This window comes from Phyllobates terribilis, unplaced genomic scaffold (genome assembly GCF_046119375.1).
Source record: "Phyllobates terribilis strain yellow unplaced genomic scaffold, ASM4611937v1 Scaffold_2__4_contigs__length_985480577, whole genome shotgun sequence".
In the NCBI taxonomy this organism is placed as follows: Eukaryota; Metazoa; Chordata; class Amphibia; order Anura; family Dendrobatidae; genus Phyllobates; species Phyllobates terribilis.
The window spans coordinates 686444103-686588281 of record NW_027362762.1 but is presented as its reverse complement, the minus strand read 5'-3'; the positions used below and the strand labels follow the sequence as shown (position 1 = coordinate 686588281).

At 45.6% G+C, this 144179-nt stretch overlaps 1 protein-coding gene across 1 annotated transcript; it reads right to left on the bottom strand.

Moving 5' to 3' along the window:
• Window positions 1–40938: 40938 nt before the first annotated feature.
• PM20D1 (peptidase M20 domain containing 1) lies at window positions 40939–143456 on the bottom strand. Its single transcript, XM_073666948.1, has 13 exons — window positions 143145–143456; window positions 114329–114415; window positions 109164–109396; window positions 107093–107179; window positions 106428–106561; window positions 98187–98306; window positions 82422–82497; window positions 81470–81531; window positions 74934–75012; window positions 62898–62969; window positions 51722–51887; window positions 43825–43924; window positions 40939–42311 (listed from the first exon to the last, which is right to left on the bottom strand). The coding sequence occupies exons 1-13, from the start codon at window positions 143338–143340 to the stop codon at window positions 42182–42184; spliced, it is 1542 nt and encodes a 513-aa protein (XP_073523049.1). The 5' UTR covers window positions 143341–143456; the 3' UTR covers window positions 40939–42181.
• Window positions 143457–144179: the final 723 nt, after the last annotated feature.

The window sequence follows — 144179 nt, the reverse complement described above, 5'->3', positions numbered from 1 at the left end:
TCTGGAGCGTGGTCCTGAGCTCCTGTCTGACTTTCCCTCTCTTCTGGCCGTTCTCACCAGGGATCCACCTATGTCCGGCTCCCTCGGGTCTCTTGGTGGGTACACCTCCTCTGGGTTCCCTGACCCTATACTTGGTCTGCCTTCCTGGTGGATTTGGTGAGGGTCGTGGCAGATCCTGCCCACGACCTCCGGTCTCTGGCTAAGGTGTGCTTTTCTCTCTGCCAGCTTGGGATCCGGTACCCTGTTGCCAACTCTTCACCCTCTGATCTAATTTTGGGTTCTTGGAGTTCCCTCTTGTTTTCTCTGGGTCCTTCTGACTCCTCTCTCTCTCTTGGCCTTGGAGCTGGGCCCAGCCGGAACCACAACTCCCTGTCAGCCCTTCTGGCTGAGCTTCTCTGCTCTGCTCCTCTGACTAAACTCTGACAGACTGACCCTGTCCTAAGATGGTGCCCACCTTATATACTCCCTCTATGTGTGAGCTCAGGTGACCAGCACCCAATGAGCTCCTAACATTACCCAGACTGCTCCCCCTATCTGCCCCTACACTACTGGGATGTTCCACCCCCCTCCCACTCCAGCCAGGAACAGACACTGTCGTACCTGCACATAAACTGGTGGGAGTACCGTCGGTCTGTTCCCCAGAAATGGGATGTGTGTAGTGCATGCAGCTAACTGAGCTCAGTTCCACACTCCATCCTTACCCGGGAGTGGAATATCACACCTCTGGGTTGAGGTGCAATACCCCTGTAGCAGCCGAATCCTCAGGGTGCTACAGATACATGAGAGCTCCTTCCCTTGAGACATCCTTCCCTTGTATGGAGCCTTAGAGGGACACATCATGTATTCAATATGGGCAATGCCTTCTTCTGAGTGAATCCGCCAGAGCTGTTTGGCATTAGCTGACCCTCAAAATAAATTTTTAGTGCCTTTTTTATGTCACTATGCCCCCAGCTGTGACGTCAACAACTGTAATGTCAATTTCCAGTAGAACATTTCACATATTTACATAGGTTGTAAAATGACAGAGGTCCATCCACATTCAACATCTGTCATTATAACATAATTACCCATACCTCCCAACTTTTGAAGAACAGAAAGAGGGACAAATTATGTGGCGTGCATAGCGCGCTGTGGCACATTTTGGCCACACCCATGGCGACACCCCAATCCACGCCCATTTACCATTTCTTTCTTTAGGAGATGCTAAAGGGGCGGTGACAGTGAGGGAAATTCAGTCGTCGCTCAATATTGCAGGGTGTAGACCCAAATTCGGAACAGTCCGCTGTATCCAGGACAGTTGGGACTAGAGATGAGCAGATCAGATTGATTCACAGGTCTCTGGTCAAGCGTCTTGATCAGTGCTATGTGGTAGCTAGACGGTAGGCCGCGAATCTCTTACCTTACGGCGTCCACAGCTCGGCTTTTTCTTAGCCAGGGCTGGCGTGACGTCTTCTGTGCATCCTGCTCATCTGTAGTTGACACATATCGTCTTATTTTTTGTTCATTCATTCACAGTCGTAGCAGCCAGAACTTTCACATCTTTATGTAGCTTCACTATACAACATCTGGCTTTTATGTGTCTTAAAGCCATGTTCACAAGTTGCAGAAATACTGTGTTTTTTGTTTCCAGCAGATGTCCACACCAAGTTACACAATAACAATTTTCTCTGATTATTGCTGCTTTTTTTAAGCCTTTTCCCTCTTACTTGATGTGTTTTGAGTGCAGATGTGAAGCCGCATTTCTAATGTTTTTTTTATAGTACAGAAAAGCTTTAATTCTGCACTTAAAAAAGTAACTGCAGTTTTTTACATGAGTTTTTAGGCTCTACATAGAAGACAAGAGAGAGAAAAAAGCACCACAAGTGCAGATGTCAAAGTGACTTTGACATGTGACGTTGACATGTGACGTTGACATGTGACTTTGATATGTGACTTTGACATCTGACTTTTACGTCTGATAATAATAATAAAAAAAAGAAGTTCACTGTTCTCTGCTGGGACTTGAATCCAAAACTCTATGTCTAGAAGCCAGTACACTTACCATTAAGCTATACACTCAGTTGAAGATACTTAGGCATTATATTTGTTTATGTGATTTTCAGTGCAAACCGGTCTGAAACTCATTGGGACTTTTACAGACTTTGATAAGTGACTCTGATATCTGACTTTCTTCAAACATCAGAATCAGAATCAGAATCATAATGACTTTTAGACACCCTGAGTATTTTCATAGTTGATCCTATAAGCCAAGAAAAACTACCAGCTGCTATCATTTGACCCTATGGCTGAATGGTAAAGCTTCAGCCTCAGAGTGGAGCTTCCAGGTTCAAGTCCCAAAAGCACAAGAGTATTTTTTTAATTATGCTGGTTAGCACACAAACTTCAGTGATGTTTACTTTTAATATCTGACATTCTAATTGTAATTGTCACCCTGCTGTGTTAAGAAAGAGTTTCAGACACTCTGTCTATTTGCATGGTAAATCACATAGCCAAAGTAAATTGGGAGGCACTGATTTACTATATATCAATTTCCAAGTGACTGTATGTCTGCATAATTTCTTAGGAAGAAGTCTAATGATCAAATTTATTTATTGTAAATTTTCCTTTCCATCCACCCAAGAACTGGCTGCAAACTCCAGACCACTAGAGGAATTCATAAGTCTGCAATCCCACAGTGTGACTGCAGACTTATTGGTTTGAACCAGACAACCCCTTATCATGTCTGTTTTTGCTGCTAGAGAAGGACCATGCCTAGCATGCAGTGGACTAGTGAGACCCCCTAGTGGTCTGGAGTTTGCAGCCAGTTCTTGGGTGGATGAAAATAAAAATTAACAATAAAGAAATTTGATCATTAGACCCTTTCTTAAGAAATTATGCAAACGTACAATCACTTGGAAATAGATATATAGTAAATTAGTGCCTCCCAATTTACTTTGGCTATGTGATTTACCATGCATATAGCGTGTCTGAAACTCATACACGTCAGGATGACCAGAAGAATGTCAGATATTAAAAGTAACACATCTCTGTAGTTTGTGTGCTAACCAGAATAATTATACATAAATTCTAAACATCATCGCGCCAGCATGTCACAGACAAGGCGCCGGGAGATCCCCTATTGCCGCGCTGCCATTCTGTATCCCCAGCCCCAAAGTTTCAGGAAAGCTCCCTGCCCGGGGATTAGCGTCGCTGACTGTAGCACACAAAACATTATGGTGAGGGCAGTAGCCCAGATTGCCCTCATTATAATTGTTGGTATATGCAACAGTTGTGGACTTCTTTGTTTGTGTGAAGGGGGACTTTATGCTGATCTGACAGTAGATGGCGATGTTGTGTAAAGTTTCTTTGTTTACTGCATTGTAAAAGAAAAAAGTGTCTCTTGTATTTTTCTGTTTTGTTCTTACTTCCTGGTGCAGTATTGTGTGACTGTGCATTTTTTCCTTTACCTCATGTTCTGAGAAGTAAAAGCTTGTTATCCCATGTAATCTGCTCTGTGAAGTTTCTACTGCAACTGTGGGTATCCAGAAGCTGTGCAACAGGTTATGTGCCCAGGAACCAAGGACCCCAGACACCCAGCACACCAGAACTCTCAGCAAGACCCTGGTGAATGCAGAAGAATTCTTCAGTACAATTCTCTCCAAACAAGTAAGACAAGTTAAAGATGACAGGTAGCACAGAGCTAAAACTCACAGTAGCTAAGCTGGATAATGAGAATTATCAGTTATGGAAGTTCAAAGTAGAAATGTTATTGTCTAAAGATGATTTATCGGAAGTAATCACCACAGATAGACCTGATGAGGATAATCAGACATGGGATAAGAAAAATAAACAAGCAAGAGCTACCATCAGCCTATTAGTGGATGATGCTCAATTAATCCACATAAGGAATGAGGATACAGCAAATGGAATGTGGGAAGCACTAAGAAAACTACATGGAAGACCCAGCTTAAATCACAAGTTATTTCTGCTAAGAAAGCTTTACAGTATGAGACTAAGTGCAGACAATGACATGCAGAAGCACATATTCTCTATTATGGAAGTGATATCACAGCTGAGATCAATTGGTGAAGATATTAAGGAAAGCCATGTAGCAGCAATATTATTGTGCAGTTTACCGGATTCATATACTGCTTTGATAAATGCACTAGAGACAAGACCTGAAACAGACATTACATTAGAGTTTGTGAAGACCAGACTCATAGATGAAAAAGGAAAAAACAAACAAATGATTCTTCTACTGAAAAAGATAATGGAGATGCTCTTAAAGCTACAGAATCAAAAAGACCCTATAATAAAGAGACAAGAGAATGTTTCAGATGTAAGAAAAAAGGACATTTAAAAAAAGACTGTACTATATGGAAAGCAGAACACCAGAAATTACATCATAAAGAGAATACAGAGAAGGTGAAAAACACAATTTCTGATTCATGTGAAAATAATTGGAATGGTACATTTAAAGTAACAAGAAATCATCGTTGGGTTGGTTTATTGACTCAGGAGCAACAAGTCACATGACAAGTAATAAAAAATTCTTTACTGAACTTGATTTAAATAAAAAGGAAGCCATTTATCTTGCAGATGGAAGCAAAACAACTGCAGAAGGTGTTGGACAAGAAATGCTAAACTGTTCTAACAAGCTTGGGCATGATTCAAAAATACTTGTACAGGATGTGTTATATGTTCCAGGATTAGAAAGAGGATTGTTATCTGTAAAACGTCTAACAGCTAAAGGACTTTGTGTAAAATTCAAAGACAATGAGTGTACAATCCTAGCAGGAAACAAGGTAATAACCAATGTCAAGGCAGATGAACAATTATATCATCTAGACACATTAAAGGAACAGATGAAGTTGTGTACACATGATCACAAGAATTGTATTCACATGTGGCATAGACGTCTAGGACACAGACATCCTGAAAGTATAATGGAGCTACAAAGGAAAGAATTGACAAAGGCTCTATTGATATCTGATTGCTCAATTACCGTAAGATGTGAATGTTGCATAAAATCAAAAGCCACAAGGATATCTATTCCTAAAGAAAGTGAAACTAAAAGCACAAGACCACTTGATTTGGTGCACACTGACGTATGTGGACCCATGAAAGTGACTACATCAGGAGGCAATAGATATATGGTGAATTTTATAGATGACTACTCAAGATACACAGTCACATACTTGATCAAGAACAAAACCGAAGTTTTCAATAAACTAGTAGACTACGTGACAAAGTCGAATAACAAATTTCAGAGGAAGCCAATTGTCATTAGAAGTGATAATGGAGGTGAATTCACAGGACACCAAATAGAAAACTACTTAAGAAAAAATGGTATAGAGCATCAAAAGACTTTTCCATACACACCTGAACAAAATGGAGTAGCAGAAAGTAAAAACAGAACTGTGACTGAAATGATAAGGTGTATGCTGACAGATTCCAAACTATCAGAGAAATATTGGGGTGAAGCAGCAATGACAGCTACATATCTACAGAACCGACTTTTTTCTAGAAAACTGAAAAAAAAACATATGAACTGTGGCAAGGTATGAAACCAAGTGTAAATCATTTAATAGTTTTTGGTTGTAAAGTTTTTGTATTCATTCCAACAGAAAAAAGTTCCAAACTTCAAAATAGGTCCATGGAAGGAATATTTGTTGGATATAGTGAAAATTGCAAAGGATATAGAATCCTAGATCCCAAAACAGACAGAGTTATGGTGAGTAACAGTGTGACATTCATTGAGGATCTAAATGAAGACACTATGATTTCACTGGAAACAAAAAATGAGAAAAACAGCAATGACATACCTGAAGGAATATCTGATGAAAAAGAAGTTGAAATTAATAAAAACCAGTATACTGAAAGTGAAGAGAAACAACTACAAACAGACACAGAACCAAGACGTTCAATAAGAGAAAACAAAGGAAAACCACCAATACGCCTTTCATACAAGGCAAGTACAAGTAAAATTTATGAGCCTACCTCTTGGGAAGACATATCTTGACTTCCTGAAGAAGAAGCCAATAAATGGATAGAGGCAACAGAAATAGAAATAAAATCCATGCATGACTCAAAAACATGGACACTAACAAAATTACCACAAGGAAGATAAGCTATAGGATGTAAATGGATTTTTAAAGTAAAGTACTGAACAGATGGCACAGCTGAACGATACCGAGCAAGACTCGTAGCTAAAGGTTATTCTCAAAAATATGGAGAAGACTATGATGAAACATTTGCTCCAGTTGTCAAACTACAATAAGAACTTTGTTTGCAGTTGCACCAATGAAACAAATGGAACTGAAACATCTGGATGTAAAGACAGCATTTTTGAATGGAAGTTTTACAGCAGATATTTACATGGAACAACCTCCAGGATTCAAAGATGAAAGTAACCCAAACATGGTTTGCAAATTACAGAAAAGTATATACGGTTTAAAACAAGCTGCTAAAGCGTGGAATGATAAAATCACGTAGGCGCTCACAAATGAAAAATTTAAAAGAAGCAAAGCTGATCCTTGCCTGTACACAAAAAGACTAATGGACAGATGGATCTATGTACTCATATATGTTGATGACATTTTAGTCTGTTTTGAAAAAGAAAGGGATAAAGAGGACATACTAAAAATCCTGAATCAACATTTCTGTAATGCACACGCCCGGGCTGAGTGGCGTGTGCGTGTATATGTAGTGATTCCACTGGACCGTACCGGAGAGTGAATGCCTGGAGGGGCGCAACTAAGTATCCACCCGATCCGACCAGAGTCGCACGACGGCATACGACGCCAGTGCACCAAGGAGGAACCGAGCAGAGGGACCAGGTGCTACTCCAGGACAGACCCCGGACACGGCTGTTGACCCACACAGGGGAATACAGGAACAGGCAGGTTTAGGCTGGCACACAGACTGCTGGGTATAGGCAGACACGGCTGGTATGCAGACTGGCGGATGCTGGTAAGCACGACTGATATGCAGGCAGGGAGGTACTGGCAGGAACGACAGGTTGGAGCACCAAGTGGATAGGACCCAGTACAGACTGGGACTCAGGAACAGAACCGCAGATGCGGTGGAGAAACAGCAGAGTGAGGCCGCCCAGAGCGACGAGCAAGAGCAGAACAAGACGAGACCGCCTGGAGCGGTGAGCGAGAGAAGAGCAGGACAAGGCCGCCTGGAGCGGTGAGCGAGAGAGGAGCAGGACGAGACTGCCGGAGCAGCGAGCAAAGGGTCAGAGCAGAGCGAGACTGCCGGAGCAGCGAGCAAAGGGTCAGAGCAGAGCGAGACTGCCAGAGCAGTGAGCAAAGGGTCAGAGCAGAGCGAGACTGCCAGAGCAGCGAGCAAAGGGTCAGAGCAGAGCGAGACTGCCGGAGCAGCGAGCAAAGGGTCAGAGCAGAGCGAGACTGCCGGAGCAGCGAGCAAGGCAGAGCATAGGGGACAGGGCTCTGTTCACACGGAACAGACTGGAAGGGAAAGGCAGAACCAGGTACACACAGGATACTTACAATGAAGTAGCGAGTGGACTCTAAACTCACAAACGAAAGTACAGGGACAACGAGTAGGAGTTAGGTACGGGATCAGATTCTGCAGGAAAATGGAAGGTATGGACATAGAGAAAAATAGGAAACAGGCTAGGAGAGTATTCAGACAAGAACAGACACAGCAGCAAGATACAGGAGCGGGTCTAGGTATGCGGCCCCTAGAAGGCGGAACGAAAAGGCTAGGAGCGTGTTCAGACAGGAACAGGCAAGATACAGGAATGGGTCTAGGTATGCGGCCCCTAGAAGGCGGAAAGAACAGGCTAGGAGCGTGTTCACACTGGCCTGGAAATACAGCCTCCAGGATAGGCAGAAGACAACAGGCTAGAAGATAGTTCAGACAGGACACAGCTCAGACACGGGAACTGATACCACAAGGCAGGAAGCATAGACAGGACCTGGCACATCAGTGTCTGGAAGCCAACTAACAGAACTCAATGCTCAGGCATGGATTCCAGGGAGGAGCTGGGTTAAATACCAGGTGACAGACAGCAATAGGCTGAGGACGCACAAGGGGTGTGCCTGCAGCAGCTACAAGAAGCAGGAAGTGATCGGGCGCCGCCCTTAAGCAGCAGAAACAGAGGCAAGCAGACAGCATGGAGGGAAGCCAGGCTAGCAGACTGGACTGGAGATCAAGTGCGCGCTCTTGCACAGTGGGAGATGGACCACTATGCAAGGACTCCACCAGGTATGTTACAGTACCCCCCCCTTACGCCCCCTCTTCTTCAGGCCTGCCAGAATGTTCCGCAGGGAATTCGAGGGCCAATCCTTTACTTCAAGGAGATCACTTCCACTGTCCACAGGAAAAACTGGTCTCATCTGAGTAGCTAGGATGCTACCTCCTATCCAGCCATCCTCAGCAACAGACAAAACGGGTGGAGTACCAGGAACAGCACACAAGGAAGTCTCTCTCCACTTATTATCAGGTAGCACCCCAGAGGTTTCTGGAGACAACTGGAAGTCCTCCGCCGGGTTGGAGGGGTGCAGAGACTCAGGGGTAACCTCTGCTTCGGGGTACATCTTGTCAAGCTCACAGGATGAAATGGGCGAGGTATCAGGTACAAGGTGTAGAAAAGTCGCTGTCTCTTTGTTATCTGGTGGTACCCCGGAGGATTCAGGAAACAACTGGGGGTCCTCCGCCGGGTCGGAAGAGTGCAGAGACTCGGGGGTAACCTCTGCTTCGGAGTACACTAGGTCGGACTCGCTGGAAGAAGCGGGCGAGGTATCAGGTACCGAGTATAGGAGAGTCCCTGTCCATTCGCTATCAGGTAGCACCCCGAAAGGTTCAGGAGACAACTGGAGGTCCTCCGCCTGGTCGGAGGGGTGTAGAGACTCGGGGTTAACTACCGCTTTGAGGTACCCGTTGTCAGGCTCACAGGATGGAGCGGACGAAGTATCGGGTACCGGGTGTAGGGAAGTCTCTCTCCATTTGTCATCAGGTGGTATCCCGGAGGATTCAGGAGGCAACAGGGGGTCCTCCGCCAGGTAGTAGAGATGCACAGACTCAGAGGTAATCACTGCTTCGGAGTACCCTTGGACAGGCTCACCGGTTAAAGTGGGTGAAGCATCAGATACCGGGTGCAGGAAGTCCATCAGTGTGGATTCTAGGTGGGCAGAAGTCTCTTCGGGCAGGAGAACTGGTGCGCTACCCATGCACATTACCCGTCGGGGCTGCTCCGGGATACAGGGAAGTGAAGCTTCAGCAGGGACTTCAAGGTTGGGGTCAGGAGGTCTTTGGGAGGACAGACCCTGGCGTGACGGCTTGCCTCTACACCTAGCAGGTCTGGACTGCCTCTTGAGGTTGGGAGAAGTATTCCGGAGAGCGTAGTCATCCTGTGTGGATTCTGGGTGGGCAGTAGTCTCTTCGGGCAGGAGGACTAGTGCGCTACCCACACACATTACCCAACGGGGCTGCTCCGGGTTATTGGGAAGTGAAGCTTCAGCAGGAGCCTCCGGATTAGGGTCATCGAAGACCATTAGAAAGGCCACCAGGAAGGCCATTATGTCCAGGACGATAGGATCCTGTGCGTCCCATAGGGGGTGATCCATTTCAAGGCATCACCCGCTAGGTAAGACATCATGAATCCCACCTTAGCCCGATCGGTGGGAAAACAAAGAGGGTAGAACTTGAAGTGTAGCATGCATTGCTCCACAAATGCACGACTCTGTCTTGGATCCCCATAGTACCGTGGCGGATCCGCAGGAACGGGTGCAGAAAGCTCCATCTGGACGGGTGCGAAATTCGCCAGGAACTCAGCTAGTAGCAAAAAAAATAAATAAATTTCTTCTAGATGCACGTATTCGCTGGAAAAGGTCTCAGAGAGTGAAGGCCGTGGGGCTCAACGGGAACCATGGCCTGAGCATGCTGTAATGCACACGCCCGGGCTGAGTGGCGCTTGCGTGTATATGTAGTGATTCCACTGGACCGTGCCGGAGAGTGAATGCCTGGAGGGGCGTAACTAAGTATCCACCCGATCCGACCAGGGTCGCACGACGGCATACGACGCCAGTACACCAAGGAGGAACCGAGCAGAGGGACCAGGTGCTACTCCAGGACAGACACCGGACACGGCTGTTGACCCACACAGGGGAATACAGGAACAGGCAGGTTTAGGCTGGCACACAGACTGCTGGGTATAGGCAGACACGGCTGGTATGCAGACTGGCGGATGCTGGTAAGCACGACTGGTATGCAGGCAGGGAGGTACTGGCAGGTACGACAGGTTGGGGCACCGAGTGGATAGGACCCAGTACAGATTGGGACTCAGGAACAGAACCGCAGATGCGGTGGACAAACAGCAGAGTGAGGCCGCCCAGAGCGACGAGCAAGAGCAGAACAAGACGAGACCGCCTGGAGCGGTGAGCGAGAGAAGAGCAGGACAAGGCCGCCTGGAGCGGTGAGCGAGAGAGGAGCAGGACGAGACTGCCGAAGCAGCGAGCAAAGGGTCAGAGCAGAGCGAGACTGCCGGAGCAGCGAGCAAAGGGTCAGAGCAGAGGGAGACTGCCGGAGCAGCGAGCAAAGGGTCAGAGCAGAGCGAGACTGCCAAGGACAAGGCCGCCTGGAGCGGTGAGCGAGAGAGGAGCAGGACGAGGCCGCCTGGAGCGGCGAGCAAAGGGTCAGAGCAGAGCGAGACTGCCGGAGCAGCAAGCAAAGGGTCAGAGCAGAGCGAGACTGCCGGAGCAGCGAGCAAAGGGTCAGAGCAGAGCGAGACTGCCGGAGCAGCGAGCAAAGGGTCAGAGCAGAACGAGACTGCCGGAGCAGCGAGCAAAGGGTCAGAGCAGAGCGAGACTGCCGGAGCAGCGAGCAAAGGGTCAGAGCAGAGCGAGACTGCCGAAGCAGCGAGCAAAGGGTCAGAGCAGAGCGAGACTGCCGGAGCAGCGAGCAAAGGGTCACAGCAGAGCGAGACTGCCGGAGCAGCGAGCAAAGGGTCAGAGCAGAGCGAGACTGCCGGAGCAGCGAGCAAGGCAGAGCAGAGGGGACAGGGCTCTGTTCACATGGAACAGACTGGAAGGGAAAGGCAGAACAAGGTAGACACAGGATACTTACAATGAAGTAGCGAGTGGACTCTAAACTCACAAACGAAAGTACAGGGACAACGAGTAGGAGTTAGGTACGGGATCAGATTCTGCAGGAAAAGGGAAGGTACGGACATAGAGAAAAACAGGAAACAGGCTAGGAGAGTATTCAGACAAGAACAGACACAGCAGCAAGATACAGGAGGGGGTCTAGGTATGCAGCTCCTAGAAGGCGGAACGAAAAGGCTAGGAGCGTGTTCAGACAGGAACAGGCAAGATACAGGAACGGTTCTAGGTATGCAGCCCCTAGAAGGCGGAAAGAACAGGCTAGGAGCGTGTTCACACTGGCCTGGAAATACAGCCTCCAGGATAGGCAGAAGACAACAGGCTAGAAGATAGTTCAGACAGGACACAGTTCAGACACGGGAACTGATACCGCAAGGCAGGAAGCATAGACAGGACCTGGCACATCAGTGACTGGAAGACAACTAACAGAACACAATGCTCAGGCATGGATTCCAGGGAGGAGCTGGGTTAAATACCAGGTAACAGTCAGCAATAGGCTGAGGACGCACAAGGGGTGTGCCTGCAGCAGCTACAAGAAGCAGGAAATGATCAGGCGCCGCCCTTAAGCAGCAGAAACAGAGGCAAGCAGTCAGCATGGAGGGAAGCCAGGCTAGCAGACTGGACTGGAGATCAAGTGCGCGCTCTTGCACAGTGGGAGATGGACCACTATGCAAGGACTCCGCCAGGTATGTTACAATTTCGAGATCAAAGACTTGGGAAATGTGAAACAGTACTTAGGAATACAGATAGAAAGAGAAGATGGAAGTTTCCTACTTAATCAAAATCACATGATTCAAGACATAACCAAAACATTTGGATTGAAGCATGCAAAACCAGCAAAGTCTCCAATGGAAACTAATTATCTTAAAGAGATGAGTAGTGAGAAAAATGTGTTACCAAATAATGAAGAGTACTGAATGGCGATAGGAAAATTACTGTATCTAGTGACTGTTACAAGGCCAGACATTGCAGCAGCAGTAGGAATTCTGAGTAAAAAAGTGTCCAAGCCAAATAAAGCGGATTGGAATGCTGTGAAGAGAGTAATACGTTATTTGAAAGGAACCAGCAATGTTAAACTGAAACTACCTACAAGTGATAAATGCATTTTAACTTGATACGTTGATGCAGATTGGGCTGGAGATCCAACTGACAGAAAATCTACCAGTGGCTATCTTTTCTTTCTCTCAGGTGGACCAATTAGTTGGACTAGTAAAAAACAATCAATAGTAACGCTGTCGTTAACAGAACCAGAATATGTTGCAGCAGCACATGTGAGTCAAGAAGTTCTATGGTTAAGACAATTGCTAACAGACCTAGGACAAGCACAGTCGGAACCAACAAAAATAAATGAGGACAATCAGGGATGTCTTGCTCTTGCTCAGATGGAGTTAACCCAAGAACCAAGCACATTGATGTGAAGTATCATTTCTTGAGGGACCATCAGGAACAAGGAATCCTGAAATTAGAATATTGTCCAACTGAAGATATGACAGCAGACATTTTCACAAAGGCATTGAATGCTGAAAAACATCAGAGCCTAATGAAGAAATTGGGTTTGACTGAATAAGTCCTTACTGTTGAGAAAGGGTGTTGGTATATGCAACAGTTGTGGACTTCTTTGTGTGGAGGAGGACTTTATGCTGATCTGACAGTAGATGGCGATGTTGTGTAAAGTTTCCTTGTTTACTGTATTGTAAAAGAAAAAAAAGTCTCTCTTGTATTTTTCTGTTTTGTTCTTACTTCCTGGTGCAGTGCTGTCTGACTGTGCGTTTTTTCCTTTACCTCATGTTCTGAGAAGTAAAAGCTTGTTATCCCATGTAATCTGCTCTGTGAAGTTTCTACTGATACTGTGGGTATCCAGAAGCTGTGCAACAATAATCCACCTATGTTTACTGCAGTTCTCTACTCTATACCCTGTACCTCAATGATTGATTGTTGATCGATGTGTGCCAATATGCAGCGATTGTGCCAAATACATAGACATTAAATAGCTATTGTCTATTGGAAAAGTGATACGATTCTTCTCTAAATTACATTATTAGACTATTAATGATTATTGCCTTTGTGAATAATTACTACATCTTTCTTAGAGAAGAGATGTGTCAATGGATGGGATAACAGAATGATTTTGTATAATATGTTGTCCCCTTATGAAACAATTATTGACTTCAGACTGAATAAGGCACACTTGCTATTCTGCATTTCATTACAGGCATGTGTTGCATGCATTTGAATGAGATTCAGAATATTTTTGCATCCATTATGACATGTATTCTTTTAGTCACCGCGACCCATAACTAAAGTGATTGCCATGAATGGCTTCAGTGAAGTGTGTGACATGACTTGCCTAGAATCTTAAATGCAAACCACACCAATCTTCCATTGCTTTGCTGTTAGCCCTAAAAATAGTTTCCTGCCTTTTTTCTTGTTTGAACATATGAGATTTTTTGTACTTGACCTACCCGTAAAATGTTCAGAGCTGGAGTAACATGGCTCAATACTCTGCTTAGTGGCCACTCTTAGATACTGCAGCTCAATGTCTATTCAGGTGAATGGAAGATGAGCTACAGTGCCTGGGAGCGACCACTTCACAGTGTGCAGATCCATGCTCCATGTTCCTGCTCCATGTATGCTTACATCCAGCCACAGTACATGCAATCGTTCATCAGTGTGGAGGTGGGTGGCACTGAGTGTCACATCCCCACCAATCTGATATTGATAACTTATCAGAAAGGTCATCAGCAAGTTAGTTTAGACAACCCTTTTAATTTTAAATCTTAATTTAACCCCTTTACCCCCGAAAGTGGTTTGCACGTTAATGACCAGGTCAATTTTTACAATTCTGACCAGTGTCACTTTATGAGGTAATAACTCTGGAACGCTTCACCGGATCCCACTGATTCTGAGACTGTATTTTCGTGACATATTGTGCTTCATGATAGTGGTAAAATTTCTTCGATATGACTTGCATTTATTTGTGAGAAAAATCGGAAATTTGGCGAAAATTTCTCAATTTTCAAAATTTGAATTTTCATGCCCTTAAATCAGAGAGATATGTCACACAAAATAGTTAATAAATAACATTTCCCACATGTCTACTTTACATCAGCACAATTCTGTAACCAATATTTTTTTTTGTTTGGAAGTTATAAGGGTTAAAAGTTGACCAGCGATTTCTTATTTTTCCAACAAAATTTACAAAACCATTTTTTTAGGGACCACATCACATTTGAAGTGACTTTGAGGGGCCTTTATGACAGAAAATACCCAAAAGTGACATCATTCTGAAAACTGCACCCCTCAAGGTGCTCAAAACCACATTCAAGAAGTTTATTAACTCTTCAAGTTCTTCACAGGAATTTTTGGAATATGGAAGAAAAAAATGAACATTTAACTTTTTTTCACAAAAATGTTACTTTAGACCCAATTTTTTTTTATTTTTGCAATGGTAACAGGAAAAAATGGACCCCAAAAGTAAGCCGATACCCCATATGTGGGGGAAAACCACTGTTTGGCCGAACAGCAGCGTTCGGAATGAAAGGAGCGCCATTTGACTTTTTGAATGTAAAATTTGCTCGAATAATTAGCGGAAACCACCCACAACTGACCCGATTTTGGAAACTGGTAGCCCTCAAGGATTGTATCAATGGGTATAGTGAACATTTTGAACCCAGAGGTACAACACAAAATTTGATAACATTATGTCATCATATTGAATAAGTTGTCATTCGTCTTGAGCGCACGTGCTTACTACTTGATTTTGCATCGGGTATTCGGGTATGCACTGAGTATCACGGGTGCTCGAGTGACATGCTCGAGTTCCCACCCTGCATGTTTCACGGTTGTTAGACACCCAAAAAAAACCATGAGGGGATCGTTCGTGCATAGTAGGCAATCCCCGCAAGGTTTTTTTGGCTACATAACAGCCGCAAAACATATAAGGCGGAGACTCGAGCATGTCACTCGAGCACCCGCGATACTCGGTGCATACCCGAGCATCCGATGCAAACTCTAGTAGCGAACACTTGCGCTCAACACAAGTCGCCATATCGTCATTATTTTTTTTCTTTACTTTTGAAAAAATCCCAACCCCAACACAACCCTAACCCCAGCCGTAATACAACCCCAACCCTAACACAACCCCAACCCTAGCATAACCCCAACTCTAGCACAACCTTAACCCTAACACAACCTTAAATCTAGAGTTTATTTTTTACGCATCAAAACAGCCTGACAGTCCTCTATTATCTCAAATCAGGTGAACCCGGAGTTAGAATGGTTGGCTTTTAACACCATGATTCTTCATTTTGCCACAGCTGTTTAGCAGCCGCAGAGTCAGGGATTTAGACAACCAGCTTTACCTGGCTTTTGTTCACGCATTTGACTTTGCAGTGCATATATCTGTCCATGTGAGCATGGTAATCTTGCCACAGAAATCAATTACTGCTTAGGCCCTGTCCACATCATATTTTTTGTTCTATGATTAGTGTGCACATTGGTAAAGGTCCCTACGTACATGCTAAACTTATCCACGGCCTTCTACTGATAGATAGAAGTGTGTCCCTTTGACAGCAAGTAGACTATATTATTTCATCCCTCTGAGTTTATTAAAGGGTTCCCCACCAAAAAAAACATTATTTTTCCCTTGCTGATTAGTGAGGGTCCTCAATCCTAGCAATCCTGAGAATGTGACTCTGGAACCAGAGCCAGACTGGACTGAAATCCAGCACTGACATTTGAATGCTCATAGGCCCATTTGTCCCCGCCACATACACACCCTTCCTTATTTGCAGATGGAGGTCTGTATTACAAATATTACCTTGCCTGGAGGAAATCAAGATTTACTGCAAGACCAATATTACCAATAATACTGCTATGTAAGATCAAATAATACCGCTACGCCATGACAACATAATACCACTACATAGTGACAGAACAATGCAATTATACTGTTTATTAAAGTGGTTGTATACACCTGAGTACATTTTTGGCAAGCTGTAGTGCAGCCTGCCAAATCCTAACTGTGTGTAATAGATACTCCATTAGGATGTAGCTCTACTTGCCGGTTCCATCAGTTGTCATGTGATCGCAAGTACGCAATTTGCACACTTCAGCTGCTTCACATAATGTTCTGTACTAGTCAGCACGTGACTACAAGTGTGTGCAGCGGCTGTAAGGGCCTAGGGTACTCGGTAGTCTTCCAGGGAGGTCACTGTGGCAGTGGCCCAGCTCCGTGGCCCTGGCCGAGCAGATGAAGGGGGTATTTACAGAGGATTCGTAGTCTTTATGTGACGCCACCTGTGGTGCCTGGTCAGGGATGACCAGCGCTGCTGTGTGGACCCTGGGGGATAGATGGTATGGCAGCTGGGATAAAACACTTCCCACGGGTGAAGCGGGCCCCCATGGATTGAGAAAGCTTATATGAAGGATGGCGGCGGGGGAAACAGGGTGCAGAGAGCAGGGCGGCAGCAGTGATGATAGTTGCGGTGGTAGCACAACTGCGTGGAGGCGCAGAAGAAGAAGACAGACACAAGGAATGCAGTCCGGTTACCTTTACTGCAGAGAAAGCTGTGGAGTCCGGGTCACTAAGTCCAGGAGGGTCCGGTCAGCCTGGAAGCAATCGGAGTCCACCCCGTCAGGTGGGTTTGGAGGCCTGCCTGCTGCGCTTCTCCATTGCGGGCCCCGCTGCCTGTGAGCTATCATGCGGTCCCTTTTCTTTACTCCTGCCCTAAGCTCCGTATTAGCAGGTGGTGCAAACCTATAATGGGTACTGCCATCTTGGATGCAGCTCCGGGCTCTAGTTATACTGCTGTGCTGCCGGGCCTCTGCTTGTGGCCAGGAAACTTGCCGTCTCCTGTCCCCCAGATTCAGTTGCCGGGACATGCAATGCCCGTACAACTCAGGACTCTGTCGTCCTCTACTCCGCTGCCTGGGGTGAGCTCTTCACTTGCTCTGCTCCCCAGAAATTTCTCCTTCTCCCTCTGCTGCTTTCTCCCCCTCTCCCTTCCCTCTCACACTCACTGACTAACTTCTCCCCCCAACCGGAAAAGGCAGCTCCCCAAAATAGGGTGTAGAGCTCCCCCTTCAGGTCAGGGATCAGAACCTGTGTGTGCATGTGGGGTTTACCTGACGTGGGGAGCTCCTCCTGCTTCCAAGCGTAATATCACCTCCGGTGAATGAGGCAGCACTACTGTGGCAACCGGCCCATGGGGCGCCACATTCCCCCCTAGTGAAGCACAGTACGTCCCGAGCTGTAAAGACATAATGGTGCAAGTTAACAATGAACAATTTCTTCCCTTTTGGGGAGGCACATTTCTTAAACGATACATTATTATCAAAAATGCAAAAAGTACAAAAAAAAAACAGAAAAATGCAAAATATAAACCATTCAACAAGGTGCCCCTGATAATGCCTATCCGGGGCGTCACCTCACAGGTTTGTAGTGCAGCTCGGTGGAAACTGCCTCAAACTACCTCGAACTTCGTCCCTGGGCGTGACTGCAGGGCACAAAGACCATGGTTTGACCTGGTTCTTCGGCCACGCCGACGTTTTTTTGAGGTCAGGGTTGGATGCGAACCCCCCTTTTTTTTCTTCATTGTCCTGGCCACAACAAGTCCTAATTGTCCATTAACAGGTTAGTATGTACACTTATTCAATTTAGCTTTGAAGTTTATACAGTAGTCTCTGTAGGTAGTTTACGTGTAGTGATTACTGGGTCTCACATTACTAAGCTTTTTCAACATTCTAACCTGGTCATATGTACATTTGCTAACTCTTATAATATTCTATAAACCGTGCTTGTAACGAACTGGGGTCTGACCTAGTGTACTACGCTGCTATCTACGCAACACTGGTGGTTCTGTTGACCTTTCTTGATCTGAGGTGTCTACTGCTGGTGTGGTAGGCTCACTGTGGACTACACTACGGTTAGTCTGACATAGCACAGGTAGGCTTGGTAGTCTTCTACGACCTCTTTAACTCACCATGGGCACGACAGATTCACCACTAGCAGGGGGTAGAGTCTCCTGATCCGCTGCTGATGAGGCATCTGTTTCTGGGGCCGATTGGTCTTCACGAGGACCCAAGGTCTCTGCTGTTTCTTGTGTAGTCATCGGTGGAAATGTGAAGACTGGAACCACCACTGCCTGGTTTACCTGAGTCCAAGACTGAGGAAATTCTCCTAATACAGTGCGGACCTTCCCTTCAACCTCTTCTATCTGTTGAGGAGTGTCTTGACCTCTACCTCTTTCATGCAGTTGATCTGGGCACACCTTCAGGTGGTCTCTAGATACAGTCGCAGAAGTTTTCCCTCCATCTTTAGTAATGAGGCAAACCTTACTGTTGTCAAAGTGAGAGGGCAAGATGGTATACAGCTCAGCCTCCCACTGGTCATCCAGCTTATGAGTACTCCTCTTTCTTTTCAGCACCTGTTCTCTTGGTGACAAGGGAGCGGCAGGGGCTAGCTGATTGTAATATTTCTCTTGTTTCTGTCTGGCTCGCAGTAGACTCTCTTCCACGGTACTGTTGGAGTTTACGGTACTGTAGCTGTCTTCTAGTGTCACAGTATGTGTCTAGCTGTACTGCTGCTGGTGTTATGACACCAATGTCCAGGTCGATGGGAAGTTTACCCGGTCTTTCCCGCATCAGGTAGGCTGGGGTACAGTTGGTTGAATTCACCGGAATGTGATTGTAAAGGTCCACCAAGTGTGGGATCCTTCTCGGGCCACCAGTTGCGTTCTTCCAGAGGTACGGTTTTCAACAAGTTAATCACCACCTGGTTCATCTTTTCGCACAGACCGTTGGTTTGCGGGTGATAAGGTGTTGTCTGAATTTTCTTACAGCCGTACAGGTTGCAGAATTCTTGAAATATCTTCGCTTCAAAAGCTGGGCCTTGGTCTGTTAGGACTTGCTCAGGATAGCCATGAGGTCGACAGAAGTGTTCTTGAAAGGCTTTAGCAGCTGTCCTCGCTGTCTGGTCCTTGACTGGTACAACCACTAGGAAATGGGAGTAAAATGGGAGACAGCTTCACATGGTCCAGGGCCACGATTTCAAGCGGTTGTCTTGTGATGATGGGTTGTAAGGGGGTTCTCTGGCTACCACAATCTCTTTGTCTTAGATTGCATGGGCCACACTCTCGACACCACCTCTCGATGGACCTTCTCATGCCCATCCAGAAGAAATGCTCACGGATCAGGACCTCCAACTTCTTCCACCTGAAGTGTCCTGCCCCGTCGTGGTAAGCTTCCAGGACCATTGGCACATCCTTCTTTGGAACCACTATCTGCCATACCAGCTAGTGCGTGCGGGAGTTGATGGTTCTTCTGCACAATTTACTTTCATAAAAGAACAACTTGGCTCTCTCCTTCCACAGCTGCAAGTATTCTGGTGGTGCATCCCGGCATGGGGAAGAATTGGCTTGGCTCAGCAGTTCTTTCACAATGCAGATGGTCGGGTCACTGTTCTGCACTTCTGCCCATCCATAGTGGGGCAATGGGTTGAAAGAGACTTCTTGAACGGCCGACTGCTTGTTTTTCACACAATGGGAGCATTGGGAAGCACCCTGGTGGTGGAAGGCCGGCATCTCAATTTCTTCGAGGTCTTCCAAATCTTCTCCTGAGTCTGGTAAGTTCGGCATGCGGGACAAAGCATCGGCATTGGCGTTCTTGTTTCCCGCCCGATATTTGATCACAAACTTGTAGTTAGACAGCCGAGCCATCCATCGTTGTTCTAGGGCACCAAGCTTCACAGTCTCCAGGTGCGTCAGCGGGTTGTTATCCGTGAAGACTTTAAATCTGGAGGAGGTGAGGTAGTGTTTGAACCTCTCAATCACTGCCCAGACTATGGTCAGGAACTCCAGCTTGAAGGAACTGTTGTTGGTGGGGTTCCTTTTGGTAGGGCGAAGCTTCCTACTGGCATAGGAGATGACCCTCTCTTTGCCTTTCTCCATTTGAGACAACACAGCTCCCAACCCAACGTTGCTGGCATCTGTGTACAGGATAAACGGCTGACCATAGTCGGGGTAAGTCAGGATTTAGTCTCCCGTGAGAGCCAGCTTCAAGCGGATTCTTCCACCCTGTCATCCCACTCAATCGGAGGGCTCTTGGTATTCGCCTTTTTGGAGTGGCCCACCAAGAGGTCCTGAGGGGGAGCGGCTATGTTGGTAAAGCCCTTGATGAATCGTCTGCAATAGCCAACCAACCCTAGAAATTGTCATACCTCACGAATGGTAGTTGGCTTCTGCCAGTCCTTGATGACGGTGACCTTATCCGGGTCTGGTGCCACGCCTTCTGCGCTCACAACAGGGCCTAGGTATTGTACCTTGGGTTTCAGGAGATGACATATGGACGGCTGCACCTTGAGACCAAAGTTGGATAGGGCTTCGAATACCTCAGCCAGGTGTTTCAAATGGTCTTCATAGGTTTTGGAATAGACAATGACATCGTCCAGGTATAACCGTTTCGAAGTTCTTATGCCCAAGGCAACACTCCATTAACCTCTGGAACGTTCCAGGGGTATTGCACAACCCGAATGGCATACAGTTGAACTCGCATAAGCCCATTGGTGTAGTGAATGTGGTCTTCTCCTTGTCTGCCTCTGCAACGGGAACCTGCCAATACCCGCTGGTGAGATCTATGGTCGAGAAGCATTTAGCTGATTTCAGGGCAGCTAGCGACTCCTCAATACGCGGCAAGGGATAGACGTCTTTATGGGTGATGCCATTGATCTGCCTATAGTCGACACACATACCGCATGGTGCCATCCTTCTTATTGACTAGTACCAAGGGGGCTGCCCAGGGGCGACAACTATCCCTTATTACTCCTGTCTCTTTCATTTCTTGCAATATGCTCTTGGCACACTGGTAGTGAGCCGGAGGGACAGGACGGTATCTCTCTTTAATAGGGGGGTGGTCTCCCGTAGGGATATGGTGTTGGATCTCTTTTACTTGCCCAAAATCCAGGGAGTTTTTACTGAATACCCTTTCGTATTACTGGACTACCCGGTAGACCCCATCTTTCTGATGTGAAGGGGTGGAATCAGTACCAATGTGCAGTTTCTGACACCAGTCCTCCAACCATCCCGAGGAGCCGTTGTCCTTCGTCGTTTCAGACGGGTCCAAGGGTTCTACTGCCTGGATTGCATTATTACTAACCGTAAAGAGCTTGGCTACTGTAGCATACCTGGGTAAGTTGGCCTCTTTTTCCCCACAATTTAATACTTGTATGGGTACCCTCCCCTTTCTGACATCCACCACTTCTCGGGCTGTCAGGATAGTGAGTCTGCTGTCAGAGTAAACGGGCTCTACCAAGGCCTAGTAGTCTTGGCCTATGATGCCCATGGCTGCCCTACACCATATCTTCATTTCACTCTTGGGGGGTAGAACAATGGGGTACGGGTCACTCACCCTTAAGCTGCCAATCTCTCCACCGGACAACTGTACCTGTTGTCTTTGCATGAGTGCTCTAATCTCTTTGTGCAGGACTCATTGTTGTCCGGAGTTGGCGGTTTCAGCTACCTGCTGTAAGAACACAATTATCTCATCAAGACAGTTTTCAATAATGTTTGTACCTAGGGTGATCATGAGATGGCATTCACATTTATCAATATCCACAATTATCAAACCCTGCGATTCAAGTTCCACTCTCCCCACCTTAATGGTCACCTCTTTATACCCCACTTGAGGCAAGGGCTGACCGTTCGTTGCTACTATAGTCAAGTCATCATCAGGGCGATGGGTAAGGTCAGTGTCAGCCCAATAGCATTTGTTAAGGATATGAAGCATCGTGGTCACTTGGGAACCAGTGTCCAAGAGAGCGTTCAATGAAATGCCATCAATCACGACGGGCAGGATCGGCCGGCCCCCTGCGTACATGTCCCTCCAGTTGTGTGGACCAGGTTGCTTTACTCCTGGGGGTTGGTCGTTGGTCCTCTGCCCCAGGGGTCATTCGTTTAATGGATACCACCTTGCGATGTGACCCACCTTGTCGCAGCGTCGGCAGATGGGCCGCCCGGGCGCGTCGTAGCAGTCGGTGCCTCTTCCTTTGGTGCGGGTGGATGGGATCCTCTTCTGTCGTCGCCACGGCAGGTCATCCGGACTCGAGGCCAGCTGGATCTTCTCTGTAGGGGAAGACACTTGCTGAGACTGCACTGTTTTTGCCAACACAGCCACACTTCTGGTTAGTTCTTGTACCTGTAGGCGTAAGTCTGCAGAGGGTTCGTTACTCAGTGTCAGGGCATCAGCCTCAACAGGTTCCTGGGGCAAAGACACTGCCTCCTGGTTGTAGAGTATTGCTGGGCATTTAGTGGGCGCGGTATTACTAGCGGTCGTCTCTCGTAGCACACGGATTGCCCTGTCCTTAAATTGAGCAAATTTCACATCAGGGTTTTGTAAGGACATTATACGCAATTGGGTCTTATGCATGGTAGACAGCAGTCCTTCTATAAATTGCTCTGTTAATAGCCTGTCCTCCTCCTGCACACTGTCAGGATCAATCTACTTAATGGCTCGCAGCACCTCCTGGACGTTGAGGGCATAGTCTCTCACACTGTCCTGCACCCTTAGTTTGCAGCCAAAGAACCGCATTTTTATTTCTGCCGCGGTGCGGGTATCAAAAGTGTCTTGTAGCTTTGTTAAGATGTGCTTGACTGACCGATCAGAATGCTGACGTTCTGCCCTTCGGCCAATAGGTAAACGTCAAACAGGCTACGCAGTCTCTCTTTGAAATCGCTAAGGGTATGTGACTCCCCTGAGTATTGTGGTAACCAGGTCGCTCCTGGGATATATGGCATAGACAGTGGCATTATGGGGGTTGCGGCAGCACCCGCTGTTGGAGCTTCGCCTAAGTTGGGCATCTTTCTCCCCCCCCTAGTTCACCCTTGCAGGGGTAGGACTCACCGCTCCGGATGCTTATGTCGTCGCTCCTCGCACAGCCGGTCACCGAGACTGCTCTGCTGGTCACTGTACAGCCGCACTCATGCTGCACAGCTTCTCACACTTGTATTGTATTCACAGGGCTGCAGCTAGGATCATTGGATGGGTGGATGGATCACACAGCACAGGGCTGCAGGGGGAGGCGACAATCTTCCCCCTCAGTCTGATGCAAAGGGGAAGACTGGCACCTCTCAGCCTGAGTGACCGACAACTCTGGTACAGTCTATGCAAGTGCGAGGGGCCTATTTTGGCGCCGTTTCCGAGGCTCCGCCCATGATGGGACACCCCACATATCAATAACTAAGCATGTGCTACAGTAATTGCTGCAGTTTATACAGTTATACACAGTCTTTGTGGCACACAGGACCCGGTTAACGGGGTCCGTAAATCCTGTTCGTGACGTCAGTTGCCGCAGCCGTAAGGGCCTAGGGTACTTGGTAGCCGGGCCGACCGTCTTCCAGGGAGGTCACGGTGGCAGTGGCCCAGCTCCGTGGCCCTGGCCGAGCAGATGAAGGGAGTATTTACAGGGGATTCGTAGTCTTTATGTGACGCCACCTGTGGTGCCTGGTCAGGGATGACCAGCGCTGCTGTGTGGACCCTAGGGGATTGATGGTATGGCAGCTGGGATGAAACACTTCCCACGGGTGAAGCGGGCCCCCAGGGATTGAGAAAGCTTATATGAAGGATGGCGGCGGGGGAAACAGGGTGCAGAGAGCAGGGCGGCAGTAGTGATGATAGTCACGGTGGTAGCACAACTGCGGGGAGGCGCAGAAGAAGAAGACAGACACAAGGAATGCAGTCCGGTTACCTTTACTGCAGAGAAAGCTGTGGAGTCCGGGGCAATGGTCACTGGGTGCAGGAGGGTCTTTCTCCTTCTCCCTCTACTGCTTTCTCCCCCTCTCCCTTCCCTCTCACACTCACTGACTAACTCCTCCCCCCAGCCGGAAAAGGCAGCTCCCCAAAATAGGGTGTAGAGCTCCCCCTTCAGGTCAGGGATCAGAACCTGTGTGTGCATGTGGGGTTTACCTGACGTGGGGAGCTCCTCCTGCTTCCAAGCGTAAGATCACCTCCGGTGAAGGAGGCAGCACTACTGTGGCAACTGACCCATGGGGCGCCACATGTGCAAATCGCATATTTGCAATCCTGCGACAATTTCTGGAACCCAGCAAGTGGAACTAAATCCTAACAGTGTGTAATTTACACACCTTTAGAATTTGGCAAGTTGCAGCACTTGTTGACAATTTACTCAGAAGTGGACAATCCTTTTAATAAACATGTAACACTGTACCAAGACCAATATTAGCATCAATAATGCAATATAATAGACAAATATTACTGCCAGATCATATCCAAATATTACCAGTTTATATAGTAGTAATAATATCACCATACTGATCATTAACCAAAACCACTAGGACTGATATTACCACCATATATTGACTATGTAATGGTAATATCAGTCCTACACAAGTGCTCTTCAGACCATATATGGTCATTCATTATCCCTTTTCATTTCCTTTTGGCTTAGACCACCATGACTACTTCCACCAATAACTCGTCCCTGCAAATGTAAAACACAGACATCTTTGGCCTAATGTTTTTCCAGCACCCTCCTCACATTCCCCACCTCTACACAAACTATACTGTATAGTGCTATAATCAGTCAGTGCCCTAGACAATTATAATGCCCCTTGTATGATCTAGTATCTTTTTTTGTGCCCCACACAATAATCGTGACCCTAAACAGTAATAATGCTTCCGTTGTACTTCTGCCTAGTAATAATGCTCCGCTGTGCCTCCTTACAGTAATACAGCACCATAAAGAAATAAGGTCCCTGCCTTATAATAACCCCCTTGTGCCTCTTTTAATCATTATTCCCCATGACCCGATATAATAAAAATAATATACCTCTTTAGCATAATAAAAATGCCCCCTCCTTGCCAATACTAATAATACTCTTGTGTTTCCCTATAATGATAATGATCCCCCATTGTGCCTTTTCATGATGATACCCCACAGCCCCCTCAGACTTGTGAATCCTCACATTGCGTGCACTGCGCACTGTGAGGATTCTCCAATGTTGATGCCGAGAACAGTATCCAATCTGTATACTTCCGGCCACATTCCAACTAGACAATATCCGGCCTCACTAAATACACTTGCATTGGACGAGGCCATGCCCATCTATTCGGCACGTATTCAAATCACATACTTGCGGTCACGTGCACGCCCGCACTAGAATTCTCACAGGGCACGTAGAATGACTGCTGATTTGTAGCCTAAGGCCAGACAACCCCTTTAAAGTTGTGATGCTACATAATAACATAATGAGTATGAATGCGGTCACAATGTGATTCTCATGTTGCTGAGACTGTGATACACAAGCTACAAGAAATCAGTCAGGTTTGGATTTCCTGGCAGCTTTGAGCTTTTAGTCATTGGGGTGAGCTGACGTGGCTGCAGTCACCGCTCAGTGCATGGGGAGTGGCGGCTGTAAGCGTGCCCCGGAACTGACAGCCTCCTCAGCATTAGAGCTAGCTGTCAGACAGTGCCAGGTGCACGGTTTCTGCCACTGCTCATTTTGCACAGAGCGGTAACTGAAGCAGCACCATCTCACCTCTATGACTGAAAGCCCAAGGCTGCCGGGAGGAATAAAGTTCATTTCCTTCCGGCAGCAGGACTCTAAGTGCGGGAGCCGAGCTGCTTCAGAAAGCTATTAACCACATGTCTGCAGCTTAATAGCGTTTTTTTACAGGACATTTTCCCTTTAAGCAGAAGCCAGAACAAACCAATGTAAAACATGAGTATCCAAGCCCCAACTTAAAGGGGCATTCCCATTGTAATGCAGCGGCTTGCGGAATTACTGTAATGGTCCAGGGTGTGTTTTGGCCTACCATGTACCTCCCCCAGGTGACTGGTCACATGACTGTGACATTGCACAGGTCCTGTGCACACAGAAGGTCTGATCACATGACTGTGACATCAGCACAGGTCCTGTGTGTGCACTAGGGGACATATAAGCCCTGGTAGATTTGAGACAGGGTGTGTAAGGCGTGAGGCCTGTTCCCGTGTGTGGGACACCGTTAGCCTGGAGAGGCCTAGTGAGGCCTAGTGAAGCCTGGTGAAGCCTGAAAGGCAGAGGCTGGATCCTTATGTGTAAGCGATACCAGTAGCCTTGGAGGGCCCGAGGCTTGGAAGGCAAGAGTCCTGGAAGGCGGAGGCTGGATGTTAGGTGAGACAACATACCAGTAGCCTTTGAAGGTACGAGGGCTGGAGACCCCCATCTGGGAAGCTGTAAAGCCACAGTGGTGGCAGAACAAATCTGACTGAAGCAGCTAAAACCCGGCAAAGGTAAAACACGGCATTATATGGACGTTGATTTAAGTGACTTTGCTGGAGGCTGTAACTGGAGCCAAGTGGGCCTGTCTGCCACTTGAAAGGCTCCTGGACATTATATATGTATGTCAGCGAGCCACTGAGTTGGATTTGGTTATAAGCAGTAGTGAAATATCATAAACTGCTGGATTGTGAAATACTGGAAAACGTGGCTGGTGTGCTTTAATTGACCCGGTGCAGCGAGTGTCCCCCAGCATGATGACTAGCGCTGCCTTACACCATCTTCAAGATCCTATCCCAATATGTAGTATGTGTGGATGCTATGTCACTTACCCCATGTGCAGGGCGTTGCAGTATCCATGGTTGAAACCACTAACAGCTAACTAACTAACAATCACTATATGAGTTGTCGTAACCAGGGATATTTAAGCTATTGCAGTACTCCGCACACAGAGTAAGCAACACAATGAATCAGAAGAACTATGCCACATTTCTAATTGGAGGTATTTGCTAATGTTATCACTATTAGACCTCGCTCCCACTTGCGTATAAATCGGACGAGAAAACATCGCATTTTACTCACACCAATGAAAATAATCGTAAAATGCTGCGATTGACTGTATATCAAGACTGGACTCGCCAATGCAAGTCTGTGGGTGCGAGAAAAAAATCTGACAGCTCATGGATCATGCATATGCCGCCTGATTTTCGCACACACATCTCAAAAGGAAACCTGAAATATCATCAGCCAAGTACAGTAAATTCACAGCCAGAACCGTCAGAGTAGAGATATAGAATAAATAGATATTTAGAATAGATAGATTAGATAGAATAGCTAGATGTCCTGTAGAAATAAAATGTCATTCATGCCTTTCATGTGGGACTAAAGTATGTTTAGTCTTATTTAAAGGGGTATTCCCATCTCCAAGATCCTATCCCAATATTTAATAGGTGTAATAATAATAATATTGGCAAATACTTCCAATTAGAAATGTAGTATCGTTTCTGATTTGCTATGTCTCTTTCCTCATGTGCAGGTATTGCCGGACCTTAGGTATCCATGGTTACAACCACTAGCAACTAGCTAACTAACTGTCACTATATCAGTGGTCATAACCATGGATACCTAAGGTATTGCAATGTCCTGCACACGACGAAAGAGACATAGCGAATCAGAAAAACTATACTACATTTCTAATTGGAGGTTGTTATGGATCCGGGTGGTGGAACCTATGAGCTGCGGTGCAAGGAGGGACCCAGAGGGGCGTAACTAAGTATCAATTCGGACCGACCTAGGTCATACGGCGGCTAACGACTCCGTGACCAGGGAGGGACCGAGCAGAGGGACCAGGTGCTACTCTGGGGACAACCTTGTAAGAGAGCAGGTGACTCCCATGGGTCAGATGGCTGGGACTGACCGGTATAGCAGATGGGCACAGCAGGCAGGCTGACGAGTGGTCCTGGTGGATGGACTGGCAGACACGGCAGGCGACAGGCGGGAGCCTCTAGGTAGGCTGTCAGGTGGTCACGGCAGGTGACAGGCAGGAGCCTCTAGGTAGGATGTCAGGTGGTCACGGCAAGTCACGGGCAGATTTTTGACCGCAGATTTTTGGGTGAGCACCACTCCGGCTCCGGAGGAGGAAGCATCAACCTCCAGGAAGAACTGTTTGTTGCTGTCTGGACGGTGCAGCACTGGGGCAGAGGAGAAGGCTTGCTTTAAAGAAAGGAAGGCCTCCTCAGCTTCGGGCGGCCATACCTTGGGATTTGCTCCCTTACGAGTGAGCGCAGAGATGGGAGCAGTCTGGGAAGAGAAGTGCGGGATGAAGAGACGGTAGTAGTTGGCGAAGCCCAGGAATCGCTGAATCACCTTCAACCCCTCCGGATGGGGCCACTTTAAGACGGCAGAGAGCTTCTCGGGGTCCATTCGTAGACCTGTCTGGCAGATAATATAGCCCAGGAATGGAAGGGAGGTCTGCTCGAAGAGGCACTTCTCAAATTTGGCATAGAGGTGATTCTGCCTGAACCTAAGCAGAACCTGACGAACATCCCTCCGGTGTGTGGGAAGGTCCGGAGAGAAGACCAAGATGTCGTCCAGGTACACCACCACGCAGGAATAAAGAAGGTCACGGAAGATGTCATTGACTAATTCTTGGAAGACGACGGGAGCATTGCAGAGACCGAAGGGCATCACACGGTATTCATAGTGACCGTCCCGGGTATTAAATGCTGTCTTCCACTCGTCTCCTTGACGGATCCGGACCAGGTTATACGCCCCACGTAGATCCAGCTTGGAAAAGATCCTGGCGCCCTTGAGGCGGTCAAACAACTCGAGAGATGAGCGGCAGGGAGTATTTGTTTTTGACCGTGATTTGATTGAGTCCTCTATAGTCAATACAGGGGCGTAGCGAGCCATCCTTCTTGGCGAAGAAGAATCCGGCTCGAGCCGGAGAGGTAAATTTCCGGATGAATCCCCTAGCCAGATTCTCCTCAATGTACTCCGACATGGCCCGGGTTTCGGCCGACAACAACGAGTAAATAGGCCCACGGGGTGGAGTGGCTCCGGGTACCAGGTAGATCGGGCAATCATATGGCCTATGAGGTGGCAGTGTCTCTGCTTCCTTTTTGTCGAAAACATCTGCATAGGACCAGTAAGGTGCCGGTAAACCGGGTAGATTAGCCGGGGTGGGTGGAGGACGAACCGGGCGGACCGGAACCAGGCAGGTCTTATGGCAATCCTGCCCCCAACGGAGAACTTCACCGGATTGCCAATTCAGCACAGGTTCATGTTTCTGAAGCCAGGGTAGACCTAGCAATAGGGAGTGAGAGAGACCGGAAAGCACAAGGAAAGAGAACCTCTCACAGTGCTGCGTTCCCACCTGCAGGGTTATAGGTTCTGTGACGAGCAGGATGGTCACCGGAAGGAGTCTTCCATCCACGGAGGCGACTGCCAATGGTTCAGCCAGAGGTTTGGTGGGAATGTGATATTTCTCTACCAGGGACTGGGAAATGAGGTTCCCAGCAGCTCCGGAATCTAGGTGTGCAATTTCAAAGTAGCGGTTCTCTCCCCAGGAGATGGAGACCGACAAAGTCAGGGAAGTAGAGGGTTTACTTTTGCCTAGGATGACCTCTCCGAGCGGTCCTAGACACTGGCGGTTCCCGGCTTCACTGGGCAGGAACGGATGAAGTGCTCCTTACTGCCACAGTAGAAACAGGTCCCCTCTGCTCGGCGTGACTCTTGGCGAGATTGTACCATCTTGGTCTGGTCGACCTGCATAGGTTCGGGCGAGCGTGCCCGGGGAGTTGCTAATTGAGAGGCAGGTCTCTGGAAAGTAGGAGCAAGACGAGGAAATCTTCGCACCCGGGTAGTCTCCTTAGCACGTTCCAGGAAACGGATATCGATCCGGGTAGCTAGCGACACCAGGTCATCCAGGGTGGTAGGAATGTCCTGGCCGGCTAACTCGTCCTTAATCCGACCGGAAAGGCCCTCCTAGAAGATGGACACCAGGGCCTCATTGTCCCAGGCAAGCTCAGAAGCGAGGGTACGGAACCGTATGGCATATTGGCCCACGGTGAGACTCGCTTGGTGGATACGAAGCAGAGAGGAGGCAGTAGAGGATTTTCGTCCTGGTTCATCGAAGACTTTCCGGAAATCAGCGAGGAAAGACGATAGATCAGACAACAGGGGATCCCTTCTCTCCCACAGGGGATTTAGCCATGCCAGTGCTTCTCCAGTGAGGTGAGACATGATGAACGCCACCTTGTCCCGGTCGGAGGGAAACTGATGTGCCAAAAGTTCAAAGTTCAGGGTGCACTGGTTTAAGAAACTCCGAGCTAGAGCGGGGTCGCCTCCAAAACAAGGAGGTGCAGAAAGCCGGGGACCTGGGTTGGATGCCGTGGTATTGGTGGGCAGCGGCGCTGCCGGAGCGGGAGTCGCGCGACTCGAGGCGGACAAAGGTGGAACAGTCAGTGTGTTCAGGCGGAAGTTGACACTCCGCAGGAAGTTCAGGATTGTTTCCTGTTGGGATCTCGGACGAGAAACCTCCTGGTACAGGTCAGAGATCGAAGGAGCTTGAGAGCCACCGGGTTCCATGGCCCGAGTAAACTGTTACGGATCCAGGTGGTGGAACCTCTGTGCTGCGGTGCAAGGAGGGACCCAGAGGGGAGTAACTAAGTATCAACTCGGACCGACCTAGGTCGTACGGCGGCTAACGACTCCGTGACCAGGGAGGGACCGAGCAGAGGGACCAGGTGCTACTCTGGGGACGACCTTGTAAGAGAGCAGGTGACTCCCACGGGTCAGATGGCTGGGACTGACCGGTATAGCAGATGGGCACAGTAGGCAGGCTGACGAGTGGTCCTGGTGGATGGACTGGCAGACACGGCAGGCGACAGGCGGGAGCCTCTAGGTAGGCTGTCAGGTGGTCACGGCAGGTGACAGGCAGGAGCCTCTAGGTAGGCTGTCAGGTGGTCACGGCAAGTGACGGGCAGGAGCCTCCAGGTAGGCTGACAGGTGGCCACAGCAAGTGACAGCAGGAGCCTCCAGGTAGGCACGGCAGATAGCAAGCAGTAGCCTCCAGGTAGGCACGGCAGGTAGCAAGCAGGAGCCCCCAGGTAGACACGGCAGGTAGCGGGCAGGTGCTTCCAGGTAAGCAGGCGGGCAAAGCCCATAGACAGACTGGCGGACTGGACGGAAGACAGTCTGTCGGGCTGGAGAGGAGTCAGGCTGGCGAACTGGACTGGTAGTCAGGCTGGCGGGCAGGACTAGTAGTCAGGCTAGCAGCGGGACCTGAGGGCTGAAGCAGAGGTAAGTACACTGTGCATCAACTATTGCTCGGGCACCTCCATATTGGAGGAGGTGCTATATAATTGGGAGGACCTCCGGCTATTGGCCGGGGACTCCTTAGGGCGGCGCGCGTGGCCCCTTTAAGAGGGAGGGAGCGCGCGCCCTAAGCACAGTGCCCGGGAATTTGCGCGCGCCAGCAAAAGCAGGAAGAGGAGCGCTGGAGGACGCCGGGAAGGGAGCGCGGCGGTGAGAGGGACGGCGTCTCTGCCTGGCAGGGGGCAGAGACGCCGATGCTACAGAGGTATTTGCTAATATTATTATTACACCTACTACATATTGGGATAAGATCTTGGAGAAGGAAAAACCCGTTTTCCCTAATAAATAAATAACAAAAGTTCCTGCTATTCACGGGCGCAGTCTAATAATAACAACGCTTATCAGAGCCATCTGGTCTCACTGAGCGCAGTGAGTGACGCTTATAAGTGTTGTTGTCAGTACCCGCCACCTGTGAATAGCAGGAACTTTACTGCTATTCACAGACACCGGAGTCGGATTCGGGGAATGAGGACTACAACGGAACATCGTGGGAACATTTGTTCTAAACAATTGGTGAACGAGGGACTGTCTGTTGTGTTTATTTCTGTCTTTTTATGTTTTTCAGGTATCCATTTCTGAACTACATCAGATTCGGTGGATTATGGCAGACCTGTATGGGAATTTTTTTTATTTTCGATTAATTGATGAGCGAGGGATAGTGTGGGGGAGTCCTCATTCAAATATAGTATTTTTTCTGTGTGTTTTTATTTTTGATTACTGGATTATTAATGGGGGTGTCTAATAGACATCTCTCCATTACTAACCCCAGGGCTTGCTGGCAGCTGTGATTTTTGAGAAATCACAGGTGTCATCAACCCCAACTACCATTACACTGAAAGCCACCGCTCCAGGGCAATTGGGAAGAACCGGGCAAAGTGCCAGAATGGGCACATTAAATGTGATGCGCCAATTGTGGGGTTTCTGCAGGCTTGTATTTATAGGCTGGGAAGAGACCAATAACCATGGACCTTCCAAGCCTGATAATATAAGCCCACAGCTGACTGCTTTACCTTGGCTAGTTAAATTATATATTTACTTTTTAGGTTAAACTAAGGCTAAACAACCTTTAGTGCCACATGAAAGGCATTAAAGAGTGAAAGTTTAATAATAAGTAGGGAGTTTGTGAAATTATACTGTATATCTATAGTACATCTATCTATTTTCTATTTTATATATATATATATATATATATATATATATATATATATATACATATATACTGTATATACTCGAGTAGAAGCCGACCCGAATATAAGCCGAGGCACATAATTTTACCACAAAAAACTGGGAAAATGTATTGACTCGCGTATAAGCCTCGAGTGGGAAATGCAGCAGCTACTGGTAAATTTCCCCATCATGGTAAGTATTGCCCACTCATCACCAAACCTGGTATGCATGCCCCCCTCATCCCCAATCCTGGCATGTATGGCACCCCTCATCCCCAATCCTGGTATGTATGGCATCGGTCATCCCCAATCCTGGTATGTATGGCACCCCTCATCCCCAATCCTGGTATGTATGGCACCCTTCATCCCCAATCCTGGTTATGTATTGCGCCCCTCATCCCCAATCCTAGTTATGTATGGCACCCCTCATCCTCAATCCTGGTTATGTATGGCACCCCTCATCCCCAATCCTGGTATGTATGGCACCCCTCATCTCCAATTCTGGTATGTATGGCCCCCCTCATCCCCAAACCTAATATGCATTGCTCCCCTCATCCCAAATCCGGATATGCATGGCCCCCTCATCCCAATCCTGGTATGTATGGTCCCCCTATCCTGGTTTGCATGGCCCCCCATCACTGCACACATTAAAAAAATAAACACTCATACTCACCTTCCTCCCCTCTGCTCTAGCACTGCTCCTGTTCTGCCAACAGCAGCTCACCTCCGCATCTGAGCAGCGCATGATGTCACCGCCATGTGCTGTCAGACGCCGAAGTGAGCTGCGGGGATATTCACTCCTCTCAACGCCGGGACTATGTGCATGGAGAAGAGTGAATATCCCTGTTCTTTAATGGCGTGCGCACAGTGTCAGCAGCGCCCTAGCTCCTGCTGCGGTTCAGATGTCTTGTGTGCCTGCTACTAAAAAAAATGCATATTCACCCTTCTCCCCTCCCATGAGTGTGGAGAAGGGTGAATATGCATTCTCTTTAGCAGCAAACATAGAGGATCACTGAGCCACAGCAGTAGCTGTGGCGCTGCTGACACTGTGTGCACACTATTAAAGAAATGAATATTCACCCCTCTCCACTCTTATGGGCGTGAAGAAGGGTGAATATTCATTTCTCTTTAGCAGCGGGCACATGTGGTAGCTTCAGCAGCCAGCTACTGCGTGTGCCCCACTACTCCGCCGCCGCAACCCCCCCCACTATCCACCCCTGGACTATGTATATACACACGTGGTCAAAATTGTTGCTACCCCTCGTTTAATGAAAGAAAAACCCACAATGGTCACAGATATAACTTGAATGTGACAAAAGTAATAATAAATTAAAAATCTATGAAAATTAACAAATGAAAGTCAGACATTGCTTTTCAACCCTGCTTCCACAGAATTAAAAAAAAAAATAAACTCATGAAATAGGCCTGGACAGAAATGATGGTACCCCTGAAAATAATGTGACAAAAGGGACATGTTAATTCAAGTTGTGTCCACTAATTAGCATCACTGGTGTCTACTGTTATGCACACGCCCGGACTGACTGGCGTGTGCGTGTTTATTGATCCCACTGGACCATGAACCGGAGAGTGCCTGGAGGGGCGTAACTAAGTATCTACCCGATCCGACCAAGGTCGCACGACGGCATGCGACGCCTGTGCTCCAGGGAGGAATCGAGCAGAGGGACCAGGTGCGACTCCAGGTCAGATCCCGGACATGGCTGTTGACCCACCCTGGAGAACACAGGAACAGGCAGGTTAGGCTGGCACACAGACTGGTGGGTATAGGCAGGCACGGCTGGTATGCAGACAGGCGGGCACCGGTAAGCACGACTGGTATGCAGGCAGGGGGTACTGGCAAGCACGGCTGGAGTGCCGACAGGGAGGCACTAGCAGGTTGGAGTACAGACTGGATAAGGTCCAGTACAGACTGGGACTGAGGAACAGAACCGCAGATGCGGTAGACAAGCAGAGCAGAGCAAGACTGCCGGTGAATAGGAGCGGAGCAGGGCGAGGCCGCCGGAGCGGTGAGCAAGAGCAGAGGAGGGCGAGACCGCCTGGAGCGGTGAGCAGAGCAGAGCGAGACCGCCTGGAGCGGTGAGCAAAGGCAGAGCAGAGCGAGGCCGCCTGGAGCAGCAAGCAAAGGCAGAGCAGAGCGAGACCGCCTGGAGCGGCGAGCAAGGCAGAGCAGGCAAGAACCGCCGGAGCGGTGAGCAAGGCAGAGCAGGCAAGAACCGCCGGAGCGGTGAGCAAGGCAGAGGAGGCAAGAACCGCCGGAGTGGTGAGCAAGGCAGAGCAGGCAAGAACCGCCGGATCGCTGAGCAAGGCAGAGCAGGCAAGAACCGCCGGAGCGGTGAACAAAGGCAGAGCAGAGAGGACAGGGCTCTGTTCACACGGAACAGACAGGAAGGGAAAGGCAGAAACAGATACACACAGGATACCTGCAATGAAGTAGCGAGTGGACTCCAAACTCACGAACGGAAGTACAGCAACAACGAGTAGGAGTTAGGTGAAGGTTCAGACTCTGCAGAAAAAGGGAAGGTACGGACATAGAGAAAAACAGGAAACAGGTTAGGAGACAGTTCAGACAGGAACTGTTACTGCAACAAATACAGGAACGAGCCAAGGTAAAGCCAAGTGCTGGTTCAGACTATGCAGGAGAAAGGGAAGGTACGGACATAGAGAGAAACAGAAAGCAGGCTAGGAGACAGTTCAGACAGGAACTGATACTGCAACAAATACAGGAACGAGCCAAGGTAAAGCCAAGTGCTGGTTCAGACAATGCAGGAGAAAGGGAAGGTATGGACATAGAGAGAAACAGGAAGCAGGCTAGGAGACAGTTCAGACAGGAACTGTTACTGCAGCGAGATACAGGAGCGAGTCTGGGTATGCGGCCCCCAGAAAAGGCGGAACGAACAGGCTAGGAGCATGTTCAGACTGGCCTGGAAATACAGCCTCCAGGAAGGCGGACAAACAGGCAAGAAAACACAGACAACAGGTCTAGGTATGCGGCCCCTAGAAGGCAGGACGAACAGGCTAGGCTACAGTTCAGACAGGAACTGCTATTGAAGGAGATACAGAAGCCAGTCTGGGAATACAGTCCCCAGAGTGGTGGAAACAGACAAGAACAGGACCTGGCACATTCAGAGTAAGGCAGCACACTGAATGAAAGCATTGCTCAGGCACCAGCTTCCAGGTGAAGCTGGTTTAAATATCCAGTGACAGTCAGCAATAGGCTGAGGACGCATTAGGGGTGTGCCCACAGCAGCTACAAGAAGCAGGAAGAGATCGGGCGTCGCCCTTAAGCAGCCAGAACAGAGGCAAGCAGACAGCATGGAAAGAAGCCAGGCTAGCAGACTGGACTGGTGATCAAGTTTGCGATCTTGCATAGTGAGGGATGGAGCACTATGCAAGAACGCCACCACGTATGTTACATCTACAATCTTGTAATCAGTCAGTGGGCCTGTATATAGGGCTACAGATACTCACTGTGCTGTTTGGTGACATGGTGTGTACCACACTCAACAAGGACCAGAGGAAGCAAAGGAAAGAATTGTATCAGGAGATTAGAAAGAAGATTATAGACAAGCATGTTAAAGGTAAAGGTTATAAGACCATCTCCAAGCAGCTTGATGTTCCTGTGACTACAGTTACACATATTATTCAGAAATTTATGATCCATGGGACTGTAGCCAACCTCCCTGGAAGTGGCCGCAGGAGGAAAATTGATGACAAATCAAAGCGATGGATTATATGAATGGTAACAAAAGAGCCCAGGAAAACTTCTAAAGAGATTAAAGGTGAACTTCAAGCTCAAGGAACGTCAGTGTCAGATCGCACCATCCGTTGTTGTTTGATCCAAAGTGAACTTCATAGGAAACGACCAAGGAAAACACCATTGTTGAAAAAAAATCATAAAAAAGCCAGGCTGTAATTTGCCAAACTACATGTTAACAAGCCACAAAGCTTCTGGGAGAATGTCCAATGGACAGATAAGACAAAAATGGAAGTTTGGGAGGACCTCCGGCAATTGGCCGGGGACTCCTTAGGGCGCCGCGCGCGGCCTCTTTAAGAGGGAGGGAGCGCGCGCGCACCCTAAGCACAGTGCCCGGGAAGCTGCGCGCGCCGGCAGAAGCAGGAAGAGGAGCGCTGGAGGACGCCGGGCAGGGAGCGCGGCGGTGAGAGGGACAGCGTCTCTGCCTGGCAGGGGGCAGAGACGCCGATGCTACAGAGGTATTTGCTAATATTATTATTATTACATCTACTACATATTGGGATAAGATCTTGGAGATGGGAAAACCCATTTTCCCTAATAAATAACAAAAGTTCCTGCTAATGACGAGCGCAGTCTAATAATAACAATTCTTATCAGAGCCATCTGGTCTCACTGAGCGCAGTGAGTGACGCTTATAAGTATTGTTGTCAGTACCCGCCACCTGTGAATAGCAGGAACTTTACTGCTGTTCACAGACACTGGAGTCGGATTCGGGGAATGAGGACTACAACAGAGCATCGTGGGAACATTTTTTCTAAACAATTGGTGAACGAGAGACTGTCTGTTGTGTTTATTTCTGTCTTTTTATGTTTTTCAGGTATCCATTTCTGGACTACATCAGATTCGGTGGATTATGGCAGACCTGTATGGGAATTTTTTTTATTTTCGATTAGTTGATGAACGAGGGATAGTGTGGGGGAGTCCTCATTCAAATATAGTATTTTTTCTGTGCGTTTTTATTTTTGATTACTGGATTATTAATGGGGGTGTCTAATAGACATCTCTCCATTACTAACCCCAGGGCTTGCTGGCAGCTGTGATTTTTGAGAAATCACAGGTGTTATCAACCCCAACTACCATTACACTGAAAGCCACCGCTCCAGGGCAATCGGGAAGAGCCGGGCAAAGTGCCAGAATGGGCACATTAAATGTGATGCGCCAATTGTGGGGTTTCTGCAGGCTTGTATTTATAGGCTAGGAAGAGACCAATAACCATGGACCTTCCAAGCCTGATAATATAAGCCCACAGCTGACTGCTTTACCTTGGCTTGTTAAATTATATATTAACTTATTAGGTTAAACTAAGGCTAAACAACCTTTAGTGCCACATGAAAGGCACTAAAGGGTGAAAGTTTAATAATAAGTAGGGGGTTTGTGAAATTATACTGTATATCTATAGTACATCTACCGTATATATTATATATATATATATATATATATATATACACATATACCGTATATACTCGAGTATAAGCCGACCCGAATATAAGCCGAGGCACATAATTTTACCACAAAAAACTGGGAAAATGTATTGACTCGCGTATAAGCCTAGGGTGGGAAATGCAGCAGCTACTGGTAAATTTCCCCATCATGGTAAGTATTGCCCACTCATCACCAATCCTGGTATGCATGGCCCCCTCATCCTCAATCCTGGCATGTATGGCACCCCTCATCCACAATCCTGGTATGTATGGCATCGGTCATCCCCAATCCTGGTATATATGGCTCCCCTCATCCCCAATCCTGGTATGTATGGCACCCTTCATCCCCAATCCTGGTTATGTATGGTGCCCCTCATCCCCAATCCTAGTTATGTATGGCACCCCTCATCCTCAATCCTGGTTATGTATGGCACCCCTCATCCCTAATCCTGGTATGTATGGCACCCCTCATCTCCAATTCTGGTATGTATGGCCCCCCTCATCCCCAAACCTGGTATGCATGGCTCCCCTCATCCCAAATCCGGATATGCATGGCCCCCTCATCCCTAATCCTGGTATGCATGGCCCCCTCACCCCAATCCTGGTATGTATGGTCCACCATCACTGCACACATTAAAAAAATAAACACTCATACTCACCTTCCTCCCCTCTGCTCTAGCACTGCTCCTGTTCTGCCAACAGCAGCTCACCTCCGCATCTGAGCAGCGCATGATGTCACCGCCATGTGCCCTCAGATGCCGAAGTGAGCTGCGGGGATATTCACTCCTCTCCACGCCGGGACTATGTGCAGGGAGAAGAGTGAATATCCCTGTTCTTTAATGGCGTGCGCACAGTGTCAGCAGCGCCCCAGCTCCTGCTGCAGTTCAGCTGTTTTGTGTGCCTGCTACTAAAGAGAATGCATATTCACCCTTCTCCCCTCCCATGAGTGTGGAGAAGGGTGAATATGTATTCTCTTTAGTAGCGAACGTAGAGGATCACTGAGCCACATCGGTAGCTGTGGCGCTGCTGACACTGTGTGCACGCTATTAAAGAAATTAATATTCACCCCTCTCCACTCCCATGGGCGTGGAGAAGGGTGAATATTCATTTCTCTTTAGCAGCGGGCACATGTGGTAGCTTCAGCAGCCGGCTACTGCGTGTGCCTCACTCCTCCGCCGCCGCAACCCCCCCACTATCCACCCCTGGACTATGTATATACACACGTGGTCAAAATTGTTGCTACCCCTCGTTTAATGAAAGAAAAACCCACAATGGTCACAGAAATAACTTGAATGTGACAAAAGTATTAATAAATTTAAAATCTATGAAAATGAACAAATGAAAGTCAGACATTGCTTTTCAACCCTGCTTCCACAGAATTAAAAAAAAAATTAAACTCATGAAATAGGCCTGGACAGAAATGATGATACCCCTGAAAATAATGTGACAAAAGGGACATGTTAATTCAAGTTGTGTCCACTAATTAGCATCACAGGTGTCTACAATCTTGTAATCAGTCAGTGGGCCTGTATATAGGGCTACAGATACTCACTGTGCTGTTTGGTGACATGGTGTGTTCCACACTCAACAAGGACCAGAGGAAGCAAAGGAAAGAGTTGTCTCAGGAGATTAGAAAGAAGATTACAGACAAGCATGTTAAAGGTAAAGGTTATAAGACCATCTCCAAGCAGCTTGATGTTCCTGTGACTACAGTTGCACATATTATTCAGAAATTTATGATCCTTGGGACTGTAGCCAACCTCGCTGGACGTGGCCGCAGGAGGAAAATTGATGACAAATCAAAGAGATGGATAATATGAATGGTAACAAAAGAGTCCAGGAAAACTTCTAAAGAGATTAAAGATGAACTTCAAGCTCAAGGAACGTCAGTGTCAGATCGCACCATCCGTCGTTGTTTGATCCAAAGTGAACTTCATAGGAAACGACCTAGGAAAACACCATTATTGAAAAAAAATCATAAAAAAGCCTGTAAAAAAGGCTGTAATTTGCCAAACTACATGCTGACAAGCCACAAAGCTTCTGGGAGAATGTCCTATGGGCAGATAAGACAAAAATGGAAGTTTTTGGCAAGGCACATCAGCTCTATGTTCACAGATAGAAAAATGAAGCATATCAAGAAAAGAACACTGTCCCTACTGTGAAAAATGGAGGAGGCTCTGTTATGTTCTGGGGCTGCTTTGCTGCATTTGGCACAGGGTGACTTGAATCTGTACAGAGTACAATGAAATCTCAAGACTATCAAGAGATTCTAGAGAGAAATGTGCTGCCCGGTGTCAGAAAGCTTGGTCTTAGTTGCAGGTCATGGGTCTTGCAACAGGATAATGACTCAAAACTACACAGCTAAAAACACCCAAGAATGGCTGAGAGGAAAACATTGGACTATTCTGAAGTGGCCTTCTATGAGCCCTGACCTAAATCCTATTGAGCATCTTTGGAAAGAGATGAAACATGACGTCTGGAAAAGGCAACCTTCAAACACGAGACAACTGGAGCAGTTTGCTCATGATGAGTGGGTCAAAATACCTGTCGAGAGGTGCAGAAGTCTCATTGACAGTTACAGGAATCGTTTGATTGCAGTGATTACCTCAAAAGGTTGTTCAACAAAATATTAAGTTAAGGGTACCATCATTTCTGTCCAGGCCTATCTCATGAGTTTAATTTTTTTAAAAATTCTGTGGAAGCAGGGTTGAAGAGCAATGTCTGACTTTCATTTGTTCATTTTCATAGATTTTTAATTTATTATTACTTTTGTCAGATTCAAGTTATTTCTGTGACCATTGTGGGTTTTTCTTTCATTAAAAGAGGGGTACCAACAATTTTGATCACGTGTGTACTCGAGTATATACCCGAGTATAAGCCGAGGGGGGCTTTTTCAGCCTAAAAAATGGACTGAAAAAGTCGGCTTATACTCGAGTATACACGGTATATAATATCATTCTTTCATCTATCTATATCTGTATATAAGATTGCTTTATTCGTTTTGTAAACTAGTCTTAAATTACAAAGAGAATTACAGTATGTACAAGACGATGTTAAAAAAGCTTGTCATACAGATGGTAGGTGAGAAAAATCGCATTGTACTCGCATGACATTCGCATGACACTTGTCATACTTTTCTGGATCAACATCATAACGAACGATTTTTTTTATGCAGATGTGATTGAGGCCTTACACCTACTACATATTGGAATAGGATCTTGGAGATGGGAATACCCCTTTAACAAACAAGTAGATAAACAAGTAAATACAATCAGTGATTCAGAGAACACAAAATACTGTAGATTCACAAAGAAGTCTGACTAGATTATATTATTTTTATTTATTGGGGTTTTGGGTTACACAAAATAATATTCACAAAAAAATGTTTTTGAGTGCTTTTCCAGTACATGTTCACTTTACTACAAATGGATTATCAGAAGAAATAAATCAGCACAAATGAATGTTAAAATCTGAATAACCCATTCAAATCCATTAATGCCAGATACAAATCTATGTAAAAAAAATTGAACAGCGCTTCATAGGGCAAACAATTAATGTTTAATGGTGGAGGTAAGCAAATCCCTTCTAGCCCCCCTTGTGTTGTCTCCCACCGTTAGCTGTTGTGATCTTATATTTGCCTGTTAAATTTATATTGAAGTTGCTCCTTGTGACCCTTCTCCCAAAGCACAGCTAGTCCTTCAATAGGAATTTAAGTCCAAAGGGAACAATTAGAATATGGGGTGAAAAATTAACATCTAAACCCCCTTAGTACATTAAAGTCTATACCCACCAATTAAAAAAAATATATATTTTTGAATGAATTTCTATTTCAAGACTGTAGCAAAATTAATTCAAAATATAAAATATACAGTTTATTTTTTTAACCAACACTTTCAAGAGCGGCTGCGGCCTTTTAAGATAGATGCTTTACTGTAACTCTTTGGGAAAGGCTTTGCTGATCCTGTCTGAATATGTGTCTCCCGCATTAAGATGCATTACAATTGTGTAAACAGGCACAAAAGCACTATTGTTTTTTTGTAGAGATGATCAAATCTGCCAAGATTTGAATTTGTGAAGGTGAATATTTTTTTTAACTATTTGTCTGTCCCTCTATGGTTTAACAATATGGTGACTGAATTTTGCTAAATTCACATAGAGGAAATTGCAAAAATTCTGTATTCTGGAGAACATGATATTTTTGCAAAATTTGAGGTGAACTCAATTTCACTGGAGTCAATTTGCTCCTCTCTAATTACTTGTCTTATGAAGCCATCAAAATAAGTTGGTAGTTTTTCTATATTTATTATTCAGGCTGAGACTGAACTTTCTTATTACAATCATATTACACTTGTAATATTAGTGATTAGTAGTCACTCATGACCAAGCAGGTCTTCTACTAGCAGCAGTTTCATCACCTCCTTAAACATTCCCTGTTTTTGGTCAAAAAGTTAAATATTCAAGTTTGACATTACTATAATAAATGATATCGTCAACCATTCAAGTCATAGTGTAGATAGGACTTATTTCAGGAACACTTCTAGTATCTTCACCCTTATCACCATCATTATAACTCATGGGTGGCTTGATGAACAACAGGAACTTTATCAGAGTCAGCATTCTGGATCAATTGATAGTAAAACTGTGTAAGGCGTTCTAAGTTCTCCAGTGAAATTCGCTCATTTAACCCATGGATTCTGAAAAGATAAGAAGCAACTAATAGTTATTTTAGCGCAGACTAAATAACTGGTTGTGTCACGACACAGCTGTCGGAAGATCCGGGACCAGGGGCACCTACCCTGTCCCTAACGCTAGGGGGCGCCCTAGCTCGCCCTATTCCCCAGGATATCTCAGAAGGTGAGGATACCGGGCCTCCGCCCTCGCCCTACTTCCTGAATAAGCCCTCCGTCTGTTCACCTTCCCCACCTGGGGAAGAGGGGCGCTACTGTGCACCCTAGTACACAAACCCAACGAACAGGGCAACACAGAAAATACACAAAATATTCATTCACATATAACAGAGGAATGCACCGGGGTGTGAAGGTAAAGGAATAAACCAAAGTAGAGAAGGTTAAGGGATAATCACGCATGCAAACCAAACAACAGACACTCCTCCAACTCTCCTTCTCATTACAACACCTCTCCCTCCATAAGCATGCAGCAACAGCTAGCTCTGACAAGGATTAGTATCAGAGCCCAGATTATAAAGGGAAAAGGAGTGGCTAACTGAGCTCAGCTGTGAACACAGGGATTTCCAACATGGCCGTTTAACCTCTGTTCTGCCAGAAGTAAATAAACACATTTAAAATGACGGAGAAGTGCTTCTTCTTGCAGCTGGAGTAGGAGCCATCTGACGTTGTGGCCTTCTGGCTCCACTCTGTCATGGTAACCCCGTGACAGGTTGCTTACAACACTTATTGAATTTTCTAGGTATAAGACATATTTTGCTCATATGATCTGTGAATGAGGATTTTTCGGTCTCTTCTATTTATCTCTATACAGACTACATGAAAAACAGCAATCAGCTCAAACTTGAAGCCTGTAATTCATTACAACAGTTGAGTGTGGCGTTTCAGAGATAAGACCCCTATTATTCATATGTCAAATCATAAAAATTAAATATGTCCAGTCCCTTAAAAGGAATCTCTCACCAGGTTTTTGCTAACCCATCTGAGAGAAGCATAATGTAGTGACAGAGACCCTGATTCTAGCTATATATCACTTTCTGAACTGCTTGCTGTCAGTTTGATAAAATCACTGTTTTATTTGCGGCAGATCTACCAGATCTCTGAATGTTGAGTTCTGTATAACTCCGCCCACACCACTGATTGGCAGCTTTATGCTATGTACAGTGTACACAAAAAGCTGCCAATCAGTGATGGGTTGGGGTTATACTGAGCTCATGAATATGCTTGACTACCTCATAGATTTACTAGTCCTCTAGTGATAATCTACTGCTGATAAAACAGCGATTTTATCAAAACTACACTAAGCAGCCCAGTAAGTGATACATTGCTGGAATCATGGTCACTGGCTTTACATTATGCTGCTCTCAGACTTGGTAGCAAAAACCTAGTGACAGATTCCTCTTAACCACTCTTTTAAATTACACTGATGTGAGTTTATAATATTTTTACAAAATCATTAAGTCAATTTGCATGAGTAATTCCAGATGACTAAAATAAGAGAGTTCTTTCAGTCATCTCTTACCTGCTTAGATCTTCAGGTTTCAGTTTGAAAGGGCTAAACCGATATATGCTGTCACTCAGATTAACAAAATGACGGCTGTCAGTATTTCCAATGCAGACACCTAATGAAATACACAAGCTGGGCATTATTTCTGTACTATATGCAATGCAAGCACATAGGAGTCATTTATTGTAGAAGTTATGGTAGAATATGGACATAAAAAGTCACTAGTTTCAGTTTACACCTATTTTGTGACAAACTGATTTTTATTTTTTTAATTTACTATCATATACGCAAATATTTATATACTATACAGGCGAACAGATAAGCAACAATGTAACAAATGTATAAAGGCCTTGTCACACTTAGCGACGCTACAGTGATCCCGACAACGGTACGCCCTGTCAGGGATCGTTGCTGCGTCGCTATGTGGTCGCTGGTGAGATGTCAAACAGTCAGGCTCACCAACGATCAGGGGAGCAGCGACATCGTGGAAAGAATCTTTCCATGATGTCCTGCTCCTGGTTACCAGCCTGCTGAAGCAAGAGCAGGCTGGTAACCATGATAAACAGTGGGTTACTAGGGGCACACGCGCACCTAGTAACCCGCTGTTTATCATGGTTACGAGCCTGCTACGGTGAGCGAGAGGTTACCGCTCACCGTAGCAGAGTGGTAACCATGATAAACAGCGGGTTACTAAGTGCGCGTGTGCCCCTAGTAACCCGCCGTTTATCATGGTTACCAGCCTGATCGTTGGTCCCGCTGGTCACACACAGCGATGTGTGCTGACCAGCGGGAGGGCAACGACCAAAAAAAGGTCCAGGACATTCTGCAGCGATCAGCGACCTCACAGCAGGGGCCTGATCGCTGCAAAGTGTCACACATAGCGACATCGCTGGTGAGGTCACTGTTGCGTCACCAAAACCTTGACTCAGCAGCGATCTCGCTAGCGATCTCGCTATGTGAGACGGGGGCTTTAAGGGGTTAGCAGGCTTTTGATTAATACTGTTGAAACACTGGTCTGTGTAGATGACCCCCATGGTGTTATAGTCTAATGTATGTTACCATTTCTATAAATAAATATTTTCTCAGCAAGAACAGTGACGGAGATTTGTCAAAAGTGAAGGAGTTCATTATAACAATGAATCAAATTACTTGTCTAATTTTTAAGAACTTTTTAGAACATGATTGGTCTCAATGATTAATTTTGATAAATGTACTGAAAAGGATTACACTTTTTTTAATTCTTTTACTTATTAAATTGCATAAGAACAACAAGAACTTAAAACACTTAGTGTGCCAAATTCGTAATTAATGGTAAATAACATAGTACAATGTCCATATAAGTAGTCATAAGGAATGTGACTTAATATCTTGACATTCAGGTCATTAAATTCTTATCAACAATTATACAATAGAACGACCCAATGTAAAGTTTCTTCATAATATCAACCAAAAATAAGATGTATACCAACAGAGAAGCAGATAGAGAATAAAAAAAGAAAGCAGTAGAGAAAGCACAGGGGAAGAAAGACAGGGAGGGGGAGGGGGGTTGTTTATCAGACTAAGGGTCCTATGTTCAGTGATCCTCGATATATGCCCGGTACTCAGCAGAGAATCTAAAATAGAGCAGGTAAAACCAAGTTTTATAAAAGCGGTCATAAGAGTTATCAGCTGTAGCAGTCAGTTCCTCCATCAACATCATCTCATTTATTTGAGAGAACCAAAGGGCGATTGTTGGAGCGGTATCTTTTTTCCAGAGAAAGGGGATGCACGCCTGAGCCATCACAATTAGGTGCCTCAGTATAGAATGCCTGTATATCCCCAGATATTTTAAAGCTGAATTAGCCCACTTAAAGCTATAAGCATTTTTCAAGGGCGCTACCACAGAAGGGGTATTAACATTCGGGATATCTGACTTGGAGAAATTGATCTTAAAGTTGGATAAGCAATTGTACAAATGGAATTCTGACATCAGGCTCAGCAAAAAAATTGCTTGGTTGTTGATGAAAAAAAGCAGATCATCTGTGTAAGCCACAATCTTAATAGGTGCACCGCGGATGCTAGGACTCATAATGTTAGTGTTAGCTCGAACCCTTCAAAGAAAAGGTTCCATAGCCAGTATAAAAATTAGAGGTGAAAGCGGGCACCCTTGGCGTGTACCATTACATACGTATGTCGAAGTCCCGTAACAGAACTCCCATTTACTTTCACTCTGGGGGTCGGCTTAGTATATAGTGCGGAGATCCATCGTAACATGTTAGACTTTTAACCTAGGCTACGGAGTGTCTCATCCATGAAAGACCAATTTACTCTATCAAAGGCCATTTCTGCGTCTGTAGAAAGTAACAAGAGGCTGGAACTTTATTCTAGCTATATATATAAGGTTCAGTATCTTGGTAGTATTGTCCCTAGCTTCCCTCCCTTTCATGAAACCCACTTGATCTGGGTGAATAATGAAAAAGGATTAAACATAAAATAAATTAACTAAAATAATTTCACTATTAAAACTTGGCAGATAAAATGGAGATGAATAAAGTTATTCACATCATAACTAAAGGTAATCACAAAACTTTTTAGGGACAGGCAAAGGTAGAAAAATAATATATTTCATACAGTGGAGAAAATAAGTATTTGATACAGTGCTGATTTGCAAGTTTTCCCACCTACAAAGAATGGAGAGGTCTGTAATTTTTATCGTAGGCACACTTCACCTGTGAGAGACAGAATGTAAAAAGAAAAACCAGAAAATAACATTGTATAATTTTAAAATAATTAAATTGCATTTTATTGCATGAAATAAGTATTTGATCACCTGCCAATCAGCAAGCATTCTGGCCCCCACAGACCTGTTAGTTTTTCTTTAAGAAGCCCTCCTACTCTGCACTCAGTACCTGTTTTAATTGCACCTGTTTGAACTTGTTACAGTGGGGAAAAAAAGTATTTAGTCAGCCACCAATTGTGCAAGTTCTCCCACTTAAAAAGATGAGAGAGGTCTGTAATTGACATCATAGGTAGACCTCAACTATGAGAGACAAAATGAGAAAACAAATCCTGAAAATAACATTGTCTGATTTGGAAAGAATTTTTTTTCAAATTTTGGTGGAAAATAAGTATTTGGTCAATTACAAACAAGCAAGATTTCTGGCTCTCACAGACCTGTAACTTCTTCTTTAAGAGGCTCCTGTAATGCACACGCCCGGGCTGAGCGGCGTGTGCGTGTGATTCCACTGGACCGTGCCGGAGAGTGAATGCCTGGAGGGGCGTAACTAGGTATTCACCCGATCCGACCAGGGTCGCACGACGGCATACGACGCCAGTGCACCCAGGAGGAACTGAGCAGAGGGACCAGGCTGTTGACCCACACAGGGGAATACAGGAACAGACTGGTTAGGCTGGCACACAGACTTTGTTGAGCTGACTGGTATATATGTAGCTTACCACGGGCCTGGGTGGTCTGGAGTTGGGACCCGGTCCTATTTGTCTACCCTTTTATATGCATTACTTCAACTTTGATATACAGTAAGGTTTTTAATATAGGCAGTATAGGTACCGTCCCAATTTAGGGTCACCTTGCCGCTGGTGGGACGGCTTGTATACTTTTTTTGATCAAAAATAGTTCACTAAGTACCCTATATTTATTATGCAACTTTGCTTTACATTTATATATAATGATGGTAGGGTATGAGATATATTTTTGTCTTTTGTCTTTTGTAGGTTTTGGCACACAGACTGGTGGGAATAGGCAGGCACGACTGGTATGCAGGCAGGGGGGTACAGGCAAGCACGGCTAGAGTGCAGACAGGAAGGCACTAGCAGGTAGGAACACAGGCGGGATAGGACCCAGTACACACTGGGACTCTGGAACAGAACCACAGATGTGGCAGACAAACACAGCAGAGTGAGGCCGCCCAGAGAGGTGAGCGAGAGCAGGGCAGGACGAGACCGCCTGGAGCGGTGAGCAAGAGCAGAGCAGGACGAGACCGCCTGGAGCGGTGAGCAAGAGCAGAGCAGGACGAGACCGCCTGGAGCGGTGAGCAAGAGCAGAGCAGGACGAGACCGCCTGGAGCGGTGAGCAAGAGCAGAGCAGGATGAGACCGCCTGGAGCGGTGAGTAAGAACAGAGCAGGACGAGACCGCCTGGAGCGGTGAGCAAGAGCAGAGCAGGACGAGACCGCCTGGAGCGGTGAGCAAGAGCAGAGCAGGACGAGACCGCCTGGAGCGGTGAGCAAGAGCAGAGCAGGACGAGACCGCCTGGAGCGGTGAGCAAGAGCAGAGCAGGATGAGACCGCCTGGAGCGGTGAGCAAGAGCAGAGCAGAACGAGACCGCCTGGAGCGGTGAGCAAGAGCAGAGCAGGACGAGACCGCCAGGAGCAGTGAGCAAGAGCAGAGCGGAGCGAGACTGCCGGAGCAGTGAGCAAAGGAGTCAGAGCGGAGCGAGACTGCCGGAGCAGTGAGCAAGGAGTCAGAGCGGAGCGAGACTGAGCAGGGGGAACAGGGCTCTGTTCACACGGAACAGACAGGAAGGGAAAGGCAGAGCCAGATACCCACAAGGTACTTGCAGTGAAGTAGCGATTGGAAAACAAACACACAAACGGGAGTACAGAAACAACAAGCAGGAGTTAGGCACGAGTTCAGACTCTGCAGAAAAAGGAAAGGAACGGACATAGAGGCAAAACAGGTAAAGGATAGGAGAGAGTTCAGACTGGAACTGAGTGTACGGAAGAGACCGACACTGCAGCGGGATACAGGAGCGGGTCTGGGAATACGGCCCCCAGAGAGGCGGGACGAACACGCAAGGAGCGTGTTCAGACAGGACAGACAAGATACAGGAGCGGGTCTAGGTAATCAGCCCCTAGAAGGCGAGAGGAACAGGCTAGGAGCGAGTTCAGACAGGACAGACAAAATACAGGAGCGGGTCTAGGTTATCGGCCCCTAGAAGGCGGGAGGAACAGGCTAGGAGCGTGTTCAGACAGGCCTGGAAATACAGCCTCCAGGATAGGCAGACAAGAGAACACAGAACGGGACCTGGCACCTTCAGAGTGCAAGCACACACTGAATGAAACACAATGCTCAGGCAGGGATTGATTGGAGCAGCTGGGTTATATACCAGGTGACAGACAGCAATAGGCTGAGGACGCACAAGGGGTGTGACCCACAGCAGGTACAAAAAGCAGGAAGTGATCGGGCACCGCCCTTAAGCAGCAGAAACAGACACAAACAGACAGCATGGAGGGAAGCCAGAGAGACATTCTGGACTGGAGATCAAGTGCGTGCTCTTGCACAGTGGGAGATGGACCACCATGCAAGGGCACCGCCAGGTATGTTACAGCTCCTCTGTCCTCCACTCATTACCTGTAGTACTGGCACCTGTTTGAACTTGTTATCAGTATAAAAGACACCTCAAACAGTCACACTCCAAACTCCACTATGGTGAAGACCAAAGAGCTGTCGAAGGACAACAGAAACAAAATTGTAGCTCTGCACTAGGCTGAATCTGCAATAGGCAAGCAGCTTGGTGTGAAGAAATCAACTGTGGGAGCAATAATTAGAAAATGGAAGACATACAAGACTACTTATAATCTCCATCGATCTGGAGCTCCACACAAGATCTCACTCCGTGGGGTCAAAATGATCTCAAGAACAGTGAGCAAAAATCCAAGAACCACATGGGGGGACCTAGTGAATGACCTGCAGAGAGCTGGGACCAATGTTACACAGGCTACCATCAGTAACACACTACGCCGCCAGGGACTCATATCCTGCAGTGCCAGACATGTCCCCCTGTGTAAGCCATTACATGTCTGGGCCCGTCTGAAGTTTGCTAGAGAGCATTTGGATGATCCAGAAGAGTATTGGGTGAATGTCATATGGTCAGATGAAACCAAAGTACAACGAACTGTTTGGTAGAAACACAACTCATCGTGTTTGGAGGAGAAAGAATGCTGAGTTGCATCCAAAGGACACCATATCTACTGTGAAGCTTGGGGGTGGCAATATCATGCTTTGGGGCTGTTTCTCTGCCAAGGGACCAGGACAACTGATCCATGTACATGAAAGAATGAATGGGGCCATGTATCGTGAGATTTTGAGCGCAAACCTCCTTCCATCCGCTAGGGCATTGAAGATGAAACGTGGCTGGGTCTGCAGCATGAAAATGATCCCAAGCACACCACCAGGGCAACGAAGGAGTGGCTTCGTAAGAAGCATTTCAAGGTCCTGGAGTGGTCTAGCCAGTCTCCAGATCTAAACCCTATAGAAAACCTTTGGAGGGAGTTGAAAGTTTGTGTTGCTCAGTGACAGCCCCGAAACATCACTGTTCTAGAGGAGATCTGCATGGAGGAATGGGCCAACATTGTGTGCCAACCTTGTGAAGACTTATAGAAGACGTTTGACCTCTGTCATTGCCAACAAAGGATATATAAACAAGTATTGAGATGAACTTTTGTAATTGACCAAATACTTATTTTCCACCAAAATTTGAAAATTTTTTTTTTCCAAATCAGACAATGTGATTTTCAGGATTTGTTTTCTCATTTTGTTTCTCATAGTTGAGGTCTACCCATGATGTCAATTACAGGCTTCACTCATCTTTTTAAGTGGGAGAACTTGCACAACTGGTGGCTAACTAAATACTTTTTTCCCCACTGTACCTGTATAAAAGACACTTGTCCACACACTTAATCAATCACACTCCAAACTCTCCACCATGGCCAAGATCAAAGAGCTAAGGACATCAGGGACAAAACTGTAGACCCGCACAAGACTAGGATGGGCAACAGGACAATAAGCAAGCAGATTGGTGAGAAGGCAACAATTGTTGGCACAAATATTAGAAAATGAAAGAAACACAAGATGACTGTCAATCTTCCTCAGACTGGGGTTCCATGCAAGATTTCCCCTCGTGGCGTAAGGAGGATTCCAAGAAAGGTCAGGAATCAGCCCAGAACTACATGGAGGACCTGGTCAATGGCCTGAAGAGAGCTGGGCCCACAGTCTCAAACATTACTGTTAGTAACACACTATGCCATCATAGATTAAAATCCTGCAGGGCACGCAAGGTCCCCCTGCTCATGCCAGCACATATCCTGCCTCGTTTGAAGTTCACCAATGACCATCTGGATGATCCAGAGGAGGCATGGGAGAAGGTCATGTGGTCAGATGAGACTAAAATATAACTTTTTGGTATCAACTCCACTCGCCGTGTTTGGAGGAAGAAGAAGGATGAGTACAACCCCAAGAACACCATCCTAACCGTGAAGCATGGTGGGAGAAACATCATATTTTGGGGGTGCTTTTCTGCAAAGGGGACAGGACGACTGCACCATACTGAAGGGAGGATAGATGTGATCATGTATCGCAAGATTTTGGCTAAAAATCTTCTTCCTTTAGTAACAGCATTGAAGATGGGTCGTGGCTTGTTTTTCCAGCATGACAATGACTCGAAACACACAGTCAGGACAACTAAGGAGTGGCTCTGTAAGAAGCATTTCAAGTTCCTGGAATGGCCTAGCAAGTCTCCAGACCTGAACCCAATAGAAAATGTTTGGAGGGAGCCGAAACTCAATGTTGCCCAGCGACAACTCTGAAACCTAAAAGTTCTGGATAAGATCTGTATGAAGGATTGGGCCAAAATCCCTGCTGCAGTGTGTGCGAACTTGGTCAAGAACTACATTAAACGTCTGACCTCTGTAATTGCAAACAAAGGTTTCTGTACCAAATATTAAATTCTGTTTTCTATTTTATCAAATACTTATTTCATGTAATAAAATGCAAATTAATTATGTAAAAATTATACTATGTGAGTCTCTGGATTTTTTTTAAGATTATGTCTCTCACAGTTGAAGTGTACCTACAAAAAAAATTGCAAAATCGGTAGTGTATCAAATACTTATTTTCCCCACTGTATATCATCTTACCTGGAGCAACTGGGGCTGCTGAGAAGACAGAATGAATTGTTCGCTGCAAAGTCTGGTATCCAAAATTTGATTCATCATAGGGACTAATAGGAAGAGGGTCAAATGAGTTGAGAACTGAAATTTCCACTCTTTCATCACTTATAGTGTTCCGAATTATGTCCAATGCCTGCGAAATTAACAAATGGCTGATGGATTATGACACGAAAATAATATTCCCAATTTTTGGCTTAGTCCTAACATAAAATTAATCATGCAAAACCCAATAAAGCAGAAAAATCTTTGTTTATATAGATCAGTTAATATTAAAGAATAATACTTGAACCAATACTCGGATCCCTGCCAAAAATAGATCAATTACTACAATATATAGGAAATGTAGATTTCGTTATTAACACAAAGTTCACAAAGATAATAAATAAGGAATGTGGTAATAGCCTTACCTGTGTAAAGGTCTCATACGACAATTTCATCCATAGTGACAGGTACAGTAGTGTTCAAATAATAGCAGTGTGTTCAAAAACATGAGTTAAGCATAAAATCTTTATCCTAGTTTTTCTTTCCATGCATTGGGGACATTGCACACTGTTTTCTAATTCAAAACATGAAGCGAAATGTATATAATTTTTAACTACTTTACAGAAAATAACACAAAATGAACATTGGGATGTTCTAAAAAATAGCGATGTCTGCATTTGTCTTTACAAATTCACAATATGTACCGTATATACTCGAATATAAGCCGACTTTTTCAGCCCATTTTTTAGGCTGAAAAAGCCCCCCTCGGCTTATACTTGGGTATATACTTGAGTATATACATAGTCCGGAGGTGGATAGTGGGGGTGGGGTTGTGGAGGCGGAGGAGCAGGGCACACGCAGTAGCCGGCTGCTGCAGCTACCACGTGTGCCCGCTGGTAAAGAGAAATTAATATTCACCCTTCTCCACGCCCATGTAAGTGGAGAGGGGTGAATATTCATTTCTTTAATAGCGTGCGCGCAGTGTCAGCAGCGCCACAGCTATCGCTGCGGCTCAGTGATCCTCTGTGCCGGCTACTAAAGAGAATGCATATTGGCGTGGAGAAGGGTGAATATGCATTCTCTTTAGTAGCGGGCACACAAGACAGCTGAGCCGCAGAGGGAGCTGCAGCGCTGCTGACATAGTGCGCACGCCATTAAAGAACAATGATATTCACTTTTCTTCACGCACATAGTCCCGGCGTGGAAAGGAGTGAATATCCTGCAGCTCATCTCGGTGTCTGAGAGCGCATGGCAGTGACGTCATGCGCTGCTCAGATGCGGAGGCGAGCTGCTGCTAGCAGAACAGGAGCAGCGCTGGAGCAGAGGAGAGGAAGGTGAGTATAAGTGTTTATTTTTTTCAATGTGTGCAGTGATGGGGGGCCATGCAAATCAGGATAGGGGGACCATACATACCAGGATTGGGTCTGAGGGGGCCATGCATATCAGGATTGGGGATGAGGGAGCCATGCATACCAGGATTGGGGATGAGGGGTGCCATACATACCAGGATTGGGGATTAGGAGTGCCATACATACCAGGATTGAGGATGAGGGGGCCATGCATATCAGGATTGGGGATGAGGGAAACCATGCATACCAGGATTGGGGATGATGAGGCCATGCATACCAGGATTGGGGATGAGGGGTGTCATGCATCCCAGAATTGGGGATGAGGGGTGCCATGCATATCAGGATTGGGGGTGATGAGGTCATGCATATGAGGATTGGGTTGAGGGGAGCCATGCATAACAGGATTGGGGATGATGGGGCCATGCATACCAGGATTGGGAATGAGGGGTGTTATGCATACCAGGATTGGGGATGAGGGGGCTGTTCATACCAGGATTGGGGATGAGGGGGCCATGCATACCAGGATTGGTGATGAGTGGGCAATACTTACCAGGATGGGGAAATTTACCAGTAGCTGCTGCATATCCCACCGTAGGCTTATACTTGAGTCAATAAGTTTTCCCAGTTTTTTGTGGTAAAATTAGGTGCCTCGGTTTATATTCAGGTCGGTTTTACTCGAGTATATACGGTACTCTTTTTTGAGAATTTAGCATTCCTGTGAATCATTAACCTAATATTTAGTTTTAAACCCACAGTTTTTTAGAACTGCTTCACATCTATGTTGCATAGAGTCAAGCAACCTGTGGCACCTGTCAACTGTTATTCCAGTCTAGGATGCTTTGACTACATTCAACAATTTTTTGGCATTTGTTGGATTTGCCCCAGAAACGGCATTTTTCATGTCACCCCACAAGTGTTCAATCAGATTAAGGTCCGGGATTGGGCTGGCCATTCAATAACCTCAATTTTGTTGGACTGTAACCAAGATTTTGCTCGTTTACTGGTGTGTTTAGTGTCATTGTCTTGTTGAAACACCCATTTCAAGGGCAAATCCTCTTCAGCGTAAGGCAAGATGACCTCTTCAAGTATTTTAATATATATAAACTGGTCCATGATCCCTGGTATGCGGTAATTAGGTCCAGCACCATAGTAAGAGAAACATGCCCATATCATGATGCTTGCACCCCCATGCTTCACTGTCTTCAGAGTGTACTGTGGCTTGAATGCAGAGTTTGGGGGTCATCTGACAACCTGTCAGCAGCCCTTGGACACAAAAAGAACAATTTTACTTTCATCAGGCCACAAAAATGTTTCTCCATTTCTCTTTAGGCCAGTTGATGTGTTCTTTGGCAAATTGTACCTACTTCAGTATATGTTTTTTTTTAACAGTGGGACTTTGCGACTTCTTGCCAAGAGATTAGCTTCACACAGGCACCTTCTAACTGTCACAGTACTCACAGATAACTTGAGACTATCTTTGATCATCCTGGAGCTGATCATTGGCTGAGCCTTTGCCATTCTGGCTATTCTTCAATCCATCCGAATGGTAGTCTTCCGTTTTCTTCCACGTCTCTCTGGTTTTGCTTTCCATTTTAAAGCATTGGGGATCATTTTAGCTAAACAGCCTTCGGACATCATTGTCTGAACTTCTTTATAAGTTTTACCCTCTCCAATCAACTTTTTAATCAAATGACTCTGTTCTTCTGAACAATGTCTCGAACAACCCATATTTCTCAGGCTTTCAAGGAGAAATGCATGTGCAACATGTGCTTGCTTCACCGTTAAATAAGGGACACCTGATTCACACCTGTTTCTTCATAGAATGATTGACCTCACTAATTGAACTCCACACTGCTATTATTTTGAACACACCCCTTTAAATTAATTATTCAAATACACAGACTCAAAAACATGCAGATCATGAATGTTGAGTCTGTTGGTTTTCTTAGAATCTACTGCACCAACTGGTAAATTGGTTGACATGTGGTAATATAATTTATACCAAAACAGTGATTAATCTGGTTAGTCATACTGGAATGCTATTATTTTGAATACTACTGAATATAATGAAAATGTGTATGCATTTTTATGGGATTGGGTGGGGTGTTCTAATATACAGTGAAGGAAATAATTATTTGATCCCTTGCTGTTTTTGTAAGTTTGCCCACTAACAAAGACATGAACAGTCTATAATTTTAAGGGTAGGTTAATTTTAACATTGAGAGATAGAATATAACCCCAAAAAATAAAGAAAATCACATTGTTATAAATTAGATAAATTTATTTACATTTTGCAGTGAGAAATAAGTATTTGATCCCCTACAAACTATTATGAGTTCTGGCTCCTACAGACCAGTTAGACGCTTCTAATCAATTCGTTACCTGTATTAAAGACAGCTGTCTTACATAGTCACCTGTATAAAAGACTCCTGGCCACAGACTCAATTAATCAGTCAGACTCTAACCTCTACAACATTAACAAGTTCCCACCGTGTAGTTTTAGGCTGATCTCTTACCTTCCTCATGATCTAGGATACCCCACGAGGTGAGATTTTGCATGGTGCCCCAGATCGATGTTGATTGTCATTTTGTATTACTTCCATTTTCTTACTATTGCACCAACAGTTGGCTCCTTCTCATCCAGCGTCTTACTTATGGTTTTGTAGCCCATTCCAGCTTTGTGGAGGTCTATGATCTTGTCCCTGACATCCTTAGAAAGCTCTTTGGTCTTGCCCATGTTGTAGAGGTTAGAGTCTGATTGATTAATTGAGTCTGTGGACAGGAGTCTTTTATACAGGTGACTATGTAAGACAGCTGTCTTTAATGCAGATAACGAGTTGATTAGTGTCTAACTGGTCTGTAGGAACCAGAACTCATAATGTTTTTTAGGGAATTAAATACTTATTTCTCACTGCATAATGCAAATATATTTATCTAAATTATACAATGTGATTTTCTTGATTTTTTTTGGATATTCTATCTCTCAATGTTAAAATTAACCTATCCTTAACTTTATAGACTGCTCATGTCTTTGTCAGTGGGCAAACTTACAAAAACTGCAAGGGATCAAATACTTATTTCCCCCACTGTAAGTACAATTACACCGCACATGAGTCAGTGCGGTCTCCCAAACAGATCGCGTGCAAACAGTTCGCACGTGGTCTGTGTCACCGAGACAGTTGGGCTCCAGAGAGACACTATAGCGACCTGCCATACATTTTCTGATATATGTATTTGTATGCACATAGAATTAACTGGATTCATATGCTAGAACTCTCTAAGGGGTCATTTTTGTCCATGTGTCTTTTTTGTCTTATATGTTTTTTTAATTGCATTTTTAACCAAGTGGTGTTGTATGTCTTTTCTATAATAAAATTTCTACAATGTTTTCAATACACTGCCTCTATATTTGATTATTTACTATGCTTGGTTCCTACTCTACCCTTTGCTTTTCCTCTCTGACCTGCTGTTTATGTCAGTCGGCATACTGGGGGCACAAACGGCACAATGACAGGGTAGGAACAGGACATAGAGATCATAGATGTTCTGTCACATAACATTCACAGGACAGATCATCCCTGACGCTTGTTTCACCGGAGGTACCGGCTTTTTCTAAGAGCGGAGTCGGCCGCCTCCTCAAGCTATTTATGCATCCTGTCATGATTGACAGGTATGGCAGCCAATCAAATTGTGAATGTATAAGATACATGAAATTATGAAATTAATAAATGTAATAAATATACGGAAATAAAAAAAATACAATGCATATATATATAGGTTCTAAATATCACTCAAACATCGTAAATGCATTGGACAATTCATCTGGTAATTTTGAGCCCAAAAATCGGTGCTGCTGTTTTTTGGCACAAAGTTAGAGGAGGCTGGATTTTTATAAAGCTTGCAACTTTGCATCACCTGGCCTTTCCTAACGATAATAGTGAACCAGCCATAACCGTAAGGCTGTGTGCCCACTATGCATTTTTTAAGCGTTTCCGCAGTGGAAATTCTGCCGCGGAAAAGCTTAAAAAACGCTTGGTAGAAGGTCTGCCATGTTCCCCAATGATAATACGCATGTGCTTCGCACATACTGCGGAAATTTCCGCTGTGGATTATTATTGCGGAAAAATCCGCAGCACTACCATTAATTTTGCAGAATCGTGGCGTTTTAGCCGCCATTGACTTGCATTGGACCGCATGACTACACGTGCACATGCGGATATCATGCGGTTCAATGCGCGGAAGGTACCCGGGTCTGGAGAAGAGGAGACTCTCCTCCAGACCCGGGTACCATAGTACCTGTAGTTAAAAAAGAATTAAAATTAAAAAAAACCTTATACTCACCTTTCCGGCGCCTGCCGATCTCCTCTGAGCTGTCTCCTTGGCTTCCGGCGGTGGTCTGCAAGGACCTTCCGTGACATCATTTAGTCATGTGACAGTCACGCGACCGCTGTCGTCAGCGATCAGGTGATGGTCGCGTGACCATCACATGACTAAATGACGTCATGGAAGGTCTTTTTTAGAGCACCGGGAGCCGCCGAAGATACTGGACGCATCGCTAGGGAGACCGGGGGCCATCTGAAGGTGAGTATAATGTTTATTTTAATTTTTTTTTACTATTGATGCTGCATTTGCAGCATCGTAACTTGGTCACACTATATAAATCCATGCCAGTTTATAGATTTATATAGTGTAACCAAGTTGTCAAGCACTTTTCCAAGTGATGCTAAAATCGCTTGGAACGCCCCCGTAAATCGAACGTGGTGCTTGAATGGCTGCCATAGCAATCCTAGGCCAAATAATGTCTTTGGGGTCAGCCAGTCACAGTGGCCTGTAGCACAGCTTGTCTAATAAGGTCTAATGGTTTGATATTGCAGTGCTTCCGGCCTGTATATTAAAGTGTTTCATAGAGGTTTCATCTTTTTATAAGGTTGAAAGAAGACACAAGTCCATTGAATACAACATATACCCTAACATGATACAGAGCAGTGTTTCCCAAACTCCAGTTCTCATTGCTCCCAACAAGTCTTATTTTCAGGATTTCCATAGTATTGCACAGGTGAGAGATTCCTGATGGCCTGATGATACTTCCACCACCTGTGCAATACTAAGTCCTGAGAACATGACTTGTTCGGGGCCTTGAGGACTGGAGTTTGGGAAATACTGATACAGAGGAAGGCAAAAACCCCACGGAGAAGATGCTAATTGCCCCATATTATGAGAAAAATTCCTTTCCATAACCTGTAATGTTATATGTTTCAAGAAAGTTATCAAGGCCCACCTTGAACTTTTTTAGTCCATCAACCATTACAACATCATGTGGCAGAGAGGTCCATAGTCTCACTGCTCTTATATTAAAGCATCTGTGATTATGATTAAACCTTCTTTCCTTTAAATGTAGAGGTTGCCCCCTTGTCATTGGTGCATGCTTAAGTGTTAAATAATCTTTAGAAAGCTCTTTGTACTGTCCCTTCATATATTTGTACATTGTAAAACGATAGCCCCTAAACCTTCGTTTGTCCAAATGAATGAATGACTAACCCCAAGTTTGATACCCTGTCTTGGTAGTGCAGGCCACCCATTCCCTTAATAACTTTGATCGCTCTTCTCTGTACCCGTTCTAGTTAAGCTATGTCTTTCTTATACACCGGAGAATTGTACACAGTATTCTAAGTGTAGTCGCATTACTGACTTGTAAAGAAACAAAACTATGTTCTTCCTATGAGCATTTATGCCTCTTTTAAAGCATCCCATGATTGTATTCACCTTGGCGACAGCAGCAGCATGGCACTGGTCACTAAAGTGGAGTTTGTTGTCCACTCATACACTCAAGACTTTTTCAGTGACAGTTCTACCCAGTGTTTTACCATATAGCACATAATTATACTTCTTATTTCTTTGGTCCAAGTGCATGACCTTACATTTATCTACATTATACCTCAATTGCCATTTTCATCCAAGCTTCCAGTTTACATAAATCCCTATGCAATATTAAATTATCCTCCTCTGTATTAATTACCGGGCAGAGTTTAGTATCATCTGCAAATACGGACATTTTAATTTAAAATTTTTACGCCCTCTATAAGGTCATTAATAAATGCTGTGTTTCCCCGAAAATAAGCCCTACCCCAAAAATAAGCCCTAGAAGGTATTTTCGGCCTTTCTGCAGCGTTTCTGAAATTTCTGCAGCGTTTCTGCATCTCTTTGGCAGGAAAAACGCTGTGGAAAAAATGCATGTTTTGCTGCGATTTTGCCGTGTTTTTTAATGCTTTTTTGTACATCAATGAATGCTTTTTGGAGCTAAATTAATAAAATGATTTGAAAAGGAACGTGGGACATTGCTTTAACCCTTGGATTACTGTCAGAACTGGGGTGAGTATATTGGTTAATTTAAGAATGTGTCTGTTGTATTTCAAGTAAATGTTTGCTCTCTGTGTGTTTATTTAACTCTTTACTTTACTTTAATTAGGCTTGGTGATGAAAGGTTCTGATTGACACATTGTCATCACCAAACAAGAGCTGGGTGTCAGCTAATCCCATATACCCAATTTTCATTAGCATGTCCATTCATGTCATTTCTGGGGCTGCTGTGAGCCTAGCCTAGGAAGGTGCCATTAGGCAAACATTGTCCCTGGCTATTATTAACAGCTCACAGCTGTTTCGATAGCCGCTACGTCGCATGGTAGCCGATACGCATGGTTCAGTGAACACATGCAGATTTACCTTGCGTTCAATAGAATGCATTGTTTTGGATGCAGCAAAAATATGCGTCCAAAGCGCTGCTAAGTCTGAATCATGGGCACAGAGCCTAAAATTGAAAAAAAAATGGCGTAGGTTCCTGCGTCATTTTCATAACCAGCAGAGGGAAAGCAGACCGCTGGGAGCTGATATTAGTAGCCGAGGAAGGGGCCATTAGCCAAAAATGTTCCCTGTCTATTAATATCAGCCCACAGCTGTTTGCTTAGCCTTTACTGGCTAGATTACAGGGGGACCCCAGAAAAAAATTGGCGTAAGGTTCCCCTATAAAATCTAGACAGAAAAGGCTAAACAGACAAACAGACAGCTGCGGGTTGATATTAATAGCCAGGGAAGGGGCCATGTATACTAGCCCCCTCCGCAGCTAATAATATCACCCCTCAGCAGTCCCATAAATGGCGCATCCATAAGAGGCGCCAAATCTGGCGCATAACCTCTGCTATTCCCACTGCCGTTTAGCGGTGGCAAGTGGGGTTATGGGGTTGGGGTTCATGTCAGCCTTGTATTGGTGGCACACATAAATTGGCCAAATTATGCGCAAAAATCCTTCATTTTTCAAAGTGACATTAGTCTAGATACAATATTTCTTATATATTCATGTATGGAGTGCCGAAGTTCTTTTTGCTATTGTATTGGTGGCTGACATGAAGCCCAAGTTAGTAGTGGTTAGCCCATTACCAACCGTGTAGTAATGTTTTCGCCGCTTTTTCAATAAAATATACGGCCAGAATAAAGTATTTTAATTAAATAAAATGACACATGGTTTAAATTTTTTTTTTTATTTCACACCCAGTCCCTGAATCTCTCGATCTTCTAAAAAAATAAAATAAAAAAAATAACCATATCCCTCACCTGTCTGCCGTCACGACGTAGTCCAGATTGTCCCTCGGCGATCCGGGTCACTTCTACAGCAGTGACATTAGCAATCACTGATGTCACTGCTGTAGAAGACAGCAATGTACACTGACATGGGTGTAATCACTCCTGTCAGTGTACATGGCTCTGCTGCAGGAGTGAGGTCACTGGGGTTCATCAGCTGAAGATCAGTTGATCAGCCCCGGTGACCTCAGTATCAGTGCTGGTGGGAACATTCTTGAGAACCAGTGCCGTAAAGTGAGGTCACGTGAGCTCTCAGCTGATCTTCAGCTGAGAGCTCACGTGACCCCAAGTCCTTGCAGTGCAGCGATGTACACTGCCGGGAGCAAGCAGTGTACCGCCGGCCGCCGAGGGATCAGGACTTCGGGGGACATCGCGAAGACATTGGGGGGAGCCGGACAGGTGAGCATAGTGTTTTTTTTTTTACCTTATTTTTTATTTTTTACACCGCGTGCAGTCCCTGCTCGGCTGAGGAGACTACTACTCCCCTCAGCCGCGCCGCTCTCGCTGTTATCAGCGGGAACAGCGGTCGGATGATGGGAGTAGTAGTCCTCCCCAGCTGACTCGGGTACTCAATGCAGCGTTTCTGCGGCTCATTGACTTTAATTGAACTGCAGCAAATCCGCAGGTATAAAAATTATACCTGCGGATTTGCTGCTGTTCAATTAAAGTTGATGGGTGGGAAACGCTGCGGAAACGCTGAATAGAAAGGACACGCTGTGTTTTAATACACCATTCCAATCCTGAGCGGAAATTTCCGCATCATGTGCACAGCACATCAGGATTGCCATAGCATTAGCTGGCAGACCGATTACCAAGCATTTTGATGCATTTCCGCAGGGAAAAAACGCAGCGAAAATGCATAAAAAATGCTACGTGTGCACTTTACCTTACTTTGTGCCAGTCCTGTGGTACAGATCTTGTTATTATTGAATCCTTGAATATTAGAAATCAGGGCTGTGGAGTCGGACTTTGGTGTGGCAGTAATGTTAGATGGCATGGATGATGTTGCTACGCGTTCGTTGCTTTTTCAGATTTGTGTTGGTCTGGAGCGTAGGTGACTCTTTGCGATAAGTTATGTAAAGAACTTATAACAGTAAGTTGTACCGAACACAGTTGTATATTACACTGCATGTCTCCTCACAGTGGGAAATTCATCACTGCTCATGTTACATTTATAGAACTCAAGCAGTGGGAGATCTGCAGTGTACATAAAATAGGAGACACTGAGTCTTCTGTATATACATATCACATAGGAGACACAGAGAGCTGTATACAACACATAGGTGACATCAAGACTACCAAGGTATTGGGGTTGCGGTATAGATATCTCAGGAGACACGGTGCTGCAGTATATACATCACAGAGGACATGGGGCTGTGGTATAGACATCACAGGAGACAGGGGGCTATGATAAAGACATCGCAGGAGATGCTGGGGCTGCCGATGCTGTCTTCTTGTGTGGGCCAGGAGCGCATCCTGCGCTATCTCCGCCCACAAAGTATGTCCTGATGCTGGCACTGGCTAGCATCAGGACCTAATATTTCATTGTATGCGCCAGAACATTCAGAAGTGAACGCTGTGTGCACATGTTTCAGAGCAAGAAGAAATTAAAGGCCCAGCAGCCATCTAAACGCAGCTGCTGGCCTGAGCACTGTGGTCCCCGGAAATCTGCATATTAATAATAGCAATAATAATAATAATAATAATATTATAATAATAATATTTTACTTCACAGATTTAAATTTTACTTCAGTTTTTCCTGCTGTATTTAATAGTGACTTTAGAGGACTAGAACCTGGGATTGTCTCATCGCTTGTGCTATACACCGCAATACCACAGTATTTATGTATGTAGCAAAAATCACACTCTCCTTGGAAGTTCAGCCACAGGCTGGATTTCAATGGAGCTTTGTGATGGTCTTCAGCAGACCATCGGCTACCATAGCAAACCAGGGGCACCTATGGGTACATGGAATGACGCGCCCCTATGCCGGTGCGCTGTTAATGCCGCTGTCAGAGACTAACAGTCATGGGTGGAGCTCTGTTAGAGGCAGATCCTGGCTGTGACACGCAGCCTTTACCTGCCGGGTATGGGGCAGAGGTAACACAATCTATAACACATGTTTGTGTATCTTATGAATGAGCATTGACTATTTTAACAGAAAATGGAATATTTCTTACCTCGGCCACTGTTTGAGCTGGATGAAGTCGAAAATTGATAGTAGCTCTTGCCACAGCAGGAATCACATTTGACTAGATAAAAGCACATATATGGGCTAGATGATATATATTTCCTAGTGTTCTCATACATAGAAAGATAGAAAGGCAGAGTCAGCACTGGTAGTGTGCGCAACTTCTATCTACCTGGAAATTGTATGTATATCTCAATTTACACTTGCACTAGCTTTTTGGATTTAGTTATTCTTTGGGCGACATAACATTACCCTATGCTCTATTCTATCATGTGTACAAGTAGAAACCTTTTGAGCCCCACAAATAAGTTAAAAATCTGTCATAGAGACTTGACTAGTCCAATGCTTCTGTCAGATTCTCTCAGCACTGCTCTATTTGATTGACAGGTCTTTCCCTATGTACACTTATAGAAGAGACCTGTCAATCAACTGGATCAGAGAATTTGCCCAGGGGTAGTGCTGGACTAGTCTTATCTCTCCCTAGAATTCCCAGCTCTTCATACTTTTTTTCTCTAAAACGCCGGAGATTTTTGGAGAAAAACATACCTGGCTGTAAGCGTGCAGTCAGATCCTGATTCATGCTGCTCATGGTTTGGACAGACTGAATCAGGTGACAGGTTCCCTTCAATGTTCATACAGACACAATGACTTATTCACAACTCTACTTAGATTTTTTTTATCCATTCATTAGATGACCTGCATTAAAATTCTTCATATCTGATTATTTAGTAAGCCCCACTTAGTAGGATTAGCAATCATCTATAGTGTTGTCTGGCGTCCCTTACCTCCGCATTGTGAGGTGAGCAGCACCGATGACATTGCATACACACATAGCAGACAGGACGCATAATGATCAGCAGGTATCACAAACCTGATTTATTCATAAGATAACTGTCGATCATGAACGTGCCCTGTAGCTATGTGTAGACATGCCAGCTTTCTGCACCACATTCACCTCCCGATGTGTTACTGAGCATTGCTAGACAAGCCTTTAAACCCTTTCTCTCCGCAGATACTTTTTGTGGATTATTTTTATCCTCCCCATAGTTGATATGAGGGCTTGTTTTTTGCAGGATGAGTTGTAAGTTTGAGTGATGCCATTTTACAATTTAATGTACTGAAAGATGGGAACAAATTTCTTAGTTTGGTGAAATTGAGAAAAAAAATGAAATTCTGACACTGTTTCGTGTTTTGTTTTTATGGTCCACATTCTGTGGTAAAAGTTACTCTGAATCATAATTTTCCAGGTCAGCATGATTATGGCGATACCAAACTTGTATTTTTTTTATTTAAAGGGAGCCTGTCACCAGAAATAACGCTGTTAACCTGCAAATATTGGAATAATCTGCAGGTTAACAGTGTTATTATGCTGCCCGGCGCCTGCACACAGCCGAATGCAGCAGGGAGAAAATGAACTTTATTCTTCCTGCCAGCATTTGGATTCAATCATGGAGGCAGGAGCGTCATAGATTCAGTCATTGCTCTGGGTATACATAGCGGCAGCTGTAACCGCGCCTCCGACCATGACTGACAGCTGAGTCTCAATGCAGAAGGAGTGTCAGTCAAGGCCAGGGGCGCGGTTACAGCTGCCGTTCTGAATACTCAGAGTGATGACTGACGCTGCCCCCGCCTCCATGACTGAAACCGAATGCTGGCGGGGTGAATAAAGTTAATTATCTCCCTGCTGCATTTGGCTGCGTGCAGGCGCCAGGCAGCTTAATAACGCTGTAGCTTAATAACGCTGTTAACCTGCAGATTAACTGCATATCAGCAGGCTAACAGCTTTATTTCTGGTGACAGGTTCCCTTTAAGTGGACAAAAAAAAATCCAAAACTTGGAAAAAAAAAAGTTTTTTTTGTTTGTGCCGCCATATTCTGAGACCGGAACAATTTATTTTTTCATCAGTTGAGCTAGGTGAGGGTTTGTTTTTGTGTAACGAGCTTATCATTTTATTGACACCATTTTTGGTTGTATTCAACATTATGATCTGTTTTTATTGCATTTTTGCAGAGAGGCGTAGTGACCAAGAAAAACATTTCTAGCGTTTTTCTTTTTATCTCACTATGGCGTTTCCAATCGGGTTATTTAATATTATACTTTGATAGCGCAAACTTTTATTAACGTGGCACTACCAAATATGTTTATTTGTTTAATTTCTTTATTTTCAATGTGGGTGGGTTTATTTGAACCTTTATATTTAAAAAAAATATAAACTTTAATAATTTTTTTCATTTTATTTTTTAGTCCCCTGAGGGGACTTGACCCTCTGATCTTCCGATCTCTTATATTATATACTATAATAGTATAGTTTTGCAGTATGTAGTGTATATTAGTGTTGAGCCACCCCCGTAGTGTTCAAGTTCGGTTCGGTTCGTCGAACACCCGTGTGTTCGCCGAACTGTTCGTCGAACTGTTCGTCGAACACCTTCGAACACCGTTAAAACCAATGGCAGGCAAACAAAAACACATAGAAACACATAGAAAACACCTTCAAAGGTGTCCAAAAGCTGACAAACTGCTCAGAAGACATAACTAACACATGGAAAAGTGACAAGAACATATAGTCATGCGAAAATAAAAGAGGTGGAGGAGTAAAAGGAGGGGGAGACACAGATATAGGCATGTCATGCCCTTCTAAAATCCAAAAAGTGAGAAGCCGACACGGCCAGTCCGCTCCTGCCCGTGCCACCTCCGTGTCGCCGGATTTGTGCCAGAGCCGCGGTGAACCCTAATGGCCAGCCCCCCTCTCCCAATACTGGTGCCTGTCCGCTGGTGGGTCGAGCGAGCCCCCCTGTGGTGGAGGCAGCTCTAAGCTTTTTAATTTAAATTGTCTCTCTAATTTGAATGAATACACTTTAAATCCATTTACAAGGATCTATTGGAGGGCAAGTCTCATGCCAGCAGCCGCGTAATTCCAGCTCCAGTAGCGTCCACTAAAGCTGCTGCAGTTAAAAAGCTTTTATAAGGATCGAGCTCGGCTGTCCACCGCGAGGCATCCTACTGCCAGTCCCAGCCCCTATGCCTTGGGGTGCCTCCTGATGCTCTTCACTGAGTATCCCATGGTCCCGAAGCATTTCCTTTGAAAAAATTAAGTGTCTAAACTACAGGTGGTGTAGCTTGCTTAACAGCCGGGATAATCCGCTGACTAGCAGACACTGCTACTAGGCACAAAGTATTTCCTGGGCTAGATGCAGTTAAAAATTTGTAATTAGATACTCTCGTTGGATGCTGAGAAAGCATTCCATAGAGTCTCCTGGCACGCCATATATGATTCTCTTAAAAAGCTTGGGGTAGGGGTCTAGGGGACCCTTTTATAGCCAAAATCACGGCCCTGTATCACAATACGTCACCTAGGCTGAAGATAAATGGAACTGTAGCACCCTGAGGGCTCGGTTGCTACAGAGGTATTGCACCTCACCCAGAGGTGTGATATCTCACTCTCAGGTAAGGATGGAGTGTGGATAAGGACCCGACACCTGCATGCATTACACCACATTGCCGTGGGGCAGGGCGACCAATATGCCTCTGAGATGGGCACGACAGTCCCTGTCCCTGGCTGGAGTGGGGGGAGGGAACATTGAGGAAGGGGAACCCTGTAGTGCAGGAGCAGGGAGGAAGCAGTTCCTGGGTGCATTGAGAAGGGAGTATAAAAGGTGGGCACCATCTTAGTTCAGTGCAGAGAAGTCTGAGCAGAAGTGGCAGGGAGCAGGGGCTCTGCATGAGCTCTGCTCCGGAGGCGGGCCTAGTAACAGAGGCCCAGGCCTGGAAGAGGGAGAAGGAAGGAAGAGGAGCGGAGAAGGCTCCAGGAACGAGGAATGAAGGGATCCCAGGGGTGCGGACGGGCGAGTCGCCACCGCACGCCCGAATCCACCTGCGTGGAGGGGTCAGGCCAAAGGGGGAGACCGGTCCCCGAAACTAGTGGAGGCAGGAAACGACCCTCAGCTAGAAACCGGAGGCTGTGACATTTTATGTGGCGCAGCCCCTCGCTACACCCGCTAGGAAGGCACCACATAGGGTCAGGGAAACTGGCGCCAAGTTTACCAAGAGGAGGCCCGAGGCAGCCGGACAGAAGAGTTGGTAAGAAAGGCCAGACAAAGGACACACAAAGGGGGTCCTGTGAAGCGCTCCAAAGTTATCTGGGAGTTGTCTGAGCCCCTCACCTAGTGAGCACAGTACGACGTGGGCAGCCGTTACCTGCAGACGCGGTCTGGATAATAAGAACTGTGAGTAAAGGCCCTGGACTGCATCACTGACTCCGTGTCGTTACTGCTGCTGCCCTGCACCATCACCCCCATCCTCCGCATACACTGCCCTGTGGCTATACTCCTCCCGTGGGGAGTTATGCTACGCTCTGCTGCACCCACAACACCAGCCTCAGCGGTCTGCCCTGCAGCGGCGGTTCACTCTGACCGCAATCCACGGGTGGCGTAGTCGGACATTTAAACATCAAAACCACATAAATAGTTCCGCCACTGGTTTGACCACCCTGAGCCACGGAACCGGGTCGCCGCCACGAAGACTACAACCACCAGCATCCACCAAAAAGGGTCCGGCTCCGGGTGTCCCAAGGCCCAGGGGGTGCATCAGAACATTTTCATCACCTTTCACAATCACCAATGGGACAAGGCAGGGATGTCCTCTGTCCCCTCTCTTATACATCCTAGTGACGGAGCACCTGCTCTCATCAATTCGCCATAACCCCAATATTAGGTGGATTGAGGTGGGAGGCACCGAGTACAAGTGCTCTCTATTTGCTGATGATGTCCTAGTATATATCACTCAATCACATATATCCATCCATGCTGTTATGGCTGAAATAGATCACTTTGTTACATGGTCAAATTTTAAAATCAATGCAGCGAAGTCTGAGGCCCTCGATGTCTCCCTCCCCAAATCCATATAGGATTCCATCCAGTCCAACTTTCCCTTTGCCTGGCCCTCACAGGGTATCAAATACTTAGGAATTCCTATTCATAGAGACCTCTCCCATCTATGTTATCTTAATTTTGGGCCCTTTATTGAACAACTCCATACAGACCACGGTTGGCAAGTTAGAACTGTAAGATTCACTACGTGAACCACTGGTGTTTTGTGGAAAAGCACATGTACACTGCGTTCCAAATTATTATGCAAAAAGTGTTTAGGAGTGATAAGGGAAGAATTTGTTTGTTTGTCAGTTAAACTCATTGATGGTGATGTGTGTCAGGGCTCTTTATATCACTGTAAGCAATTCCAGACACCTGTGCTAATTAGTTTGGCAGGTGTGTCCAATGAAAGGCAAGACTACTTAAGAAGGCTGTCTCACATTATTAAGCAGCCTACATTTTCTGCCAAAATGGGAAAGAAAAAGGATGTGTCGGCTGCTGAGAAGCAACAAATTGTGGAGTGTTTAGGTCAAGGCATGACTACAATCAACATTGTGCGATGATCAAGATGAAGTGTCTTGGCAATCAAAAAGTATGTAGCTGATTCACAGTACACACGTGTGCGTGCTGATAAGGGCAAATTGAGGACTCTTTCCTACAGGCAATTACGTCAGGTTGAAAGAGCAGCGGCAAAAAAGCCTTGTCATAGCAGCAGACAAGTTTTTGAAGCTGCTTGTGCCTCCAACGTCCCCCGAACAACAAGATGCAGGGTCCTTCAGAGGTTTGCAGCTGTGCATACGCCATCCTGTCGACCTCCTCTATCCACTTCACACAAGCAGAAACGGCTCCAGTGGGCCAAACATTACATGAAGACTGATTTCAAAACTGTTTTGTTCACGGATGAGTGCCGTGCAGCGCTCGATGGTCCAGATGGATGGAGTGGAGGATGGCTGGTTGATGGACACCCCACGCAAACACGGCTACAGCGCCAACAAGGAGGAGGTGGAGTAATGTTTTGGGCTGGAATCATGGGGAGAGAGATTGTCGGCCCCTTTAGGATCCCTGAAGGCGCTAAAGATGAACTCCATAATGTATGTGGATTTTCTCAAACAGCACTTCCTGCCATGGTTCAAGAAGAAGAACCGTGTATTTCACAGCAAGATCATTTTTCTGCATGATAATGCACCATCTCATGCTGCACATAAAACATCTGCATCTCTGGCTGATATGGGCATAAAAGGGGACAAACTTATGGTGTGACCCCCATGCTCCCCTGACCTGTACCCCATTCAGAACCTTTGGAGCATCATTAAAAGGAGTGTCTATGATGGCGGGAGGCAGTTCACATCTAAGCAACAGCTCTGGGAGGGTATTCTGTCCTCATGCAAAACAATTGAAGCAGAAACCATCCAAAACCTGACAAATTCAATGGACGAGAGAGTTCAGAAGCTCCTTTCGAACAAGGGGTCCTATGTGAAAATGTAACATCACCTAGAATAAAGTTTTGAGTTGAAAACTGTTTGATTTCAGTTTCTAACAACCCGCTAATGCTTATAATTTCAAAAATGACCATTTTTTGGTAAAGGTTGATCGAAAAGTTTGGGGGATCTAAGAGTGTGGCAACCCAGTAGTCATGATTACTTCGAATTCTGACAATATGAGGGTCATGCTGCAGGTAGTGCAGCAAGAAGGCACTTATGTGTCTTGCGCATCTCGGAGCCCCAAAATTATTTTCCGGGCTAGATGCAGCTAAAAATTATTTTTAATTTTAAATCTGGTGAAGCTTTAGTATAGATGGCCTAATAGGATCAGTGCTGCACACTGCTACAAAGCCCAAATTATTTTCCAGCCAAGATACAGATAAACATGATTAGTAATTTGAAAGCTTAAAACGGTTGGTAGGGTGATTTTAACCAATCATCAAGCTTTTACTCTCCCCAGGATGACACAGGGGTAGGAAAGTCGTTTCGGATCCATGATTTGTTCATCTTTATGAACGTGAGTCTGTCTACATTATCAGTGGAGAGCCGCGTGCGCTTATCTGTCAGCACACCACCAGCAGCGCTGAACACACGTTCAGACAGAACGCTGGCTGCGGGGCATGACAAGATCTCCAAGGCGTAAGTGGCTAGCTCCGGCCATTTATCCAGATTGGAAGCCCAAAAAGAGCAAGGGTCCAGTGACACAGTCGTGGCTTCAATGTTTACTTGGAGATACTCCTGTACCATCGTCTCTAGGCGTTGACTATGTGTCAGACTTCTTGTCTCCTGTGGCCTTGCAAAGGATGGGCTAAAAAAGTGGTGAAATGATTCCGCAAAATTGATGTTACCAGCAGATACTGTGGTTCTGTTACGGTTTGAGTGCTGAACACTTGACGGTCCCACGGTTGGCAAGTTGGAACTGTGAGATTCACTACGTGCACCACTGGTATTTTGTGGAAAAGCACATGTAAGATTCTGCAACAGTCTCTGCTGATACTCCTGCATGCGTGCATCCCTTTCTATGGCAGGAATAATTTCTGCAAATTTACTTTTGTACCGGGGATCTAACAGTGTGGCAACCCAGTAGTCAGGATTATTTCTAATTCTCACAATTCGAGGGTCATGTTGCAGGTAGTGCAGCAAGAAGGCACTCATGTGTGTTGCGCATCCAGGAGCACCAAGTCCCTGTTGTGTTGGTGGCGAGGTAACAATCATGCTTCCTTCCTCTGTCCTCTCCCCCCAACCTCGCACAACAGAAATGTGATCAAGGTCTCCCTCATCTGATGAGTCTTCCATCAGTTCGTCCTCCACTTCTTCCTGGGCTCCTGCACCTTCCTCACTAGTTTGGCTGCTACCATGCGCCCTGGTAAAACCATCTCCCCCACCCTCACATGCCTGCCGCCTTGGTGCTGCCGACCGTCTGGACCTTGCAGATGTTAGCCCTTCCGCATACAACTCCTCCTCCTCTACTTCCTCCACCTCCTCTTGTGCCACCACCTGACTCCGAATTCTGTTTAACATGTGCTCCAGCATGTAAATCACCGGAATAGTCATGCTGATAATGGCATCGTCAGCACTAAACATCTTCGTCGCCATTTCAAAACTGTGCAGAAGGGTGCATAGGTCCCTGATTTGAGACCACTCCTCCAGCGTGATTTGCCCCACCTCTGAATCTCGTTGGCCCAGGCTATACGTCAGAACGTATTGCACCAGGGCTTGTCGGTGCTGCCACAGTCGCTGCAACATGTGCAGAGTTGAATTCCACCGGGTAGGCACATCGCATTTTAGCTGGTGAAGTGGCAGGCCCAACGACTTCTGTAGAGATGTAAGTCGCTGAGCTGCGGGATGCGAACGGCGGAAGTGAGCACACAGCGACCGTGCCCTCTGCAGAAGGCCATCTAGTCTGGGATAGTGGGCTAAAAATTGCTGGACAACCAGGTTCAACACGTGAGCCATACAAGGCACGTGTGTGACATTGCCCCGGCGAAGGGCCGCACCCAGGTTTGCAGCATTGTCGCACACGGCCTTCCCTGGTTTCAGGTCCAGTGGAGACAACCATTCATGAAATTGGTTCTCCAGAGCTGACCACAACTCCTCAGCTGTGTGACTCACATTTCCCAGACATTTCAATGTAAAAACCGCCTGATGACGTTGAGCCCTACTGCCAGCATAGTAAGGAGGTGTGCAGGATCCCTTCTGCGCAGTTAGAAAGCTTGTGGCATGACCAGACAGGCTTTGGGTGCAGGTGGAAGACCGAGAGGAGGTTGAGGAGGCAGAAGCAGTGGAGGAACTTTGACATAAAGAGGATTGACGCACAACTCGTGGGGACGGCAAGACTTGGACAGCGGCCCCTTGTCCTGCTGTCACCACGACTTGTGGTGAGAGGCAGAGTTGTGTTTGAGGATGCAGTTGTTGACGTGCTTCCAGTACTACGTCTCTGTCCAGGAAGGCGCAACCTGACCTCGTCGTCACTAGCATCTTCCTCCACCTCCTCTGCTGACCTCATCTCTTGGCTGACTGTGGGTTGACAGTAAGTGGGATCTCCAACCTCATCATCATCACCCTGTGCGTTATCACACCCGTCGTCCTCAGAGCCAACCTGTTCCTGCCCTGACAAAAAACTAAAGTTGTCGCTCCAATCAGGTATTTGAGTCTTATCATCGTCTTCCTCATTGTCTCCACCAACAGGAGTTACAGTTTGGGAATGAGGGTCTACATTATGGTCAGAACCTTCTGCGTCTGGTCCTGGATCCGACTCATAAAGATTCTGGGCATCAGTGCAGATCATTTCCTCGTCTGGATTCACAGAAGCGCTGGAGTCGACCTCTGATTCCCAGGCTATAGTATGAATAAACAGCTCTGCAGACTCAACCATCTGTTCTACCTCATACTCAGACGGGCAGCTGGAGATTTGGGAGCTGTGAGGAAGCAAGTGCGATTGGGGTGACACCTTTGAGGACTGGAGTATTTGTGATGTTGAAGTTGATGTGGAGGAGAGCCCACTTAAAGGAGCACTTGATATCCGTTGAAGCACCTGCTGTTTTTGTGCCTCATCTGGAATTTGTAGCGATTGGCGTGGCCGTAAGAAAGGGATCTTATCACATTGTCCGCTAAAAGAAGTAGACATTTTAGTTTGGCTGGAAGATGGTCTTTCTTCTGCAGATGTTACTGTTGCTTTAACACCTACCCCACGGACACAACCTTTTTTCCCAGTTCCCAACACGCCTATTCCCCTTTCCACCAGCAGCAGGCCTTTTTCCACTCATTTTGGTGGTTAACTAATTTACAACTCTGGAGTTGTTTGCACAAAAAAACAATGGATGGGAACCGAGCAGAGCTGAGTGGCCAAACTGTGGTATTAGGCCAAAACTATTGGCTGGGTTAGATGCAGAAAAAAATTATATTCAATTTGCAACGTGATGGAGGTCTGTATAGATGGATTAATAGAACAAGTCCCACACACAGCTAGAAGCCCAATATTTTTTCAGAGGTAGATGCAGAAAAAAATATATTCAGTTTGCAACCTGATGGAGGTCAGTATAGATGGACTAATACAACAAGTCCCACACACAGCTAGAAGCCCAATATTTTTTCAGAGGTAGATGCAGAAAAAAATATATTCAGTTTGCAACCTGATGGAGGTCTGTATAGATGGATTAATAGAACAAGTCCCACACACAGCTAGAAGCCCAATATTTTTTCAGAGGTAGATGCAGAAAAAAATATATTCAGTTTGCAACCTGATGGAGGTCTGTATAGATGGATTAATAGAACAAGTCCCACACACAGCTAGAAGCCCAATATTTTTTCAGAGGTAGATGCAGAAAAAAATATATTCAGTTTGCAACCTGATGGAGGTCTGTATAGATGGATTAATAGAACAAGTCCCACACACAGCTAGAAGCCCAATATTTTTTCAGAGGTAGATGAAGAAAAAAATATATTCAGTTTGCAACCTGATGGAGGTCTGTATAGATGGATTAATAGAACAAGTCCCACACACAGCTAGAAGCCCAATATTTTTTCAGAGGTAGATGCAGAAAAAAATATATTCAGTTTGCAACCTGATGGAGGTCAGTATAGATGGACTAATACAACAAGTCCCACACACAGCTAGAAGCCCAATATTTTTTCAGAGGTAGATGCAGAAAAAAATATATTCAGTTTGCAACCTGATGGAGGTCTGTATAGATGGATTAATAGAACAAGTCCCACACACAGCTAGAAGCCCAATATTTTTTCAGAGGTAGATGCAGAAAAAAATATATTCAGTTTGCAACCTGATGGAGGTCAGTATAGATGGACTAATAGAATGATGCTATGCCCAAAAGATTTTACTTCACTAGGTGCAGTAAAAAAATTGGTATTCTATACACAGGTGGTATATCTTGCAACACAGATAGGCTACTCCACTGACTAACACACTCTGCAATAGGCCAAAAAGGATTAGCTTTGCTAGATTCAGCCAAATGCTGTGAAAAAAACTTGCACTGCACTGGCACAGACCTGCCTGGCAAAAACTGATAGGAACTGATGTAACAGGGTCCTGAAAGGGACTCCAATTACAATTAGTCTTTACTCCCACAATCTATCTATTTAAGAGCACAGACCTGCCTGATAAAAGTCGTAGGAAATGCTGTAACCTAGTCCTTAAAAGGACTGCAATCACAACTATTCCCTACTCCCAAGCTATCTGTAGATTTGTGCGAAAATTGGCTTGAAATTAACAAGGTATAGCGCACACAGCAACAGCGGTGCCGTCTAACACGCAGCTGCAGCAGTGAGAAAATGGTGGCGACGGGGAAAATGGCTTGGTCTTATAGGGCAAGGACATGTGACATACACTGCCAATGACACATGCCCTTGCTTGTGTGAAAAAAAGCACTTCGCTCCGTGTGTGCGCTGCTGATAGGCTGACAGATTGCACCTCCCCACTGCAAATGCGGGAAAGAGAAAAAAAAATGGAGATCTTCATTGTTCCTGCAGAGATCCATCCCCTGCCCCTCCCCCCGCCCCGCTGTACACTCAAACTGCGTATTAACATTAATTTTCAGCATTACTGAGAAAAAATCCAGTTATGATTTTGGTGCACGAACAGTTATCGAACATAACCTCGAACAGCCGAATTTTTCTCAAATTGTTCGTGTTCGCCGAACGGCTCGAACACCGCCCAAAACAGCTCGAATTTGAGATTGGCGAACAGTTCGAGTAGAACAACGCTCATCTCTAGTGTATATCTCGGTCTCTTTGAAGCTCAGCATGTGGCTGAGCTTTGGAAGAGTACCAAGATGGCAGCAATGGGGGCCTTTCGTAGGCCCTCGGATGCTATAGTAACCCATCAGCACCGATGGGAGCTGTTGAGCGTGATCGGCAGTGCGCACAGCATTTAAATGCCTCTATCAAGGGATTGTCAGCAGCGTTTAAATGGGTAACAACCATGGTCTGGAGCTTATCTCCAGCCACGTCTGTTAGAAATACATGCCAGCTATTTAATATTGCCATTATCTGGCCCCTCAATCATGTACATATACGTGATATTGTGTTAAGGAGTTAATACACAAGAGTACCAGGTCTAAGCATTGCATTATAGTAATGGCTCCCACTGATTAGTCCCTTGGACTAATGACAATGTCGCTCATGAAGAAATTAATGACTTTATAACCATACATTGCACAGTACCTTTACACCAGCATTAAAGATGGTTACTGCAGTTGTTGTGCGCACTATAGCATTAGTGGATGGAGTCCGCTCTAGCACTCTAAATAGAAAACGAAAATGACAATTACATATATATATAACATTTTAAATAACATAGAGTGTCCCAAATGTAAGAAAACAGACATATAAAATGAAAACTGTATGGCAGAAGGTGATCCAATTTTAGACACAAGCTGTGGTGAAGGGGGAAACTTGATAGGCCTCTATTTAAGGCCCATTAGGACACCCACCTTCTGTGCATACTGTGCTTCAACTTGCTTCGATCCCTGCTGGGTTCCACTTCATCTGTCCCGCTACTCCTGAGATTCCTGAGTGTGCCAAAGTCCTCGCTTCCCACGTGCCTTCCCGCTTGCTGCACCAACGCCCGGGGTCCATGTGCCCTCCTAGACCTGAGGCTTAGAGGATCCACTTCACTAAGTGAGCCTAAATAGAATCCTAAGACAATGGATCCCAAAGGTGCAGCATCACAACACTGTTGCCGTTGTCTACGGATGATCTGTCTACATTGGTGGTGCAACTTGCTGGTAGCCAACATGAACTTGTCCAGACTGTGTAAAACCTCTCATCTCGCATGGATGGTCTTCTTCAGATTCCTGCAGTTTCACCACTAGCTTCTCAACACCTAATACTCACCTGCCAGACTCAGACTGGAAACCATCTGCACATTTGCCTACTCCTTCATGTTTTAATGGCAATCCTAAGGCTTGGTGAGTTTTCTTGAACCTATGCACTGTACACTTTGAGCTGTGTCCTCAGCTGTTTTATTTCTGACTGGTCCAAAGTAGCATATATTTTTTTATTTATTGTCTTTAGATGCCTTGCCGTGGGCTGCGCCATTGTGGGAGCAGGACGACCCTATGATGCATTCTCTACTATCCTTCCTGACTGCATTCTGTCACGTTTTTGATGAACCAGGTCACTTTCACTCAGCTGTCGATTCCAGTCTGCGGCTAAGACAAAGGATTAACTTAGTGGGACATTATACCATCCGGTTCCGTATCATCTGCTGAATTAGCCTGAAAAAATTACGCTCTCCTGGCTGTCTTCTACACCTGCCTGTCCAGTTGTGTCAATGATTAACTTGCAGGTTGAAATTTTCCCTCTTCACTTGATGATTTAACTTCCCTCACTACTCGTGTGAACTTGTGTTTTAAAGAACGGTCTGGGAAAAAATCTCTGGAATATTGGGTCTCACTTCCAAGATCATCTTCAAAATCCCCACCCAGACTGCCGGCCCATCAAAACCAATGGAAAACTGGTCTGAAGAGATTGTCACTGCCAGAAAGATCCCGTTGACTTGTTTATATTGTGGTGATCAGGATCACTCTCGCACAAACTGTTCCAAACTGAAGGCCATATATGGAAACTTCAAACCCTATGTGAAGAGGGAGGTATAGCCCTGGGAGCTCTGTCCTCCACTATGTTACGGGTCCGGGTGGTCCGGGTGGTGGAACCTCTGTGCTTCGGTGCAAGGAGGGACCAGAGGGGCGTGACTAAGTGCCTACTCGGCCCGACCCAGGTCACATGGCGGCTTAGTCGACTCCATGAACCAAGGAGGGATCGGGCAGGTGAACCAGGTGCCACTCTGGGACCGACCTTGTGTGAGAGCAGGTGACTCCCACGGGTCAGAAGACAAGAACTGACCGGTACAGCGGATGAGCACGGCAGGAAGGCAGACGGGTAGTCCGGGTAGATCAGCAGGCAGGTACGGCAGATAGTCAGACAGGTACTCCGGGTAGGCAAGCAAGCGGGTACAGCGGATAGCCAGACAGGTGCTCCGGGTAGGCAGGCTGGCGGGCACGGCAGGTAACTGGCAGGTGCTCCAGGTAGGCAGGCTGGCGGGCACGGCAGGTAACTGGCAGGTGCTACAGGTAGGCAGGCTGGCGGGACAACAGGTAACTGGCAGGTGCTCCAGGTAGGCTGGTTGACGGGCACGACAGGTAACTGGCAGGTGCTCCAGGTAGGCAAGCTGGCGGATACGGCAGGTAACAGGCAGACTGCCGGGCAGAACTATTAGACAGACTGGCGGGCTGGACTGTAGACGGACTGGCGGGCTGGACTGTTAGACAGACTGGCGGGCAGGACTGACTGGCAGCGGAAGCTGAGGGCTGAAGCAAGTGTTAGCACACGGAATAACAACCTTGCACAGGCACCGCCATTTTGGAGGAGGTGCCTAATATAGGAGAAGTCCTCCGGCCATTGACCGGGGACTCTTAAGGACGGCGCGCACGGCCCCTTCAAGAGGGAGGGAGCGCGCGCGCGGCCCCTTTAAGAGGGAGGGAGCGTGCGCCCTAAGCACAGTGCCCGGGAAGCTGCGCGCGGTGCGCGCCACAGCAGCAGGAGAGCCGGAAGACGCCGGACCAGAACCGCGGCGGTGAGGGGAACGGCATCTCTGCCCGGCATGAGGCAGAGACGCCGATGCTACACACTAAAGATAAATTACTCTTGCCTATGTCTGTCCTCTTTGGTTCCTGTGTTTTTACAGTGCAAGCATTCATTGATTTTGGAGCAGCAGAGAATTTTATGGACTTCTCTTTGGCCTAAATAAAAGGCTGAAAAATCCTTTTGTTTTCTTGCTGACACCTCTAAAACGAATCTCCACAAATGGCTCTGCAATTCGCAGTGGTCATATCCAATTCTGGACAGAGAAGGTAACATTTCAGATTGGTGCACTACACATTGAGGACATTTCTTTTTTTGATGTTGTCCCTTTCTGATGCTCCTGTGCTTTTGGGACTTCCATGGCTATGGCCATGCTCCAGTCATTGACTGGTTGACTGACCAGATTTCTCAGTGTAGTCCATCTTGTTTTCGCAATTGCCTCAAAGCTTTACCCCAGCCACCTCCTCTACCTTCTAGTGAAAATCCCTCATCCCTTTCATGTTTCTCTACTAGTCCTTAATAGATTCTCTCTTATGGTCATGACTGTTTGTACCTCTGACTCTGATCCGAATGTGGAGTATGAAATCAATTGTAAGAAGGTTTGTGGGAATGTTTTCTACTTGATAGACTGAAACACATACGGTTCTAAGTGGAAATAAATGCTCCAATCTTGCTTAAAATTGTGCTTCAACTTGCTTCAATCCTTTCTGGGTTCCACTTCATCCGTCCTGCAGCTCCTGAGATTCCCAAGTGTGTCAAGTCCTTGCTTCTCACATGTCTTCCTGCTTGCTGCACTATTGCCCGGGGTCCATGTGCCCTCCTGGACTTGAGGCTTAGAGAATCCACCTCACCAGGTGAGCCTAAACATGAATTATCCTAAACAGATTGTGCTCACTCCTGTTGAACTAAGCACGAGTGTCATCGTGGAGGATTTGAACCAACTCAACCCAAACAATACTCGCATTACCCACAGTGCAGTTGCCAAGCTTTTTGCCAAATTCCAATCAACAGGTTATGTCCCCAATAAACACAAAACTGCACAACAACAAAAAAAACAGGTCTGGCCTCATTCAGTCTGTAAAAAAAAATCTCTGGAAATGGGAGGTATGCCGTGCCTCAATTCAGAAAATGTCCACCTGTCAATGGCACTCGAACAGAATACAGATGCTGTGACACCTGACCCAAGATGACCTACACCATGAGATAGAATTTGCAGTTTGGCGTCCCTGCGAATCCAGTTGCCACAGAAGTACTGCTTCAGGTAAGGAGGGAGCACTACCCGGGACCCAACCACTCACATCCAACACTACATTACACCTTAGGGAAGGTCCAGATAGCTACTAAGGGAGAGCACAGGCCTGGTCCCTGTCAGGAGGATAGAACTAAGTAGAGGAGGTGGGTTGGAGAAGTAGTTTAGGGGAGCACTGATGGGAGAGTATAAAAGCAGAGTAGAAACATCTAGAAGGGTTCTGAGGAGTAGGCGAGGACTGAGGAGGCGTAAGGTCCAGACGGCGAGGGGGCCCAGTCAAAGGGGCCCAGTAGGAGAGTGAGGAGAGAAGACCGGAGCAGTGAGAGGGGCTCCAGAGAGAGAAAGGATTCTAGGGGCACGGGAAATGCGGAGGCTACCCGTGCGCCAGAGTTCACGCTGACCGTGAAGGGATCAGGCCGTAGTAGGGGACCGGCCCCAGACTAGTGGAGTACTTCAAGACTCAGCTAGCAAACCGGAGGGTGTGGTATCTTCATGTGCCGTAGCCAAAATCCACACACAATCGCTGAAAAGGTGGCCATATAGGACAGAGGGGGCAGACAGGACATTGCCCAACAAGGCCCGCAGCCACTGGCTCGGGACACTGTGTGTGAGGCGCAGGACAGGAGGGCTAGAGCCAGCGCAGAGAGACGACCTGGGAAGGTACTGTAGCGCCCCGAGGGCTCGGTTGCTACAGGGGTATTGCACCTCAACCAGAGGTGTGATATTCCACTCCCAGGTAAGGATGGAGTGTGGACCAGGGCTCAGTTAGCTGCACACACGCATACACACTCCCCATTTCCAGGGGACAGCTCAACAGTGCTCCCATTTTTGCAGGCACAACTGACCATGTCCCTGGCTGGAGTGGGGAGGGGGGAGAGAACCCAGTGGTGTTGGAGCAGAAGGGGACGGTTTCTGGAGCATAGGAAGGAGCTCATTGTGTGCAGGTCACCTGAGCTCAGACACAGAGAAGTAGATAAAAGGTGGGGGCCATCTTAAGTGTGAGTTGAGTAGTGGAGTAGTGAAAGAGAGAGAGCTGACAGGGAGCTGTGGCTCAGCCTGAGCTCAGCTCCATGAGGCAGGCCTAGAGAGAAGGCCGGAGCCAGAGAGAAGAAGAGGAGAAAGAGAAGGAAGGAAGGAGAAGAGACAGAGGAGTGGAAGGGCTCCAGAAACAAGAAGGCAGAAGGGACCCTAAGAGAGCAGAACGGACAGCAACCGTTGCATACCCCATTATACTGGGTGAAAGGGTCAGGCCGTGGAAAGGTACCGGATCTCTAAATTGGTGGAGGCGAATCTACCCTCAGCCAAGAACCGGAGGTTGTGACCATTTATTGGTGCAACCCCCCGCTAAACCTGCTAGGAAGGCACCATATAGGATAGCGGGAAGTGAAGGCCAACGCTTACCCGACACGGTCCGCGGTAGCTGGACAGAAGTCAGGACACTGGTGGGGCACGAGAGGCCAGAGAAAGGACAGAAGGGGGTCCTGTGCCATACTCCTGAATTGCCTGGGGTTGGCCGAGCTCCTCACCTGGTGGACGCAGACCGGCTCGGGCAGTCCTTGCTGACAGAAGTGACTTGGATATCAACTGTGAGTAAAAGACCCTGGACTGCACCATTGGACTCTGTATGATTTATGCTGCGCCTGCACCATCACCCCCAGCATCCACCTACATTGCCCTGAGGCTACACTCTTCCCGTGGGGAGTTATCCTACCCCTGTGCTGCACACTAACACCAGCCTCAGCGGTCTGCCTCGCAGCGGCGGGTATCTCTGACCGCAATCCACAGGTGGCGTAGTTGGACATTCAAAATCTATAAATAGACTGCCACAACATTGGTCTGACCGCCCTGAGCCACGGGACAGGGTTGCCACTACTACCCCCATCAGCTCCGTACACTAGAAGGCCCGGTTCCGGGTACCCCACAGCCCAGGGGGCAAGTCAGTACACAAGAAAGGGGTCCCGTTCAAGTGCACCCAAGTTATCTGAGAGTTGGCTGGATCACTTCCCCGGAGAACACAGGACGACGTGGGCAGATTTAACTGGCTGCAGCGGTAACCTGTAACTGCCTAAAGAACTGTGAGTAAAGCCTGAAGACTGCACCCCACTGTGTCCTTGATTTATTGCTGCATCACCGCCCCTGCACTACCCTGTCCTTGCCAACAACATCTACCTCAACAAGTCCTATATACTACCCTGGGGCTTAGCTCTGCCCGTGGAGAGCTGCACTATCTCTGCTGCGTCACCATCAGCCCCAATTGACTCTTTTCTTAGTGACCGCCCTGGGCCACGGACCGGGTCACTGCCACCTTGACTACCCAAAGAAGGCTACCGAGTACTCCACGGCCCCAGGGCGCGCGTCAGTAGCATAGATGACACAGTAAACCTTGTTCTCCTTATTAGGTGCTGTGATGACAAGAAGTTTGGCAACTGCACTGTGGGTAAAGGGACTCCTGTTTGGGTGGAATTTTTGAAATCTTCCAGGATGACACATGTGCTTCGTTCACAAGAAATGAGGACAATTTCAACACATTCTGCTTGTGAATGTGCAATCCTTCACATCGCTTGTACAGAGGAAAAAAAATTATGTTAATGTAACTTTTTCATTTTCATGAAGCACACCGTTTTTTTTGGTGTAATTTGCAATCTTTACCTTTCCCATTTGAAAAACTCAAGTTGAATCCAAAATGATGGCATTCATGACTACTATGTTGGTGACATGGCCTATCGGGTTTCCCCCTGACCCCACAGCTTTTTTCTAAAATTGGGTTACCCCCTGCCAGGCAGTTTTTTATTGATATGGGTGTTTCCTAACTTTTGAAACACTCTGTATATGATACAAGTCTGCACTTTGTGACTGCACTTCTTACCTACTGATGATTGGAGAGAAGAGCCAGAGGTTGGCCATCATGACATTCAGTGGAAATGCAAACTGTAAAATACAGATTGACAATCACAATGTATATACACGCACAAAGCAAATATACTGTCATGATGCTTTACTGCCCTACATAAAGTTACAGTTTTCTAAAAAAAGGCATTTTTTTTCCAGAAATGCCACTATTTTTTTTTCTACTCCAAACTTTAGCAGCCATTTTTTTATTTTTTAAATTTACATTGCTGTATGAGGCCTTGTTTTGTGCAGGTGAAATTGTATGATTGCTTTATGTTTGGAAACTTATAAATTACTGATTGATTTATATAATTATCTTTTTCAATGCAGATATAGAAAAAGGTGTACATTGGTATTTTTCATATTCTATACAGTTCACATTTTACACACTCTGTTGAATTAATTCCAAAGTTTATTACAAAATATTTGCAGAAGAAGAATCATTTTTTGCATTTTTATTTTTAAATAAAAAAGAATCATAAAAGAGCTTTGGGGGACATAATCAGTGATGTAACCTGTCCTGTTATTGCCATCCCATACAGTAAGAAAATATAATGCACTCTAGGTTAAAAAGTAGTTTCTTCATTGAATTGAATGGCCCAATTCCATTCCAACAGAATGACGATTGCGACAAATGTAACAAATGCCATTTAAATCCCAAATCTACCTCCACATATAATATTAGTATAAGGGGGCAGACAGTATTTCTAGTGCGAGGATCGTATTGCAATCCTCGGACAGACCGTCAGCTCTCCTGACCTGAGAGTGACAGCTGCATAGAAATACATCACACTGTCACGCTCAAGTCAGGAGAGGTGGCAGGCAGGTCCGTGCACTGCGATGTGATCTTCGCACGAGAAATACGTCCGTCTGTCTGCGCTCTTAAAAGGTGAATGACATTGATATTGTAAAGGAATTATAATTCTTACCTCTCCTGCCAGATGCTCAAACATGGAAGCCTCTGGACCTTCTCCAAACATATTTGGCATAGGAATTCTCTCTAATCTGTGTAGTTAAAAAAAATTGCAACATTGTAACAGTTTAATAAAAAACAAGTAAATTGATAAGAAATAGTCCGGTTTTAGGAAACAAAGCATATTTGTTGAAATGTGAAAATTTCTTATGGTTTTCAAGATCTTCACTAGTGGTCATTCAATGGTAACCTTTAGGCCATGGCCCCACTATCAGTATTAGGTCAGTAGTTTTTCTCAGGAGTGGGAGCCAAAACCAGGTGAGGAACAATCAGAGAAAAGGTATAATAGAAACAAGTCACCAATTCTGCATTTATCACCCACTCCTGGTTTCGGCTCCAACTCCTGAGAAAAAATACTGATCAAATACTGATAGTGGGGCCGTGGCCTAATAAAAACAAAGTACATTTTGGTCATGTGATGCTCACAACTGGTACAAGTCCATGACATGAGAATTTAACTCCTTATCTGAAATTAAATTATAAAAATTCCCATTCAATGACTACACTCTCTGAGAAAACTATGCCTGTTGCAATGCTTTGGCGGCGAAAAACTGTTCATACTATAAGGAAACTATCATCAAAAAATAACCTATTGTTTACTGCAGGTTTTTGTGCTAAATGTTTTTTTTTTGTCAATGTTTTTTTGTCCGTATCACAATCTGTATTAAAAATAAAAAAACATGCAATTTTCACACTGGCCACTGGGACTTATTTTAGTTTTTAACTTCCTGTAGTTTCAGCAAATCCACATGTACATTAATCAAAATGAACAGACCCCGATCTTCTCCTTAAGGCCACAGCCCCACTATCAGTATTCAGTCAGTATATTTGCTCAGGAGTCGGAACGAAAACCCACTTAGGCTAGGGTCCAGGGCCGGCTCCAGGTTTTTCTGGGCCCCGGGCGAAAGAGTCTCAGTGGGCCCCTTTAATACATACCACGATTCATGATGCACAGATACCGCAGAGAAATATATATATATATAGTACAATGCAAAGATTTCACTTCTTACATTACATGAGTGATATCTATTGTAAATTCCACAATAGCTCAGAAACCAGCGAATTGCTCCACACAGAATACTGGCCCCCATATAAGGCCCCATACGGAATACTGGCCCCCATATAAGGCCCCATACGGAATACTGGCCCCCATATAAGGCCCCATACGGAATACTGGCCCCCATATAAGTCCCCATACGGAATACTGGCCCTCATATAAGGCTCCATACGGAATACTGGCCCCCATATAAGGCTCCATACAGAATACTGGCCCCTATATAAGGCTCCATACGGAATACTGGCCCCCATATAAGGCTCCATACGGAATACTTGGCCCCCATATAAGGCTCCATACAGAATACTGGCCTCCATATAAGGCTCCATACAGGATACTGGCCCCCATATAACGCTCCATACAGGCTACTGGTCCCCTTATAAAGCTCCATACAGGATACTGGCCCCCATATAACGCTCCATACAGGATACTGGTCCCCTTATAAAGCTCCATACAGGATACTGGCCCCCATATAACGCTCCATACAGGATACTGGTCCCCTTATAATGCTCCATACAGGATAGTGGCCCCCATATAATGCTGCATGCAGGCTGTTAACCCCCACATAATGCCCCATACAGGCTGTCCTCCCCCTTATAATGCTCCATGCAGGCTGTTACCCCCCACATAATGCCCCATACAGGCTGTCCCCCCCCTTATAATGCTCCATGCAGGCTGTTCCCCCCACATAATGCACTATGCAGGCTGTCCCCCCCCCTTATAATGCCCCATGCAGGCTGTTCCCCACCTTATAATGCCCCATGCAGGCTGTCACCCCTCCTCTTTATAATGCCCCATGCAGGATGTACCCCCCCCTTTATAAGGCCCCATGCAGGATGTCACCCCCCCTCTTTATAATGCCCCATGCAGGATGTCACCCCCCCCTCTTTATAATGCCCCATGCAGGATGTCACCCCCTCTCTTTATAATGCCGCATGCAGGATGTCACCCCCCTCTCTTTATAATGCCACCCCCCCTCTCTTTATAATGCCCCATGCAGGATGTCACCCCCCCTCTCTTTATAATGCCCCATGCAGGATGTCACCCCTCCCTCTCTTTATAATGCCCCATGCAGGATGTCACCCCCCCCTCTTTATAATGCCCCATGCAAGATGTCACCCCCCCCCATATTATGCCCCATGCCTCCATACATTAAAAAAGAAATAAAATCAAATACTCACCTCCCTCCTCCTCACCTGCTGCCCGCTGCTCGGGTCCGGACTCCAGCGTTGCCAGCGTCTTCCCGCTCTGCGCTCCCTGTGACGGCTCAGGGGAGCGCGCGGTGGAAAGACGTCACCGCGCCCTCTGACCTGAGACATCACAGGGAGCGCACGGCAGGAAGACAGCGGATCTGCGGAGGCACTGGGAGAGGTAAGTATCTGGCTGCCAGGGCCCTGAGCAAGCGGAGGAAAAGGGAGAGCGCTGACACCGCTCTCCTCCGCCCATAGCCCAGCGGGGTGCGCGACTGCCAGTGGGCCCCCCTGCCTGCTCAGGGCCCCGGCACTTGCCCGGGTGCGCCGGGTGCTGACGCCGGCCCTGCTAGGGTCACACCCGCTATTCTCTCATCTGAGACAATCAGGTCAATTATTCAAATCACACTCTGATCATAGTGCGATCCGATTCTCTGGGATAAGGAGAAGATGAAGAAAAGAAAAACACATCTTCTGATTCTGAGAGTCTGTGGAAATCTGACTGCACTCAGAGGGCACAAGTGTTTATATTGAAGCATCTAGTGAGCGTGTACAAAGTTCATTGTGAAGGGAGGGGGCAACTGCCAGCTGTGCCATCACCTATTCTGACTGAAGTGTGCTGTGTATAGAGGTGTTACTTATTACTGTAGTCCTGCTGATAAGGAAAATGCAGGGCAGGAAATATACATAGTTACATATAGTTTATAAGGCCGAAAAAAGACAAGCGTCCATCCAGTTCAGCCTATTTCTTGTGCACTGCAGCTATTCCGCAGCGTTGATCCAGGGAAAGGCAACAAAAAACCATGCGGTATAGGCCAATTTACATCATTGAGGAAAAATTCACTTCCCGACACCAATCTGGCAGTCAGATTAAATCCCTGGATTAATTAACTATCACTAAGCATAAGATGTAATTTTATTGTTCTCCAGAAAGGCGTCCAGGCCTCTCTTGAACTCATTAAGTGAGTTGGACATCACCGCTTCCTCTCCCAGAGAGTTCCAGAGTCTCACGGCTCTGACCGTAAAGAATCCCCTTCTATGCTGGTGCAGGAACCTCCTTTCCTCCAGACGCATAGTGTGCCCCCTCGTCTTTGTCACCATCCTTGGTATAAACAGGTCATGGGAGAGATCTCTGTACTGCCCCCTGATGTATTTATACATGTTTATGAGGTCTCCCCTAAGCCTTCTCTTTTCCAATGTAAATAGGCCTAATTTTGACAACCTCTCTGGGTATTCTAGTCCCTCCATTCCCTTTATTACCTTAGTCGCCCTCCTTTGTACCCTCTCTAGCTCCAATATGTCTTTCCTGAGCACCGTAGCCCAGAACTGTGCACAATATTCTAAGTGCGGCCTTACCAGCGCTTTATACAGAGGAAGAACATTGTTCTCATCATATGCCCCTATTCCTCTTCTGATGCATGCCATGACTCTATTTGCCTTTGCAGCTGCTGCCTGACACTGGGCACTCTAATTTAATTTGCTATTAACCAAGACGCCCAGGTCCTTCTCCATGTCAGATTTCCCCAATGGTTTCCCATTTAATATGTATGGGTGACTGCTGTTTTTCTTTCCCATGTGCATGACCTTACATTTATCGGCATTGAACCCCATTTGCCATTTTTTGGCCCAACTCCCCAATTTATCTAAATCCTCCTGTAGCTGTGCCCTATCCTCATCTGTATTAACTACTTTACAAAGTTTAGTATCATCTGCAAATATTGCTATTTTACTATGCAACCCTTCCACTAGATCATTAATAAATATATTAAATAATATAGGGCCCAAAACAGACCCTTGAGGCACCCCGCTAGTAACCCTGACACCCCCTGAGCTTACTCCATTGATAACCACCCTCTGCTTTCTATCACTCAGCCAGCTATTTACCCACTTGCACACATTATCCCCCAGACCAAGCATTCTCATTTTATATATCAACCTTTTGTGTGGCACGGTATCAAACGCTTTGGAGAAGTCAAGGTATACAACATCCACTGACTCTCCCCGGTCCAGCTGTGAGCTCACCTCCTCGTAGAAGGCCATCAGGTTTGTTTGGCAGGAGCGATCCCTCATGAATCCATGTTGATATGGAGTTAGACAGTTATTATCATTAAGATATTCTACAATAGCATCTCTAAGAAATCCTTCAAACAATTTACCCACAACAGACGTTAAGCTGACTGGTCTATAGTTCCCAGGGTCACTTTTAGACCCCTTTTTGAATATTGGTACCACATTTGCTTGGCGCCAGTCTAGTGGGACAGTCCCTGTCCATAAAGAGTGCTTGAATATAAGATACAGTGGCCTGTCTATCACATTACTTAATTCTTTTAGTACCCGGGGGTGTATGTCATCTGGGCCTGGTGACTTGTCTATTTTGATATTATTTAGGCGTTTCTGAACTTCCTCCTGGAAGTCTAAATAAGCCCTAGTGGCAAGTATGAAAATTCCAAGATTACTAACTTTGTTTTTGTAATAATTGTGATATAAAAATAATTTCAAAAATTTCAACAAAATACATGAGCTCTAAGGGGTAACGTTTCTCCTTGTGGAGAGTGACATACCGGCTCTGGCATGCCAATGTAAGGAGGCTTATTCGCCAGTGCAATGCTCCTCTGGACAATTTAATATGCAAATTGCCTCTTCAGAGAGGAAAAGGATTTGAACTCTATAGCGCCACCTGTTGGAAACAGCAATCCTTCAAGTCATTTTCGACCCTTTAACGAGGCTTGCAATATGACTTAAGATAAAAGCCAAATCAGAATCTCAATTTGCAGGATACAGTCGATAATGACTTGTAGGTTTGCTGCTTCCAACAGGTAACGCTATAGAGTTCAAGTCCTTTTCTTCTCTGAAGAAGCAATTTCATATTAAATTTCCCAGAGGAGCATTGCGCGGGTAATAAGCTTCCTTACCTTGGCATGCCAGAGCCGGTATGTCACTTGAGGCCTAACATTGTCTTCCTTGTAGCTTATGAAACGTTGGCGAGGGACGGCCACAGGACGAGGGGTACAGCAACAATCAGCAGACATGCACAAATATTAAATAATATATTTTAAATATTTACTAAACAGTTTATAAAAAAAAAAACAAAGGAAAGGATGGTAGGTAAAGAGTGAATAAATAATAAATACAATCACAGCAATTCCTCTCAATAACACCAAATAAGAGTATACACAGGTACAGTTAACAGAATTAACAGTTATAAGCCAGCAAAAATACATGTGATTAACCCTTTCTATGCATAAAGCCATAAAACAATAGTGTTGTGCCAGTACTCTAGTAATCACCTATTCGAAGCAGTTTTTGAAGTGTCTCTTACAGAAGAGGCCTTTTCTCCTAACTAACTACACCTCCATACAGTTATATATGTGCATAGGCGGATTATAATGAGGGCAATCCGGGCTACCGCCCGGGGCCCCGAGCCTGCAGGGGGCCCCCGGCTCCGGGCGGGGTGTCTAATGCCGGACTGCCCTCATTATATGTGCGGGCCGCCACGGCACATACCGGTAGCAGTGGCGGGAGGGGGGGCCCCGGACCGCTCCCCCAGCAACGGCCGCCGCTACTTCTTCATCGGCCGGGCCAGCACTGCAGCAGTTAACTTCCCTGTGCTGGCCCGGCCGCGTCACTGCTAGGAGACATGGCCCTGTGCGCGGCCGTGTCTCCTAGCTCTGACGTCACGCAGTGCGCGCCCGGCCTGCACTGCTGCAACGGAGAAGATATCATTGTGTGATGTCTGTTTGTGTGTGTGTGGGCAGATATCATTGTGTGATATCTGTTTATATGTATTTTTGTGTTTCAAATGTGTTTATGCGTGTATGTATAAGTCTGTATATGTTTGTGTGTGTGCGTGACTGCATGCGGCCTCCTGCTGAGTATAGTTGGCGCCGTGCGGCCTCCTGCTGTCTCTGGGGGGGGCGCCGTGCGGCCCCCCGCTGTGTATAGATGGCTACGTGCGGCCCCCCGCTGTGTATAGATGGCTACGTGCGGCCTCCCGCTGTGTATTGATGGCGCCGTGAGGCCCCCCTCTGTGTATTGATGGCGCCGTGCGCCCCCCCGCTGTGTATTGATGGCGCTGTGCGGCCCCTCGCTGTGTATAGATGGCGCCGTGCGGCCCCCCGCTGTGTATAGATGGCTACGTGCGGCCTCCCGCTGAGTATAGATGGCGCTGTGCGGCCTCCTGCTGTCTCTGTGGGGGGCGCCTTGCGGCCTCCCGCTGTGTATAGATGACTACGTGCGGCCTCCCGCTGAGTATAGATGGCGCTGTGCGGCCTCCTGCTGTCTCTGGAGGGGGCGCCGTGCGGCATCTTTACTCAGCAGGAGGCCGCACGTAGCCATCTATACACGTATACTCAGCAGGAGGCCGCACGTAGCCATCTATACGGTGCCATCTATACACAGCGGGAGGCCGCACGGCGCCATCTATACACAGCGGGAAGCCGCACGGCGCCATCTATACACAGCGGGAGGCCGCACGGCACCATCTATACACAGCGGGAGGCCGCACGGCGCCATCTATACACAGCGGGAGTCTCAGTGCTTTGCAAGAGCAGTCAATAAATTCTGCTTGACTAGTTCTGAGCACCATAAAGTCTGGTTCGCTTCTAACCTGCTGTCTTCATTTTCAGCTTGCTGAATTCTAACTCATTTACTGTCATTCGAGACGATGCCTTTGCTGGTCTCTTTCACCTTGAATACCTTTAAGTGCTCCACTTAATGTCATATTTTTGATTCTGTTCTTCATCTTTTGGCATGTGCAATTGTATGAGCAAGGATTCATATGAATTTATGACCTACTTAAACCTTGGAGGACCTTAAATTTTATTCAATCAAATTTTTTTCCAGTTTAAAACTATGGGACATATATGTGCCTTGGTCCTCAAAGGGTTTTTAAAGGGGCTGCAAACATAAATACGAAAAAAATAATTCAATTAGTGCTTTTTGTGTTCACTTAATCTTTATTTGAAGTCCATTTTTTTTATATACCTTGAAATTAAGCCCTACCCCATGGAATGAAGCCCTACCTACATGACATCTGAGAGCTACATGGATCCCGCTTGTGAGGTGCCTGTCCGTCACTACTATTCAGTTTTAGGGTCCACTCACTAAGCCATATATTCTCTCATGCAAGAGAATAGGGCCAATTATGCTAATGACACTCGGCTCAAACTCTGTCAGAGCTTCAACTGAGTGTGATCCGATTCTCTCGCAGCACAGATATAGAGAAGATGGAGAACTTAATTTCTCCACCTTCTCCATAGTCTCTTTGAGTGTTCATCGGACTGCACTTGGATGACATCCGAGTGCAGTCCAATGTTTTACGTGCACCCATAGACTTGTATGGGTGCACATGGTCCGAATATCGAATGAGATTATTTTCTCATGCCAATAATCGCAGATCTGCACTGTCCCATAGTATAACATAGGACCGAGTCCTATCCGATAAAACATCACATAGCATTCGGCCGTGTTATACGACAGTGTGAGCGAGCCCTTAGAGTCAAGGAATATTTACATGCAGATGATGATATTACTCTCCAAGTGTATATTTTTTTATACGAGTTCATAGTAAATGCTTTGCCTTTTTGACATGTGATCAACTAAAGAACAAGAAAGATTTAGGACCTCCCCTATAGAGAAACGGAAAATAGTTTGGAGGACTTGCATGTCCTTTTTTATTTATTATGAGAAAATCATAAAAGATCCCGTTTTTTAACCATGCTGTGACTTTCTGCTGAGGGAGAGAGCTGCCCTATTCAGAGTCTGTAATAAGACCTGCTGACAAAAGTGTTGAAGATACAGTCTAATGTGAATTAACAATGAAAAAAGTTAATTTCACAAATGGCTTGTATTTTTTTTAATACAAACTTTTTTGTGTTTACAGCTCCTTTAAAGGGAATCTGTCATCAGGTTTTTGCCACCTAATCTGAGAGCAGCATAATGTAGGGTTAGAGGCACTGATTCCAGTAATGTGTCACTTACTGGGCTGCTTAGTGTTGTTTTGATAAAATCATTGATTTGTCAGAAGGTAATTATCACTAGATGACTAGTAAGTTCTGTAGGACCCCACCCCCATCACTGATCAGTAGATTTCTGTGTACACTGAGCATGGGCAGAAAGCTGCCAATCAGTGGTGTGGGCGGGGCTATACAGAGCGCAGCATTCAGAGAGCTGCTAGATCTGCAGCAGATAAAACGGTGATTTTCTCAAAATGACAACAAGCAGCTGAAAAAGTGACACATCGCTGGAATCAGGGTATCTGCCCCTATATTGTGCTGCTCTCAGATGGGGCAGCACAATTAATATTGTGCCAAATTAATTTCCCGTGAACTATCACATGATTTATCACAGGGGAATGTGAAATGTCACGTGATAAATCAGGTGGGGGGGGGGGGCCGCACCTTCTAAACTGCCCGGGGCCCTTGCTACACTTAATCCTCCCCTGTATATGTGCATATATATATTCAGCTGTAAGATGGTACTGGTATGTCCTGAGACTGAAGTGGATGGTTTCTTGCTGGGCTGAGTCCCGAATAATCAGAAACACTGACTGTAATCTCTTAGAGAATACCGATCTCTCTAACGCAGGGCTTTCCTAAGTTCTTTGAAATAAGGCCTCACGTGGCCTAGACCAAGATGCTGTGTCTTTGGTTATCCTCACCAAGACATGTAAAGCTGAACAACGTGTCCCGGACTCACCAAAAACAGATCCAGAGTCCTACCTCTCTATCCAGACCTTTTTCCAACGATGCGTAGCTTCACTGTCCTTTAACATCCCTAGCAACAGTCACCAATTGCCAAATCCCTGCGCTGCAAATCTGGTCTCTCCGCTGCCCTCTACTGGCCACATCATATACAGTACAGACCAAAAGTTTGGACACACCTTCTCATTTAAAGATTTTTCTGTATTTTCATGACTTTGAAAATTGTACATTCACACTGAAGGCATCAAAACTATGAATTAACACATGTGGAATTATATACTTAACAAAAAAGTGTGAAACAACTGAAAATATGTCTTATATTCTAGGTTCTTCAAAGTAGCCACCTTTTGCATTCTCTTGATGAGCTTCAAGAGGTAGTCACTGGAAATGGTTTTCACTTCACAGGTGTGCCCTGTCAGGTTTAATAAGTGGGATTTCTTACCTTATAAATGGGGTTGGGACCATCAATTGTGTTGTGCAGAAGTCTGGTGGATACACAGCTGATAGTCCTACTGAATAGACTGTTAGAATTTGTATTATGGCAAGAAAAAAGCAGCTAAGTAAGGAAAAACAAGTGGCCATCATTACTTTAAGAAATGAAGGTCAGTCAGAAAACTTTGAAAGTGTCCCCAAGTGCAGTTGCAAAAATCATCAAGCGCTACAAAGAAACTGGCTCACATGAGGACCGCCCCAGGAAAGGAAGACCAAGAGTCACCTCTGCTTCTGAGGATAAGTTTATCTGAGTCACCAGCCTCAGAAATCGCAGGTTAACAGCAGCTCAGGTTAGAGACCAGGTCAATGCCACACAGAGTTCTAGCAGCAGACTGATCTCTACAACAACTGTTAAGAGGAGACTTTGTGCAGCAGGCCTTCATGGTAAAATAGCTGCTAGGAAACCACTGCTAAGGAAAGGCAACAAGCAGAAGAGACTTGTTTGGGCTAAAGAACACAAGGAATGGACATTAGACCAGTGGAAATCTGTGCTTTGGTCTGATGAGTCCAAATTTGAGATCTTTGGTTCTAACCACCGTGTCTTTGTGCGACGCACAAAAGGTGAACGTGACTCGCCCCCTGGGCCGTGGGGCACTCGGATCCGGGCAATAGGGGGGAACGATGGGAGTAGTAGTGGCAACCCGGTTCCGTGGCTCAGGGTGGTCAGGCCAATGGTAGTCTGCTACGTGCTTCAGATAATGTTCGACTACGCCACCCATGGATTTGCGGTCATTAGGTACCGCCGCTGCAGGGCAGACCGCTGGGGCTGATGGTGGGTGCAGCTGAGGTGGTGTCACTCCCCACGGGAAGAGTGCAGCCCCAGGGCAGTGTAGTGGATGGTGGAAGTGATGGTGGTGAGAGTCCCAGTACCGGTAGTGCTGGAGGCGCAAAGGAGCACACAGACAACAAGTTACAGTCCAGGGTCTTTACTCACAGTTCATGTGCTCCGGGTCACTTTGGCACCGGTAGTGACCGCCCGAGCCGTGCTGCGTCCACCAGGTGTGGGGCTTGGTCAACTCCCAGGCAGTTCAGAAGTATGGCTCAGGACCCCCTTTTATCCTTTCTCTGGCCTGCCTCACCAGTGACCCACTTTTGTCCGGCTGCCGCGGACTTGTGCGGTTAAACGTGGGCCCCATCCTCCGCTGTCCTATATGGTGCCTTCCTAGCAGGTTTGATGAGGTGTCGCACCAATAGATGATCACGACGACCGATCTTTGGCTGAGGGTTGTTTCTCCTCCACCAACTTGGGATCCGGTACCCTTAATCTGCCTGACCCTGCACCCTGGATTCTCGTGGGGCCTTAGGGTCCCTTCCACCTTCTTGTTCCTGAGCCCTTCTGTTTCTCTGTCTCTCCTTCTCTTTCTCTGTTCCTTTCTGTTCCGTTCTCTTGGAGCTGAGATGAGCCAAAATCCCAGCTCCCCTTCACCTCCTCCTCGGCCTCTCACTAGACCCTCCTGGAGTAGAGCTCCTACAGAGCCTCTACTCCCTGTCTTCTCCTCTGGCTGAACTGACCCAGAACTAAGATGGTGCCCACCTTTTATACCTCCCTCTGACCATGAGCCCAGGTGACCAGCAACCAATGGTCTCCTACCTACGCTCAGGAACCAACCCCTATCTGCTCCTACAGCACTGGGTGTTCCACCCCCCTCCCCACTACAGGCAGGGACATAGTCGGTCGTGCCTACACTTATGTCTAGTGGGAGCACCGTTGAGCTGTCCCTCGGAAATGGGGTGTGTGTGCTGTATGCAGCTAACTGAGCCCTGGTCCATACTCCATCCTTACCTGGGAGTGGAATATCACACCTCTGGCAGAGGTGCAATACCCCTGTAGCGGCCGAACCCTCGGGGCGCTACATTCCCCCCTGGTAAAGCACAGCACGTCCTCGGGCTGGAAAAGAGCAAAAACAGATAATTACAGGACATGCAAAACTTTTTCAATAACTTTTCACATCAGAAAACAGGTAATACGGTTCAATTCCCTTTATGGGAAACACTTTTCTTTTCTTGTCACTATTATAAAACACTTTGCTAATGCCTCTGGAACTCTTTTGTCATATAAAACACCTTGTAAAACATTTGCATTATCACCTAGCAGCATATTAAACTTTCTCATGTAAAACATTTTTAAGTAAAGCACATTCTTGGATTCTTGGATCATGGCCACGGTGCAACTTGCGACCAGGTAAAGGTGCAACAGTCCAGTAAATCTTGAGGTAGACGTTGCGGTTTTTGTATAAAACCAGTAGGGGGCGCTTTAGGAAGCGCAACTATATACAAGGGATTTGACCGCTCTCAGTCCTCGGCCAGTTTTGGGAAGGGAATGGCTGCTCACAGTCCTCAGCCTGGTAGGGGATGAGGGGCACACAGGTAACAGTTCAATATTTGTCCCAACGGGGACCACACTTTCAAGACGGGAACAGTCCCAAAAACAGTTCTGATACCCTGACGGGTAACTATGTACACAGGTACTTTGCTACTTACTAGTAGCGGTGTCCTCCATATGCTCCTTCTTCCTCCTCATATGGTTCTTCAGACCCGTCCGGGTCCTCTTGGCTCTCCTCATAGCCGCGGTATTGTAGCTCCTCCTCGGTGAGCCGATGGACATGTAGGGCGTATGGTCCTTTTGCACCTACGTGGCGGGTAAAGGCGACCACATCACCAGGGTATAGGTCACGGCCACGATGTCCCTCAGGTAGATGACTCTCCACATCCTTGCGGGTCACAAAGACGTCGCCTGCGGTTTCTGGGCCCCTGATGAAGCCCCAGCCGTTCTCCATGTGGAACTTGACTATGGTCCCGGTGATTCGGGGACCACGGGCTGCTTGGGGGTCTTGGCGGGCCTTGCGCTTTTGTTCAGAACTCTGGGCTTGGAGCCGTTCCTCCCTGACGCGCCTCTCTCGTCGCTCCCGCTCAAAGGTCGCCAGTTGCTGGTGACAGGCCTCCAGACGACGGACCGCGTCTGCCCGGGTCTCTTGAGAGAACCCCATCAAGTTCTCGCCGGTGGAGTCCCACGCAAATTGGACGTCCTCCAGTGGGGGTAGGGTGACCTCGACGGGTTCAGGAGCCGGTATCAGAGGCTCGCGCAGGGGCTGGGCCTTCCATGGCTGATTGCCGGTCACTTCAGCCGGCCACTCCAGCGGCAGTCCATCCAGACCGGTATGATGGGCAAACAGGTCCACGCCCAGCGATGGTATAGTGGGGGGACCTGATCTGGGAGCAGCGCCCGGGGACACTCGGCCTTGCGACCAGGCCGGGGGTCTTGTGGCTGCGCTAGGTGGCAGTCCCATCCGGGACAGGGGCGCAGGCTTGGCGATGGCGCCCGGGTCATCCAGGCCTTGCGACAGGGCCGATGATGCTTCCTGCTTTACGGCGCCCGGGGTCAAGGGGCGTGGCGCCGGGCGGGGCGTGGCCGCGGCGCTCGCCGCTTGAGGCCTAGCTGGGAGCAGTAGCTGCGCGCCAACAGGTGCGGTGAGTGGGGCTTCTGGTGCTGCGACGGGAGGCTGGGGCAGGCCTGCGGGTGCTGGGCTTGGGGTGGTGACGTCCCCTTCACTTGCCTCAGTCCTCGTGGCTCCCTCCGCGACGTCGCCTCCGGTCCTCTCTCCTCTTGCGCCGTCCTCAGAGGCAGGCGAACCCCGGGGTGCGGCTGAGGCCTGTCGCTGGTGGGTCTCGGCCTGCCGGGCCAGTTCCTCTCTCCACTCGGTGAGTGCACTCCGCTGCGCCAGGACCATCCTCCGCTCCAGGTCCTCCAGTGCAGCTTGCGCAAGCTCCGGGTCTCTGGGGAGCTGCGCTAGGACTTCTGCTAGGCTGCAGAGCGGTTCGGCCTGCAGCAGGCTTCGGGCCAGGAGGCTGGCGCTGCTCAGGGCGTCCATTCCCGGGTGCGGTCTGTCTGGACTGATCCAGACCACCCCCTGCCCCGCAGTTTTCTTCTCTTTCCGCCCCCATGGGGGGTGGTCCTGGGGCATTCTGCTGACAATCACTCTCAGGGGCAGCCCCCCCCACGTTGACGGACATTTCCACAGCAGTGCTCATGGTTGTTGGGGGCGGGCTTCCTCTTTGGCGCCATTCTGGGACCCGGCCCACGATGGGAGGCGGCCTCCTGTGGTCTTTTGGCGCGCACATTATGGCGCTCGTTCTTCTGGGGCGGGCGCCATCTTTAGTACCGTGAAACAGTCTCTTTTCAGGCGCGCAGTACCCGTGGTTAGCGGGCACGAAATCCTGCCGACTACGCCAAAGCTGACTCGCCCCCTGGGCCGTGGGGCACTCGGATCCGGGCAATAGGGGGGTACGATGAGAGTAGTAGTGGCAACCCGGTTCCGTGGCTCAGGGTGGTCAGGCCAATGGTAGTCTGCTACGTGCTTCAGATAATGTCCGACTACGCCACCCGTGGATTTGCGGTCATTAGGAACCGCCGCTGCAGGGCAGACCGCTGGGGCTGATGGTGGGTGCAGCTGAGGTGGTGTGACTCCCCACGGGAAGAGTGCAGCCCCAGGGCAGTGTAGTGGATGGTGGAAGTGATGGTGGTGAGAGTCCCATTACCAGTAGTGCTGGAGGCGCAAAGGAGCACACAGACAACAAGTTACAGTCCAGGGTCTTTACTCACAGTTCATGTGCTCCGGGTCACTTCGGCACCGGTAGTGACCGCCCGAGCCGTGCTGAATCCACCAGGTGTGGGGCTTGGTCAACTCCCAGGCAGTTCAGAAGTATGGCTCAGGACCCCCTTTTATCCTTTCTCTGGCCTGCCTCACCAGTGACCCACTTTTGTCCGGCTGCCGCGGACTTGTGCGGTTAAACGTGGGCCCCGTCCTCCGCTGTCCTATATGGTGCCTTCCTAGCAGGTTTGATGAGGTGTCGCACCAATAGATGATCACGACGACCGGTCTTTGGCTGAGGGTTGTTTCTCCTCCATCAACTTGGGATCCGGTACCCTTAATCTGCCTGACCCTGCACCCTGGATTCTCGTGGGTTCTTAGGGTCCCTTCCACCTTCTTGTTCCTGAGCCCTTCTGTTTCTCTGTCTCTCCTTCTCTTTCTCTGTTCCTTTCTGTTCCTTTCTGTTCCGTTCTCTTGGAGCTGAGATGAGCCAAAATCCCAGCTCCCCTTCACCTCCTCCTCGGCCTCTCACTAGGCCCTCCTGGAGTAGAGCTCCTACAGAGCCTCTACTCCCTGTCTTCTCCTCTGGCTGAACTGACCCAGAACTAAGATGGTGCCCACCTTTTATACCTCCCTCTGACCATGAGCCCAGGTGACCAGCAACCAATGGGCTCCTACCTACGCTCAGGAACCAACCCCTATCAGCTCCTACAGCACTGGGTGTTCCACCCCCCTCCCCACTACAGGCAGGGACATAGTCGGTCATGCCTGCACTTATGTCTAGTGGGAGCACCGTTGAGCTGTCCCTCGGAAATGGGGTGTGTGTGCTGTATGCAGCTAACTGAGCCCTGGTCCATACTCCATCCTTACCTGGGAGTGGAATATCACACCTCTGGCAGAGGTGCAATACCCCTGTAGCGGCCGAACCCTCGGGGCGCTACAAACGGATGGACTCTACATGCCTGGTTCCCACCGTGAAGCATGGAGGAGGAGGTATGATGGTGTGGGGGTGCTTTGCTGGTGACACTGTTGAGGATTTATTCAAAATTGAAGGTGTACTAAACCAGAATGGCTACCACAGCATCTTGCAGCGGCATGCTATTCCAATCGGTTTGCGTTTAGTTGGACCATCATTTATTTTTCAACAGGACAATGACCCCAAACACACCTCCAGGCTGTGTACGGGCTATTTGACCAAGAGGGAGAGTGATTGGGTGCTACGCCAGATGACCTGGCCTCCACAGCCACCAGACCTGAACCCAATCAAGATGGTTTGGGGTGAGCTGGACCGCAGAGTGAAGGCAAAAGGGCCAACAAGTGCTAAGCATCTCTGGGAACTCCTTCAAGATTGTTGGAAGACCATTTCCGGTGACTACCTCTTGAAGCTCATCAAGAGAATGCCAAGAGTGTGCAAAGCAGTCATCAAAGCAAAAGGTGGCTACTTTGAAGAACCTAGAATATAAGACATATTTTCAGTTGTTTCACACTTTTTTGTTAAGTATATAATTCAACATGTGTTAATTCATAGTTTTGATGCCTTCAGTGTGAATGTACAATTTTCATAGTCATGAAAATACAAAAAAATCTTTAAATGAGAAGGTGTGTCCAAACTTTTGGTCTGTACTGTATTACATCACAAATCTCCAACAATACAGTAAACTGTGATTAACCCTTACAGCTTATGCTAGTTATTACCTGGACACAGCTGCTGCAATGATCCCTATGCTAGTCTCAGAAGGAGGCATTGATGAATGTCCTGGAGGTTGGTTTACAGTCAAGTTCAAAGTGATGGATCCTTTCTCAGTGGTACCAACCCTACAAGTGAGAAAACATGGTTGTGTTCATTTTTTTTTTACAAATTGTACAATTTATCAAATAAATCTCACCCCATGCATACTGTAGTTACCTCAAGCCATTCAGTAAATCAAGAGATGGTTTTTAATGTATCACAATGTTTTAAAAAATAAAAATCTTGCAATTTCCACACTGACCACTAGGGCCCTTTTAAGATTCATACTTCCTTTTATTTCAGGAAACAACACACGGACATAGCCACAATGGTCAGATCATGACCCTACCTTTTGTAGTGAAGCATCTAATGAGCTTGTGCAAAGGCCTTTGTGAAGGGGGGGAGCAGGGTCAGTTGTGAAAGCATCTATTGTGATTGGTGGATCCTGTGTTATCAGCTATGTATAAAGGCGTTACCTTTCATTGTAATCCTGCCTCTAAGGATAAGAAAATTACTGAAAGTTAGAATCTGAAAAAGCCCTAGTGGTTAGTGTGAAAACTGCAAGATTAGTATTTTTTTAAATTTAATAAAGACCATTACATGAAAAAGAAAAACACTGACAATTTTTTTAAATACATGTATCATAAAATCCTGATTTAAACAATAGGTAATTTTCTAATGATAGCTTCCCATGAAGTTCCCCAACTGAAAAGGGTTGTCTCAAGATGATTCTTAAGGAACGCCCTGTTCCTGGTCCCCAGCTTCCACTTTGCCGGGGGCAGTGCATCCCTGAAGATTGACAGTTCAGACCAACCGGTGGTTCCAATTGTGAGCTCTCTCATGCTACTAGCAGAAATAGCTTTGCCTCTATAACATGAGAGAAGCACGGGGGTGATAGAGGCTGGAGAGATCCAGCAATCTGGTTAGCTTCAGAGCGCTGCAAGCAGGCTGTAAAGTATAGATAGTGCTCATGCCACACATTCTTTGCATAGGTAACTGGCCGTGCTGGTGACCGGTGTCCTAAGCAATGAGCTGTATACTAGAAACTTATATTAGAAAATTAAAAATCCCATTTTTACAATAACTTTATAATTTTAAAAGTTAATTAACTTGAGACAACTCCTAACAACAAGAAGGAGTATGGCTGTGTGTAAGTGAATTAAATATTGACAAAGCCTACAGGCCAGATGCTATTCATCCTCGGGTATTGAGGAAGTTGAGCTTGGTCATTGATAGACCACTGTATATTTTCTTCCTAGATTCTCTCATAACAAGGTTAGTGACACAGGATTGGAGTGTGGCTTATGCAGTACTGATATTCAAGAATGGTAAGAAGGCAGAGCAGGGCAAATAGCGTTCGGTATGTTTGACGACATTGGTGTTCAAAATTTTTGAGGGCAGTATAAGAAAAATATATTGCAGAGAATAATATAATAACTGACAACCAGCACAGATTCATGAAAGGCACGTCATCTCTGACCAAGATGCTAGTTTACTATAAAGCAGTAAGTGCAAACCTGGATGTTGGTAATGCAGCTGATGTGATATATCTGGATTTTGCAAAGGCATTTAATACTGTATTACACCACAGCCTTCTACTAATGCTCCGACATTTCAGAGAAAACATAAGTTTAAAGGCCGGCTGTGGACCATGCGGCTCGGGTGACTAGTCTAGTTCAAAAGGCTGGTCCTCAGCAGCTTCTCCCTGTCCTGCTTCTCTTGAGCAGGGCCTCCATCAGGGCATTACTGCCCTTACTGGCGTATGGGGCCCGGTGAGCAGAGAGGGCCCGGTCGGGGCCCCATTCTTCTGCTCACGGGGCCCCAGCAGCAGCAATCTGCCGGTTCAGTGAAAGTGAGTCCTTGGACGCAGGTTCACTTTAAATATTTTGCCGTGCGGGAAGCTTCTCGCACGGCAATAGGTAACAGCCACCGGTCAATTACAGTGATTTACCAGCGGCTGACGTCAGCGCGCACGTCGCTGGCGTATGACGTCACTATGTCATGCACCAGCGATCGTGCTTCCGATAATGGCAGAGTACGAGCAGGACACCGCGGGAGCGCTGCAAGGTAAGAAGAGACTTTTCTTTTTTTTTTTAAAGACGCACCACGACAGGATGGGGAACATTGGGGGCAGAAAACATGGGGGACATTGCGGTCAGAAAACATAAGGGCAGCCGCAGAAAACATGGGAGCAGCCGCAGAAAACATGGGGGCAGGATGAAAACATGGGGGACATTGGGGGCACAAAACATGAGGGCAGGATGAAAACATGGGGGCCATTGGAGGCAGAAAACATGGGGGCAGCTGCAGAAAACATGGGAGCAGGATGAAAATATGGGGGACATTGGGGGGCAGGATGAAAACATGGGGGACATTGCGGGCAGAAAACATAAGGGCAGCCGCAGAAAACATGGGGGCAGGATGAAAACATGGGGGACATTGGGGGCAGAAAACATGAGGGCAGGATGAAAACATGGGGGCCATTGGAGGCAGAAAACATGGGGGCAGCTGCAGAAAACATGGGAACAGGATGAAAACGTGGGGGACATTGGGGGACAGAATTAAAACATGGGGGACATTGGGGGCAGAAAACATGAGGGCAGGATGAAGACATTGGGGGACGAAAACATGAGGGCATGATGAAAACATGGGGTACATTGGGGGCAGAAAACATGGGGGCAGGATGGAAACATGGGGGCAGAATAGGGGACATTGGGGGCAGAATGGAAACATGGAGACAGAATGTGAGACATTAGAGGCAAACATAGGACAGAATGTGAGAGATGGGGCAGAATGGAAGCATGGGGGCAGAATGTGAAACATTGGGGGCAGAATGTGAGACATAGGGGGGCAGAATGGAAACATGGGGGCATAATGGAAACATGGGAGCATAATGGAAACATGGGGGCATAATGGAAACATGGGGGCAGAATGGAAACGGGCACAATTGAAATGGGGCAGGAAGGAGAGACATAGGGGGCAGAATCAAGAGACATGGGGGACAGAATGGAAACATGGGGGCAGAATGTGAGACATTAGGGGAAGAATGTGAGACATTGGGGGCAGAATGTGAGACATTGGGGGCAGAATGGAGACATGGGGGGCAGAATGGAGACATGGGGGCAGGATGTGGGACATTATTACTGTAAGGGCTAATTAAGGCTATGTGCCCACGATGCAGAAATGCTCCGGATTTTTTCTTGATCATTTCTGCTTCTCCCTGGCAGAAAAAACGCATGCGGATTTTACATGCGTTTTTCCTGCCAGGGACAAGCGGATGTGAAGCGTTCTTCACATGCATTTCCGCATGCGGGTTGACAAGCGCTTTCCAAGCGATTTTAGCATCACTTGGAAAGTGCTTGACAACTTGGTCACACTATATAAATCCATGCAAACTGCATGGTTTTATATAGTGTGACCGTAAGAATGTTAAAAAATAAAAAATAAATCTATACTTACCTTCCGATGGCCCCCGCAGTCTTGCTTCGCTCCGTCCTGGCTGCCGGCAGCTTGCGGTACACTACACTGAAGGACCAGCCGTCACATGACTATGATGTCAGCGCAGGTCCTTCAGTCCACCGCGAGTTGCCGGCAAGTGAAGACAAGGAGACCGCGGGCCGTCAGAAGGTAAATATAATATTTATTTTTTATTTTATTCTTTTTTTCACAGGTTCTATGGCACCTGGGTCCGGAGGAGAGTCTCCTCTCCTCCACACCCGGGTACCATCCGCACATAGAAACTCATATTATCCGTGTGTGCAAATGTGCTGACACGGATAATATGCGTTTCAATGCAAGTCAATGGCGGCAATTACGCTGCGAGTCCGCAAAATTAATGGACATGCTGCGTATTTTTCCGTAATGGTAATCCGCAGCGGAAATTTCCGCAGCATGTGCACAGCACATGCGGATTATCATTGGGGAACATGGCAGGCCTTGTACCATGCGTTTTTAAGCGTTTCTGCAGCGTTTTTGCCGCTGCGGGAACTCTTAAAAAAAGCATCGTGGGCACACAGCCTAAAGGATATTATTACTGCTGTGATGTATTTTATTTTTGAGGGTACTGTTTTCAGTGGGGGGGGGGGTCCTGTTACTGTGCAGGGCGACACTATGTCACTTTTTTTTCTTCATCTGGTGTAGTATAGAAGTTGAGAAAAATTGGGAAATGTGCTCTGTAAATTGCTCTAGATAACTGTGTTATTTCATGCAGAGACGAGTTCTGGCTGGAAGAAGCGAAGGTGGTCTGCGCTGGATGAAGAGGAAAAGCGAAGAAGAAGGACTTCAACTACACACGTCACCGGTGAGTCAGTGTGTTATCTGTATACTGACACTGTACACTGTATACTATGTACAGAGATCCTGTGTATAATGGTACTTTTGGTAATATTAGTATTCTGTTTTTTCTTAATGATCAGTATTGTAGTATTTGTTCACTATGTGGTGGTAATATGTGATCTGGTCATGGTGTGGCGGTATTTGTCACTTGTATGTGTAGCGCCCCGAGGGTTCAGTTGCTACAGAGGTATTGCATCTCACTTCCAGGTAAGGATGGAGTGTGGCTCAGGACCCTAACACCCACATGCATTACACCACATTTCCAGGGGACAGGGCGACAATGCTCCCGGGCGTGAGCACAACTGCCCCTGTCCCTGGCTGGAGTGGGGGGAGGGAACACCTAGAAAGGGGGAACCCGGTAGTGTGTGGGTGGGGAGAGTAGATCATGGGTGCACTGGGTAGAAGGTATATAAGGTGGGCACCATCTTAGATCAGGGTTCAGTTCAGTCAGAGAGAGCAGAGAGAGAAGGAGGCTGGGAGCAGAGGTTCTGCATGGGCTCTGCTCCACAGGCAGGCCAAGTCTTAAGGCCTGAGCCTGGAGGAGAAGAAAGGAGAGGAGAGGAATGGAGGAGGCTCCAGGAGTGGAGTGAAGGGACCCCAGGGGTGCGGACCGGCCAGCCGCCACCGCACGCCCGCCGCTACCCGAGTAGGGGGGTCAGGCCAAGAAAGGGAACCGGATCCCTCATCTAGTGGAGGAGAGCAACTACCCTCAGCTAGTAACTGGAGGCCGTGGCATTGTACATGCACGGCCCCTCACTACACCCGTTAGGAAAGCACCATATAGGACCCAGGGAAACGGAACAAACGTTTGCCCGCCAAGGCCCGAGGCAGCTGGACAGAAACATAGTCAATTGTGGGGTACGACAGGCCAGAGAAAGGACACACGAAGGGGGTCCTGAAAAGCATTCCAAAGGTACCTGGGAGTTGGAAGAGCCCCTCACCTGGTGAGCACAGCACGACGTGGGCAGCCATTACCTGCAGAAGTGGCTTGGAGTGTAAAACTGTGAGTAAAGACCCTGGACTGCATCACTGGACTCTGAGTCATTACTGTTGCTCCCACGCACCATCACCCCCACCATCTGCACGCACTGCCCTGAGGCTATACTCCTCCCGTGGGGAGTTATACTACCCCCTGCTGCGAACACAACATCAGCCTCAGCGGTCTGCCCGCAGCGGCGGTTCTCAGTGACCGCAATCCACGGGTGGCGTAGTCGGACATTTAAACCTTACAAAACCCAAATAAACAGATCCGCCACTGGTTTGACCACCCTGAGCCACGGGACCGGGTCGCCGCCAGGGAGACTACAAACCCCCAGCATTACACAGGGACCCGGCTCCGGGTATTCCCCTCACACACGGCCCAGGGGGCGCGTCATATGTGGTATTATTCGGTCACTATGTGGTGGTAATATGTGGTCCGGTCATGGTGTGGCGGTATTTGTCCTTTGTATGTGGCATTTTTCTGTCACTATGTGGTGGTAATATGTGGTCTGGTCATGGTGTAGTGGTATTTGTCCCTTGTATATGGTATTATTCGGTCACTATGTGGTGGTAATATGTGGTTTGGTCATGGTGTGGCGGTATTTGTCCCTTGTATGTGGTATTATTCGGTCACTATGTGGTGGTAATATGTGGTCCGGTCATGGTGTGGCGGTATTTCTCCCTTGTATGTGGTATTATTCGGTCACTATGTGGTGGTAATATGTGGTCTGGTCATGGTATAGCAGTATTCGTCCCTTGTATGTGGTATTATTTGGTCACTATGTGGTGGTAATATGTGATATGGTCATAGTGTGGTGGTATTTGTCCCTTGTATGTGGTATTATTGGTCATTTTAAAAATGCATGTGACACATTCCCATAAATAAAAATATACCTAAGAGTATTGGGTCTTATAAGAAATGTTTAATAGGTTAGAGTAGAGTAGGGTCTGGCCAGAAGAGTCTCCTTGTTGTGGTGGTGGCTTATAATATCTTTTGGCCAAAACAAACACTGCTAGCTATGTGTGTAATATGGTGTTTGATGGGAACTATTAATGTGTGATTGGTGAAGACGTGGTGCAAAAACTAGAGTTTTTACAAGAGTGGGCGGTGGGACTGTAGAACGTTCAAGGGGTGGAGGCGGAGCTGGGATGAAGGCAGATCTGGGGTGGAGCCTGGCAGGAGTCTCAAGGGGGTCCATAAATTTTTCCAGTATGGGGCCCTGAAATTCCTGGTGGCAGCCCTGCCCTTGAGACACAAGTTTCTCCCTACGTGGTCCACAGACAGTTTTTAAGTATATGGCTTTACTTTGAATTGACAATTCAGAGTAAAACACACCTTGCTGGAATGACAAAGCAAGTGTTTGCTTCATGGCGACTGTGGTTCAGGCAGCATGAATCAACTTCCCTTTAAGAAGGGGTTGTCCAATGGTTAACAACTCCTTTAAATTCTGTGTGTCAATCTAGATTTCTCTGTGATTACAGCTCACCTCAACTTCTAATTCAAGTTAATGGGACTGAATTGCAGAACCAAACACAACCACTACCAAATTGATTGTGGAGCTTTTAAGATCCCCATGTTGCACTGGGAGCAAATATACGTATTACAGCCATGTTCCTCCTTCTGATCTCACAGGTACACTTGCAGTACCCACAAGATCAATATGACAAAAACTATGAGCATTTTGATTATAAAAAAATGAGCTGTTACTTTACTGCTTGGGATTGGAAGATGACAAACTAAGGCAATTTTCTTTTACAACAATGAGTTAATATTTACTGGAAACTTATCTGTTTAAAATAAAAGGTGTGTGAGCCCAAATCAAAGGCAGGGACACGGCCGATGACGTAAATATACGTCGTGAAGGGGTTTGTCTATTTTATACGTGTTCACTTTTTTATTTTATCCATTGTGCGTGGGGTTTGGGGTTTTCAGATGTTTTTAGCTGCTTTGTGAATTGTGACTATTTAAAGTCACAATATTTTTTTTCACAAATGTACTCCAGTCTCTCTGTTGAAGGAATTTTACATACGTCTAACATTTTTGTGCAAATTTTGCTAAATTTTTGAGGAACACACGACTATTTGCACTAAAAAAGAAAAATACAAAAAATAAACATCATTTTTATTTTTTCACAGAATTCATGAACCACGTGCACCATTTTGAAGAATTTGTAGAAACAACAACTGTGGAGGGAGAGGCGCACAATAGGGTAAAAAAATAGGGTATAATCTGTTGCTTTTTTACACTTGAGAAAGATGCCTGTACAGTGTTCAAACGCGTAGTGGTTTAATAAAGAAGCTTTAAGGAATATCGCAGCAAGAGACTAGTTTTCTTGCAGCGCCGTCAATTTTAAATGTCTTTTTTATCCTAGTTTGGAAGGAAAAAGTTTTGAAGAATTTGGCACAAAAAGGTCAACAAATACCAAGACAAAAGGAGAAAGGTGACTTAAAGACCCCACAAATAATTAATTGGGCCCTTAATCCGCAAGTCTGTGAGCAATAGCAATCTCAGTAGTAACAGGATTAAGGCCAGGTGATGACAAGTGTATGAAAATTCGTTCAATTTTCATCTAGAAAACTCAAACAATTATTATACATGCTGTCTGTCCATTTTTTACATCCGTAAGAAATTCAGGTAGCATCCATTTTTATAAATCGGCAGTAATTAAAATGTATATGATCAAATATCGTTTGCTCTGTTAATAATTTGTATCTGTAAAAATCAGATGCTATATGGATTATCCATGAGATCCTATTTCATTTTTTTTGCCACCCATAAGCTTGATTTACACTGGTCTGTGTGTTGTTAGTATGATATATGATTTTAACTTAGACAGCACACATCTATACAATATGCTCATTGGAACAAGCCATAAAAGAAAGTGACTTACAGAGCCACCGGCTTCTTCACTCCTTGAATTATTCCATCAAGGACTGCCAACCCTTCGTCTATCACAAACACCAATTTCACTCCACGAGACTGGAGCTTCTCCACGATTTTCATGGCTCCTTTGTGCCCAGATACCTAAATACACATGTGGTAAGACATTAGGAGCGGAAAATAAGAAAAGGGGTAAAAATAAAACAGAATTGATGCCATTTCATTCCAATGCTAAGTATCTCTGGCAAAATGCACACAAGAAGGACATCTTGACATTCTTGACATTTAGTTGAGTATTTGGTGAGTTTTTTATCACAGTATTTGTAAGCCAAAAATAGGAGTGGAGCAATCAGAGGAAAAATAATAGAAACATGTCACCACTTTTGGATTTATCACCCACTCCTGGTTTTGGCTTACAAATACTGAGTTAAAATACTGACCAAATACTGAATGTGTGACCGTGGCCTTTGTGCACAATTTACTAGGGGTCGATTAGCATTACACTCCCTGTTCCTTCAGGTGACCACACAGTTACCACTAAGCATAAATAGGGGTTAAGTACACGTAAGTATTGATGTACACACACTCACGGCAATAGAGTGTCTATGGCTGAGGTTTGTATGCCAGATCGAGGCTGCAAAATGGAACACCTTACATTTTTCACCTGGCACTTACCTCCTCATCATGTCCTAGTCCAATATAGAACGACCGTTTGGGTTTGTAGTCTCTTTTTAGCAGTAATTCAAGAGCTTGAAGAACTCCCTGAAGAATACACAAAACAGACCAAGATTGGTCAGACTGATAACAACATATGGAGCGCCAGAGTTTTGCTGTAGCAAGTCTTTCAGAAGGACTAACGGTATCGACAGCACTCCACTAATCAGGCCCTTATAGAAGTAATAAGACTACTATTACCACCACTCAATAAAAGGCATATCACAACCTGCTTACATTCTGAGAAACATTAGTTAACACCGTCTGAGACCTGCAAAACAAGACTCTGAAGAAACCAAGATTGCATTTTCCGGCATGAATAACAAGCATCCTGTAATTATGGCAATACTATTACAACATTAAAGCAAGGTGGTGGCAACATCATTTTGTGGGAAAGTTTTTCAGCTGCAGAAACTGGAAGACTATTTACTATCGATGGAAAGATAAAACATAGCAGCAGGACAAGTCTGAAAAAGTTTTTAAAGGCGTATGCTCAAGTTTGGAAATTATCCCCTATTACCAGGATAGCGGGTAACTTCTTAATTTCTGGTGGTCTGACCGCTGGGACCCACACCAAACCCAGGAACTGAGCCTGTGTGAATGGAGCAGTGGTTGATCATGTGCACTGCCACAGCATTCATTCTTTAGGGAGGGCTAAAGACCCACTGAACACAGCTCTTTGTTATGGGAAGCATGCTGGTTCAGTGATTAGTACTGTTGCTTTACGGCGTTGGGATCCTGGGTTCAAATCCCCCCAAGGACAACATCTGCAAGGAGTTTGTATGTTCTCCCCGTGTTTGGTTGCGTTTCCTCCAGGTTCTCTGGTTTCCTCCCTTACTCCAAAGACATACTGATAGGGAATTCAGATTATGAGCCCCAGTGGGGACAGTGATGATGATGTCTGTAAAGTGCTGTGGAATATGATAGTGCTATATAAGCAGCATAGTAATGATAATATCTCCCATTAAGAATGAACGAAGTGGCAGTGCGCATGAGGTTCTCCAGAGCCCCAGTTCTCAGGTTCAATGGGGATTTCAGGGGTCAGACCATGAGCGATCAGGAAGTTATACAATAAATACCTCTTTAATGTGCCTAAAGTCTTCCTTTGAACCCTGTAGAAAAGACCTAAAATTCAATCATAGAAAGTATCCACATTAGGGGTGCACACTTTTTTTTTTTATCTGAGGACCATATTGCCATACTGAATCACTCCGAAGGGACTGCACTATAACTTATCATCTGAGTCCATCAAAATATATGGCATTATTACTTAATAGTTCAGAATCCACAAACCTGCACCTATGAGAAGAATGGGGTCCCCTTCACCCCCAGTTAACACTCAAGAGGGAAGAATGCCAATTGTAAACTCAACTGCCATACACTACAATGAGGAGAGCTACCTTCATAGACAGCTCTTTTGTCTTTTGATATGGAGATCACATGTAAGTAGCTACACATAGAGAAGCATGTCTGTGACCAGATTGGTGGAGGCCACACAGAATGCCATCCAGGGCCGCATTTGGCCCACGGGATGCAGTTTGTGCACTCCTGAACTACAGAGAGGAATTGAAGAAAATCTAGCATCATAATAAAGACTTGTGACTATAATCGCTTGACCCCCACCAATTGCCAAAACGGTAGACTTGTGTTTCCCATTCTCACCTGGCCACAAAGCTGTGGCCAAGAGGGGATGAATGGAGCAGATACTTGCACATTGTGCTGATCTTCTGTTAATCATATATTGAGGTTATAGGTTGATGCAATAACAATTCTTGATCTAGAGATTAAAACTGACCTTTGAAGTATTCTGACAGACATAATGGTTAAGGTGATAGCTTGCATGCTAGATAATCTGGTGAAAATTAAATAATGATTTATAGATCCAGTAAAATAATCATTTCTCAAATTCAGTAAATTAGCAGCAGGCAGGTTAAGGTTAATGTTTTTAATTAGCTTTTTTTGTCACAAGAATTATAATTGTATTATTACATTATTAATGTATCAACAGTGCAAATAGTGTTTTCAGACTCACAATCACACAGCATTTGTCATCCAGTGCTCCTCTTCCATATATGTAGCCATCACGTTCTTCTCCAGAGAAAGGTGGGAGATCCCATCCTTCAGGAGGGGCCGGTACAACATCCAAGTGAGCAAGGATCACGTAGGGCCGTAGTCTTTGGTCGGAGCCCTGGACTGCAAAAAGGTGGCTGTATTCTGCCACCACTTCATGTTTAATAATACTTGAGGAGAACACTCTTGGAAAAACTAGTTTGGAAAAAGAAAAGTTCAATTTAGCTAGAGAAAATCTGAAGCACAAAAGGTGGCCTCATTGGTTGGTTATACAAGCAGGTCACACTAAAGACACACTATATACATCACCTATTGCTGAGCCTAATTCCACCCAAAATATGACATAGACCTGTCAGGCTCAAGAGCCATCAATTATACTGTTGACTAATCAGACCTATAACATCCCATCGTCTGTAGGTTTCTCTTGCAGCTTTTTTTAGATACAATGCGACACTGGACCAGTAGCTTGGTAAGCTCTAGGAATATATCTCCTTTAACGGTGTGTCTCAGCGTTGTAAATTCTGCAGTCTTTATGGAGTAGCTCGGTGTTAAAATAACTAATAAACTGCATGAGAGCAGAATTTAGTTAGGCCTCACATGAGAGATATTGGGATTGGTTGCCTACTAGTAATCAGAAGAGGCGCCCGTGATACCAGCATTCGAGTGCAAGAAGTTTGCATTGCTCGGATCCAGCTGCCATAATGGACCAAAGTGGCCACCACACCAGGGTCGTGCAGGTCTTTTTTACTTGTCTCTATCTCTAGTATTTATATTTTTATATGTTAACTTTAGGCCAAGTTTACATGACTGTATTTTCAGTCCGAGTGCTGTCCATGACAAAACTGACATCACAGGGACAGCATTAGGAATAATGTTATTTACTTATTTAATTTCTCAACCATGAATCACATACAAGATTTCTCTCATGTACCCCCCCTACTCTGGAACTCTGTACCCCAACATATCAGACTCTCGCCTACCGTGGAAATGTTCAAAAGGTACCTAAAGACCCACCTCTTCCGACAAGCCTACAACCTGCAGTAACCACCGCTCCACCACACCGTTCCACGACCAGCCCTACCCTCACGTACTGTATCCTCACCCATCCCTTGTAAATTGTGAGCTCTCGCAGGCAGGGTCCTTTCTCCTCCTGTACCAGTCGCTGAATTGTTTTGTTCAAATTATTGTACTCGTTGTTTGGTATGTATACCCCTTTTCACATGTAAAGCGCCATGGAATAAATGGCGCTAGAATAATAAATAATAATAATAATTTTGCATGCACTAATTTCTTCCATATGTTGAATGTTGAATATGTGTGCCTTTCAAGTTCACGAGTGCACAAAAAAAAAATCAGATCCCATAGAGATCAACCATATAGCATCTGATTCATATGGATATATTGTAATTTTTTACAATGACATAATTTTGGCTACATATAACTTATTACCAAACTTTTATTAACTCTTTATGGCAATGAATAAAAAACAAAATAGCAATTTGACCAGTTTTTTTAGTTTAAAATTTCACGATAGTCGCCATGCTGCCCAAATAAAGTGGGTCAGCATGATTATGGCAATACCAAATTTTTATTGTTTTATTTATTACTTTTGTACAATTAATACTCTTTGATAAAAAAAAATAATTTCTTTTGGTTTTGCAGTTTCTTGAGAGCCACAACTTTTACAATCTTTAGTCAGCAGAACTGTACGAATTACTTTTGTGACATAAGCTGTCGCTTTCATTGGCATCATTTTTTTGTACATTTTTGATGAAAAACTGCTTGTATAGTTTTTTTTTTGTATTAGGCTAGGTTCCTACTATGAGTATTTGCTGCATTTTTCATGTTTAAGATGTATATATGTAGCCATTAGATAAATTAAGTTACTTGTATTTTTATGATATTTTGAACAATGGGGTTTTTCTCTCTTTTTGGTATGTCATTTTAAAAAAAGCTGCTTTGTTTTTTATAATTTCTGGTATTTGGTTTTGACAAAACTTTATTGTTTATTATGTGCAGATTAGATGCATTTTTTTGGCGTTTTAGTAGTGGAGATGCTCTAAAAACACATATGCAGTTTTTACCAGGGCTGTGGAGTCGGTAAGCCAAACTTCCGACTCCTCAATTTCCATGACACCGACTCCGACTCCCTCATACATGGCTCATGTGTAAGTGATACATTTACTGTAGCACAGATTCATCTCCGCTAAAAGTCTAGACCCTTAGATCAGGAATAGGACAGACATTTATAGGACATTTCATAACTTTCCCAAATTCTTATGAAACAATATTCCCCACAAACTGCATTGAACTACTGTACCCAATTTATTATATATTTTAGGAGTTGGAGTCGGTCCATTTTATACCAAAATTGACACCGGCTCCGACTCCACGACTCCGACTCCATAGCCCTAGTTTTTACCTGCGGGTTTTCCACATCTAATGCAACTCTATGGAAAAATCTGCACATAAAACTCAGCGTACTCGCAAGAAAAATTTACATATTGCAGATTAGAAATATGCCAGGTTAGTTTATGCTGCATAAAAAAAGCACAGTGGGCATGAGATTTCTATAAACCCCATCCACTTTCCTGGAACCGTAAGATGCTACGTTTTTTTGCACAGTGAAAATACATGTAAAAAATTCACCCAAAAACACATTGTGGGAACATAAACTGAAAGTGGTGAAAAAAATCCACACAGAATTTAAAATAAATAAACAAATAATAGTAAAAAAAATGTATATATGTGGCATGTAAAAATTTAGGCACCCCTGGTCAAAATTACTGTTATTGTGAACAGTTAAGCAATTTGAAGATTAAATGATCTCTAAAAGTCCTAAAGTTATTGTAATATTTTACATTTTGAAAATTGGGCCAGTGCAAAAGTTTTGGCACCCTGCATGGTTAGTACCTGTTAGCACCCCCTTGTGCAAGTATCACAGCTTGTAAATGCTCTTTGTAGCCAGTCAAGAGTCTTTCAATTCTTGAGGGAATTTCATCCATTCTTCCTCAGAAAATTCTTGCAGTTCTGTGAGACTCCTGAGTCGTCTTGTATGCACTGTTATTTTAAGGCCTAGCCACATATTTTTAAAGAGGTTCAGATCACGGCACTGTGAGGGCCATTGTAAAATTTTCAGCTTGCCCCTTTTGAGGTTGCCTATTGTGGATTATGACGTGTGTTTAGGATCATTTATCCATATGTAGAAGCCATCCTCTTTTCAACTTCAGTTCTTTTACAGATGGGGTAATGTTTGCATCAAGAATTTGTTGAAATTTCAGGGAATTCTTCCCTCTACCCGTGAATTTTTCCCGTGCCATTGGCTGCAACACAACCCTAAAGCATGATTGATCCACCTCCATGCTTAATGGTTGGCGAGATGTTCTTTTCCTGAAATTCTGTGCCCTTTTTTTCTCCACACATACCTTTGATCATTGTGGCCAAATAGTTCTATTTTAACCTTATTGGTCCACATGACTAGTTTTCAAAATACATCAGTCTTGTTTTGCATATTTCTGACGCTGAATTTTATGGTGAGGACGCAGGAGAGGTTTTCTTCTGATGACTCTTCCATGAAGGCCATATTTGTGCAGGTGTCTCAGTAGAACAATGTACCACAACCCCAGAGTCTGCTAAATGTTTCTGAAGGTCTTTTGCAGTCAAACGAGGTTCTAATTTGTCTTTTTAGCAATCCTACAAGCAGCTCTCACTGAAATTTAGCTTATCTTGTCCTCCACTGGTCCTCGAACTGATGAAAGGACAACTTGAAAACACTTTGCAATCTTCTTACAGCCTTCTCCTGCTTTGTGGACCTCCACAATTTTCATTTTCCGAGTGCTAGGCAGCTGCTTAGAAGAAACCATGGCTGCTGTATTTTAACACAAGGTTAGAAGAGGCTGGGTTTTTATAAGGCTGGGAAATTTGCATCACCTGGCCTTTCCTAACAATTATAGTGAACAAGCCACAACCCTAACTGGCTAATTAAGGTCTGAAACCTTGGTCAAAGTTATCTGAGCACACAAATCTCCAAGAGTGCCCAAACGTTTGCATCGAGCCATTTTCCTTTTTGTAATTTTTAAAATGTAAAAAATGACAATGTATATATATATATATATATATATTGTCTAAAATACAAAGGAAATGTGTCACCTAAAACGACTACATTATTTCATCTTCAACTTGCTTAAATGTTCCCAATAACAGCAATTTTGACCAGGGGTGCCCAACTTTTACATGCCACTGTATGTATATATATATATATATATATATATATATATATATATATATATATATATACACACACACATATTTAGGTATATACATATAATTTTTCATCAATAGAGCTGTGTGAGGGCTTGCTTTTTTCAGAGGCGACCTGATGTATCTATTGATACCAATTTGTGGTACAGTTAGATCACTTTCTATTCATTTTTTTAGGGTTGAAAAACCAAAAATCTTGCATTTAAATTTTTTTCTCTAGAAGGTACAAGTGCTTCTCACTAAATTAGAATATCATCAAAAAGTTAATTTATTTCAGTTCTTCAATACAAAAAGTGAAACTCATATATTATATAGAGTCATTACAAACAGAGTGATCTATTTCAAGTGTTTATTTCTGTTAATGTTGATGATTATGGCTTACAGCCAATGAAAACACAAAAGTCATTATCTCAGTAAATTAGAATAATTAACAAAAAACACCTGCAAAGGCTTCCTAAGCGTTTAAAAAGGTCCCTTAGTGTGTTTCAGTAGACTCGACAATCATGGGAAAGACTGCTGACTTGACAGATGTCCAGAAGGCAGTTATTGACACACTCCACAAGAAAGCTGCCTATCAGTGGTGTGGACGGGGTTATACAAAGCTCAACATTCAGGCAACTGCTAGATCTGCAGCAGAAAATGACAGCAAGCAGCTCAGTAAGTGACACATCACTGGAATCAGGGTCTCTTTTCCTACATTATGCTGCTCTCAGATGGGGCAGCAAAATCTTGGTGACTGATTCCCTTTAACAAACAGCATGTCAGGAGTACTTAGCAGTTACACACTGGGGGAGGATATCACTGTTTGTAGATATTAACATGCTGTAACATTTAGTGACATGTAAACCTCAGAAGGAAGATCCATACCTTTTCTGATGTACTCTCCAAACTCAGCGAGCGCTGTAACATTCTGCTCCTCTTCAGAAAAGGAAACTGTAGGAATTCGGATAGCACCTGATAATAGGATAGGAAGAGTTGTGGTATAATTGACTATGCACATAGGGTCTACATTGGTACACAATATCCTTTCTACAGTCCGAGCTGTCAATGGCAGCCTTTGCTATACAATCAACCTTGCAGCATTTTATCCCTTTTCCTGAAGAGAGATAGAGATATAATATGTATTTGCATTTACATGTTATCTTTATATAAAACATCATATATATACAGTTGAAACCAGAAGTTTACATACACTATATAAAAAGACACATATGCATGTTTTTCTAAATATCTGACAAGAAATCAGAATAAACCTTTCCTGTTGTAGGTCAATTAGGATTACCATAATTTTTAATATTTACCAAATGCCAGAATAACGAGAGAGAGAGAATGTTTTAAGGCATTTTTATTACTTACTGCAAAGTCAAAAGTTTACATACACTAAGATTACTACGCCTTTAAACAATTCTGGACTGCCCATGCGATGATGTCTTGTGTTTGGAAGCTTCTGAGTTAATTAGAGACACACCTGTGGATGTATTTTAATGCACACCTAAAACACACTGCTTATTTGTGTAGCATCATAGGCAAGTCTAAAGAAATCAGCCAAGATATCAGGAAGAGAATTGTGGGCTCATCATTGGGTACAATTTCAAGACACCCAAAGGTGCCTTTTTCATCTATATAAACAATTCTACACAAGTACAAACAGGATGGGATTGTCCAGCCATCATACCGCTCAGTAAGGAGACGGGTTCTATGTCCCAGAGATGAACGTACTTTGGTCCGACATGTGCATATCAACCCAAGGACAAAAGCAAAAGACCTTGTGAAGATGATGGCGGAAGCTGGTAAGATTATCTCAATATTCACAGTGAAATGAGTACTGTATCAACATGGGCTGAAACGTCCAATGGGGTGACAGATTCCTTTTAAACCGTCTTTTTCAACCGTTACGCACGCTATTCTATTTTTTAGTCTCTTACTGTTTATGTAGTTGAAGAATATTTTCAGATTATTCTTACTTTCCTTATTAATTAGTCTTTCGGTTTTCGTCCCTGCTACCTTGATTTATTCTTTCTTTTTAAATTTATTTTTTTTCTCTTCAATTGTTTAATGCATTATCACCTCCCTCTTTCATTAGTTATCTAAACGCTTTATTTTTGCCATTTTTTTTAGTGCCTTTTATATTTTTAACTTCCTTATTAGCCTTCCTGAGTTTAGAGTTTTTGTAGCCCCTCTAATAAGCATCTTATTAAAGAATAAGTGAAAACATTATTTTGTTATCACTAATACTCAAATGACCCCCAATCTGTACATTTGATATTCTGTCTGGACCATGTGATAAAATTAGGGCTGGAAGAGCCCCATCTCTTGTTGGATCTTGCAATAGTTGCGAGAGGTAATTGTCATTTATTACTGTAAAAAAACTGTTTCCTTTACTGGACCCACAGGTTTCTGCTCCCCAATTTATAGCAGGTGTCACAGGTTTACCGCGACAAAGAGGGCCCAGAAGACTGCAGTGTCTGATTTCATGTACTCCTGCACTGATTAGAAGCACTTCACGATAATATTAAACAGTTCAGGTTTCTGTTAGCAGTGCAGGGGTTAAACTGTTCAGTTGAGAGCTTCTGGAGCTTTCCAGATTTGATGGTCTCAGCTGTTCAGTATTAGCCCCTCCCCTCTCCTATATATAGGATTGCCAGTGTTTGTCTTATACTGCCTGGTTCAGGAGCTTGGAGGTGTTTGTTGTTTGAGGAGGCGTTTGGATTGTTGTTCTAAAGACTGTTACTTGGTGATTTGTCTGTGTGCATATCCTCATCCTCTCTTTTTTGTTTTTCTCCTTCCCTTACTTCCCGATGTTCCTCTCTGTTGTTCATGAGCGCATATTTGTATGATTGATGTTTTCAGTTATCCCTGTACGACTTCCCTTGTAAGTCTCGTTTGTGTATTCTTATACACTACTACTCCCCAGTTCCCTGGGTGGGGGGGGGGCAGTTTAGGGCTGATATAGGAGCTCAGCAAGGTACATGGCACTGGTGTCTTCACCATTAGAAGTAATCTGGAGAGCAGGGAAAGCCAGGTCACCTCTAGTTTTAGGGATAGGAGAGAAGCCCCTAGCCCTGAGATATCAGACAACAGAGCTGTGACAGCAAGGTAGTTGAAGTCAACTATTATAATTACCCCTCCCTGATTTGCTGCCTCATCTTTTTGCTTTATGATGATATTTTCTGCTGCTCCAATTATACTTGGAAACTTATAACAAACCACAATCAACATTATATTATTCTTTCTCACTCCCTTTATTTCCACCATAGACACTCTACATTTTCATTTGGCTCACATATTGTATATTATATGTAGGATAGCTTTTAGGAACAATTTTACATCTAAGAAAATCCTTCAACCTTGTTTATTTGTTTGGTTATTCCTGAACAGATTATAGCCCTATAAATTAACTGCCCAGACATACAGTGGTGGCCAAAAGTATTGGCACCCCTGCAATTCTGTCTGATAACTCTCAGTTTGTTCCTGAAAATGATTGCAATCACAAATTCTTTGGTATTATTATCTTCATTTAATTTGTCTTCAATGAAAAAACACAAAAAGAATTGTCCTAAAGCCAAATTGGATACAATTCCACACCAAACCTAAAAAAGGGGGTGGACAAAAGTATTGGCACTGTTTGAAAAATCATGTGATGCTTCTCTAATTCGTGTAATTAACAGCACCTGCAACTTACCTGTGGCACCTAACAGGTGTTGGCAATAACTAAATCACACTTGCTGCCAGTTAACATGGATAAAAGTTGACTCAACCTCTGTCCTGTGTCCTTGCGTGTACCACATTGAGCATGGAGAAAAGAAAGAAGACCAAAGAACTGTCTGAGGACTTGAGAAACCAAATTGTCAGGAAGCATGAGCAATCTCAAGGCTACAAGTCCATCTCCAAAGACCTGAATGTTCCTGTGTCTTCCGTGCGCAGTGTCATCAAGAAGTTTAAAGCCCATGGCACTGTGGCTAACCTCCCTAGATGTGGACGGAAAAGAAAAATTGACGAGAGATTTCAAAGCAAGATTGTGCGGATGGTGGATAAAGAATCTCGACTAACATCCAAACAAGTTCAAGCTGCCCTGCAGTCCGAGGGTACAACAGTGTCAACCCGTACTATCCGTCGGCATCTGAATGAAAAGGGACTGTATGGTAGGATACCCAGGAAGACCCCACTTCTTACCCTGAGACATAAAAAAGCCAGGCTGGAGTTTGCCAAAACTTACCTGAGAAAGCCTAAAACGTTTTGGAAGAATGTTCTCTGGTCAGATGAGACAAAAGTAGAGCTTATTGGCAAAAAGCATCAACATAGAGTGTACAGGAAAAAAAAAGAGGCATTCAAAGAAAAGAACACGGTCCCTACAGTCAAACATGGCGGAGGATCCCTGATGTTTTGGGGTTGCTTTGCTGCCTCTGGCACTGGACTGCTTGACCGTGTGCATGGCATTATGAAGTCTGAAGACTACCAACAAATTTTGCAGCATAATATAGGGCCCAGTGTGAGAAAGCTGGGTCTCACTCAGAGGTCATGGGTCTTCCAGCAGGACAATGACCCAAAACACACTTCCAAAAGCATTATAAAATGGTTTGAGAGAAAGCACTGGAGACTTCTAAGGTGGCCAGCAATGAGTTCAGACCTGAATCCCATAGAACACCTGTGGAGAGATCTCAAAATGGCAGTTTGGAGAAGGCACCCTTCAAATATCAGGGACCTGGAGCAGTTTGCCAAAGAAGAATGGTCTACAATTCCAGCAGAGCATTGTAAGAAACTCATTGATGGTTACCGGAAGCGGTTGTTCGCAGTTATTTTGGCTAAAGGTTGTGCAACCAAGTATTAGGCTGAGGGTGCCAATACTTTTGTCTGGCCCATTTTTGGAGTTTTGTGTGAAATGCTCAATGATTTGATTTTTGCTTCATTCTCTTTTGTGTTTTTTCCTTGCAAGCAAATTAAATGAAGATAATAATACCAAAGAATTTGTGATTGCAATCATTTTCAGGAAGAAACTGAGTATTATCTGACAGAATTGCAGGGGTGTCAATACTTTTGGCCACCACTGTAGCTGTCATTCAGCCATGTCTCCATAATCCCAACTATATCATAATTTTCTTCCAACACTATTAATTCCAATCCATAAATCTTGTTGGCCAAGCTTCCCGCAGTTATATACATGCACTTTATATACTTTTCTATACCTCTATTCCTCCACTATCTATATTAACTGTTCAAATCCATCCCACTCATTGCATCATGTCATCAACTACAGTAATTGTGTACCTGCCCCACCTCAGTCTCTAGTTTAAACACTCCTCCAAAGTTCTAGCATTCATCATCTTCTCATTCCTTCCCCCAGCAAAGTTGCACCCTTCCCATTGAGGTGCATCAAATCCTAAACGTAGAGCCTGTTGTCTCAGTTGGATCAGTTCTCCAGAAACCCCAAACCCTCCTTCCTGCACAAATTTCTGTGTCACTTATTTACCTCTGTAATCTCCAGCTGCCTCTTTGGCATATCAGGTGGTACAGGTAGTATTGTAGAGAATGCTAGCTTTGCGGTAACAGGCCTAAATCCCTGAAATCACTTTTAAGGAGCTTCCATCTCACTCTGACTTTGTCATTAGTACCAATTTGAACCATGACCACTGGCTCCTCACCAGTTCCTCTTAGTAATCTATCAACGCAATCTGTGACTTATTAAACTGGAATGCCATGAAGACAAAACACTGTCCAAGAATCCCTATTTTTGTGAGAGATTGCCCTGTTTGTGCATCTAATATCTGAGTCTCCCACTACCATCACCTGTCTCACCAGATCTGTGATTTTACTCACATTAAAATAATAGGCGATCAATGTTAAAGTAGTGGATGTAGCGTCGGCGTCTCTGCCGTCTACCTCCCTCCACCGGCAGAGACGCCGATCCCCTTATCGCTGCGGCCCCGGTCCTGGGTGTGCTACTCCTCCTGCTTTGCTCCATGCCAGGCCTGCCTGGGGTGTGTGCACTGCGTGCAGATACCCGGGCACTGTGCTTAGGGCAAGCGCACTCCCTGTTTGTTAAAGGGGCCGCACGCGCCATCCTAAAATGTCCCCGGCCAATGGCCGGAGAACATCTCCTACTTAAGGCATCTCCCCAAGATGGAGGTGCCTGTGCAATGTTGAAAGTCAGTATTCTAACAGGCTTGTCAGCCCTCAGGTCCCAGCCGTGCCCGCCAGCCTGTCTATCAGCAGTGCCCGCCAGGCAGTCTATCAGTCATGGCCACCAGCTTGTCTATCAAGCTGTGCCCGCCAGCCTGCCGGCCAGCCATGCTCGCCTACCTGCCTACCAACTGTGCCCTTCGAACTGCCTATCTGCCGTGCCAGTCAGCATCAGCTGTCAGTCCCATGGGAGTCTCCTGCTCTCACACGAAGTCGGTCCCAGAGTAGCACCTAATCCACCTTCCCGGTCCCTCCTTGGTCCACGGAGTCGACTAAGCCGCCGTATAGCCAAGGTCGGTCCGAGTAGGTCCCTAGTTATGACCCTCTGGTCCCTCCTTGTACCATGGCACATTGGTTTCACCACCCGACATCGTAACAGTTTGCACAGGCTATGGAATCCGGTGGCTCCCAGGCTCCTTCGGTCTCGGACCTTTACCAAGAGGTCTCCCACCAGAGATCGCAACAGGATACAATCCTGTACTTTCTGTGGACTGTACACTCCCGCCTGGATGCACTGTCTACCCCGGCTGTGTCTGCCTCTACCCAAGTGGTAACCGCTCCGGCGGCACCTCAACCCAGTGGCGGTTTTGTATCCAGCTTTGGGCCCCGACTGTCTGCTCCTCTACGATTTGGTGGTGATCCCGCACTATGTCGGGGCTTCGTAAATCAGTGCACGCTGCACTTTGAGCTCCTGGCTCATCAGTTTAGTTCTGATCGGGCTAAAGTGGCCTTCATCATGTCTCATCTCACTGGAGAGGCGTTGGTGTGGCTCAATCCCCTATGGGAGAGGGGTGACCCTCTGGTGTCTAATCTCCAGGCTTTCCTCGAGGCCTTCCGGAAAGTTTTTGATGAGCCCGGCCTCGCGTCCTCTACAGCCTCCTCTCTCCTCCTTCTGCGCTAGGGACACCTCACAGTGGACTAGTACACTGTGCGTTTCCGCACCCTCTCTTCTGAACTCACCTGGAGTAACGAGGCTCTGGTGGCTACCTTTTGGGAAGGCCTCTCTGGGCGAATCAAAGACGAGCTGGCCGATCATGACATACCCTCCTCTCTGGATGACCTAGTGTCTCTGGCCACTTGACATCCGTTTCCAGGAGCGTTCTAAGGAGGTGGTCCATGAGAGAAGACCTTTACGCCTTGCACAAACCTTTCAGAGACCGGTCACACAACAAGCCTCTGCCTCGGCTTCCACCCCTGAAGCTATGCAAGTTGACCAGGTGACGATGGTCAAAACTCACCAGGAGGTCCGCCGCGCTGAGGGAAGATGCTTTTATTGCGGCAGTTCAGAGCATGTAATCCGCTCCAGTCCTGAGAGGCCGGGAAACTCCAGAACCTAGGATCGCTTGGAGAGGTTATCCTGGGCAAGAATGTTTCCTCTCCATCACTAACGCTGTCAGTAGCCATATCCTGTGGCATCATCCATTTTGTCGAGACTGCCTACCTGGATTCCGGCGCTGCTGGGGACCTCATCCAACAAGCCATTGTGGAACAGTACCAGATCCCTATCCAACGTCTCCCAGATCCATTGGCGTTTTTTTCGGTGCATGGGAGACCCCTTTCCGAGTCCATTCTGTTCGTCGCAGAGCCTGTGGTTCTTCAGATAGGAATGCTACACATGGAGAAATTCTCCTTCTATGTGCTATCCGATTTCTCCCATTCCCTATTGCTAGGTCTGCCATGGTTACAGAGACATGAGCCAGTCTTGAATTGGAGTTTGGGAGAGGTGCTCCGCTGGGGTCAGGAATGTCACAACACCTGCCTGGTTTCTGTTCATCCTGCTCGACCTCCGTCCACTCCAGCTAATCTACCCAGCTTGCTGGCACCCTACTGGTCATTCGCTGACGTCTTTTGACAAGATAGAGGCTGAGATACTACCTCCTCATAGGCGGTATGTGTTATGATCTGCAACATATACTAAGGAAAGATAGGGGAAAGCTGTCCCTACAGTAAGACTAAGCTGAATCCCTACAATGTAGCGGGCTGCCTGTTCCTTGTGAACAGACCGGCCTTAGTCCTCGGCTAGTCTGAACGAAGACCTATAGAATTAAGGGAGGGGTCCCTAAAAGAACTAAGGACTGGGACAAAAAGGAACACCTACTAAACAGAAGTTGTTGCAGAACACAAAAAGACAAACTGACAAACAGTACTAGAGGTCCAAGAGGACCAAGCGAACTTGACAGAGAAAGGCACAGAAGCACCAGGCTAGAGAGACAGTAGAACACTGAAGTCCAGCACAGTCAGAAGGGCGGAGCTGGAATATAAAGGCAGATGGTCACATGACCGCAAACCACAAAATAGAAAAACTAACAGGAGGGTTCTAACAGTATGATTGTCCCATCGACTTCCTCCATTGAGCCTCACCTCCCCATGGTCGAATCTACCCTCTGTGGTTGGCCGAGACCCGTGCCATGTCAGAATACATTGAGGAGAATCTTGCTAGGGGATTTATCCAGAAATCCACCTCTCCGGCTGGAGCAGGATTCTTCTTCGTCAAGAAGGCCGGCTCTCTTCGGCCTTGTATTGACTATAGGGGACTAAATGAATAACTATAAAAAACAAGTATCCACTGCCTCTCATTGCAGTTATTCGATCGCCTCAAAGGAGTAAAGATCTTCACTAAGCTCGATCTCCGTGGAGCATACAATCTGGTCCGGATTCGCCAGGGTGACGAATGGAAGACGGCATTCAACACTCGCGATGGCCACTACGAGTACTGGGTGATGCCCTTCGGGCTCTGCAACACACCTGCAGTCTTTCAGGAGCTAGTGAATGACATCTTCCGAGATCTTTTATACATCTGCGTGGTGGTGTACCTTGACGATATCTTGGTGTTCTCTCCAGATCTGCCCTCACATCAGAGAGACATTCGACAGGTATTACTGAGGCTCCGGAAGAATAGTTTATATGCCAAATTCGAGAAATCTGTTTTCGAGCAGACTTCTCTTCCATTTCTGGGATACATAATCTTGGAGACCGGCCTTAAGATAGATCCCGAGAAGGTATCTGCTGTTCTAAAGTGGCCCCGACCTGAGTGACTGAAGGCTATTCAGCGGTTTCTAGGATTTAAAATTATTATCGCCTGTTCATTCCTCATTTCTCTTCCCGGCTACTCCTATCTCTGCCTTGACCCGCAAAGGGGTTAATCTCATGGGAAAGGACTCCCAGGGCGAAAGTGCCTTTGTGTCCTTGAAACAGACCTTCTCTTCCATTCCAGTATTGCATCATCCGGACTGTATCAAGCAGTTCTTCCTGGAGGTAGATGCTTCTTCTTCAGGGGCCGGAGCAGTTCTCACCCAGAAATCCTCGTCCGGGCAAATTGTGACCTGCGGCTTCTTTTCCAAGCTCTTCTCCCCCTCGGAGCGCAATTATTCCATTGGAGATCGGGAACTGCTTGCCATCAAACTGACGCTGGAGGAATGGCATTTCCTACTAGAGGGGGCCCTGCATCCAGTGGATGAATCACTCCTACTTGCAGTCCGCTCAACGACGTAACCCTCGTCAGGCCAGATGGTCTCTGTTCTTTGCCTGCTTCAATTTTATTCTCCACTTCCAGCCGGGGGATAAAAATATCAAGGCAGACGTGCTCTCCAGATAATTTCTATTGACTGACCAAGAGGAAGAGCCTCAACACATCATTGAGCCCTCCAGAATAATTACGGTTGCTCCGTTTGATCTGTGTCGTCTTCCCCCAGGTAAGACTTTTGTGGGGTCTCCAGATAGGAAGAGGATCCTACTCTGGGGTCATTCGTCTAAACTAGCAGGCCATGCTGGACAGAAGAAGACGGTTCTGCTCATTTTCCAACATTATTGGTAGCTGACCCTATGCAAGGATGTTGCGGATTTCGTCTCTGCCTGCTCTTCCTGTGCCCAAACAAGACTCCTAGGCAACTTTTGATGGGTCGACTGCTTCCTTTACCTGTGTCTTCCGCTCCGTGGCAGCATATTGCGATGGATTTCATCACGTATCTCCCTGTATCAGACGGTTGTACTGTCAATTGGGTGGCTAAAGAATTCATTCTTCACATCTTCCGTCTCCACGGCCTACCTCTTCATATTGTCTCGGATAAAGGGGTCTAGTTTACCTCACGCTTCTGGAGAGCCATGTGCAAGCTTCTGAATGTCGCATTGGATTTCTCATCAGCTTATCTCCCACAGTCTAATGGCCAGGTTGAGCGTATCAATCAGATCCTCACTAGTTTCCTTCGGCACTTCATCAATGTCCACCATAGCAACTGGGTGCAACTCCTGCCTTGGGCCGAATTCTCCTACAATAATCATGTGAGCGAATCCTCAGCCAGATCTCCGTTTTTTGTGGTATACGGTCAGCATCCCAATATCCCGTTTTCTTTTTCCACTTGTATTGACAATCTTGCCGCATAGTCTCTTGTTAAAGACTTCTTTGTTATCTGGGAAAACATAAAATCTTCTTTGCTACAGTTTAAAAGTACCTTCGTACAAGTTGGGTCCACGGTACATTGGCCCTTTCGAGATTTTTAGACAAATTAATGCAGTGGCATACAAGCTGAAACTCCCTGCCTCGTTACGGATCCCCAACTCCATTCATGTGTCTCTCCTCAAGCCTGTCATCCTCAATCCCTTCTCTGATGATCCGGGTACCACTCCAGCTCTAGTCTGCGCTGAGGATGTTTTTGAGGTAAAGAACATTCTGGCTATCAAGAGGGTAAGAGGAAAAACATTTTTTCCTGTGGATTGGAAGGGGTTTGGTCCTGAGGAGAGGTCCTGGGAGTCCAGGGAGAACATCCACACTCCTCTTCTCCTAGAGAATTTCCTTGCGGGCTTGAAGAAGTGGGTGCTTAAAGGGGGGGTACTGTAGCACCGGCGACTCTGCTGTCTACCTCCCTCCCCAGGCTGAGACGCCGATCCCCTTACTACCACGGCCCCGGATGTGCCGCTCCCCCTGCTTTGCTCCACGCCAGGCATGCCCGGGGTGCACGCAGATCCCCGGGCACTGTGCTTAGGGCGCGTGCGAGTGCACTCGCTGTTTCTTAAAGGGGCCGCGCAAACCGTCCTAAGATGTCCCCGGCCAATGGCCGGAGGACATCACCTACTTACGGCAACTCCCCCAAGATGGGGGAGATACCTGTGTAATGTTGAAAGTCAGTGTTCTAACACGCTTATCAGCCCTCAGGTCCCAGCCGTGCCCGCCAGCCTGTCTATCAGCCGTGCACGCCAGGCAGTCTATCAGCTGTGCCCGCCAGGCTGTCTATCAAGCCGTGCCCACCAGCCTGCCTGCCAGTTGTGTCCGTCTGCCTGCCTACCAACCGTGTCCTTCTACCTGCCTATCTGTCGTGCCAGTCAGAGTCAGTTGGAGTCACATGCTCTCACACGAGGTCGATCCCAGAGTAGCACCTGGTCCATCTTCCCGGTCCCTACTTGGTTCACGGAGTTGACTAAGCCGTCGTATAGCCAAGGTCGGTCCGAGTAGGTCCCTAGTTACAACCCTCTGGTCCTTCCTTGTACCACAGCACAGTGGTTCCTCCACCCGACATCGTAACAGTGGACAACCTCTTTAAGATTGAACTCTTATTTTTGGATTTAAACCAGGAATATACCATATTTGAACGATAGTCCTCTAGATTATGTATACTTTTGATTTGTTTTGTTTCTATAATTTTCCAAAGGCTTTTTTTATTTTTTCATCTAATATGGAAAATTCACTGAAGTTAGTGTATTTGGCAATATCATTTTTGTATTTGGCATCATTTTGTAACTGCTTTATTTCCATTCATGTAGTAAACAAGGTTTTCTCCTCATGTTCAATTAAACGCTGTCATGCATCTGGGTTCGAACCTTTGAGCTTGTGCTTTGTGGTCAGCTTCTCTGTCCGCCAAGCCACAGCAGATACACCTTTTCTCTGAGTGTTTATTTTCTGTTATCCTTGCTTCAGTCTTTTTAGGGTAACAAGTGTTTTCATTTACTCATATGTCTGCCCTATCACCTTTCAGGTGCGGCTCTATATACTTTTCCCCTGCTGGTATTTCCTGCTGATGATAGTCTCATTTAGATGTCTAGCCATACTGCTGTAGTTTAAGCCAGTCAGGGAAAGACCAGCTAGGGTTTATCTCTCTGCTGTTTATGTTCTTTACCCTGCACCTATCTTCTGTTTCTTTTTAGGAAGAAGGCAGCATATTCTCTAACAGTATGTACTTAATCCTTTATTTTGTATTTCGTGGTTTGTTTTACTCACTCTGGGATCTCTTTCTATTTCAGCACACTTTCCCCTCTCTAGGTAATTAGCACTCTGCTCTGACGTCCAGTTCTTTAGGAGGGACGTGTAGCACTCAATGGCCTTTCAGGCAGCATAGGTACGAGTTGCCATCGTCTAGTCTGTTGTTAGGGCTATCTCAGCTCACACAGGAACCACTACAGACTGCGGGGTCAGAATCTCTAGACTGTACAGGAACTGGCAGGGTCAGTTGCAGTTTTAGTGTATTAACTAATTTCCTGAGTGAGTTGCTATACCATCATAACAAACACATTAGTTACGTTGAGCATTCTGAATGTATTTTATCCCATTCTTCTGAAAACGTGTTGGAAAATAAGGTAGTGGGTATTGTCCGGATATGTAAATCTCAGGGAATCATGGACTTGCTGATATAATTTTTGAAAGTAGATAAAACCTACCATATTTTGGTTTCCTTCATAAACATGTCCTCTGTGTCATACGTCAGTATCTCAAACATTTTAGTGATTTTTTACAGTCGATTTCGGCAGTCATCTGCAAACTTAAGGGCTGTAATGTCCTTAGTTCCCATCATTTTCTTTATGTGAATAGGCTTCATAGAAGAAATTGTGGTGATATAGAAGTGATCAAGACTATGGTAGCAATTATGAAAGAGGGCAATGTTATCAGCTCACCGTCTGCAATAGGAGATGCACGGCAAGGTTCAAGATTTTTTTTGCTTCTAATATATGACACTGATTCTAATAATTAACAGAAACCTGTTCTAAGGTCATTTTCATTATGCACCCATATCCTGTTATATTCTGTTGTTGGTCACACTTTGTGTTTTGACATATAGCTCCTCCTATGGAAAGCATTATTCCCCCAGGTATTAAAATTAATCTAATAGGTCATCAATAATATTCAAGTCCTAAATTTCCTCTCTTTCACTTCATACTAAGACTAATGGCTGAAAGAGCATAAAATGCGTAATTCAGTTAATACTTTCTCCTGTGTTTTTATATGGCTTGTGTATCAGTTTAACAAAGAAGCAAATAAAGTGTTTTTTATTTGTTGATGCTGGCTTTCCCTATCTTTCATTCACTTTTTCAGACGCTTTTTACTCTTCCTTGTCCTTAGCTGCAATATGGCCTACAACTCACCGCAATGTTTATCTGAGTCCCTACTATTTCACGTACCTTCTAGCCTGGTGTGCCATCACTCTGGCTCTTTGTATACCCTGACCTGCAGCTTTGTGAGCCCACCTTAGCAAGAGAACTTTAACATCTTCACAGATTGATGGGCAGAAACAATTGTTGCTCTAACATCATTGCTGATATCTTTCTTCCTTGGCTTTGTTTTAACACATGCCTGAATGCTCAGGACCAGCAAACTATCACAACCTCTGCTTTTATAGAAGTGATTACACTTGCTGATGAACTATTAATTAAAGGCCTTTGATTATAGATGTATTTATTTCTTCACACATTGCTTCTGCATCTTGACCTGGTTCTTGTAAAGTAAATAATGACATGGTGTAATTTGCAGGGCTGATTGTAGCTTTTCTACTGTCTGAGGTGAAAATTTAAATGGTGCCCCGACCCGCAGTGCACTATAATCTGCAGTGAACAAACACAATTCAATCATTGATTTTTATAGAATTCATTTATTGTTATTAAGTCACATTAAGAAAACTTTAATCTTCAAACATCTGATACTATATATGCTAATACTATATATTGCAATACCTCAGCATTTCAATATATAAAACAAATCACTGTCTCCTATAAATGAATACAGCACCAAAACCATCATCAGTACATGAATACACCACCAGAACCACCATCAGTACGTACAGGAATACAGCACCAAAACCATCATCAGTACATGAAAACATCACAAGAAAAACACTCAGTATATGAATACAGAACCAGAACTATCATCAGTTTTTATGGTGCTGTTTTCATGCACTATCAGTACATCAAGACATTATCAGAACCACCATTAGTACATGAATGAATCACCAGAACCATGATCAGTGCATTAATACATCACCAACACCAACATCAGTGCATGAGTACATCACCACCACCAAAACACGAGTACAGCGCAAAGTTTAATACTGTGATCAATTGCAATGTCAAGTCAGCCCCCACAATGTACAATAATATTATTATTATTATTACTACAAGTACTACATATTAAGATAGGATCTTGGAGATGGGAATACCCCTTTAACTAACAATGGTAAGGAGATACTGAGAATTGTTGTTACCAGTCATCATCTGACTGCAGACCATACAGGAACCATAGTACTGATTAGATACAGTCACATAACAAATTAACATTTACATCCAGGTACATTATAGGTGACATCTTCTCTGATTTGAGTCATTCTCATCCCTTTTGTCTCCATCTGGTCCAGATGCCAAGATGACTTCAGACATCCACAGCTTGATTCTGCAAATTTCCCTCTTCTCCATTTTTCTGATGCACTTTCCAACAAGGTGCCCTTAACAGTAACATTATAATGCTCCTGAATAAAAAATATCTGTTTATGCTGTTCCCCTGAATAATAATTGCCCCTTGCATAAAATGACTTCCACATGGTTCCTCTTATGGTACATAGAGATCACACTGTCCTCTTCTATAAAATATTACCTCCTCACCACCTTCCTTTATGAGCTATAACATATTAACACCCTTTATGAACACCATAATCTATATATCGCATCCCGCATGAACCATCCTCTCTTATGAACTACAAGACACCATCACCCCTTATGATCTATAGCTATTACGCTGCCTCCCTATGAACTATATTGTCCATACCATGCACCCTTATGAAATATAACCTCCACTCTATCCTCCTCTCCTATAAGCTATGACTACCAGACTGTTTACCTTTATGAACTATAAACTCCACATTGTCTGCCCTTATGAATTATGATAACACACCATCACCCCTTATGACCTATAACCTCCACTCTGATGACCTACAGTCCCTATAAACAGTATAAACAGTATGATCTCCAGATATCTCCCTTTATATAGTATGATGTTGCCACACCTCCCTATATACAATATGATGCCCCTACAGTTTCCTATATACAATATGATGGTCACCAGAGCTCCCCTATATATAGTATGATGTCCACCACAGCTCTGTTATTTACAGTATAATGTTCCCACAGTTTCCTATATACAGTATGATAGACCCCACAGCTACCCTATATGTGACATGATTCCCCATAACCCCTTATACACAGTATAATTCTCCATAACTCCCTATATACAGTATAATGTCCCCACAGCTTCCTGTACACCATATGATGGCCACCAAAGCTCAACTATATATATATATAACATATACAGTACAGACCAAAAGTTTGGACACACCTTCTCATTTAAAGATTTTTCTGTATTTTCATGACTATGAAAATTGTACATTCACACTGAAGGCATCAAAACTATGAATTAACACATGTGGAATTATATACTTAACAAAAAAGTGTGAAACAACTGAAAATATGTCATATTCTAGGTTCTTCAAAGTAGCCACCTTTTGCTTTGATGACTGCTTTGCACACTCTTGGCATTCTCTTGATGAGCTTCAAGAGGTAGTCACCGGAAATGGTCTTCCAACAATCTTGAAGGAGTTCCCAGAGATGCTTAGCACTTGTTGGCCCTTTTGCCTTCACTCTGCGGTCCAGCTCACCCCAAACCATCTCGATTGGGTTCAGGTCTGGTGACTGTGGAGGCCAGGTCATTTGGCGTAGCACCCCATCACTCTCCTGCTTGGTCAAATAGCCCTTACACAGTCTGGACGTGTGTTTGGGGTCATTGTCCTGTTGAAAGATAAATGATGGTCCAACTAAACGCAAACCGGATGGAATAGCATGCCGCTGCAAGATGCTGTGGTAGCCATGCTGGTTCAGTATGCCTTCAATTTTGAATAAATCCCCAACAGTGTCACCAGCAAAGCACCCCCACACCATCACACCTCCTCCTCCATGCTTCACGGTGGGAACCAGGCATGTAGAGTCCATCCGTTCACCTTTTCTGCGTCGCACAAAGACACGGTGGTTGGGACCAAAGATCTCAAATTTGGACTCATCAGACCAAAGCACAGATTTCCACTGGTCTAATGTCCATTCCTTGTGTTTTTTAGCCCAAACAAGTCTCTTCTGCTTGTTGCCTGTCCTTAGCAGTGGTTTCTTAGCAGCTATTTTACCATGAAGGCCTGCTGCACAAAGTCTCCTCTTAACAGTTGTTGAAGAGATGTGTCTGCTGCTAGAACTCTGTGTGGCATTGACCTGGTCTCTAATCTGAGCTGCTGTTAACCTGTGGTTTTTGAGGCTGGTGACTCTGTTAAACTTATCCTCAGAAGCTGAGGTGACTCTTGGTCTTCCTTTCCTGGGGCGGTCCTCATGTAAGCCAGTTTCTTTGTAGCGCTTGATTGTTTTTGCAACTGCACTTGGGGACACTTTCAAAGTTTTCCCAATTTTTCGCACTGACTGACCTTCATTTCTTAAAGTAATGATGGCCACTCGTTTTTCCTTACTTAGCTGCTTTTTTCTTGTCATAATACAAATTCTAACAGTCTATTCAACAGGACTATCAACTGTGTATCTACCAGATTTCTGCACAACACAACTGATGGTCCCAACCCCTTTTATAAGGCAAGAAATCCCACTTATTAAACCTGACAGGGCACACCTGTGAAGTGAAAAACATTTCCGGTGACTACCTCTTGAAGCTCATCAAGAGAATGCCAAGAGTGTGCAAAGCAGTCATCAAAGCAAAGGTGGCTACTTTGAAGAACCTAGAATATAAGACATATTTTCAGTTGTTTCACACTTTTTTGTTAAGTATATAATTCCACATGTGTTAATTTATAGTTTTGGTGCCTTCAGTGTGAATGTACAATTTTCAAAGTCATGACAATATAGAAAAATCTTTAAATGAGAAGGTGTGTCCAAACTTTTGGTCTGTACTGTATATGTTATATACTATATAACATATATATATATGCTATGATGGCCTCACAGCCTCCTATATACAGTATGATTGTTACACATACACAGCCTCCTATATACAGTATGATTGTTATACATATGCCGCCTAAGTTCAGATAAGGGCGAGACCGGTTACATGAATTAGTTGGAATCCTGGGGGAACCATTACTCAGGGCGACCATAGACTGCAGCTTCTCTCAGGCACAGGATAGATTCAATTGCTGACCAGACACATTTGATAAGAGTCCTCAGAAACGGTAGAACAGTAACATTTAATGAGGCACGGCCAGTGCAATTTACGTGTCTCTTTAGCAACAGGCTTCAGTAACAACAGTACAATCTCCTTCGCAGCAGAGTAGTACTCAGTCTATCCAGTAGCACAGTACCGCACAGTTTTAATGCATACACAACCACAGGCTTTTCCTTCACAAAGACTCAATAGTACACAGCATTCTTTATCCTGCATGGAGATGGAGGAGGGGAGGGTTTGATGAGGGAGATGATCCCTATGACAGGATTCTTCCCAGTCCTTATCTTTCTGCCCAATAATACTCCACACTGTTAGCTCAGGGAGTCTATCTGACCTGTGTTTAGCTTGCCTCTTGACCTGAATTCTGTTCCCTTGCCTTCTGTGAGATGCAGATCATACACCACCTTTCTCTTCGGCTCTAGCCAGACAGTAAACAATTTCCCCACAATCCCCCTTAAGTTCTGCTAAAACACTCCATGTCTCCTGTGACTGTGTTAACCCCTCTAGTTCCTGGATGCTTCTGGAGCACAACACTTCCTGTCTCCTGTGCCTGTGTTACTTCTAATAGTTGCTGGAAGCTTTTGAAGCAACAGTACTACTTCTGCATGTCACACTCTTCCCTCCTTTTTGAATGTCGTCCTCGACATTCGTCTTAATTGGTCAATCTGACCAATTCTGAGACAGTGGTGAAAGTTGAATAACTTCATATACAGATTGACATTGTCAAATTAGTATAACATTCATAAACATTGATAACAACCTATTCTGATGACCTTTTTCTTGTAGGACGCCTGTAAGAAATAAACAATTAACACAATTAAAACAATCAGCATTTCTTCAGCTGGAGCTTTTCGTATGTCTTCAACCAGCTCTCTCTCACTAGGCTTTAACAGTTCTTTGTTTCTACAAAGTCTTTTAAGGAAAATCAAAGCATGAAAACAAGTCTTTCCAGTAGGCAACATCTTCCATACTGAATACCACTCCAGTGGGCTTACCTGGTCCATAGTCAGAAATACCTGTTTCCAGTCGACAGTCCTTGGCACTTGACTCAATTCGCCAAGTGTCTCACATACATCAGCATCACGGGCCTCCTCACTTCTCGAGTCGACATCCTTCGGGTGGGTTGTTCCTCAGATACCACGGGTTTTTCGGTTACAGGAGTTTCTTCTGCTGCACTCATTTCTCAAACTTCCTCAGATGATCTTGGAACTGCCTCTCTAAGTTCCTGTACTTCTCTTGAATCGTCCGTTTCCACCTGATCTGGTAATTCTGCTACTCCTAAGTGTCAATCGGTATCTCCAGTGACCGGTGTTCGATCATCAGATCTGAATTGGACTTCATCTGTACTCCTTGGTATAAACTCTGGAGCCTCAGGACTTAGTTCACTCTCTTGAGGATGGTACATCCCTCTCCTTGCCGGTCCGAGAAATACACCGGTGTGCTCTTCCTCATTGGAACTATCAAGGTCACTATCCACCTCCGGAGCTTCAGTCTATGGTGGTCCCTTAGTCGATCTTGGTCGATGTCGGTCTGCTTCTGGGAAGTCTTCTTGTGGTGAGAGATAATCATAGGGTAGTAATAAATTCTGACGGACTATTCTGGTTTTCTTGTCCCCTCTTTCTAATAGAATTTCATACACTGGAGTGTCATCGTCTTTTCTCTTTACGACCACATACACCTTGTCTTCCCAGTATAAACTAAGTTTTCCTGGACCACCTTTCTCACGTATATTCTTGACTAGCACCCGGCTTCCCGGTGCCAATTCTGCTCCATAACATTTTCAATCATAGTACTCCTTACTCTTGATCTGTATTGGCGTAACCACTTTGGATGCTATACTGTATGCCCCTGACTCCTTCCATTACCCAACGTACTCCGGATATGTTCTGTAAGTCTCTGACACCGGAGTATCGAACATGATGTCGTTTGGCAGTCTTGGCGATCGTCCATACAATAGGAAGAAGGGTGAGTAACCCGTTGCATCGCTCTTTGAACAGTTATAGGCATGTATCACTTTTGACAGAGAACTCTTTCAGTTTTTCTTCTCGTCAGCTGTTAAAGTGCGCAACATCAACAATAATGTCCGGTTAAAACGTTCCACTTGTCCATTATCCTGTGGGTGATAGGGCGTTGTGTGGGATCTCTGAATTCTACAGTAGTTTCCTAGCTTGGCAAAGAGCTGGTTCTCAAATTCTCTTCCTTGGTCGTGGTGTAAACTCGTAAGCAACCCAAACCTCAAAGCAAAATCATTGAAGATCTTCTCTGCCGCTGTTCGACCCGATTTATTGGTGGTGGCATATGCTTGAGCAAATCGAGTAAAATGGTCCATCACCACCAAGATGTATTTGTAACCACCCTTGCACGTCTCGAGATGTAGAAAGTCTATTGAGACCATCTCAAACGCATACGTAGTTTGGATGTTGCCCATAGGTGCCTGGGTTGATGTGTTGGGACGTTTATCTTTCAGACACCCACACTCCCTGGCCACGTACCTCTCAATATCTCTCTGCATGTATGGCCAGAAAAAACGTTCACGGATCAAATTTGTTGTCCTTTCCACTCCCAGGTGTCCCATATTTTCATGGAGTTCTTTGAAGACCAATCTACGGAATCCTCTGGGTAGTACCAACTGGCAGATTTGTCCTCTTTTACGATACAGGATACCGTCTTCAGTGAGGTAGAGCTTTGTCCATTCTTTAACTAAAACAGATACTGCTGGTGACTCATTATCTCTCTCCCGTTTACTTGGAAACCCATTTTGGTTCACATAAAGTAGTATTCTACCAAGTATCTGATCTTCCCGTTGTGCTCTATGGATTTTTCCTTTTGGTAGTTGTTGAGCGGATAAGGGGTGATCTTGTTCTCTTGCTTTTATGGTGGTTTCCATCGTCAACGGACACTACAATGGTGTGTCTTCCTCTAGATAAGCTTGCACTGCTTGGGTAGTGCTCTCAATTGCTTCCAGACTGACTTCCTCCGAGCATTATTGCATGAACTCCTCAGGCTCTAGTGGCATTCTCGACAATCCGTCAGCATCCCCATTTCATTTTCCTGGCCTGTACTTGATGCTGATATTGAAGTCAGCTAGTTCAGCGACCCATCTTTGATCCGTTGCATTCAGCTTGGCTGTAGTGAGGACATAGGTCAAAGGGTTGTTGTCAGTGTTTTCCTCAAACTCTTTGCTGTAGTAGAGATAATCTCTAAATCGTTCACAGATAGCCCATTTCAATGCCATTAACTCCAATTTTCCAGATTGTAGATGGTAATTCTTCTCGGAGTCTGTCAACGTTCTAGAACCGTAACCGATGACTCGCAATTTTCCATCTTGATGCTGATACAGGGCAAATCCCAGTCCAACTTGAGAAGCGTCACAATGAAGAACAAATGGTAAGTTGAAATGAGGATATCCCAAGATGGGTGGTTTTACCAGGTAGTCTACTAGTTCTTCCAATACCTCCTGGTGGTCTGATGTCCAGAGAATGGGCTGTTGGGATGAAACGGCGTAGTTGCTTTTAAGCCTGGTCCTACCCGCGTTCTTCTTTTTCTCCGTGGGTGTTGTTGAATCTGTTGTCCCCCCCAAGAGGAGGTATAGCGGGGCGGCAATCCTGGAGAAGTTCCGAATGCAAGTACGATTGTAGGAGAGGAATCTTAAGATCTGCCTCAACTCCCCGACAGTAGAGGGTCGCTTGTCTTTTAAGGCCAGTACCAGAGCGATTTCTGCTGGGTCCATGGTATATCCTTCTCCAGACACAATTTTGCCTAGAAAGCGGACTTGCCTTTTGAACAGTTCACACTTCTTTGGGGTCAACTTAACTCCGTGTTGTTGATACCGCTGTAATACAGTCCTTGTGTGTTCAACATGCTCCCAGAAGGTTTTGCTGTGTACCACATTGTCATCCAAGTACGGATGGCAGATATCATCGCTCAATCCTTCCAAACAGGCCTCCATGTTCCTCTGAAATTCTGCTGGGGCTGAACTGAGCCCAAACGGTATGAGGATTCACTCATATAACCCCCACGGTGTGATGAATGCTGTCAAGGGTCTACTGGACTCTTCAACAAACCCTTGATGGTATGCTTTACCCTGATCGAGGACAGAGAACCAGGTACTTCCTGATAGGCTATCCAGCATATCTTGAATCTTTGGTATTGGGTGCCGAACAGATACTGAAATTCGGTTTATTTCCCAGTAATCACAAGAGAGTCTCAACGTACCGTCCTTCTTCCTAACACAAACAATAGGAAAGGAATAAGACAGCTTCAACTTTTGGACCCAACCTCTGTTGATTAGATCTTGTAAATACTCTTTCACTTCACGGTGTAATGGTTTCAGCACATACATGTAACTTCTGGTTACTGGGGTCGTGTCCTTCATTGATTTTCAATTGCAACGACGGGATACAGCCTATATCAGAGTCATCTTTAGAGAATGCATGACACTCTTCTCTCAGCATCTGTTTTGCTATCGCTATATCTTCAGCACACAAGTGTTCCAGGGATGCAGGGGGATCCCAGGACCTTGAGGTGGGTCGTGCAAATTCCTCCTCTGGGCAAATCCTGTTCCTTGGTGGGGAGACTGAATTCACGGTAGACCCCTGGGCGGGTCTCACACTGGCTAGTTATACAGTTTTAACGGTTTCAATGTGACCTAACACAGTCTTTGGATCCAGTCTAATTTCGTGTTTCGTAGTATTCATCACCGGTACTTTCACTCGAGCAAACCCACCAGTAGGAATCATAAGCACAGTCTCACCTTGAACTAGGCCTTCCAGAAGTTCTGAGGAGTCTTTTGGCACGAACAGTCTTTTTTGGACTTTTCTTCCCGGTTCTACCCACACTTCACACCTCACCCCCACCATTTAGTTTGCAGGGATGATGGTTGGGCGCCAGCCTACCTTGACTTCTTTTAGGTCCATTGTATTCTGTGCTTTCTTTACTCTATGAATTACATTTTCCGCCACGGCGTTGGGCATGGCATGTGATGTGGCAATTGCATCCACCACCAGCATCCCTGACTTGTGTTTCGTGATGACCTCACTGATTACATTATAACACAGAATAGGATCCTCTGCCACGTTCTGATCACTGGTCACGAGAAAAGGTACCAGAAGCTCAATGGTGTTGCTCTTCTTCGTGGCCCTCAGTTGGAAAGTCACTTCCGTCCAGCCTATGAAAGGGATTTCGGTCTGGTTGACAGCTTTGCCGTGGAGTTCCACTGGTCCTATGAGTTCTTTTAGCGACCGAAGGCAGGTACGTGGCAGGTAGCGCCTTCCCCATTCTTCATTTAAAAGGCTCGCTTGGGCTCCTGTGTCCCACAGTGCTTTTACCAGGAGTTCATCTAGCTGCCACTGTATAAATCACCTTTCACCGATTAGGCTGATGAGGCTATCTTTACTGACTGAGGAATCCTCCTCCCAGGAGTACATCGTTTAACCTCCACACTGGGCATTAAGTAACTGATACCCCTGTCTCTCTTGCAGCTGGTAGACGGGAACACACTTGGGGATAGTACTGATGCAGCCGTTTTACCTCATGTGCCGTTCTGGGGTTTGGTGAGATTTGGATTTGCTTCTGGGGCCTCCTTCGTGTCGTGGTTACCAGTCGCTCCGTACTGGCAACCTCCTGTCTTTTAACCAGTGCCGTAACTATAAACTTCGGGGCCACGGGGCAAAACTTCATAGTGGGGCCCCTCAAAATTTCAATCACTAGAGGTTATGCAGAACGTGGTGAAGCCTGCTATGTATTGTTGTATACAACACACAGGCTTCACCACGTTCCGCAAGACTTTAATAGATTTTGTTGTTTATGATGCAAGTTTTAGAAGTTAAATATTCAGTGAATATGTTTGGAAAATTAATAAGGTGAATAGTTCCAAATATTGCACAATTTTCAAATAACTGTATATGTTTATTAAATATTAAGTAGTTTTAAACAGTATATATTTAAACTTTGTTCACTTAAACATAACATTACTTAAACATTACCAATTTGTTCAGTTTTAAACAGCTACTTAAACATTTGTTTCCTAACTTTCAGAGAAGCAAATTCATCAATTACTTTGTCAAAGTTGATCTGTTGAGCTCGATCATTCTCAATTGAAAGTAAAGCTAAGCTGCTGAGTCTTTCTTGAGCCATAGTACTTCTCAAATAGTTTTTTTATGAGTTTAAGCTTAGAGAAGGATCGTTCAGCCTTAGGCTATGTGCCCACGATGCAGAAATGCTCAGGATTTTTTCCTGAGCGTTTCTGCATCTCCCTGGCAGAAAAAAACACATGGGGATTGTACATGCGTTTTCCTGCCGGGGACATGCGGAAGTGAAGCATTCTTCACTTGCATTTCCGCATGAGGGTTGACAAGCGCTTTCCAAGCGATTTTAGCATCACTTGGAAAGTGCTTGTCAACTTGGTCACACTATATAAATCCATGCAAACAGCATGGATTTATATAGTGTGACCCGAGAGAATGTCAAAAAATAAAAAAATAAATATATACTTACCCTCCGATGGCCCATGCTGTCGTGCTTCACCATCCCGGCTGCCGGCAGCGGTGGATTGAAGGACCTGCCGACGTCAGCGTCGCGTGACCCGTCACATGATTCTGATGTCAGCGCAGGTCCTTCATTCCATCGCGAAGTGCCGGGAAGCAAGGAGGAGCGCAGCGCGGGCCGCCAGAAGGTAAATATATATTTATTTTTTATTTTATTCTTTTTTTACAGCTTTTTTAAGGGTACCTGGGTGTGGATGAGACTCTCCTCTCCTCTACACCCGGGTACCATCCGCACATTAGAACGCGCCAATTACGCAAGTACAGATGCAGTCTTGCGGAATTGGCGCGTTCTAATGCAAGTCAATGGCGGCGAAAACCCAGCACTTCCGCAAAATAATTGGTAGTGCTGCGTTTTTTTCCGTAATGATAATCCGCAGCGGAAATTTCCGCAGCATGTGCACAGCACATACGGATTATCATTGGGGGACATGGCAGGCCTTCTACCATGCGTTTTTTAAGCATTTCTGCAGCGCTTTTGCCGCTGCGGAAACGCTTAAAAAACGCATCGTGGGCACACAGCCTTAGACACAGTCACAGGAACAGTGAAATACATGATGCACGCTGTGCAAACGTCTGGATAGCTTGATGAAAGTGAAGAATGCTCGACTATTAGGAAATCAGCAAATTCCTTAACAATTTTCATTTTTTCCAGTTGCTTTTGAAACAAATTTTTTACTGAACATAACTGTGAAGGAAAGGCTGGAGTTACATCATCTGCAAACTTGTTAACAAAATCAACAGCTTTTTTGTGAATATCTCTTTCACTTGCACTGGCCAAAAAATCAGGTTGTATTACTTCATAAGAGTCAAGAACAGCTTTCATCCCTTCAAAGCGGCGATGAAGTTGAGTACAAAGTGTGTCTACCATTGGATAGAACACAGTAACTCGGAAACAAGTTGTTGGGTCTGCTAATCTCTCGGCTTCACACAACTCATCAAAGTGTTTCTTCACTTTCCTTACTCTGTTCTGGTGAAATTAATTTTTTATTCCCCATTGACTACACACATCTGATGCTTCAGAAACAAGTGGTTCGAACGTTTCACGCATTTCGGTTATCTTTAACAATGCATTACCCAATAACTCATATGCAGACAAGAGGTCCATGGTTTCAGATTGTAAGGATTTCGATACGAGGTGGACTTCACACTTCACACTACAACCCCTGACCACAGGTACAGCAGTCATTATTGCTCCCTCCCGGTTGTGAGGAGAGTGGGGGTTGTACACAGCTATGATTATTGAAAACAAGAGGCAGATGACTGAGAAGATAGATACTGCATGACCCGGAGCCAGGAGGAATGTGTGATTATGGAGACTTCCTCCTCCTCCCCTCCCCCTCGCAGCAGTATAGACCTATAGCAGGGCTTCTCACAGAGATATTTGTGTCTGCTGAGACTGTCTCCTCTCAATGATGCTGAGAGTTTGTTACAGTCAGTGTGCACTGTGCCCACCTTGCCAACTCTCTGTGATCTCCAGACTAACATATTGTTACAAATCTTGTGCTATGAGACTCTCCAGGCCAGTGCAGGTTTCCATTCATTGACAGCTGGCAGAGCTCCTGGAAATTATTGAAATGATAGTCTCTCCTGTCCTCCGGGTGACATTGTCTGACAGGAATATAGGAGCTGGGTATTTTGTGAGAAATTAAAGTATTAAAATACAATTTTTTACCATCAGTTTGGGGCCCCTCGGGTGGTTGGGGCCCCGGGGCAGTGCCCCGGCTGCCTCGGTTGTAGTTACGGCCCTGCTTTTAACCCAAACGACCGTGACCATTGGCATTCCTTGGCATAATGTACTTCCTCACCACATTTTAAACAGTGGACACACACCGTACTCTGGTTTGATGAACGGCACGCTTCACAAGCCGGGTATCTTCTGTTTTGGAACACACTCCTGGGTCTCAGGGATACAAGTTCTGGCCTGGAATGAATAAACTTTTTCACCTCAATCAACTCGGCTCGCAGTTCTCCTATTACTTCCTCCCAGTCAGTGCTGGCGGTCCTCTCTTTTGTTTGTGATTTAAGGTTCCCTCTCGGAAGTGGCACTGGAGGGTCTCCATGATGATCTTCAGACTGGCCACTGGGGGTCTCCAACTTCAGCTGACTCATTTTGGTGATTTTAGGAGCAGAGCCTTTCTTTAACTTCTGTTCGCTCTCTGACTCCAAACTAGCTGCCTCATTCATTTTTTCAATTAGGACTTTGTCCAGAATGCCATGACCGTCTAGGTACTGTTTCAGCTGCAACTTGCTGTCTTCGCTGATTAACCCCGTTCCCAATGATCTCAAGAACTTCTTCTGGACTAGTCCAGCATCAAACTTCTCTTCCGCTTCTACATCTGTGGATGCAAACAACAGTCTATCCTTCAGTTCAATTGCTCTGAACAAGAAACTTTAGGGTAATTCATTATTTTTCTGTGAGAGGTTAATGAGTCAGTTGAACAATTCTGAAGTACTCTCTTTTTTATAGTGCCTTTTTAAAATCATCTTCAGTTGTTGCAAGGTCAATTGACTCTTCATTTCTAGCATACTACGGAGGTTCAGTTCTGGGCTGATTGCTTTCACCACCCCCTCAACGATCTCATCTGGCTGGTAGCCTTTCTGTAAGCCTACATCAATCTAGTGCAACAAGTTCATATAAGACAGTTTCTCTTTCTGTTTACACTCTCCAATCTGTCCCAGGATCTTGAATTCTTTCCTTATGATGATTTGTGGTGTTAGAGAGGAATGTCTCCCTGATTTATCTAACCTGAGCAGGGTAAAGGTTCTGTCTGAGTCTGTTACCCGTTCAGAGGTTTTGGTCGATTCCTGCAGGGCTGTTGTTAGGGCTTTGAATTGTTCTTTCAATTCCTGTAGTTCTGTCTGCGGACAGAGATTCCTGCTTTTGGTAATTGGTGCCGCCCCTCCATCCTCCAACTTCAACCTGGTTAGAAGCTTCTTTCTCCCCCAACACATCCATTTTTGCATTAATGGCAGCTAACAGTTGCCTGCGGTTTTGTGCCTTAGAAATCTGTTCTTCTGAAATCTTTATATGTTCTGCTACTGTTCTCAATTCTTCACAGGTTAACTGAAGAAGCAGCTCACTAATTCTGTCCATTTGTATTTCCACATCTATTGCTGCTAGTGAGTTTTCATTAGGGCTGGTCCCCTTTAACTGGTGTAGCAGAGTTGAATTGAGGTGCTGTGCTGCTGTGTTTTTCCAGACACTTTTCCTCTTCTCCCTCTACACACTAATTCCCACTCAGGATTCCCCATACATGCCACCAATATTACCCGTATGCCGCCTGAGTTCAGATAGGAGCGAGACCGGTTACATTAATTTGTTGGAATCCTGGGTGAAACTTTACTCAGGGCGACCATAGGCAGCAGCTTCTCTCAGGCACAGGATAGATTCAATTGCTGACCAGACACATTTGACAAAAGTCCTCAGAAATGGTAGAACCTGAATTCTGACCCCTTGCCTTCTGTGAGATGCAGATCATACACCACCTTTTTCTTCGGCTCTAGCCAGACAGTAAACAACTTCCCCACAATCCCCCTGGGGCTCTGCTAAAACACTCCCTGTCTCCTGTGATTGTGTTAACTCCTCTAGTTGCTGGATACTTCTGGAGCACAATACTTCCTGTCTCCTGTGCTTGTGTTACTTCTAATAGTTGATGGATGCTTTTGAAACAACAGCACTACTTCTGCATGTCACATGGTGACCACCACAGCTACCATATATACAGTATAATGTTTCAACAGCTTCCTATATTCAATATGACGGCCCTCACAGCTCCCTATACACAATGTAATGGCCCATACAGCCATTATACACAGTATGACAGCCACCACTGCTCCCTATATACAGTATGAGGCCCCCACAGCTCTCCATAAACAGTATGGTGGCCCCACAGCAGCTTCCTATACACCCTTGGATGGCCACATAGCCCCTTATATACAGTATGATGGCTACATAACTCCCTATATGCAATATAAGGTTCTCATACCCTCTTGTATACAGTATAGTATGATGGCCCCACAATACATTTTCCCATACAATACATGATGCCACCACAGCCCCCCAACTCCTGGGTTGCATAATAACTAAAATCACCTAATCCAGTCTCCCCATCCAATGCAGTCTCCATCACCTCTTCTGGCTTGTCTCGCAGTTCGCCAGAGAGGGCAGCATGTTGCAGTGAGGTCATCGCACCACCCAATGTCTCCTGCGTGATGTCGGACTCCAACATGCCACAGGCTAAAAGTACCCTGTAGCCTGTTGATGTAACTGGTGGAGCATGGAACCGATGGCTCTGTGTTCTACCACAGCTGTTAACACTATCAGCGTCCGGAATACGCCAATGCTGATAACTGTTCTGCAGGTCAATGTGGCCCACAGCTGGGCCAGCCCGTGTGACATTTGCCTGATGGCCAGTCTAGCCCTCCCAGTGAGAGTCACCTCAGACCGCCACCTGAGGCAGAAGTGGGCCTGCTAATTTATATGCAAAACGGAAAGCCAAAGAATTCAAAGAAGATGTATTTAGTTGTTACATGTTTGTATATAGTATACACAGCAGATTTTCCTTCTAGGTTTTCAAAATATAAATGAAAACTCATTCACACGCTGAGTTTGTTGCTGATGGGGATGTTGCTGTAGATTTTCGTCTGCAATTTGAAATAAGTATATAAACTAAATCCTTTACTTTCCACAATAAAATGTCTCCTGAGTTTTTATAGTTTTGTACTTAGCTTACACTGCCACAATTTGTGGACTGTGGAAAAAAATGTGGACTTGTATTTCTTGGACACATTTATGGCATAATTATGTTTAAAAATTGTCGAAGATAACAATCCATTTTTTGCAGCATTTTATAACAATATTTGTGACTTAAAACATTTCAGAAGTCTCTCTCTCTATACATAGTTTGACAGAGGTTATATCATCTATGACTATGTTGTATGTACAGCTCATGCAAAAGGTCATCATGTATACTTATATAATCACTATATACAGTTCATAGAAGCCACACATACATAACATACTGATGATAACACTCATCATATACAGCTCTCCTGCAAGGTTGTCAACCGTTCAGAAATTCCAGGACAGTCGGTAAAAATTAGGCACTTTTTTGCCCAGTCCGTAGAAAAATGTAAGCCATCCGTGATTTTTTCTGAGGCTGAAGAAACTTATATAGATAATTTTTAACTATAGTTATAATTTTACAGTTCATAGTCAATGCAGCTGATGTCTTCATATCAGAATTCTGGGCTGTAGACATATATCAATTATAATTTTAATGATTTATTATGGTTTTCCAATGTGTCCATAAAAAATATTGTCTGTCCATGATTTTTTGATAAGCTGTCCAGAAAAAAATAAAGAGTCAAGCTGGCAACTCTGCTCTCCGGTTATATATTCCTGTATTGATACACTCCATCTATTCAGCTTACATGTCATGCAGTCATATAGTCTTATCCTCAATATAAATACCGCTCACACTTGATATATGTTATTACCGTCACTCACCTACTATCGCTCTCTTCAGCTGCTGCCTCTCATCAGGTGTAAACTCCACTTCTGCCGCACCTGGTCCCTGCCAGGTGACCTGTCTGCTCGGCAGTGTGTATGTCCTCAGGACCAGCGCGGCCACCAATAAGCCCACTGCAAGGAGCAGCAAACCGAGCAGGGCTCCCCCTGTGCCTCTCCAGCGGGCTCTGGACATGCCAGCTATTAAGCTGCCTCACTGCTTCAAACACTGGCAGCAAAGCAGCATGGGATGTGTAGTTTGGTGCATGTTGACTTCTGAGGAACCATGTGACGGCAGGCAGTGTGTGCTGACTGTACTGTATGCAAATCAACTCTTCACAGATGGAAAGAACAGGAACTCTGCTGCCACCTATGGGAAGTACCAATCCTAAAAGTCTGTAGCCAATATTTTTGAGCGAGCACTAGAATGCTCGGGTGCTCGAAGCTCGGGCCGAGCTCACCGTGATGCTCGGGTGCTCAACCCGAGCAACGAGCCCAATGTTAGTCTATTGGAGACCCGAGCATTTTTGCGGCGGCACCCCCGGCAGTCTGTAGAAAGCCTAAAAAGTGCCCAAAAGGATAGTGACAGTGTTCAAAAGACATGGGGACAGCATGGGCATCGCCTCAGGAAGCATTTCTGACCCCCAGGTCACTGCTGTCAACAACGTGGTCAGAGGTATTAAGCCACTTTAACAGGCTCACAATAAAACGTTCAAAAACTAAACTGAAATGGTTTTCCTGTGGAATATGTTAAGGAACTTCCTTTCCAGGGTAAAGACTTGTGTATGAGGTAAAATAAATAAACAAAAAAAAAATACTCCTCCACACCTTGGGCTATGTTCACAAGTAGCATTTTTTATGCGTTTTTGCACTTTTGTATTGCTTTCAACCGTGACAAATGCATTCACCGGGAAATTTTAACATTTTACAACCTTATCTGGGCATGTGCTGTGTGACACATGCATACAGTGCTGAAAAGACATGGGAACAGCATGGGGAAGACCCCTGGAAGCATCTCTGACACCCAGGTCACTG

Coding starts and splice junctions, on each gene's coding strand:
- PM20D1 (XM_073666948.1), bottom strand. CDS start 143,340: ATGTCCAGAGCCCGCTGGAGAGGCACAGGGGGAGCCCTGCTCGGTTTG. Junction 82,498..98,186: donor ATTGCAGCAGCTGTGTCCAG/GTAATAACTAGC, acceptor TTAACTACACAG/ATTAGAGAGAATTCCTATGC. Junction 42,312..43,824: donor AAACCTGAAGATCTAAGCAG/GTAAGAGATGAC, acceptor TTATCTTTTCAG/AATCCATGGGTTAAATGAGC.